Here is a 144,179-nt window from a genome sequence, read left to right on the forward strand (position 1 = left end):
GCATTTTGTAATTCGAACTTTTGTGATTTTGGTTGTTTGACCCCGCTGCGCATTTAAAGTATGCAGGGAACATCCTTGCCACACCCGCCACCTATAATTCCATATTAGTGGAACGTGGGACACGCACGCAACCCCTGCTTCCTGTGTACGGTATTATGGGCTTCAGTCTTTTCTACCACGCCGAATGGGCACCAAAAGCGCATTCAGCTTTTTTGTACAACCTTTTTGGCCAAAATCAAACTCGTCTAGTCTTTACATGGATTACCTTACCCATAAATGCATCCACCTCTCTGCACCGGCTTACCTATCACAAAGAATCCACCTCGCCACATCTACAAGGCCAAACAGAACACCCTACGCGAACATGCTCACTGTGCCCAGAGTAAAAAGAGCCAGGGCAGGAGGCGCTAGCTTCCCCTGCCTTGCCTCCCTACAATGGAACGCCCTTCCTATGACGCTTCGTGCCGAAGCCTCACTCAGTGCCTTCCGCAAAGCCTTCAAAACCACTCTGTTCACCTGATCAATACCTCAGTCCACGGGGACTACTCGCCACATCTCTTGATAAACCTGCAAATGTACCTGCAACTAACTGACTGTATTCATTTGCTACCAATGTAAAATATGTATTAATGTGCTACCAATGTAAAATATGTAAAATGTAAAAAATGTATTTTGTACCTCGCTGCAACTAAGTTCCATACAAGTAACAGCACCACGATGCCCATGGGCTGTTTGAGCGCTATACAAATGTAAAAAATAAAATAAAATATCTAGTTGCTAATACAATATAAACATTTCACATTTCTGTGACCTGTTTCCCCAAGAGGATGCCATATTGAAGACATTTTCATTTTGTTTTTCGAATAATACATTAATTTTGAAAGAAAATAAAGGAAAACTATTTGTATGCAATTATTTATTTAATACAATGATAATCTAACAGTTCAACCTCACCATTTGTTTCTGTATGCATGTGTCCAAAGTACATGCCCTTGAAAAAACATTAGATAACTAGGCAGCAGAGAAAAGAAAAAAAAACACCAAGCATTTCAGTTTATAACCACACAGCAGACAAACACATTCAAGTAATTGTATAAAGAATGAGATGAAAAGCATCCACTGGGTATATGCTTTATACTGCCCACGGCTGATGTGACTGAAACACTGGCAAGATAAAACTCTATATATCTCCTTCTAAATGTTCATATTGCAAAATCATTCATTATGCCAGAAAATTCTATCTCTTCAACGTTTCCAGATTCAAAGCTTAACATAGTCAAGGAATTCAATATGACTTCAATCATAAAAGTAAAACAGGGACAGTTAAGAGATATACCTCCTCTACCATTTGTGGGAACGTGGGCCAAGGGAAGGCTATGCTCTTATGAGGGGTGTGAAGCTGAACCAGCAGTGACCCAAATAACACAGTATCACATTCCAAAATAAAGGTAATGTCCAATCAAGTTTCTATACAAAATATATATGCTTTAATTACACACACCACCTGCAATAGAATGAATAGATAATACTGTACAAAAACCCATCCCAAAGGAGGAACAGAGAAGTTGTAAGAAGAAACTAGCACTCTAAGCGTGATTCTAGGGTTGGCAGGTGAATTACTAGCCACAAAAAGGATATGCCGATGTTGAAAACAGGTGCAATCATGACCTAACTAGTCACTAGGGCCCAATTGGACTGAAGGAGCAGTTTATGGTCAACAGTACCGGGATTCAGTTCTTGGTGGGCGCTGAGTAGGGGTGAATGAGGTTGCTGCTGAGTAGGGTTGAATGCGGTCGCTCTGTGCAGCAGAAAGCGTACTCTCAATGATGCAGCTCAGGGCAGTCCCAGGATTGCTTCACAACTGAGCCAGACTGAGTCGGGCTTTAGCCACTGGGAGGGGCCGATTGGCTGCCGAAGTGGAGACTTTGGGGGTGTCGAAGTGCAGGCCGATGAGGTGGCTGTTCGAGGGCGAGCTGGGCGGAGCCATGGTTCTAACCACTGGTCGGAGTTGGTGTGTGACTCACCAGTGATTTGTGATTGATCTTGGCGTCAAACAGTCAATTTGGGGCTAGCAGGTGATGGTTTAGCTAGCGCACGAGGCAGCATCAAGCTGGTTCCAGGTGCAAGCAATAGTTCATCTTGGTGGAGGAGCACAAATGCCAGCGTTGATGCCTTCTTTCTCATTTGCAGTGCGATAAACATGGAGCTGCATATTTGGTAGAACAGAGAGCATTGGCTGGTATGGCCCTGCGGGTGCTATGAAGCATGGTCAGGGGGACTCAGGGACAGTATGGTTCCATTCAGGGTCTGCTCTCCCAGTTTAAGGAGATACTGCGCAGAGTGGTAGGTCCTGGTCCAGAGCAAAGGTCACTCCCAATTTGCCCTGGGCGTGGTGTGATGAAACAGCAATGATTACCCCAGAATTCCTGGCTTAGGACCCTTCTCATGTGGCAGGGAAAGGCAGACGCTTTCTGATCCTGACCCTGGGAGCGGTGTTCTGCGGGAGGATCACATGAGGAGGGAAGCAAGTCAGGAGGAATGGGAAACCCCCCTGTTCAACTTACCCCAAAATCCCAATTTTCTAATGGCTTATTGCAAAACAGAAGAAGTGAGAAAAACTTTGCCATAAGGACCTTCAAGTCCCATAATTCCCTAAGTACTGGGATGAAGAAGAGGTTAAAAGAGGAACAATGATGCAGTAGTGGTCAGGTTGCTAATTGAAAGGACCCACACCTGTGAGACTGGAAGGCTTAAAAGACCCAATCAGGTGCATGCCATTGTTGAACAGTGCGAGCAGGAAGACCAGTCTGATTCATGCATGCATCTGACGCAGAAACTGGAGGAGGGAGAACACGCCGGGACCACTGTTTAGCAGAAAAAGTAGTCAGTCCTGAGAGGGTCTGTGCCTGCAAAAGCCTTAAGTTCAAAGGTCACGCAGCAGGGAGCATGAATGTGGGAAGCTTGCCCTCTGAAGACCTGTTTTGCACAGGCTGTGCAGAGGGAAACACAATCGAGGGACGTTTTTCAAAGAGGCTGTCTACGGTGGCTGGTGAGCACCAGAGAGATGGGGACCCAGGCCACGTGCCCCATTTGCCCACCCATACAAAATCGTCACTGAAACTGCATTCCAATGTTCAGGTTTGAAGCCAGGTTGCACCTCAAAAAATCTGCAGAGCAACTAATTAGGATGATCAGGTTTTAAGGTAAGATGTACACTTATCAGCACACTGTTTTATGTATGCAGCCACCCTGTGTCCCCAGCTGGTTTCAATGGGTTTTCTGAGAGGTTATCAGTGGCTTTTCTCTTTAAGAACTCTATTTTAGTCATAAATCATAGTAACTTGTATAGAATTTGTTTTCTTTGTTACCCTTAGTTCCTTCAAAGCCAGCAAAAAGTATACATTGCAATATTAATGTGAAGGTTAACCCTCTTGTGCTCCACCAGATCCTCTTGCTCCTCAGCTAGTCAATCGTATTGCCCCTTTAGTGGCCCCTCACCTCTGTAAATCTTCAACCTGCCCTTCGACTCTGCATGCTTTCCATCTATTTTGAAAACGGCCACTGTCATCCCTCTTCTAAAAAAGCAAGGGGCTAATCCATACCTAATGAAGTTTTGCTCTTTGTCTCTCCTTTTGCGCTACGCTAAAGTGCTTGAAAGGGTTGTGTTCAACCGTTTTACCAATTTCTTAGACATGCACAATTTATGAGACCCACTACGGGCAGGTTTTTTTTTGGATCCTAACGTTCCACAGAAACTGCTCTCGTGAATGTCTCCAACTTCTTTGCCTATGCTAAGCACTGCAACCTATCCTCTATCCTAATTCTAATTGACCGGTTTGCTGCCTTAAGAAGCTGATGTCACTCTGATCTCCATTCAATAAACTCTTTTTCATCTTGGGATTCACGATCAAGCACTTGCCTGTATTGAATCCTATCTGGCACCCCACCAATTCTCTAATTCTCTGTCACCTGGAACAGCAACAACGCTCAACTCACTCCCCTAACTGTTGGTGTTCCACAAGGCTGTGTCTTGGGTCCGCTCCTCTTTACACTCTACACCACTGCTATTGGGGCTGTAATTTCCTCCTTTGGGTTTTTGTACCAACTTTTTGCAAATTACAGCCAAATCTTCTTCTCTTTTTCTGAACTCTCCACTGATCTCTCTTTCAAAATCCCCAATTGTCTCTCTGCCATTAAATATTGGAAGGTTTTGCACTCTGATGTTAAATTCTACCAAAAGAGAGATGCTCTTCTTCCCTGTCCAATACTCTCTCTCATCCCTTCCCCTGCTATTCAGTTCCCACATGATAGTTTCCCCTAATCTTCTTCAGCTATAAACCTCAGCATCATATATGACCCTGTTCTTATATTTTCTTCTTTAATCTCCAAAACTTCAATGGCGGCTCACCTCAATCTCCTAAATATTAGGAAAATCAGGCACCTCCTTCTGATCACCACTGCCAAAGTATTTACCACTCTCTCTTCACTAAACTACTGGGACAACATCCTCCTTGGTCTCCCCAACTATGCTTTCTGTCCTCTCGACAAGATCATTAATTTTGCTACCAGGACTCTCTTTGAACTCCCTCACTTCACACCTACTTCCTCGTACAGTCACCAGGATGGATGGCTGACAATGCAAAACATGAACAGATTTAGGTTTGATCTCCTGGTTCACAAGTCTATCCATGGTAAGAAGCCATCTTATATGTCCTTCTCTATCCAACTCTATAAGCCTTCTCATAATCTCTACTCTGCCTCCTCGACTACCCATGTTTGCACTTTGCCCTCTTGTGCTTCTCTACTTTACTTTACTTTACGACAGTGAGCTTCCTCTAACTTCCGCTCGTTCTCTCTTTTTGCTCCACCTGCATGTATGTCTCTTGCCCCAGACATCTGAGAATCAGTCAACACAGATTTTTTCAAAACCAAACTGAAAGTCTATCTCCTCACGTCTGAGTTACTCTCAAAAGCTACCTCTTATCTGCCTCCTAGCTAACATGTATCCCTCACCTCTAACATGCACCTGCCCCTCAATTTCTCTGTTTAGCACTTCATCCACCGTGTCCACATCCCTAATACAGCTGGCAATACCACCTACCTGCACTTAAAAATGTCTAATGTTTGTTGTCCTTAATCTATGTATTTCCACCCATGTATTGTCCTCATTGATTTTTCCCTTTACTCCTCTCCAGGATGTGGTCAAAATGTCACTCTAACTCACCCCATTGTAAGAGGATCACTGTACATTCATGATCAAAATAACATTGTTCCTCTCTATATATAAAATAAATAAATAAAATAAATAAACCAGGGCAAAATCAATCTGTGGTTGATGTATGTCTTTGAGAGGTGACTGCATTAAGCTGACACATTTCAGGCAAATGATTTAAATGTACATACAGATTATGTTTGGAATCACTGATTGTAATGCTTCAGTGTGCCAGGGTACATACATCCATGCTCAGAAAAAAGGGATTAACACAGTGAGAAAGAGGGTGAAAATATGATTGGATTGGCAGTATGTGGGCAGAGATACAAATAGAAAGTGACAGAAAGAGATGACGAGACACAAAGAGCAAGACACACATAGAAAGTGAGACAAATAGATAACTATATGACTGGGCGGGGAGACAAGGTGTATGTTATAAAATCAGGCCCAGGAGATATGACAGACGCCTGGCACAGGAGCACATTTTGGACCTTCCTGGATCTGAGCCCCGTCCCACTTGTTGCCTAGGTTGCCAAATACATACATTTGGGCAAAACTACTAGCCGCATGGTGGCAAATACATACAATGGGCAAAACTACTATGTGCATGGTGAAGTAACTCATCAAAAATGGCCCACTTTAACCAAAAAACCTGGCCCACACTAGCATTTTGCATTTTGGGTTCAGGCATTGCCCTGTCACCCTATAGGACAGTCTGGGCCTGTGAGTTACCTTTATATTAGGATCATGGGTGGTCGGAAGGACATCATACTAAAGGGCCGATTCATGGAACAAACGTGCGCCGAAAATCCCAGCGCAAGCAGGCGCAAGGAGGCGCTGCGCTACTTTCCCGCTGGTTGTATGCCAAATCCGTGCATGGCGCACGCGGGCACACACGTCATCAAACGGCGTGCACTTCGCGCACAGCAAAAGCGCACATAGCGCAGCGCACACACCAAAAGTGGGCGGAACAGTGGGCGTAACACGGGGAATGGGGAATAACGCGTGAAAAAGAAGGCGTAACTGGGGAAGTACTGCAGGGAACTACATGGAACGCCCACGTGCACGCAAACAGCCCATATTCATGGATTCGAATACGGGAAACCCACGCACGGCAATGACGCACACAGGCGTCAACACGTCTGCCACATGAAGGCAGGCGGAAGCGTCCCCGCGCACAGCATAAAAGTGCGCGCAAACAACAAACACGTATATACAGCTACGATGAATGCCCCATTTGTCGCAGCACTGATCGTGGGACACCGCAGGAGGAGGAGAATAGCCAGGGCATGCATTTGTTCACCACGGACAAGCCTTTTTGGGATGCCTGACGACCAGGTCTATGGCAGGTATAGGTTTCCACCCCATATCATCCTAGACCTGGTCAGGGAGTGGGAAGATGACCTAACATCCCCCACCCTCTGCTCCCAAGCATTGAGCCCCTTGGAGGAGGTGCTCAATGTCCTGCATTTTTTGGCCACTGGGTCTTTTCAGCGGACTACTGCCATAGTGGGTGGGGTCTCACAGGCCACGCAGTCACGCTGCCTACACCAGGTATTGGCAATCATGACAGCGCGCCCCTCAGTCTGCAGGCACATATACATGCCCAGAACACCCGCAGAAAGGCAGACCGTTGTCTAGGACTTTTACAGGGTGGCACACTTCCCCAAAGTTCTCGGTGCCATAGATTGCACCCATGTGGCCCTACGTCCACCTAGGGCCACTGAGCACATCTACCGAAACCGCAAGCACTGGCATTCCATCAATGTACAGGTGGTATGCGATGCAAAGGGAATCATCACCTCTGTCTATGCAAACTACCCTGGCTCCACCCATGACAGTTTCATATACAGAATGTCCGTCCTGAGCCAGGCCCTGGAAGCTGGGCAGCATGGCGACACATGGCTCCTAGGTGAGTACAAATGCCTGTGCACGTGCATGCATGTCACACACAAACACAAATACACAAACCCCAATAATCACAACCATTATCACCTCTCCAGGGGACAGTGCCTACCCTCTGAGCAACCACATGATGATGCCAATCCGGAACCCCACCACACCACCCCAGGTAAGATACAACGCGGCCCATATTGCAACCAGGACCATAGTGGAGCGCACATTTGGAGTGCTCAAGTCATGCTTCCACTCCCTTGACCGCTCTGGCGGGCAGCTACTCTATGCACCCCAGTAGTGTGCAGGATCATTGTGGCAGCATGTGCCCTGCACAATGTTGCAACACGACAGGGCGTACCGGTGGACATGGTGGTGCCCTCACATCCCCAACCACAGGCGCTGCCCATGGGAGGGAATAGGGCACGTGGCGAGGAAGCCTGGTCCCAGCTTGTGGTCAGATTTTTCACCTAAACTCCCAACCCCGCGGAGTGCACACAGGCCTGGCACATACCAGGTGACAATCGATGATGACAAAGAGACAGTCAACTGTCACAACCTTACCACCCTGAGATTGTTGTCATGGAATTGCCACATTGTGTGCATCCCTAGCTACTTAAACACAAGTAATCCTGTGTGAACAAAAGGCACACATGCAAGGTGTGAATCACACAGACCTGCAAAACAGGCCATGACTATCACTGGTATGTCACTCAAACCCTTCCAAACCACAACATGACATGGCAAGCAATAGCCATACACCAACACAGTACCAATAAGCTTCACATTGCCATGTGAAAAATGTAAATGGGCATCAGACAATAATGCCTGACATGGAATCAGATGAAATGACTGACCAACAACCTCCCACCCAAAATAAGTCATACCCAAATGCATTCCAAAAGTTGTATTTGACACATAACAATGAATGCATATCCACATGCACAATGTGCATTGCATAATCAACACTGTAGCTACTGTGTGCCCTGTCCACCTCCTGCAACACACTGCTCAGCGCACAGCACAGTGAACAGCCATTGTGTGTGATGCACACCCTGAGCATCACATCTAAGCGACAAACTACATAAAATAACAAAATTAGGCATGTACAGGATCCACAAATGGTCATAGAACATTCGCTGCAGGAACACAGTGGGCACCAGAAGGCAAACAGAGTGTACACGTGGACATGTAAGGGTGGTTGTACATGTAGTGGTTCATATTGCGAGTGTGTGGGTCAGTAGGGACATGCACTCAACATATGCATGTGAAATCAAGTGACCATCACTGTCCTGTCCTCTACACATCACATGTGAACATTCACCATGTGTATACCCCAGCATGTCAAACTACAACTATCCCCTCACACCTGATAGGTAAACACAACACATGAACAGGCATTGATGAGCAGAATACATCATGTACATAGGAAAGCACAATTACAATTTCAGGGTGCCCATCACACTGCAGGGCAAGGCAACTATCAACAACAAAACACCTCTCTCGCTCACAAATCACCATGACCCACTGAACAACTGCATCTGGGTTATTTATCCGACATCCTTGAATTCCACCTGGCAACAGGATCACCCTTCCCCTTTGTCACCATCTCCCACCTTGTGTGTAAAAAGTTGCCAGCACCCTCAGAGTCCACCTAGATTTGCAAAAACACAAAATCCAAGAGAACTCAAAGCAGGACAACACAGAAGCCAAGCAAATACCCTGCAGGCAGTAAAACAAACCAGAACAGCCTCCAGTAGATGACTTCAAGTAGCAGTACGCCACAAAGGCCAAGTACTACCACAATGATGTTAACAACCAAGGTAGCACAGTAAAACAATGTCATAGCAGGATCTGAACCATGTGTGGTACATTACATAAAATGATGCAACACAAACTGATGTCTACTGTCACAGCTCTCGTGTACAGGTGCATGAGTGGCACAAAACAACCACCCCCACCGTGGTAAGGGTGCCTGCAAGGTCTAACTCACACAGGCCTCTGAGACCCTGGTGGGGAAGGAGGATCAGGGATATGCAGTCGGCACATGCATTGGCATACTGCATAACCGGAATGAGGGGCAGGAGAGGGGAGTAGGATTCACACGGGAAGGTAGGGAATACACCAAAATGTAGTACACACATTAACACATACACAAATAGACCAAACTTGTTCACATGCACATAGCAGCAAATTACTCAAATGGAAGTCAAAGAGAAACTTATCTCTGGGGTGAGTGCTGGCCTCCTGCCTGCACACTCTCCAGTCCGTTAACAGGAGCAGTTCAATGCTGCAAAGAGAGCCACAGTTAATAATCTGTGCGTGCCCAAAACACACAAACACACCACCAAATATGCCCCAAAGTAACAAAATACTCTACAAACAGACAATCTTGTGTGGATGCTTCATACCCATACGTAACATTACCCCTGTGATGGTTCATACACAGTCAATGCATTAAGTCGGGCACTGGTGGGTGCGTGGCAAATGGAACACCAATGTGTCACAATTCACACAACATGCAATGTTCCCTGGGTAAGCAGACAGACGCATATAGCAAGGTCTGACTTCAGAACAAGTCCTGTACCACCATAACCAAAATAAAGTAGCCAGTGCATGTATCAAATTCTACTTGGAAATTAAATGCACTGCACCCGAGTCTGTCCCTTCCTGTCTGTACCTGTGAGCTGCTTCATTCCATGTTTTGCAACGCTACATGGCTAATACAAGTGCCTCAATGGACCATGGTGGAACGGAGGGTATGTGCCACTGCCCATGCAGGTGCCCCAGACAACTTTCCCATCAACTAGCCATCACTCCACCAACACATCTGAGCTGTATTGTGGGCTTCAACACCAATATTTGTCCAAGCTCACCGTCAGTGCTGCTACTAAGCATGGATGTTCAACTGACCAGGTGGAAGGTTTGCTGTGTTGTGACCCCCATGTGCTGCTCACCTTGCCTGGAGTCCCTTGAAACACATCATCATTTATTGGATGTATGATCGCAATCCCTGTGCCTCTGCTTGCGCACACATGCGCATGTCGGCACCACCAAATGTGTCCAGATTCCAGATGTCCAATGGCCCATGTCTGCTGGCAAAGGTGGTCTTGAGGTTCATCCCCCCGCAGAAAGTCCACGAAACACATGATTAATGCTTAATATTCATCTGTGTGTGTCTCTTCAGGCATTACATGAGTGGACCATGTCAGAGACGTACATCAGAAATCACACCATCAGTCCGTCTTTCACAGCAACAGTGTGGAACACACTATCTACGGTATGATTTTCAACAAGCACATGTTCATTAAAGATAAGAAACATACTACACAATGCATAGCAACGAATGTACATATGAATCATTAAACACCTAATCTAAACAGTGGTCAATAACACCCCAATCATCCCCACTAGGGGTGTTAACACAAGTTCCACAGCAGCAGACAGTCCATTGCCCTTGTGTAATAGGCTGTTACACCAAACCATCCTTGCAAGCCCATGCATAAGGGAATCAGGAGTGGCATGTGTGAGTCAAGGACCCCAAGCAACAAACACATACACAAGACAAGCTTGAAGGGCCCAGCTGGAACAGACAGTGGATGCTTTCAAAAGCCACAAAGCACCACACCGTCACATGAACACACAATAGCTAGCAATTTTAAACTGTATTAACTAATTACACTAACAATGAAAAACCTACTTTACCTATTTAAACTAACCATCAAACAGAAACTTAACTAACTAAACTAAAAGAAAAATCAAAAATGGCCACATACGACCCGGGGGGGGAAGCACCCAGGAGGAGAGAGGTACAGGGTGCTGCTCAACACCCACATGTGATGATGCTGAGGAAAAAAAAAATCTCCATGGGCTCAACGCCTGCACAGCCCGACCTATGTGGGAGATAGATTATCGTCCGAGTCTGGCTTTTCCTGGAAAGGACGACGTGGCACAGGAGCATGACCATGCCTAGCCACAGCTTGCCTCTCGTCGGCATCAGGTCTGCCGGACGGGTGAGCCTTGTTCTGTGTGGCGATGACATGTAGATCTGCAAGAAGAACCTCCCGTGATACACGTGCTTCCTCCTGCGAGGCCTGGCTGTACAACCGCTGCACCTCCCGGCAAGCATGTAGCTCAGCCGAGATGGTACACTCAAGCTGTGCAAACCTCTCCACTGCCTGCTCCCTCTGGGACATCAGAAGGACACCCAGAGTGGATCTAAGAGAAGCATGCTCCTCCCTCAGGGCCTTCATGTGTGCCTCTGCGTGAGCAGCAATTGCTTGACGCAGAGACGACATTTCAGCCTGGCGTGCCCTGTCTGAGGCTGCCATGCCCAGCCTGAGTGAGCGGGCCATGGCCCGTGCCACCTGCTGCTGGAGAAGCACCTGCCTAGCAGGGGGAGCACAGATTGGGCCACACGCTCCATGCTCTCTGCGATGTTCTCCATTGCTGCCCCCTGCCATTCAGAATTGGCAGTCATGTCTTGCTCCCACTCAGTATACTGTGGTTGCGCGTGGCGACCAGATTGCTGGGCTTGACCCCTGCGGGACCCAAGGACCGTGTGTCCTTGTTGTGTTGGCACTGCCCACGGCTGCATGACTACATGCCCCTGTCGACTTGATGTCCCAGGCACATCAGTGACTGGTGTGAAGGGTGACCCTGTGTCCCGATCCACCACGGACAGAGGTTCCAAGACTGTCTGACCCCTCAGTGCAGGTGTCGCGGACAGAGGAGTGTCCACATCAGAATCACTCACCCCTGACATATGGACCTGATGCTCATCCAACTCGACATGGTCGTCAGAGTGTTCATCAGGGCTGGACTCATAGGCAGCCAGAGACAAGATGGACTGTAGCACTTGGGGGTTTTTGTGGCCTACCACCCCACTAACCCCACTTGTGCTGGGTTGATGTAGTGATAACCCTGTGCCTGGCATGACAACACCATCCTCCGGCTCCATTGGGTCATCATCTGAAAAATAGAGAGAAAAAAGGTCACTACACATGTTAGAAGCAAACAACACACACACACACCGACAACAAACACATCAGGCAGACATGTGACACACAAAATAGGACCTGTCATGCATGCTGGGTCAACTTGGAATTGCTTCTGTGATCAGACCTGTTGAAAGGTGGCAGTCTGCATTGAAGTGGGTCTATGCAGTGCAGCAAATATGTATGTTACTCACTACCTACATGTACAAGGACTTCATGGTGTGTGTCAGAAAATGTGAAGGCAGTGCAAGGTCAACTTCAGGCATCACGTGCAATGTGCATTCAATGGGTAGCATATCTACAAGCAAAGCACCCCTCTACCCAAGTGCAAAAGCAGGGATGCCTAGCATGGTATCAAAAGGCTGACCATAGACCTGTGTATTGACAGAAAGTGTTGACTAGCATCAACAGCTTCATGTGAGTCAAGTCACAACACTGCAAATGATGATGGGACAGTAAGCAGGACACCTGATGAAACCTCTGGAGCCCACCCACGTGTGAAGAAGACACTACACCAGTTGGACAGAGTCATTGGCCATTAAACAGGCTGAGGCCTGTGACCCTCGCAGATTGTCAGACCCTAAACATGTGTGCAACGCAGTACTGAGCCACAGTTGACATGGGAAGGCAGATGAAATGCCATGCAATTTGGGTCATCATGGAGTGTGTAACAGTGATCATCCAGTCATGGACACATATGGGCATGTGTGGAATGCACATGGAGCATGAATGGGCACTCATGTCCCTGCAGGGCATCTGACCTCTGCACAGTCCAAGTGAGACACCCTGCATCAAGTACTAAGGATGTACCACAATGGATATGTCTGGCAGATTGGCCACTGGATGTTAGAATGTACACAGGAGGCATGACCAGTAAAGTAATCAACGGCAATATTGTAGCAGACCTGTGCTAAGATGGAATTGGGGTGCAGAGCAGGGGGTTGAGGGGCAAGGGAGCATGCCTACATTGGCTACCCACTTGCAGGCAGAGGACACATGCACGTCAGTCATGCTATGCATAGTTCCTGGGCTGAGAGGAAGCTCACCCCATGCTACATGCAGAAGTGCCAGTGAGCTGGAACATGGACCGGAGGAGCATACTGGTAACCAGCATGTGACTACGGTGCAAAAGTGGTGATGAGGACAGTCCCCGTCTGCTCCACATGTCCACCATTCAGCACAGTAGACATGCATCAGGGAAGCATTTCATTACTCACACATCATAACCATGTACATGTGACATGTAGTGGCAGTCATGCACAACACATCACACAAGTAAAACACACACGTCCTCGACAAACACGCATCAACACTCACTGGACTGGGCATCAAAGTCCGGCATCTCTCCCACCCCTTCGACCGATTCAGATGGTATGAACTCTGCAACGAGTGACTCATGCAGAGTGAGGTCTTCCTCCTCCGGTGCAGGCCCACCGCCAGTCACCAGAGTCAAGTTGTAATTTGAGGCATGCTTAGCCATAGCGCTGCGTTTGAGGTCATTCCAACGCTTTTTGCACTCATGCGCTGTGCGCACCTCATGGCTGAATGCACTCACATGTTCCGCAAATTGCTTCCAGTGGGTATCACGGTGGGCAGCCGTAGTCTGACAATTACCACCCACTAGCATGTCACGGCTGTGGTCCCGCATGTAGCCAACGAGGAAGTCCAGTTCTTGGTTGCAGAAAGGCTTCTTCCTCGACGTGCAGGAGGTTGTGGCTGTGTGTGGGTTCCCAGTCTGTGCTGCAGGTGCAACCTTCCTCCTCTTGGATTGTGGCGCAGACCCTGACTGGCTGATGCCGCCCTGATGAGTATGGCCAGTGGGACTGGTGAATTGAGCCAAGGGAGTGGCAGGTGGAGGGACGACCAAAGGGCTGACTTGTGTCAGTGGCAGCTGGGTGTCCTCTAATGGACCCTGCGCATCAACATCCACTGTGGCAGGGTCATTGACCGCAACTGTCCTGATTGGCAGACTCACAACCGGGGTGTTGTTGGCTGCATCTGCCCCTGCACTTGCCAACACCCGGCTGTTAGGGGCAGCAGATGACATTACTGCCCCAGGGACACGTGTCTTGGTCAGGGCAGCCCTGCGTGCCCCTATGGTTTCCCTCCAGTCCTGTTGGAAATCTTCCAAGGGCTCTTCAATTGCCAACGCAGTGGGAAAAAAAGCGTGCGCACCTCACCGTCTGACTAGCGTGATAATGAAAAACACGCATAGCCAATACCCCTGCCAAAAGAAGAGATACGTCCTCGATCGCTGTGAAGATATGATGGCGCGCGAAACAACACGAAGCAGCTACACACGTCGGTCTCCACGAAAGGCACATACAGCGAACTGCTGGCCCCGCTCACCTTTAACCCGTGCTGAGGGAAACGCCTGTGCGCGTCACGTCACTTACAAGCATAGGCCCTTTCCTCGGATTACACGCATTCACACGCGGACGTGCAGTTTTTTCATGCGTGCTGAACCACTATGCCCACGTCACGAGGGAAACCCCAACGGGCGTAACGTCAGAGAAGCGCTTACGTGCTAAGGGCCTTTGGTCCAATGAAACCGCGTATGTGTGCTGACGCGCTTACGCGCGTAGGGCCTTTCCTCAAATAACACGCTGACGTGCAAGATTTTCACGTGCCAAATCACTCCGTATCAAGCTGGCCATGCAACAACACACGGAAGACCACGCTCCTGCCCAGAAGGCCGAATTACTGCCCCCCAGAGCCCCGAGCACGCTCACACCTGCCATCTGCTGCTGCGTGCCTGCTGCCCACGTGGCCTATTTGGTGCCTGCACGTCAGCCAGGGTTCCAGTTGCTGTGTGCACCCCTGCTGGAACAGAAGACTCCCGACTGGGATACCATTGCTCCACAGCCCAGCCCCAGGACCCAGTTGGCCACCCACGCCTGCCTTGGGGGTCGCCATGTCGGGGCAAACAACATCTGAGACCACTGGCGACCCCCAGCCAGAGAGGCAGAGGGCCACCAGCTTCAGTGTGAAGGAAGTTGGTGTCCTGGTGGAGCATGTCCTGGGGCATTTTGATGCCATCTTCGGAACATCACGCGCCAACAAGGAAGGACGGGAGAGGATCTGGGACGACATAGTGGTTGCCATCAACGCAGAGGGGGTGGCAACCTGCGATATCAAGCACATCAAGAAGCGCTGGGAGGACTTGAGGTCCAGGACCCTCTAGAAGGCCCGGCGCCTCGCGGAGGGCGGCCGGGTCAGCATGAGTGACATCCAGATGAGGGTCCTGGAACGCGTAGGCCCAGCGCTCCACGCCCAGATCCTGCAGAGGAAGACTCATCTGGAGTTGAGCGGTAAGTGGCCAAGCATTGGTGTGTGAGACAGGAAATGTTGCAGTGTGCTGGTAGTCTGATACTTGCCTGTATGTGTGACATAGGCCATGTATGGATATGTGTGTGTGCAGGGACATCATGGTCATGCATGTGGGACCAGTTATGTGTGAACCACATGGTAGGTGCATGTGTTTTAATGCAACATGGCAAATGCACACATGAAAGCATGCCAGTGTCTGTTCTTGCACATGGTGGGGGTGTGAGGGATGGGTGCTGCTGTCATGTACATGTATGCTGCACATGTGTGTGTGTCTGAGAAGTGTGTGTGTGACTTAGGAACGCCATGTATTCATGACACATGTATGTGATGATGTGTACATTCACTCATGCAGTGCGGTCACCGTTGTATGCACTGTGTCTATCCATTGTGTCTATGTTGTGCAAGGCATGATGCATGACCCTCCGGTGATGTGTGTGCATGGGATCAGTGTGAGCCATGATGCATGTGAGTTTGAAGGCAAGATTTTGGTTAATAGAGGCCCTTATACATGGATGCTGGTTTTGCTTGCAGGCGCCGTACCTGTTCATGCATGTGTGTTGCGTGCATTCACCCATGTGTTGTGGAGGGACAGGATGGAAGTGACGTTAGACACTGCAACTCATGTGTTATTGCTTCCTGTCTAGGGGAATGTTGTACTGTACCCTGATGCTTGTGTTCTATGTCTCCCTCTATGCAGCGTCAAGTGAAGAAGAGGGCGCAGACGGCGATGTGGAGCCAAGCGGCGGGGATACCTCCACCGGGCGGCGATGCAAGGACCAGCCACCCTCCCAGGACTTGCCATCAACTGGGAGCAAGGGGGCAGGTGCTGCGTCTGCCACTACGGCTGTGGTGGAAGGGCCGGGTGAGCCCCCACAGGGGCTTGCAATGGCGGAAGACGGTACTGAGACATCCAGGTTGGTGGTCTCCACAGAGGAGGAGGAGCCCGCTACTGAGCCGCACATGGGGCCTGGTGGGGGTAATACCACTGGTGCAAGTGGTGCAGTCCAGGGCCAGGAGGCAGCACAGGTCACGGTGGAGGGGCCTGTGCATGTCCCTGTCCTTGAACCTGTGACTGCACCACCATGCACCAGCAGGGATGCCTTGTCCCAGGCCTGTCCGCAGGTAGGGGAAAGTGCCATGTCATCTGCCTCTCCACTACCTGTGTACGAGGGATCCCATGACCGTATGGGCTCCGTCCTGATTGGTGTCGCGTTGCGCACACGTGACATTCGTGATGATGTGCATTCGTCCTGGGCGGAGAACGCATGCCATCACGAACAGCAGCGTTGTGACGTGGCACTGTTGGGAGGGGCCCTGGTCGGTGGGTTCCTACATGTGTCGTGCACTCTGGTGGACCTCTCCTCCTCTGTGGAGACTATGCGCCAGTCATTCTCCCTTCTTTCTTCCGGCCCAGATTCCACCAGGGCCCCATGTGGACCTGGCCTGACCAACACAGCCAGCTTGGTGGAGCTCACATCCCTGCCACAGTCGGGAGTCGGCGGTCCAGCAGGGGTGGACACCAAAACTGGAGGCTAGCTGATGGAGGATGTGCAGGCACCATCGGACAGGGCACATGGACAGCAGGAGCAGGCTGTAGGTGGGAGCAATGATGGCTCGGGGCCATCAACATCGGAGGGGCAGGCATCGGCCAGAGGGCAGGAGGACCCAGGAATGGGAGTGTCTTCCGTGTGGCAGCGGTTGGGCCAGCGGATGGATGCGGAGCAGCGGCGGGCGGAAGAGGTGCGGCTCACCATGGTCAGGGCGGAGTTCTCCACGCGTCGGGCATTGAGGTTGGCAGAGTGCCTCGAGGCAACTCGCAGGGAGTTGGAACAGGCCATGAGTGCCTTCCTGCGAGACCTCGGGGCCAGGGCATAGGCCCGCCTCCAGTACATCGACATGGAGTTCGATGATGCCCTGGCCCGGGACAGCACAGAGTGAGCCGCAGGACTTGCCCGCCGCCATTGTATATAGTTAGATAGTGTTAGGTTTCCTTTCTGTTTTTGTTTATTTTGGGGCGATTGGACAATGCACCATGTTGTTGTATATAGTTTTTTATTAGATAGTCTTTTTTGTAGGTTTCATTTCATTTGTTGGGCTCATGGACCCTGGATTGGTGATTTGTATATAGATGAACAGTGGATTCTGTTTTTTTTTTTCATTTCACCATGGAGCAATGGATTACACTTATTTTTTTCCCTTGGATTTGCTTTGTTGGACCGAGACTTTGGACACATTTTCATTTGGATTTCTTTGAATTCTGATTTCATATTTTTGATTATTTTCTGGACATGCTGCGTTTTATTTCTTCTTCACATTATTGTGTGTTTTCTTTTCATTACATTCATTTTGGGTTCAATACATTTTTGTTTCATACTTCGATGTGTGGTATTCTCTCATTGATTTCATGCAAGTCATGATGTGGGTTTTCACATTCACTTGCACCCATTGTGTGTGTGTGACGGACATGTATTCATTTACATACTTGCCATTCGGGTTGTATCATGTAATGGGCATTTCTATGTGGGTGGATGCAATACTTGGTTGGGTCTTTGGGCTGGGATGGCGTGGGGTGTGATGTGGCTGGCCATTAGGCCTATGATTGAGGATCGTCATGACGTGGGGGAAGAGGGACATGTGTGGGGGCCTGCTGGCAAGTGCCCCTGACTGCTGGGAGGTGGGGGTGCTGGGGGACATGTGTGGGACATGAGTGGGGGCCTGCTGGCAGGTGCCCCTGACTGCTGGGGGTGGGGGTGCTGAGGGACATGTGTGGGACATGAGTGGGGGCCTGCTGGCAGGTGCCCCTGATTGCTGGGGGGTGAGGTTGCTGGGGGACATGTGTGGAACATGAGTGGGGGCTGGCTGGCAGGTGCCCCTGACTGCTGGTGGGTGGGGGTGCTGGGGGACATGAGTGGGGGCCTATCGGCATGTGCCCCTGGCTGCTGGGGGGTGGGGTTGCTGGGGGTCATGAGTGGGGGCCTGCTGGCAGGTGCCCCTGACTGCTGGGGGTTGGGGGTGCTCGGGGACATGAGTAGAGGCCTGCTGGCAGGGGCCCCTGACTGCTGGGGGTGGGGGTGCTGGGGGACATGAGTGGGGGCCTGCTGGCAGGTGCCCCTGACTGCTGGGGGGTGGGGGACATGAGTGGGGGCCTGCTGGCAGGTTCCCCTGACTGCTGGGGTGTGGGGGTGCTGGGGACAAGTGTGGGAATGAGTGGGGGCCTGCTGGCAGGTGCCCCTGACTGCTGGGGGGTGCAGGGGGACATGAGTGGGGGCCTGCTGGCAGGTGCCCCTGACTGCTGGGGGGTGGGGGTGCTGGGGGACATGTGTGGGACATGAGTGGGGGCCTGTTGGCAGGTGCCCCTGACTTCTGGGGGGTGGGGGTGCTGGGGGACATGAGTTGGTGATCAGTAGTGCAAGTTGATATGTGGCTTAGCTGGGGGGCATGCCCATGGTGGATGCGCTGCCTGCGGGACATGACCAGGGGTGCAGGGTAGTCCCCTGTGGTGTGGGCTGCCTGCAGGGGCCGTGGAGGGTGTAGAGGGAACACCTGGGAGGACCCACACTGCAAATTCACATGTAGGACTCCCTGCGCACCCCCGAAAATCACGTACCCCGCTCTGACAGCAAAATCGCCTGTGAAACTTCCCACGCACCCCCGAAATACACGTTCCCCACTCCAATCATGTGTGAAACTTCCCGCGCACCCCCGATTTACGCGTACCCCGCTCCGATCGCATGTGAAACTTCCCGCGAACCCCAGGAATACACGCACCCCACTCGCATAGGGCCTATCGCATGTGAAACTTCCCGCGGACCCCCAATTTACACGTACCCCGCTCTGATTGCGTATGAAACTTCCCGCGAACCCCAGGAATACACGCGCCCCACTCGATAAGGGCCTATCGCATGTGAAACTTCCCGTGCACCCCCGATTTACACGTACCCCTCTCTGATCACGTTTGAAACTTCCCGCGAACCCCAGGAATACACGCACCACACTCGCACAGGGCCTATCGCGTGTGAAACTTCCCGCGCACCCCAGGAATGCCCGTACCCCACTCACACAGGACCAATCACGTGTGAAACTTCCCGCGAACCCCAGTAATCCACGTACCCCACTCGCACAGGGCCAATCGTGTGTGAAACTTCCCGTGTACCCCCGATTTACAAGTACCCCACTCCGATCGCGTGTGAAACTTCCCATGCACCCACGAATTACATGTACCCCGCTCCGATCGCGTGTGAAACCTCCCGCGCACCCCAGGAATACACGCACCTCACTCACACAGGGCCTATCGCGTGTGAACCTTCCCACGCACCCCCGAATTACACGTACCCTGCTCCAATCGCGTGTGAAACTTCCCGCCCACACCCGAAATACACGTACCATGCTCCGATCCCGTGTGAAACTTCCCGCAAACCCCACTAATACACGTTCCTCGCTTGCCGTGTGCTGTGTGGCGGCCCTGTATACTGGTACAGGGTTAGCGCAGCCCTTTGCGCTGGATTTGGGATTTTGATGGCTTTTCCTTGCGCGAGGGGCATTCTTGGGTGCGTAACTGGCGCTGCTGCAGGGTCGCTGCGCCACTGTGCGCCACGGCTGGTTTTGGTAGCTAAAATCCATGAATACGCTGTGTGTGGAAATGGATTTTAGCGCACTAGCTGGCACAGAGATTTGCAAGTGCACACTGTGCCCAGCCGCGTGCACCACTTGTGCGCTAAATTCTATGAATTACCCCCTAATTCCTTGCTGGCTAGTTACCTCATTCTAGTGGCCAAAAAAGGTTCTAGATGGTTCACTGACCATTTATTGTTTGGTCACTCATTTAGGCCTTTTGGGTAAATCTTTTGCAAAATCAATATTTATCATCTGAGAATGGGCACTGGTAAACAATGTGCTTCCGAACACTCAGTCAGGTGTGCTCTAGCACAATGAAGTGTATCTTGTGCTAGATGGAATTACCAATAAAGTTCTCAGACCAAGTAACTGGACAGACTCAAAGAATATTATTTCCCAATTAATCCATCATTTCTCATTGGTCCGGCCATAAGCCAAATTTTCCTGTCTGTAGTTGAACTTGTAGCCTGCTCTCTAGGACATTCAAGGGAGTGTAAAACATCACTATCTTCATCCAAGGCTTAATGAATAGCCCTTGTTTTCGACTTCTGAGTCACACATGAAGAGACCACGTATTTGTTCATTTTCGGTCTCTTATTTACTGCTTTTTGATTTAATTATACTGATGGCCATTGCTCTTTATAGCCTCTAGAAACTTGCCCACTCTTCCTTGTATAGAATGTATACACTTTTAATTGTCCAATACTTGACTATTGCAGATGTTTTCTTCTTCTTTAATCTAAGAGAAATATGTCTCGTCCATGGCTTATTCAACTGCCTCTCATCGTGCTTTTCAGCTATTCCTTAAAAATAGCATCCTTGATCCCAAGTCAACATAGACTCCTGTTTGCTTTGCACACAACACTGTTCTTACAGCTTCTCCTTATTCTGCAACCCTGATCTGTTCCTGAGGTAGCTGAATTGAATCTTAACATGAGCCGGTGTCTACTTTCCAATTATGGCTGTCCTAGCCATGTTATATATTGCTCTATAGCGAGCTTCTATGTATCTCATCTACCTTGCATTACTGCATATTTACATTTATTGGTCAGCAAGTTCCTTTGTCTTCTTTTGGATTCATGATTACTTTATCATTTCATACATGTTTCACTTGTTCCTTCATTTACATCATTACTCTTCAGTATTTTCACATAGTTTCAATATATCCTCGTATAGCTTCTTTATGACATCACTCAGCCCATGTCAGATTTCACTCAGCACTACATGATAACCAATGGTGTGTGCTGACATCCCTCCACACAAAATCCTTCCACACTTTCAGTGCGAGGCTACATTTGATACGGTTGTCTGAGTACATTTGATACGGTTGTCTGAGTGCATATTGTTTCTCGTACACTCGATGCAGTATAGGCATAACACTTAGAGTCCCATGGAGGGCATTTCTGCTGCTGTTCCAGTATGACAGAGGTGAGTGGGTGGGAATTAGGGAAAATGCATCCAACTGCTCCTCTACAAGGGTTTTTCACCCGGCAAGGCAGTCACTCCTCTTTTCAACATTAAAACAGAATCTGATTGGGTAACAAGATCAAACCCATTCTCCAAATGTGTGGCCTGGGGGATCCACATGGGTCTCTTATGTTAGATTCAATGACTACACTCCAATATCTGAGTTAGATTCAAGCCGGGCCAGGAACGTGCTTCATTACACAAGATTGCTAATGATACTTGGATAAAAAGCAGGAGTGTTTGTTCACCCCTCTCTTATTTATTCCTTATGTAGGAGACTTACCAGCAGCTGTTCAGAAAATCAGGCCCTTCCCCCTGCAGTGCGGTCCAGTCATAACCCCATGCTCTCTAACATGGGTGAGTTAGTTGTGCCTTTGCACATGGTGTATTGAGCAAGTAACAACCCTCGGGTCAATTACAAAAGGACCGATATTATGTGTTTCGGCCAAAGCAATAACAAGACAACCTGGGTAACAGGTAGAAACAAGGTAAACATTACTGGAGAGCATATACTTATGTGGGGATTAATGATGTTGATGCCAGATTTACTATGATGCCTTTGCTTTAGGAGTGGCTGATGTTCTTAGCTAACAGGACCTTTCAGAAAATTTAGAGTAAAAATATGTTGAATGAAATAGACTCCTCTTGCTGAACTCATTCCCTCAAATTCCAAGCAGAACTACTGAATATTTTAGAAATCTGGTGATCTGCTAGGTTTGTAAACAATTGTGAGGAAGGAATTGAGAAAAACTGCCTGTGCTTGAGTCAGAGAATAACTGTACAAATGAATTGACTGGAGATCTGATTCGTTTTTTCATTGGTGTTTCCGGCACATTACACATATGCAATTGATGATGTCATGTTTCGGCATCCAAATGCCTCCTCAGTGCATCAGGCTACTTCTATGATAAGAAATGTTGGAGGCGGTACATTTACTGTTGTTGGATTCTGGGTACTTCAATTTGCAAAGATCTGTCCCAGTTTTATTTGTAATGTATTGTCTGTTTGCAATAACTGACTTTTAAATTGCCCGGATGGCTTGGCTTAACCGTAGGTGGAAGTTAAATATCAAAAGTACAAAACTTGCAAAGGTTGATGTGCCACTCTAGGGTGAGCCTTGACCAAGCTTCCAGTGAAGGCTCATATTCACTTTAAGGCACAGACACTGGTTCACAAATCCTTATTTGGAGCGGCACCTTCTTATATAAAAGGCTACTTCCAACGGCATGGGCCTAACACACCGCTTCAGTCATCTGAGCAGAAGACTATTTAGATGTCTTGCTTCAAGCGCTCCAGAGCCTTATTATGATTTTTTATTATTCAAGCGGCCAGACTTTGGAATCAACTTCCAGATAGGGTCTGAGGCCTTAAGCACCTTAAAAAAACAATGAAAATATTACACTCCACCTGAACCCTCGATTCTCTCCTTCCCCAGAGCAGCTTGAACTTGCGCATTGATCCCCATGGGTTGTTTATTTGAAAACAGACCTGTCACTCTGAACACCTCTACAGGCTGTCATGTCATCACTACTCTTGCATGCTCTTATGCATAAAAAGGCAAGGGTGCAAAGGTTAGGGAGCTTCCTCTTTAACCATTTCATTTCCAAACTTGTATGGATTCACCTTCCGATTCCTTAAATAATATGTTGAATCGTTTTCAGTTCCTTTACAGCCATGAAGTCAGAACTTTCAAATTATAAGGAGGACTGCAGCAGCGCACGCATATCTTAAATTGGAAGGGGAAATGCAGAGCCATCAGTAGTCGATTGCACCTGCTGTGTCTTCCTAAACGCTTTCTTTGTGCATTTATTTTTCAGTATGCAGAGCAGAGAAGGGTGACAGTGGGATGAAAAGCCAAGTCTCCTTCTTCCAAATCATGCGCCTCAGGCATGTGCCCCCCAACGCTGCTTTTTCTCTGAAGGTGGGGGTTTGAATCCTGACTTTAGAACTGCACATTTTCAGACTCCCATCAGTTATTTGTTCTGCTCCTTACGAAGTTCATTGCAAAATGAAAAACACGGAGGTGAATTGAAGAACTAGTTGGATGTCGCAGAGATATCTTTCAAAAGACTGCTGAAATGTGCCAGTGAGTGCACTGCCTGTGCTGCCACTACCAATGGCACTCTGCCAGGAGTCGCTTCGCCAAGTGGAAAGACTAAACATGTGTGGATTTCTACCGGTGAAAGTAGATTAGGTCATTTGAGTAAAGTAATACACAGCACAGCACCACCCAACGGCCATCGCTGGAAGTTCGCCTCTAGTTCACAGCCAATGAATTCTTTGTATGCAAATTAACTGAAATGCCAAGTCTTTGCAACAGGAAAATGTCTTTGTCTATAGGTTGTGCTATTTTAAACAACGCGTTTTCAACCTAAGCCAGACAGTTCTCAAGGCTGCAGACAACAGCATACTGGTGTTACCCTTATTAGAGATTGTCAGTGCAGCAGAGTCTCACAGTCTTGTAGTTGGAGCATTGGGGCATATTTAGCAAACATTAGCAAAGTTATTGGCAAAAGATGTTGTGCCTCATTACGTGTTTGGCAGTGGAGTGGTAATACCTCCATACGGAATTACTGTTGCCATCAATGTGTCCAGCGGAATTACCACCATATTACGAACCCATGGCCATGCACCAATCAGCCCGGCGGCCGACCTAGTACTAACTCTGCCAATAATTGGTGGATTTACCATGACTGTTTGCAGTATTTAGAGATATTACTGATTGGTAATTCCACCAGTAACCAGCGGAATTAGCATCAGGCGGGAATAGCGTCACAATGAAAATGGGATGCTGCACAGTGGCCATTTTCAAAATGCAATTCACTGGAATTCACTGGAATTCACCCATTCCCTGCTGTCATCCAAGAAAGAAGCATAAAGCAAATCACAAGTGCCAGAAATGAGACAGTGTAAACCAGCGTTTACTGAGGCACAGCTCACCGTGCTTTCTGATGAGGTGGTGGCTCATGCGGACGTGTTATTTTAGGATAGAAGTCGCAAACAAACATATCAGAGGAAGGCTGCAATCGGGGCAGAGCTGCGTGACAATGTAGTCAGCAAATTGGGATGCTGTCCTGAGACACAGAAGACATTAAGAAGTGCTGAATTCACACAAGGTTAGGCTGTGCAGTCACATCACACTCGGTCACAAGGACATGGCTGTCACAAGTGGGGGGGGGGGGGGGTGTAGACCCACCACATATGCATTGGGAGGATACCAGCAGCAACATCCTCCATATGACTGGGCTGGAGGGTGTAGGAGCTTCCAAGTGTAGAGGTGGCAGCCAAGGCGAGCCCGGTCAGTACACGATAGACTCTTTACCAACTAACATCCAGTACTGATTTGCAAGGCCTATACTGCTTAGCATCCTGCAGACTCTGGGGCTGGCCATTCACATACACAATGGTGTAAACGAATAATCAGGGCACCAGGCATGTCACAACCAGGAAATCCGAACATGCAGCTAGAGAAAACACTCCACGGTACCATTTAGTCATGTAAAGGGTGTGCATTGTACCACAAATTGGCTGCAATATACACAGTCCATAGGCATGCACCATAACTCGTCGCTCTCACACACAGGCATCCCCAACCTGAAATGTAATGAGCCACAAAGCAATATATCGGACGCATGTCACTTATCCGTGCCCCACCAAGTTGCAGCAAGGCCTGTGTAGGATGCTTTAGCCATCTGTGACGGGGCACTCCATGGTGAGTGGCACCACTCTGAACATCACCTGTGCCCACTCCAGTATCACTATTACCTCAAATCACCTAATGCATGCAGGGAAAGGACAGGTATTGGCCATACCGTCAGCACTACCGGGATGATAGGACCACAAGAACACTTGGCTGCCAAGTGTATTAATTGGAAGACATGCCATCCTGCCAACTTATCAAGTCCCATGAGGCGTATATGGTGTGTCCACACTGTTCCCTACATGATATGCATTGCACATTTTAGGACATGCTTAGCTGCAGTGTATAGACAACCGACATTGCAAATGATAGCAAATCACTTCTCTCACAACAGATAGACATGACAGCCAGGGCGATGATGAAGGACTGCTTCATCAACCACAGCACCACCCACCTGCCACACCTCCAGGGCTGCAGAGCAGAGTTCTGGTAATAGCAAGTAAATAGGTATCAGCATAATTGACCTAAAAACATTTGACCTAAAACATTTGATCACATTTCTTTGACCTTGTTTCCAGTCGAATTGAATTACATATATGTGTGGGGTGGGTAAGGATATCGATTAGGTTGAGGGGAAGTGGGAGGGTTGCAGGGGGTCTTCCCCCACATTTTAGACCAAAAAAAAGGTCAAATAAATTAGATCAAATGTGATTAGGTGAAATGTTTTAGGTCAAATATTCCCAAACCAGAAAATGACCCACCAGTAATTTTACTGCTACGGCCTATTTGCCACAGGCAGCACACCAAGCACCAGTGCCATCCTCATATGCGGCAGCAGTGACACTGTGCTCACCAACGCCACCGTCTCCACCACCCTTGCCATGTGTGACTCATCCACCATAGCAACCACTTTTACCACCATCAACCCAGCTCCGGGTGCCTTTGTGTCTCCGACAACCACTGTGGCTACTGCCACCATTGGCACAAGTGTGTCTGTGTGAGTTCAAGATTCCATCCCAAGCATTCTTGACCTATTGGCAGGGAACAGTTATCTGCTTGTCCGCTTGCCTTACCTCCCACTCCTGTCACCCCATCTCGCCATCACCCTTATCCACTGGCCGTGCTCTGCAGTGGCATCATCAGCACAATATTGAATCCACACCTCATGATGATGATGATGTCGCTGCTGATGCTGGGCCTTATCAATCGGGTGGGGCTGCCCTTGACCGACCATTCCTAGGCCCGCCACTGACACTTGCTGTCATGCGGCAGAGACTCAGCCAGCTGGAGCAATGGCAGGAGCATGTGAAGGCCATGGTGCTGGAACAATTGGGACACTCTCAGGTCATGCGTGATGCTGTCATGGGTGCACTGAGGATGGTGACATGTGCTGTGGAGAGGCAGAGCAGGAGTGCAACAGGCACCATGCTGCTGTGCTGGTAGTTGGCCAGAGGGTGACAGCGTTGGCTGAGTCTATTTCTACAAGTAATGAGTCCATGCTGAGGGTCATTACCCTCACTCTACTGCACATTTAGGGGTAACTCAACAAAATGCATGTCAGCCACAACCACGCCCCCCAGTGAGTCACTCTGGCTGGAGTGTGCCCCCTTCCCTAACAGCTAGGCATGCACATGCCAAAGACATTGTTTTCGGGGTCAGGGTGATCTGTGGGCATGGGTGTTTGGGACAGGTGTGGTGGTCGATGGGTATCTGTGTTGATATTGAGGGTGGCGGGTGGCCATTGGCATTTCCCTGTTGAATAAAATAGTCAGCATTTCAGCAAAATAATCCGGTTTTTATTTGGAGACTAACATAGATGTCCTTTTAACAATGAGTAATTGTGATGTAAACTGTGAATACATACAGGCTCACAAATAGTTCTGGATAAGCCCCTGGTGAATGGTGCAACATTTCTTCCAGCCCCTGTGATCACCTGCATCATCACAATCAGCGTCAGAGTGTGGGTGCGGGTTCCAGCCGCCTGGAGGCCTGGCGAGGACAATTATACTGTTATCCACATGCTCAGGGCTTTACATGAGTATCCCGTTGTCTGAGGCACCAGAATGTTTGCTCAAGCAGTCCAGTTGGGTACTCGATAGACAAACTCGTCTGTATGTGTGATTGATTGTAGGCTATCCCCTGCACCAGTCCACTGCTCCAGGGTTCCTCGTGGGTGTCATCAGCCATGGCAGCTACAAATAGCAAGAGGCACCAGCAATAGCTAAAAGAACAATTGAGTGACTGAAGTGTTAGTTGTGTAAGAGGTCATCATTCCACTGTGCTGCGCGCATTCCTTTTTATCAAGTGTACATGGAGACGCTCATTCCACAACATGTGGGTGCTTGTGTGTTAAAATGGGGAATGGCCAGAGAGTACTGTTAACCCCACACTATGATGCATGAGTTGGTCTCCATTCACACCTCACTATCACACCTGCCACAATACCCATACTCAATGCCCAAGTGCTTTTGCAGGTCATCTCTGCTACTCGTGCTGCACATTGTTGGGTGGTCTCATCAATTGAATGGCTTTCAGGATGTAGGTAGGGCAAAGGAGTGTGGTTCATACCTTACTGCATGCCTGGGTACCTGATTACTATACCCAATCATGTGACACTGTGCCTGGGGAGGGGGTGATATTGGTACCCATCCCCGGAAACGTGTGTTTAACTTTATTTGAACTATAGTACCATCGATGATTTTGTGTGTAAGGGACAATGGAGCACTTACACTATAAGGGCACCATAAGCTTACGTTCTTATAGGCATATGACTTATTTAATGAGAGGGGTTTCACCATGCAGACAGGACATCTGTATGGCAGCGGTCCTGCGCCGCCCCAAGTCTCTTCCCCTACCCATTACTTACTCCACATACGCATTGCATTGTCATTTTTGCTTCTTACCCAATATTGATGTGATATGATATGATAGGTTATTTGTAACACGCTTAATACCCAGAGGTTTTTAAGCAGGGAGCCGAAAATCGAACCAGTGGTGCTCCGTGTCGTCTTGCTTGCAAGGTGAGCACGTTGCCCCTGAGCTGTCCTCCCGAGACATGTATGGTGTCCATCCCCTCTGGGTGTCCATGTTTCCTGTCAGGGTGGTGTTGCGCAGGACCCTGGCGTTAGGGGAGACCATGGGAAACAGGCACTGCAGTTGCTCAACCTCAGCTCTGCAACACACATCATGTGTATGTTGATTGAATGGTTCTGCTTCTTGTTGCAGCAGACATGTTCATCTGTCTAGAGTTGGGTCAATGCCACATGCATGCAGTGTGATGCAGCTAGCACAGTGGGGAAGTGGGATATTGCATAGAAACATGCTTTTGTGGCATAGGTATTAAATAATAAAAATGCTTTATTTATTCCGCTTATAAAGTCGATTTAGAAAGACCTCTCCTGCTGATTTATGTGCGGGAGAAAGATTACCCGGTCACGCCCTTCACCTTACACGAGTGCACACAGGGGTTCACAGGTGCTGCTGGGCTGGAGGATAGAAGTCGTTGGGGAGCAGGTAAGTGTAAGTGTGTGTGTCTTTCTGTGGGGGCGGTGAGTAAGGATGTTTTTGGCGAGGAACGGATGAGGCAGACAAGCAAAGTGGGGCTTGGGGTGTCACCGCCCCCATTCAAAGAATTAACACAGTGGCCCTCATTACAAAACCGGCGCTAAACCATGGCGCTATTAGCACCATGGTTGGTGCCGGTGTTGTAACGAGTCCGCCATGGTGAAATGGGGAAATACCGCCCCATTCCAAGGTTGGCAGGGCGGTATTTCCCCATTTCTCCATGTCCCTTCCCCATTCCCATTTTTGCCCCACAGGGCTCAATGGGAATGGGGAAGGCGGCAATTACGGTAACGCAAATTGCGGTACCGTAATTGCCTGCGAGGTCCCTTTGCGGGTCCCTACTTTAACGGCTGGTCCAGACCAGCCGTTCAGGTCGGGTCCCGCAAAGGGACCTCGTAGTAAGGCGCTAAGTGGTTAACGGCGCCGCAGCCTTTTACGTCGCCATTAACCACTTAGCGCCTGGGTCGTAATGAGGCCCAGTATGTCCAAGGGTTACAAATCCACTCGAATGAAGCTGAAACAGCTACCCCATCAAGTGGTTGAAAACAACCTTTGGATTATCGATAAAGTGGACTCACTGGGCCATTTGCTGTGTTTTACACCATCGACCATCACACACTATTTACCCTCCTTGCACACAGGATTGCTTCTCTGGAGCTGTCCTCCAATGGTTCACATGTTACCTATCTGCCAGACACCATGCCAAAGTGTTCCCTCAGGTCCGAACACTGTTGTCACCTAGGGGACTCCTCAGGGTTCCGTTCTTTCCCCGGTCATCGCTAATCTCTATATGGCACCTCACAGCTCACTCATTATAAACCAGTATGCAGATGAAACACAGTAGTACCTGAAGGTCAAGTACCCACAAGATCTCACCTTTGCTCGTGCTTTGTATTTGTTTAAACTGGATGACAATCGCCTACTTAATGCTTAACCCAACCAAGACCAAACGTGTACTCCTGTGGCACTGCTCAAAGTAGGAGTCCATTCAAAGATGGATGAACAAAAAGTGCTTGGACAGATTCATCCCTCAACTCACCCACCCTGCAAAACCCCTGGCCCTGGGCTTCATTGTGGTAGAACTCTATGCTTCCAACAACACATTGTCAAAAAGGCTCAAAAGGCTTGGTTTCAGATCTCTCTATTCTGCAAGATCAAACCCTACCTTCTAGCCAAGGTCTTTCAAACAGTGATGCACACCCTAATGATCTTGCATATTAACAGGGTTAACATCTTCCTCATAGGGTTCCCATTGGCTCACATGCCCCCCTCAAAGCAGCCCACAATGCATTGGATCACCTCATCTATGGCTCTTGGTCATTTATCTACACCAACCTCACCTGCCCGAATTGCACTAGCTCTCTATCCAGTCTAGCATCTGGTTCAAAACCACTTAGCACACCTGCAAGGTAATCACTGCCAGTATGCTGGACTACCTGATGGCCAAATTAAAAGCATTGGGTGGGACATGGTCATCTTGCAGTAAGACCATCACCAGACCAGAAACTAGACTAGCTTCCAAGGAAAACAGTTAGGAAACAGTTCCTTCTCATTCTCATTCTACGAACCGGTCCTCTGGAACTGCATCCTGGTGGCAATCTGGACAGCTCCAATTCTCAAGACATAGCACTTCCAAAAGCACCTGGTTTTAACCTATATTATTACCTATATTATTGAGCCTTTATAATGACTATACAATAATAATAATAATAATAATAATAATAATAATAATAATAATAATAATAATAATAATAATAATAATAATGACAATAATGTAGTGGTGAATTGCATGGCTGCAATTAACAATGCAATTGACATTATTTCAGTGTGGGTCAGACTCCTACTGTGGTATAGGATATTGTATGGCCACCAACCCCAAATAATGTATTTGGTTATGAATGTAGTATATTATCCAGGTAGGTGAGAGGGCTAACAGGTTCTTTCCCACCCTAGATATGGAGCCTAAGTGTGTCCAGCATTTATCATGTACGTCAACATATGGCTACAAACTGCTATTGTATGATAGAGTTATTTTCTTATGACTTGGGACAGACCTTCTGCTTTCAGGAACTTCCCACAAATGCTATGGTAACAGAAAGAAATGGACAGAATCTGTCACCAGTTATGTGGGTACTGTCATCACATGGTAAGGAACAGCCTCCTATGCTAAACAGTCTATCTTCAGAGGGAAACACATAAATAAATATGGCCTCCACCATAAGGAAAAGGGACTCATTCTCTTTTCCATTTCTATGGCGATTGCCGGGAGATGGGAGGTGTGCTGGGACCAGAGCACAAAGCTCCGGTCGAATAGTTAAGTGGGGAGAGAGGAAGGGAGAGGGAGGGGAATGGTCTGTGGTTATTTTGGGGAGTGGGGACATGGGGCAGCAAAAAACATAAAATGGCACCACCTGGGGAAGAGCCTCGGGTGGCTGGAACAGCGGGCGGAGAATGTGTAACCTTGTCCAGTGTTCCACACACCTGACTGACTAAATTATTTTCCCCGGCTGCAAATGTTCCTCCCTTCTTCTGGTCTTTGAATCAATTCATGGACACCACCGCAACCCCCACCCTCGCCAACTATCTGGTTAACTCTATCTTGTGCTCCTCTCCTTCTCACACCTCAAGACCTCAAACTCAGCTCATCGTCTTTGTTCCCTGCCCACCCTGCTCTGACTCCCATTTCTGATCCTTTGGACTCACTGCTCCCTTCCATTGGAGCTCATATTTTCTCCTGAAGTCAAATATATAACTACAATGCAGGGCTTCACAGCTGCAATAAAGGAGCATGCCCTATCAATGGTCTAGTGAAGCACTCGGATAAAGACTAGCATCACAACAGCAGAAAGGAGCATCATATATCCATGTATGGCCAGGATATTCCCAGAAATACGAAAAATGCCATTAACCAGCCACGTTCAGCTATTATGTGCTCATTTTTTCCCAGGTGTCCAGGTGCTGCCAGCTTACGCATAGGTACTGCATACAAATGAAAATGCTAACAAATGCAATGGTATGTCCTTCAAATATCCCACATTTCAATCCCAATATATATGCCAATATATATCTGTATGACTCAAATAAGACCCTCACTTGGTGCAATAAATTCAAAAAGCTGTGTAGCCAAATCTTTATATGGCCTTCAAAAGGGTGCACTACAAATCCATAGATCAGTATGTCAAATTATCCCATACATTCAGTAGTGTAGCACTATATAGGGGTTCAATCCCCACCTACATATCTAGGTTGCGGATACGTAGGCGGGGATTTAACTTTATTTGAGTCATACAGATATATATTGGGATTGAAAGTACCTGCTTGGCCTTGAGAACGACCTGAAAGGTCGAAACACGTGTCAGCTGTCCAATCCTTGAATAAAATCAAGTTTCTCAAGACTATATATGTTTCTGCAGCAACTTGCGAATTGTAGATATTTGGAATCAATAATTTATGTTGGCAAGAGCGCCTAGTCCCTACCCATCATTCTTCTTCTTGTTATAATTTTCCAGCTCTTGGTGGATGAGTTGGAGGGTTCAGGGATCACGCTGCCTGTTTGATTGAATCCAAAACCTTATTTGCAGATATAATTAAGGAGTGGTCAACAGCGCATAGCATATTTTGTTCAAATCCACACAAGTTTATCTCTCCTACTTGTTACCACCTTTTTTAAAATCACAATTAATAATACAGAATATCTCCTAAAAATACTTCTATTCATTTCCTGTACCATATGTATTAACATATCAATCTCCTGCACATATAATGATATTAGTGAGTGTGATCATTTGAAAGAGTGTAGGCGTTGCATTCTGGGAGCTCATTACACACTTAAAGAGGCATAGTCTTGAATTGGGGTGATATATTGTCTCTTTGACCAATATTGCACAATTTCAATTTTTGGCAGCAACCTTGGGCAGATGGGCTCTTCCTTTCTAATAAGGTGAATACATGCATGTAGTAAGACAGGTGATTTACCAATAGAACCCAGACATGTTAACAGTGGGGTTAAATGTTGCAGGGAGGGGGGGTGTTAATATTATCCTGAAAAGAATGAAAACTGAGGCTTGAGCACATTCTTCAACTCCAGTGGAGGTCAAAATAAGAAGCTGGAAAGTAAAAACAGCAGTTCAGCCTACGCACGTGCGCGTGTGTGCGTGTGTGTGTATGTGTGTGTGTTTGTTCCGTGAGTCAGTGTGTGCATGTGTGTTTGTGGGGTGCATTTGAATGAGTGTGTGGGGAGTGTCACTTCACTCACGCACTTCAGTCACCACACAACCCACCCTAAATATTTACATTATTCCGTCAATCAGATCACTCACCCATCCTCACACATAATTCGGTCAGTAGTCAGTGAGTGCTTGACTTGCAGGGAGTAATGGCAATTGTGTGAGTGTTTGCATTTGAGTGTGTGACTGCACATGCACATGCGTGTGTGTAATTCAGTGTGAATACTCGTGTGGCTGCCTCTGTGTGTGTTTGTGTGTGGTGTGTGATTTGTCAGTCTGGAGCCTTGCATGGATTATGGTTAGGGGAGTGTATGATTTATAATCCATGCAGAAACTCACTTAAAGCGCTTGTCTGTTTTTGAGTACGCCTGCCATCATATCTATTTATCAGTCTCACTGTTTTCATGTGTGCAGTTGACAGTTTGTGTTTAACTGTCTTTGTGTGTATGTTTTTGCCATTCTGTGTCCATATGTGTGCTTGTATAGATGTCTTGGGTGCCCTGCAGAATAGAGTTTGCAGCACACAAAGGAAAGGGCCTTATCTAGACAGAGAAGGCCAGCATTGTTTTAAGGTTGCAACAGGCTGGTAGATCTCATTGTGGACGGGCCAAAGTGGCAAGGGCTTTTCACTTGTGTGTGTGACTGAGAGTGTTCTTGTTTCAGCTATGGAGATCTGGTAGGCTTTCCGACCATGGTGGAGGGAGGGGCGCTGGTATTATTGGATCTCTCAGCAGCATTTGATACAGTCGACCACCACATCCTGTTGGATCTCCTCGTTTTAGCTGACATCCCGTCTCGGTACTCACATGGCTTTCCTCTTTTGTGTCAAAATGGGCGCAAACGCTATCTCGTGCTTCTTTTCGCTCAGCATCTGTTTCTCTCTCTTGTAGTATCCTGCAGGGCTCGGCCATGACCCCCATTCTTTTTAACATATATATGCATCCTCTGGTCGGCCTCATCCACTCCCACGGCTTCAGGTGTTACTCATATGCAGATGACTTGCAGATCTTAGTCCAGCTGAATCTTCTGCAAACTGACATGTCCTCTCTGTTTAGGAGCTGCCTGGAGGCCTTGGGATGGTGGATGAGTTCCAACTGGCTTAAATTGAATGGAATGTAATAAACACTGAGCACACTCTTACTTAGATAAATATGGTTGTATGTCTATTTGAGTGGTAAAAATATTATGTGTGGTTAGTTGAAATATAATTCAAGGTGAAGAGTAGAGTGGACCAAACTTGACATCTAGTAATTTAAACAATTGTTCAAATAGTACTCATTCAAGTATCCAGATCAGTATTTCGCTAATGTGTAACTTCAAGCAATAGTGTAAAACAAAAAATTAATATTCAGTCAATGTAGCATCACAAACTGTTCTTTTTATTCATGTAGGTACGGAGTAGGCCTGAAGCGTTTCGAGTGAGAATTACTCTTCATCAGGGGCGAACGTGTTTCTAGAATGAGTGCATATAAAACTTATTTAGTACATTTCAAATGCTTTCAGTGCCAATAGTGCTTACAGCCTTAGGATTTTCAATCTACATTGAGATGTATACAGTAACAACTAATGCCATTCTTAAGAGAATCTTCCTATTACTGTTCAGCTATACAACTGTTATTCGTGTGCTAGTATAAATACCCTCAGATGGCACTCATTGACCCCAATTTTAATCAAAATGGAGATTATGTAGAATACATTTCAGAGCTAATACAACATATAATGCATAAACAAGGAAAGAATGAGGAGAAAAGTGCTAACCTTGTGATACTGTAAACTCAACAGGTCCTTGGAATCTTCTGATTCAATGCCAATTTATTCTTATTAGTATGCAAGTGCATCTAAGTAGTTATTGAAATACCAGTGTTTCATGCCAGTTATAATATGGCTTTAGCCCTGTAATTGTCAAGCCTCATCGTGGTGCGCTCACTGTTCTCGACCGAGAACACATCTGTAGAGGAGGTCCCAAATACAGCCCGCACTCCAACTGCCCATTTTGAAGTACCAGGAACGTTCACGCCAAAGTATGTGACATATGATGAGCAAATAAACCAGCAGAGAGCTGCAGTAGGGCTCTGTCCAGTACCTTTCAGAAGAACAGCACCTATTGAAGTACTGATACCAAAGAAACCATGGACAATAAGGTATCCATTGAGGAAAGCAAAGTGGAAAAGGATGCATGGGGTTGGTGTCAACCCAATCACAGTGGATCAAGTACTCTAGGGTCCTATAGTTAGTAGAACCAATAGGATGTTGTACTTTTAGTGACGTCTGCAGTAGCCATTTTGAAGGAAGGGCTTAGATGCACCACCTGACAGTGTTTGCCCAATCCCCTCACTCTGTTACCATATACAGATATAGTACCTATATTAAAGTTATCTTTCCTGAACCAATAGAATTGTATGCCAACGTTTAAGCATTACACATCAATGATGATGAGTTTTCAGTATAAATGTTATGATTTTTATGAAGTTTGTTGGAGTTGAAGCGAGAAGGAAGATCGCGCCACTGCTGATATTCATGACTCCCCATTTTTTGTACTCATCATTAAACAGACTCCCTTTGCCAAACCGATGAGTTGTCATTATTGATTTGGTGTTAGAGTATTAATCTGCACCCCCATCTATCTCATGGGTACTGCTTTTTTGTCTTATAGTGCTTCTGGGCAAACCCAGACTGTATGGGCCGGTTGGGGGTCTCAGAGCACACTTGGTAGCAGAGATTCATTGTTATCGATAATCGATTAGATAAGACACCCATTGACCATCGACATAAAGTAAATCTAGGTCCTCGACAATATCACAAGTCCTTTTCCATCCGGCTGAGTAGACCGTGAAGCTCCACGTAGACAGTGGTTTGAAGGGACCTGTGTTCCCCACATAACCCCTTCCCACTCCTACGGGTAGCTGAGCGGGTGAATGGCTGGAGAGGCGGTGACGGAGGCGGTTATCCCACGCATCCAGAGGGGAAACATGTGAACAATGAGTGAAAAAGACTAAATGCTTTGGCAAAAAGTATATACCTTAGAACAAGTAAGGGAAAAGGTAACAGAGGGAGGCGGGAAAACAAAATATATTCAGAAGTAGAGTAGGATGTATATGTATATATTTGGGGAAGGAAATAGTGACTTAAAGGGTGACTAAAATTAAAACAAGAGGATACCGGGGAGGACACCCGAGAAGAGAGAGGATACCAGGGGGGACACCCGAGAAGAGAGAGGATTCGCCTAATTCCTACGCTTTAATATAGCGGCTAGAAGAAACTTCCATCGAGAGTCCTAAATGAAGAGGAACAAATAGGTCACCAGAGCGTTTAAAGACGCTCTGTGAAAGGAATGAGTTTAAACTCCATGTCAGGGTAATATTAGAGGCAAAGGTCTATGTAATCAGCTGGAGTTCGTCTAGTCTGTTAACGTCTGTCTTATGTGTTTTTTGCTGTGATGTCATAGGTCCAAATTTTTCCTTCGAGGAACTAACATAAAATGTACACAATTAAGTAACTGAGATATTGTAGTCTACACATTGATGTTTATTGATTAAAAAGGAGATATAAAATGTTGTTGAAATAACAGGATTGGAGCTTGCGACGATTGATGCTCGCTCATATTGTTGGAATTGTTTAAGTGATGAAAGATATTAACAAATGTTGTATAAAGAGAAAGTGAACAAAGTTAAATATGGAAGACGTGAAAGCCGAAAAAGTACAGTGCAGAATGGGTTAAAGGAACCACAAACAAAATGTTTATGCCTTGGCCCCAGGGTGGATTGTTATCTAAAATGGTCTTGCAACACATGACAACCTATTTGCACGCCACATACACGGGCAAAAAGTTAGACAAATGCCTAGCTAGTCTAGAGTTGTGGAAAATGTACCAACAAGATAAAGCGGAGATAAAGAGGAGGAGCCGCCATTATATTGGATCCTTAATGTATGAGGGGGGTGAGACACCCTCAACGCCACCCACCCCATCTGAAACAAAAATTGAAGACAGTAAGGACGAAGGGTTATACCCACTAAGAGAACTTAAAGCAGCCACAGGGTATAGCAACCCGGCATATGAGTCACCTACACAAAGCGGTGAAAAAAATCTAGACAGATAAAGATAGAGATATCACCTCCAAAGTACCGAGGGACAAGGAGAGATGCGAGAACGAGAGAAAGGACCAGACACAAGCAAGTACATCTCTCGATACAGAGAGAGAAGGTAAAAGATGGAAAGGGAATGAGGATAGAACTGATGAGGCAGCACTCACACAAAACGAAGGGATGGGAGGTCAGATTTTATTGGAACCTGATGGCAAAGGCATTGATGATATAAAACAAAAAGAGAAGCTAGATGATGTACAGAGAAAGGAGAAGGAAAAAGAAAAAGGATTGAGAAAGGAAAGAATACAGAAAAAAGATAGACAGAGACGAGAACAGTTATATCGTGAAGAGCAAAAAAGGCAACACGATCGTAAACAGAGAATAGCCTAATGATCAAGACAGACAGGAGCAGCGAAGGATAGAGGGAGAACAAAGAATACGAAAGAAAAGAATAAAGAGACGAAGGGATGAGGAAATCCCAAGGGCAAATGAACTTAGAGATGCAAAGAAAGAGGAAGAAAATAGGGCCAGAGAGGAAGCAAGGAAGCGCAGAGAATTCGATGATGATGTAGAACGTAAGCGAAGACAGAGAGCACGTGATCTCGAATATCTGGAAAGAGAGGTTAAAAAACCTGAACCAGTAGTAGATTGGGAAGACATCGAATAATTCTTTCCTGAGTACAATTCAGTACCAGGCTCGTCTATGGCTAATATCGAGGATGACTTTGACACCAGAAGCATCGGATAGATGATCGATAGAATGTATGACAAAATGGGGCTAGAACAAGTACCCCAAGGGGAGGGGGAAGACAAGTGCCTGGAGAGCACTCAGCTTTACGATACTGAGGACGCCTAGATAGGTTGGAAATAAGTAGGAACAAAGAGAATGCAAGAAGTTGCACAAGGTGGGGGCAGACATTGTCTGACACCAAAAGAGAGGAGCATGAGGAAGAAAGGAGATGCGAAAAGCGATACCCAGGAGGTAAAGGGATAAGATAGTTAGATTCTAGTGGGTCTGCACCAAGAGTATCAGGAACAGCCCCAAAGTCAGACCGACACGAAGAAGTATCTCACAGTCAGAGAGGGGTGCCTCCACCACCCTATGTGAGCCGGCTAAGGACATTGCCAGGTAGGTGGTGATGCAGGAATATTACTCCTGCAACAGACAGAACAATGAGAGAAGAGAGAGAGGGCTATGCGTCCCAATTTCCATTGCTCGAGAAAGGAGGAGCAAGTCCACAGTATAGTCCATGGCCACACATGGATCAGGAAAACCTGAAAAATAAGCTTCCAATGCTGACATCGGGAAAATGGATACGCGAGCTAGTAAAAATTACGAGAGGGAACACGTTAGCTATCGGGGATATTAAGGGTCTTTTGATTGCCATACTTGTTGATAGAGCAGGCGATGTGTGGACGCGGGCAGGTTACCCTGGTGTGACCACAGTTAATACTGCACATGACTGAGCGCTGTTTAACAATTGCATAGCCACGGTATGGAAAGCATTATGATTGCTATATCCAGATACTTCCTACATGGGAGCTATCATGACTTAGAAAATTAAGGAGTCGGAAGAACCATTGATTTACTTTCAGAATTTCCAAAACACGTGGGTACTCGAGACTCGGGAATCTTGGGGGAAATCTATTCCCGTGTTCTACCATATATTATGCCAAGGTCTGCCAGAGCCGTTACAGAAACAGCTCAAGACATTGTTAGGAATCAAGGCCAAACCGTGGTCGGAAATACAGCTGACCATCGCACATTATTATAGGCAAGAAAAGAATCACAAAAAAGAAGCTGCACGAAAGGGTGAAGAGGCAAAATTAGTGCAGAAGAAATTGTCAAAATATGCCATTGAAGGAGCAATGATAACTAGCACAGACGGATCGAACATGCAACAAGCCAATAATCCACAGCAGAATAATCAGGGCAATACTGGGTTTTACCTGAGGGGAAGAGGATTTAGAGGGAGAGGATGGCAGAGTAATTGAAGGTTTTTAGAGTAATCAAGGAGGTTTTCAAAATATGCAGAACGGCAACCAAGATATGTCAAATGGGTAAATGATCAGACCACCGCCAGTATTTTGGTTGAGTGGGATGACATGGCATGTAGCACGCACATGCAGAAGTCAAGGCACGATGCAAAACGGCCAAGGAACAGGAGCAGGCATGGTGAATCCACCTGCGTTTTTACAGCAGGGGGGAAATGGAGTCGCACAGTGCAACAGCAAACGCTAGGCGCACTGCAGAACTTTCAACCTCCGACTCGACATGTTTTCCACAAGGACAGTCTCAACAGTCACCAATGCAACTGACACAGACAGGAAGTGCAGGACAGGCTGCGAAACCTGCAATGAGGAGTAACACTGGTGATGGGGGAAGTCCATTTGCACAAGGTGGGACAAAATTATATATGGACTAGGACAGCTCACTGGGAACCCTGATATGTTCTATTCTATCACTGACACCAGACCCTCACCAGGAACCAAGGGTGGATGTTGTCGTAGGGGATACAGAATATTCCTTCCTAGTTGACACGGGTGCAACACGTTTGTGTATACGTGAAGGCAAATTTTCCTTGTCCGGCGATGCTATAAATACTCAGAGTTTCACAGGAGCTACAAGTCATGTTCTTTTTACAAATACGCTTCCAGTCTCTATAGGAGAATATGATTTGAATGTACCTTTGTTATATTCGTGACAAACCCCAGTAAAAATGTTGGGTCGAGATCTAATGACAAAGTTAAACATGACAATATTGTTCATGGAGGAGGGCATAGTTTGTTCAACTCCCGGAATGCACTATTTGAACGTATGTGAAATGATTAGAGCATACGCAGGACACAGCGCTATGAGGGCTATACCATTAGAGCCCGAAATATTCACATATGGAATACGTGTGCTAATGGCAGGGCTGCCAGGCCTTACTGAGAAAACAATGAGGACCCCAGATGAATTTCTCTTTAGGCCAAAATGCACGAGGAAAAGGGACAAGTATTTTCCTTAGTGATACACACAGCTGCATTACAAGGGAAAATGGCTTTTTTATTGATGGTTTTGATGACAATGGCTGATAATGGTGCACAGTAATCGGCCGTTGAAGAAAGGTACAGATTGACAGACGTCACTGATGACGATCCGTTTGATGAGCAGACAGACAAGGAAGAAACAGCAGTTAAGGTAAACCTCACTTTTTGGGTGAAAATTATCAAAAGAGAAGTGCCTCAGAGAATGATGTTGGCGCAGACCGTCCTGAAAATTTCAAGGAAGACATGGCCCAGGTGCCTGTCTCAGTGTGGACCACAGGCCTCTATGATGTAGGCTTACTGAAAGGGGTTGGAGAAGTGAAAATCAAACTGAGCCAGGAGCAATTCTTCTAAAAGCACGACAATACCCCATGTCCAGGGAGTCCAATGAAGGAATTTTTAAGACAATTTCGGCTATGATGGAGCAGGGCATCTTAGTGACATCAGAGTCATCATGCGATACTGCAGTTTACTCTATCAAAAAAACAAAGGGAGGGTCTTGGAGGCTAATTCAAGATCTGAGGCCGATAAATTATATTGTTGAAGCTGAGATCTCTTTAGTCCCTAACCCGGCTACAAAACTATATAAAATAACTGTTGAGGCAAAATATTTCATGGTGATTTACTTGAAAAATGCATTTTTCTCAATCCCATCTCATAAAGACTCACAAGATCTGACGTAATTTACGTTCAGACAGATGCGTCTAAAAAGCACGAGGCTACACCAGGGGTACTGTGAGTCTCCTTCTATCTTTAACAGAGTCCTGCAGATGGACCTAATTGCATTAGGAAGTGTTGTCTTGCAATATGTGGATGACATCTTTATTTGCAGCACAACAGAGGAGCAATGCAGACACGATTCTGTTCAGCTATTGACTATATTGGCTGAGAAAGGATATAAGGTTGACAAAGAGAAGTTACAATATTGTCAACAAGAAGTGCTGTACATAGGTCAGCTGATCTCACACGAGGGGAAAAGAGTTACCCCAGAAAGAGCTGAAGCCATACCGAACATAGCCAAGCCACACACAGTAAAACAGATGCAGAGCTTTTTAGGCCTTTTCAATTATGTCAGGGCATGGGTCTTCGACTACAGCTCATACACCAAGCTGTTGCTTCAAGCCCTAAAGAAGGCACAAGTGACAAAAGAAAAGATTGGTCTGAGACCATGGAGGAAGGATTTGCTAAACTCAATAGAGCCATTTGTACGGCACCAGTTTTAGGATTCCAAATTATGCAGAGGAATTTTACCTGTTTTCACACACGAATGGCAGCGGTATGACGGCAGTACTCACACAGGGAACCAAATTGGGGTACAAGCCCCTGGCATATTATAGTGGAACTTTGGACCCAGTGATGAGGGGCCATTTCCTGTGTGAACAAAGTTTAGCTGCCGCAACGTTCGCCATCAAGAAGGCTACTACCATTGTAATGGGATGCTCAATGACATTGTACGTTGAGCACTCACTATTTGCTATCCTAGAGAAACCGAAGGGCACCCTAACATCTCAGATAGCTTCTGCTTATGAAGTGATCATATTGAATCTATTGATTAAAACAGTCCAATGCAAAATAATGAACCCAGCTATGTTCATAGCCGAGCCAGTCACTGAAGGAGAGCCAATAGATGACTGTGCGAATTATGAAGAATTCTATGATGAAATCCCCAGAGTGAAAGAAAATGCACTGGCAGAAGGAGAAATTGTCTTCATTGACGGTTCTTCGAGAATCGATCAAAACGACAGGCAGAGATACACAGGCGTTGCTGTAATGAAGCACACTGCAAATGGAGAATTTCAAGTGTTTCTTAGTGCATGAATACCATCTCATTATTCAGCACAGGCCGCAGAATTATTAGCATTGATACTCGTGATACAGAATCACGCAGCCCAGGAATTAACGGTGTACATTGACTCAGGCTATGTGATGTCCACAGTGCATGCAGGCTTAGCGCGCTGGAAAAGGAGGGGCTACCTCCAAGTGGAAGGAACGCCAGTGCAGCATGCAGCCCTATTGGACAGATATGCGCCGCCGACATGAAGGGGACAGATTTTATCTCACAAGGAAATCACGCAGCAGACATGGAAGCCAAGCGTATGGCATGCAAGAACGAGACGATCATGGATGTGGAAGTCACTAACATAAATGAGAAAATGATTGTTGCAATAAAGTGAACCTCAGAGTTACAACAATATTTGACAAACACACTTAATGGAACTCCAAAGGGCGGCACTACAGGAGGAGAAAAACCTCTGGAAGCAGCAAGGTGTTCTTTAAACCCCACCGAAAGCTTGTGGTGACAAGAAAGCACTGGTAAACCAGTAATGCCTATAGCCCTGTCAAAAATAGCGCTGGAGCAGTTACACTATCCAGCACACATGACAAAAGAGAATCTAGCAGCAACACTTGCAGAAGACTGATTCATACCGAACTTAGCAGAGCATGTTGCATTTTTTATGGTGAATTGTATAATTTGCCAACAGTTCACAGCTGGGCACACCACAAAGGTAATTAGATGAGTTATCCCAAGTACCAGTGGACCTTTTCAGCACTTGCATGTTGATTACATCGATATGATTCAAGTACGTAACAGGGACAGGTATCTAATTGTTGTGTTGTGTCCATTCTCTCGATGGATAGAAGCACGTCCATGTACACACCCAGACTCTATCTGTGCAGCCAAATTTCTAGTGAGAGAGGTATTTTCCAGGTGGGGGGTATGCAAAGTCATGAGATCGGATAACAGGACTCACTTTGTAAATGAAGTTTTCGAGCAGATTAGCTTGTTGATTGGTATAAAGCACAAGTTCTCGTCAGTGTATCATCCACAAGGTAACAGGATATGTGAGAAGCTCAACGGCTTATTGAAGGAGAGGATAGCCAAGTTCAAGCTTACTCTAAGAAAGGGATGGTTACACTGCCTTCCTATGGCACTGTATGCACTCTGACCATCATCTTATGCCGCACGAAATAGCCACAGGAAGAAGAATGCATACTCCACTGACCTCCCGAGACAGAGCTAGATGTGATGCCTAGTCAACAGGAGAAATCTTAGGGTCTGAAATGCAAAATTACTTGAATTGCATGACATCTTGCCTACTGTAATGTCAGAGTACAAAAGAGTGGGGGGAAATTGTCCCAGAAGCAGTAGGGATAGGGACCAAAAATGATATTATAACAAGAAAGTCTGTACTGCTGTGAATACAATTCTCAATAGGTTAAATTTGAATTGTTTCTCTAGGCGTACCACTACGGTATCACACATTTTTTTAACAAAGGGTCCTCTGAAAGCAATCAGGGCAGCCTCAAATTTGTGAAAATATTCTTTAGGTATTTATTTCACAAGGAAAAAAGGTACACATGAATAGTTTATAAACAGTAAAAGACATAATACAAAAAAAAAATAAATGTGATAACATATAAATTCAAAATTAGTGAAAAGCGAACTGCAATAAAAAATCAAATATCAATTTCCTAGAACAAAAGAAAAAATACTGGAGAAAACTAGACACATAGACTGCCAATAGTGGAACGTGGCATAATTATAAGCCCACATACCTGATTTTGTGGCTTAGTGAAGGGCCACTATGGAGTTTATTTTCATAAAAGAATGGCAGAGTCTGAATTCGTTCTGTTTCCTGTATTTCATTGACAGGTCTGCCTATGTGTACGTGTCAAAAAATAATAATACTGGAACTGCAAAAGTTCAACTTGACATCATTAAACCACGTTTCGGCAAGGGTGCCACATGTCTGGCCATGAATTCCATAACATAGTGAAAGTTGCCTTCCTCAGGGCGAGATACCTCACAACAACTGGACCCTGTGGGGAAGCAGACATAATAAATAAATAAATAATGTGAAAGGGATAATCCCCCTTCTTGGAGACTACCCAGATTGCTCTAAGAGAAAGTTGGGGTAAAATACCCTGTAATGTCAGGCCAGCAGCAGCAATGACGAAAAGGGTGGAGGGTAGCACGGAACACAGAAAGAGACATTACTACAGACACAGCTCAAGGACTACGTCTTCCATCGTTCTTCCCTGGTGATACCGTCCTGGTAAAGAATCATATAAGGAAAAGGTGGGATGAGCCAAGGTTTAACGGTCCCTTTACAGTGAAAGACTGCACTCCCTCTGCAGTGAAGCTACAAGGAAGAAGAGATTGGATATTTTTGTGTGACATCAAGCCACAGGCCCCCTGCATGCACTGCACCGCAAAGAGACTACAGGCGATGGAGAAGAACCACAGTATGTGCAGAAGAGATCCATGACGAGGAAGAAGTATGCATCACCAGCAGCAAAGTAAAGACAAAGAACCTTTGTGCAATAGTTGTGGTTTCACTTTGGACATTCCTCTGAGCAAAAAAAGGGATAAGGACATAAAAACGGACACTCTGTTAATCCTAGTTGCAAGGTGAAGAAGAACATTGCATTCATAAGCCGCAACATAGTCTGTTCATTTTGAACTTTGGACTGAGGCACACTGAACCCTTGACTAGAAAAGAATATGCCACATTTTGATCAAGGACACATAAATTGGAAGAAAAATACAATACCCAGACCCTTTTGACACAGAGACCTTGTTCGGAATCACTTATGGTGTCCCACAATAGCGACATCACCAAAGATGTGGTGACATATTTCGATCTAGTGCTAAGATCGTACCCGTCACTGGTGGGGAGGCTCACCAGTATCACTGACTTTCTTCAAGATCCCGAAAATGAAAAGATTATAAGGAGGCTGCTTACTGTAATTGCCGAACAGTTCCTCCTACTTGCGGAATACAGCGAGGCAAAACCAAATGTCCCAAGCGGAGGAAGAAGCAAATAAGCCTCTCAATGTACTATTCTTTCACCTAATTGAAGACTGTCCAGATCTTGTTGGAAGAATGACAGACGTATTGACATTTCTTTGAGATCTAGCAAATACAGAATGTCTGAGCATATTCCTAAACGGTATTGTAATCCAAGTTGCTCTTCACGCAAGGTTAAATTGCGAAACTTTTCACAGTGAGTGAGAGCCAACAGTTCCAAACTTCAGCAAGACAAGACAATTGACCCTGTCACCAGAAGACAGCAGGTTGGCGATTAATGTCTTCTTTCACCTAATCAAGGATTTTCCAGAGCCTGTGCGGAGACCTATAGATGTTGAGGTTCTCACATTCATCAGGGACCCAGCTAATTCTACACAGATGGGCTCGTGCAAGGTATCGTGATGCAAGTAGAACTTTCTAACCATCAACAGAATTATTTGAGAAGATTTTAAACTTTCTGCCGAGGGACAGATCGAGAGAGTAGTGCCAGAGATTTCATTTCTTATTTTTATGTTGACAAGGACGCAGCATGAAGCAGATCAGAGGCATAGATTGAGAACTAATATATTTTGAACATGCACAGTAAAGAGACTTGCTGAATTATTGCCTGATTTGGACACTTCCCATAGCCCAACAAGAAAACTGTGTCCAGAAATAATAGACAATCCAGTGTTCAGACAATGGGGGACAATTGTGTAGTACCTACATCCCACAAACAGAACCAACAGAATCCAGAGATAATATTGTTTAAAAGTCGTATTAAAAGTTAGCACATTTCAACAGATGATCGAAATGGGGATCCAGAGCAGCAATCTCGTCCTCCCGCAGGATCAAAGACGTCCATACTTTTCTGAAAGTAAATGCTGCAGATTGACATACAAGGGCATAATGTATTTATTATATTCATCATTGTTTTACTGTCACTGACGATCAGAACTGCATTTTTTATTGGTGCACAAAGTGTTCCAATTCCAGTGCACCCACCTAATATTGCATACATAAAACCTACAAAGGCACCCAGACCATACATAGTCATTCCAGTCCCTAGAAGATCTGATAATGGAGTGAGTGAACTTGAGATGGATGTGATTAGCAATGACACACACACACTTGTGGTAACAAACAAATCGAAAAGCCGGAGACAGGGTCGGCAGAGTGTGAATGTAAAAAGGTTACTGACAACCACACGCATGCAAACATTAAATGCACACACGTCAGGCCCAGTGTCAACAACTGCAGAACCACAATCCAAAGCATGGGAGAAGAAAAGACTGCCTAATATGAGAAGTTCCAATACAAGTGAAGTGAAAAGACAAATGGAAAAAGCTGAACTCCTGAAGAGACAAGAGGAGTCGGAGAATAAAAAAACAGAGACAAGATTAGCAAGCACACATGACCCAATGAAGGGGACAAGTAGAAGTCCTACAATGCAGCCCTATACTGGACCAATGACAGAGTAGATATGGACATTCTTAACCAAAAGAAGAAGCATGCAAGAGGAATTGGAGAAGAAACCAACCGAAATAACATTAATGAACACACCTGATACAAAAAGAAAGAATTGCCAGATTTTCCTCCACCCGACTGGCGCAGATGAAAATACCTGCACCATGACCCAGGATACCCGAGAATCCTCCAGGAAGAAGAAGCTATAAAGATGCATTCAGGTATGTAGTTATAGCGAACTACATGAGAACTTTAAGGATCAAGAGAAGCATACAAGGAGATGACAGTGAACTAAACGGCTATTTGGACAGCACATGAAAGAAGTTGGAAGACAGAGTTCAGAAGGGTAATGCTTTGTTTGTTCACTCCTACTGTACAGCATGGGAAGTCCAAGATGTTTGTAGCTGTCAAAATGGATGTCCAGACAGCACACTGTCTTTCACACATAGCAATGTGCAAGACCAGAGGCCATGGGTAGTGACACCTCACTGAAGTGGGCAACTGAAGCAACCAATCCAAATGAAGACAAGTATGTCCAGGACATAAAGTCAAAAAACAATGGAAAAATGAAAAACATTGTGATCAGATATGAGAAGCCTGGAGTTAAAGGATGAGAAATCAGAAGAGAAGCGAACCAGAAGCTAAATGTCCAAGGAAAAACTCCAGAAGAAGCTTGAAGATAGAACAATAGAGGCCAAATGCAAATTTGGGGAACAGTGCTTTCACCAGATGGATAGGAGAAAGGAGTAGTGATATGCAGAGAATGGGTGGTCATTGCTCAATACGAACCTACCATCAACATATTGCAAAATGGATGCAAGCCATTGTGGCCAAAGCTTGCAAAAATACTGACATGGGTCGAAGACAGGGGAGGACCCTTGCACATAGTGCCGCTGGCAAGCCCAAAATTCTGCTTCAGGAATATTGGCAGTAGAAAAGGGGAGAAAATCAGAACTGTGGACAATGTTTTGAGGCCCATGGAATGGTACACGGAACTGCAGTAATCATGGATCATTATTGGGCATGTGGATCCAAAGCATACATCAGACTGCCGAGAAACTGGGGAGGTATATGCACAATAATGAATGTCCACGTTCCAGCGTTGGTTATCCGAAAAGTGACCTGAACATTGACAGTTTCACGAAAGCAGATGCTCACCTAAGGAAGAAGAGGTCTGTGGAACTGCTGACTTGAACAAAGGGAGAGAATTACTTTTCTGCCAAATCAGAATAAGCTTCTCATGCAATCCCATATGAACACAGACTGTTCAGCCTTACCTCATCAGTGTTCACAACAATTTTCATGCCAAGAGTTCAAGTTGGAGCAAATACTAAATGGTTGCAGATAACCAGATGGGAGTTACTGCAGACCATCAACATGACCATAAAGGGATTCAACGCAATCAAAGAAGAGTTAAGGGCAGTCCGCCTGATGACTCTCCAGAACAGATATGTCCTTGTAATGATCACAGGTATGGCTGGAGGAGTTTGTGCAAACATTGAAGAATCCTGTTGCACATTTACACCTTCTCACAATGAAGAAAATGGAACTCTAACAGAGGCCATAAGTATGCTGACAAAGCTACAGAATCAGATGATTGATGAAACTGACGAAGTTGATGATGACAGTTGGTTTGGATCACTATTCACATGGGTTCCACAATGGATGGCAGATGCATTCAAGTTCTTAGGAGCCCTGCTAGTGATGATATTGTTAGGATGTTGTGTTATCAAGATAATAATATCTCAGTGCCAGAAAACTGTGAAAAAAGCCATAGGGATGAAGATCATGATTGATGTCGAGCCAAGATGGAAGCCCAAAGACCTGACTGATAAAGAAATAAGAAACTTTGTGAAGGCCAGCATTCTTGCACCAGAAGGAACAAAGTTTTGATATCCCAGGAAGCATAGAAATTATGTGGGAAGATGGGTTTACTGTAGCCCAAACAGACAGTGTCAACTAATGACATAGAACAATGACGAACACGTGTAAGAATAGCAGGAAGAATAAAAGGAGTCATAAAGATTTGGACCCCATAGAGACATTTATTCAGACCATCATGCATAGACCCAAAAGATGAAGAAAGAATGGACCCAGGCGATGAAGTAAAGGTGAATACAGAGGAACCAAAGAAGGAGGTGAAAGTAGTCAATGAATCGCCCAGAGAGGGGAGCATAGAGGAGGTCACAAATACAGCCTGCCCTCCAACCGTCCATTTTGAAGTACCAGGAACGTTCACACCGAAGTATGTGACGTATGATGAGCAAATAAACCAGCAGAGAGCCACAGTAGGGCTCTGTTGAGTACCTATCAGAAGAACAGCACCTATTGAAGTACTAATGCCAAAGAAACCATGGACAGTAAGGTATCCATTGAGGAAAGCATATCACCAAATTAAATGAAATGAAGATTGTCTAAGTACAGTCCCTGAAGTAACCAAAAAGGTCTTAATCGAAGACGAATGGTGACGTCACGAAAACCCGGACTGACTCACATATATAAGAAATGATGACCAGAGATTGATGTAAAGAGACGAAACGCCATGAGCCAAGAATAACGTGAATCTAAAGTGAAAGGACGATGTCAAATGTAAGAAGCTTAAGCCATGAGCATAATAAAGATATTCAACCAGTTTACGCATTTACATATATTTGGAACCGCAAGAAAGCTAAGAAAATCATGAGGCTTGCTATGCTTGGTAGAAAGATAGGGCGGCAAGCACCACATATGCATATCTACCTCAAATGAAGCACATTATATAAGTGTATTTCCGCTTTTCACAAGAAGCAGAATCAACCCAAGGTTACTAAAGGCCACACGAGAAGGGTTTCATATTTAGCAAAATCAAGACTAAACGACACAAGCGAAACTCAGCTCAGGCAAACCGTTCCAGGAAAATCAAGGTCTTATCAGTAGAATTGACGAACAGTAACTACAATTAATTGAAGCTAAGAACAGAATATCCTGCCTCTGAAAGGTCAAGATAAGAAGATGAAGGCAGGTAGTGGGTGAAATGAAAATTAAATACACCAATTATTCGGGGAAAAGGCAAATTCACGGTGTCTGAATCACGTGACCAGCCAAGCAAAAAGAAGCAAGAGTTTCACATCTACGCATGGCAGCAGGCTAGGCGAAGATATCAGAACTTTTTCAGACAGGAGATGCAGTATCGAGGACAACCACAGTGAAATAATTGACACATAGCCACTAAAGTGATGATTGATTGTAACAATAATTGGAGGAAGGCTGGGGGAACTAAGGGGCACCCTGCACCTGGCCGACCATTCTGCATCCTGCTAAGCAAAGTGGAAAAGTATGCATGGGGTTGGTGCCAAACCAATCACAATGGACCAAGTAATCTAGGGTCCTATAGTTAGTAGAACCAATAGGACGTTGTACTTTTAGTGACGTCTGCAGTAGCCATTTTGAAGGAAGGGCTTAAATGCCCCACCTAACAGGTGCCTTAATGGCATTGGATACAGCATTGTAGCACTGCTCCGTGGGATTTCACTCTGCAGGCCTCATAAAGCTGATGTACAAGTAAGCTTTTTGGACACACACAAGGGCGTTCCCATATCTATTTACCAATTCTTATCTTTGGTTCCTTTTCCTTAAAGGACCATTTTTAGACTAGATGGAGGACGAACATGCATACTTAGACACTTTTTCGCCTCTGTTTTGACCTATTTCATAGATTTCCATATTCCTAAATGTCTATACTCTGAATTCCAGACTCAGTGCTCCAGGCACGAGCAGTGATCAACCACTCCCTCTATGTCGAGCGGCCACTATTAAGTTCTTTCACTTCATACCCGTGTAGAGGAGGTCCCAAATAAAGCCTGCACTCCAATTGTCTGCTTTGAGGTACCAGGAACGTTCACACCGAAATATGTGACGTATGATGAGCAAATAAACCAGCAGAGAGCCACAATAGGGCTCTGCCCAGTGCCTATCAGAAGAACAGCACCTATTGAAGTACCAATACCAAGAAAACCATGGACAGTAAAGTATCCCTTAAGAAAACCCTATCAACAAATGAAATTAAATGAAGATCGCTTAAGTACTGTCCCGAAGAAACCAACAAGGTCTTAATGGAAGATGAATGGTGACATCACGAGTACCCATACAGACTCACAGATAGTGAAATGGCGACCCGAGAACGACACAAAGAGACAAAACGCTATGAGTAAGGATATCGTGAACCTAAGATAAAAGATGATGTCTAAATGTAAGAGAATTAAGCTGTAAGGAAGGTGAAGATAGTCGACCAGTTTACACCTGTAAATATGCTTGAAACCGCAAGAAAGCTAAGAAAACAGTGCGGCTTGCTTTGCTTGGTAGAAGAGTAGTGCGGCAAGCACCATTATACATAATCTACCTCAAATGAAGCACTTTATTATAAGTATATTTCTAATTTGCACAAAAGTGGAATCAACCCAGGTTACTAGAGGCCACACAAGAAAAGATTCATATTCTAGCTAAACGAGAAGAAACGGCTGAATCTAAACTCAGCAGATGCAACTCTTGCCAGGGAAGCCAAGGTCATACCAATAAAAGCTGTGAACAGTAGCTACTTTTAATTGAAACTAAGAACAGAATATCCTGCCCCTGAAAGATCGAGATACGAAGGCGAAGGCAGGTGGCGGGTGAAACGAAAATCAAATACACAAATTGAGAGAAAGGAGACATATTCATGGTGTGGGAATCCCGTGACCAGCCGAGCAAGAAGAAGCACGGGTTCACACCTACGCTTGGCACCCGACCAAGCACAGATATCAGAACCTTTCCAGACAGAAGATGCAGTTCCGAGGCCAACCACAGTGAACTAATTGACACATGGCTATTAAAGTGATGATTGATTGTAACCATTATCGGAGGAAGGCCGGGTAACTAAGGGTCACATCGCACCTAGCCGGCCATTCTGCGTGCTGCTAAGTGAAGTGGAAAAGTATGCATGGGGTTGGTGCCAACCCAATCACAATGGACCAAATAATTTAGGGTCCTCTAGTTAGTAGAACCAATGAGACATCGTACTTTTAGTGACATCTACAGTAGTCGTTTTTGAAGGTAGGGCTTAGACGCCCACCTGACAGTGTTTACCCAATCCCCTCATTCCGTTACGATATACAGATATAGTACATATAGTAAAGTTACCTTTTCCAAACCAATAAAATTGCATGTTAACTTTTGAGTGTTACACGTCAATTATGACGAGTTTTGAGTATAAATGTTACAACTTGTATGAAGTTCATTGGAGTTGAAGCGAGAAGGACGATCACATCACTGCTGATATCCATGACTCCCCGTTTTCTGTACTTGTCATTAAACAGACTCCCTTTGCCAAACCATTGAGTTGCCCTTATTGATTGGTGTTAGAGTAAAAAATCTGCACCCCATCCATCTCCAGGGTGCAGCTATATCGTCTTAAAGTACTTCTGAGCAAACCTCAGCTCTATGGGCCAGCCAGGGCTCTCAGCAGTACACCCGCCTTCATATCCATCTCTGACCTTATCCATAATGGATCAATATTCAGGGTACTTTTTTAATTCTTCTTGTTTAGGATGTGTTCTCGGTCAAGAACAGTGAGCGCACGACGAGGAGGCTTGACAATTACTGGGCTAAAACCATGTTATAACTGGCATGAAACACTGGTATTTAAATAACTACTTAGATGCACATGCATACTAATAATAATAAATCGGCATTGAATCAGCACCTGTTGAGTTTACAGTATCACAAGATTAGCACTCCTCTTCTCATTTTTCCTTGTTTATGCATTAGATGTTGTATTAGCTCTGAAATGTATTCTACATATTCTCCATTTTGATTAAAATTTGGGTCAATGAGTACCATCTGAGGGTATTTATACTAGCACCGGAATAACAGTTGTATAGCTGAACAGTATTAGGGAGATTCTCTTAAGAATGGCATTGTTGTTACTGTATAAATATCAATGCAGATTGAAAACCGTAATGCTGTAAGCACTATTGGCACTGAAAGAATTTGAAATGTACTAAATATGTTTTATATGCACTCTTTCTAGAAACACATGCACCTGACGAAGAGTAATTCTCACTGGAAACGCGTTGGGCCTACTCTGCACCTGCATGAATAAAAAGAACAGTTTGTGATACTACATTGACTGAATATTATTTTTTTGTTTTACACTATTGCATGAAGTTACACATTAGTAAAATACTGATCTGAATACCTGAATAAGTACTATTTGAATAATTGTTTAAATTACTGGTCTGTTTCTTTCAGACATCAGATAGTGTGCAGAGGAAGTGAGTTCCCTAAATAGGGAACCTTCTCTTTGTTCTTAAAATGAATGGGGACAAGACAGAGGTCCTCGTGGTTGGGCACCCATCTATGGCTGCCCTGTGGACCTTCTGTTTGCTCTCTCACATTGGGACCCTTTCCCACTCCTGTGACAGTTGTCAGGAATCTGGGAGCGAAGCTGTCTTCTTCTCTCTCAATGAAAGGCCAGGTTGGTGCCATTTGTCAGCGAGGACATTTACAGCTGAAAATACTTCTTTCTTTTTCTCCCGAGATATCTTCATGGACTAGTTGGAGCCTCCTCGGTTATGAGCCGTTTGGATTACTTTAAATCGCTGTATTTGGCACAGCCTTTGTATCTTATTAAATGCCTTCACCGTCGGCAGAATATCATGGCATTCTGAAGGCCAATTATAACCAATAGCATACATATAGCTTAAACCTTCTCATTGATGTCCAAAATTTAAATGCTCATATTAATTGTATACAATCCGTGGGTCCCAATACCACATACTGGACAGTCCAAAGATGAGGACTTGTACTTGATTTTGGGTTCAGAGACTTTCTGGCACTTCCTACCTAGGAATCTTGCTGCAAAGCCGAGTAGTACATGCTGTATGCTGTATGCTGGCTGGGTAACAGTGCGGGAGCTGCTGGAGGGTCCTCTGCATTTGGTATTACCCTCTGTTCCATGGGAGAGGTTTAGGGGAGGTATCTTGCTTCCCTCTTGTAGGTCCTGGCCTTCCTTCACTGGACAAAGATATAAGGCAGACTGTACCTTCAGCCAGGATCCTCTGATGAGTTCTTCCTTCTGCTTCTGGTGAAGCCTTCAGTTGATCTGCCATGCACCACAGGGATTGGTGTCAGGTAAGCTTACCTCACTGAACCAATCCTGGGCCATCACCAAAAATCTCCAGCATGCATGAGGTCATACCCAGCGTGCTTTGCAACAGAAAAGGTAAAGGGGTGAAAACATGCAAAACTAAGCCCCACCCCTCTTCCTGTCTGTTGTGGATCAAAGTGTTTCTCAGGTTAATGGAGCTCTCTGTGGTTCCTGATTAAAGCGCAGGTCTCCCTTGAATCTGCGGCCAGACCCGACTCTCACCTCATACTCGTACCTTATGAATGGGTCGCCCTGCGTGGTTGACTACTGTAAACACATAGTACCAGGCATGACAGTTCACTGTCAATTGATACTTCAGGTCTACACAGTGCATATGAAAGGTTGCGGTGGTTTCCTGTCTCCTTAGTTAACCTCTGTAACCCGGCCTATGTAGGCCTGTTGGAATTTCTCCCTGATTAGTATGCAACTTGCTAACTCAAGCTGCAGGGCCAAATAAAAGAACATTGTGGATACATGGAGACTTTGTTAGTTAATTAGGCTGGCCATTGCACGAGGAGGTTTGGCCCTCCCTCTTCTGGAGCTGCATCATGTATTCCTCCTGTCGTATCCCAACTAAATATGGCAAGGGGGTCTTTGCCTGTAGACTGTGTCCACCCAAGTACATGGGTCTATGCATATGTCATGTGGTGAGCATAGGAAAATGTCTGCGGATTAGCACCACTCATTTTCCAGAGGTTGATCCATCATCATTCAATTTCATTTAAAATTTACAAAAAGCCCAGGCGAGCGCACATCCAGTGAGCGGATGGTCGAATTCCGCACAGGCATGTTGCTTAGAGGAGCATGGAATGGAGTGGAATTGGAGAGGTTCTTGTCCAAGTTCAGCTTTCAATTGAGCTGAGATTCAGTTGGTGCCGGGTAATTCTGCTAGGAGAATAAGTGATAGAGTGCGCTCTGTTAAACAGGAGTGCTGGCGAGTATGGCGGCAATGTTTGCATTTAACTCCCATTAGACAGTCACTAGGCCTGATATTCACATCTGATCATTGGCAATGCCTGATGACTACTTTGAGATCAATCCATGTCCAGAATGCAGCACTGACGCCGTTCTTCATGAATGAAGGGGGCAGGGAGCTACAATGAGTGGGAAAAGAGCCTTGGCACCAGCAAACGCCCCCTGGGTTCACAGTTGTCAACAACTCCAAAAATTGGAGAAGTTCCAGGAAGCTTCATCAAGAGCATTGATGGGACTTCATGACTTTATGAAGTTGCAGCATAGGCCATTCTTCTGAAAAATAAAAACCCCTAAACTTAGAGTAGAGGGATATCTTTCGATCTACTGGGACAAACCAGCAGAAAGGAATGTACGGATCCCCTTTGGAAGAGAGCCCCATGTCTCAGACAGTGTGGTGCCTGCAAAAGAATGGTCCATGCCACTCACCAGAAGAGAGGTGATTGCGCCCAGGATAGAACGTCTGAAAAAATAAAGTAATACCCTCATCTCTGGTTAAACTCGCAACTCCACAGGAGCAGCACAGAAACTACAATATCACCCGGTACCCTCCACATCCCATTGCCAGGTGCCAAATGTTATCTCAACAGGTGGAGGCGGAGTAATAAGTTAGGGTGGATATTGAGGGAATTGAAACCGTAAAATTAGGAGTGAATGAATACAGGTTAGCACTAAATATTAGAACAGAAGAAAGACCTAGGCTAATTAGCCTTCGGTGTGGGCCGCACACCCTTACTTCCCACTATGGGTTAGACGATTTCTTGATGCTTCTATATCAACTTATGCGCAGTTATCCTTGTTTCAAAGTGATTTTATTGTCCAAAACGTGTATTTTTCAAATACCAAATTTTAGATTCAGTTTCGTTTTATAGGCTAATATTGAGACTGTGGCAAACAGTAACCCATCGGGCTAATGCATTTCGGAGTTTTCCTTCATCAGAGCCTGAGTTATTAGTACTAGTTTCATAAATTATTAAATCAATTAATTCAATGTAACGCCACCAATCATATTTTCAAAATGCATATGACAATTGTATCAAAAAAAGTTTTTCAATTAACAGGGCGCCCACAAGTACAAACAAACATTAAACAATGAGTAGAAAAGATAAGAGAAAAAGAACATTGACTACATCAATCTCCAATTCCAATTCAACACATGTCCTGCTATCTTTTAACAAACGTGCCTTTTGTTTAATTAGCATGCGCTAAGTGTTATATTTCATCCAGCTTGTTTTTACATTTGGCTCTGTTCCAATCGAGTTCACTAAAATCATACTATTCATGCAATACTCCCCACAATTGTGATTAGTGTCTTATACAGCTCGTGAACTTTCTACAGCTATACAGCGAGTGAAAAGCGTGACTGTGCATTTTCTTGCTGACATGTACAGGAGTCACTGACCTGTCTGCCGTGATTTTGGTTGACACGGAGTATACCGTGTAGAGTGATCATAATGCACTGTTGGGCAATCGAGAGTCAAGTTGCAGTGTATCAATATCGTGCTGTAATAAGCTTAAGTATTATATTTCTGTATTGATGTTATCTTACCTTCGTGTGCAAGGAAGCCGGTTAGTGCTTCTGCTACTGCTGCCGGCGAAAAGCAGTTTGCGGTTCGCAGCGTTGCTATAGTAACGTTTGGGTACCAATATGGCCGCGCGCGTGTTGACGTGTCGGCCATATTGGTGGTGGCAAAATAAGTGAATTGGACTACTTACTGCGATCTATGTGTTTGGACCCATGTGGTGATGCAGTAATGAGATCAATGTATTGTACGTGTTCACATGTTAAGCATGTGTGTATATCTATATGTTCAATATAGTCATAATTCAATTCATATTAAATCATGTATGTTTGTAAATATACGCTGGATTAATTAGTATTTTCCCAATCTTATCCATAGGTTGCGGTATGTATCCTGGGGTGCTGTAGTGTGACATTGCACTTATGATTAACAGGTATGCAACGTACCAAAGATCCAGCAACTTAAGAGACTTACTAGTATGCAACGTACCAAAGATCCAGCAACTTAAGAGACTTACTAGTAAATACTAGGGATACCAAGAAGAAAAGGAGCAAACCAAAGAAGATAGGGACTTTTCCCTGCCTCAATTGCAGCAACTGCAACAACATCATGAAAGGTGGACTAGTACCACACCCGTACACTGGAGAAAAAATTACTGTTAGATGCTACGCGACTTGCAACACAGAGAACTGCATCTACTGTATACGTTGCCCGTGTGGGCTCTATTACGTAGATGAAACAGGACGGAAGTTGAGAATTCGAATAAATGAACACAAGTCGTGCATACACAACAATAACATGAACTCCGCAGTCGCAAGACGTTATAATGACAAAAAGCATAACATCTCTCAGATCAAATTCCAAGTGTTGGAAACAATTGAGTCACATGGTTCACATACAGACATTAAAAAGAGAAGACAACAAAAAGAAGCATATTGGATAGATCGCTTAGAAGCGCCATCCCCGCGAGGACTCAATGAAGAGTTCGATCTTAATTGTTTTTTATAAATTACTTTGATTATTTGTTCAGTGTAAATAACATTGCTGACCTGTGTATGTTTGGTCAAAAGTACGAAGTAACATCATATATACAATACGAATGCTAGTCCTTAGCAATTGTTAATCATAAGTGCAATGTCACACTACAGCACCCCGGGATACATACCGCAACCTATTGATAAGATTGGGAAAATACTAATTAATCCAGTGTATATTTACAAACATACATGATTTAATATCAATTGAATTATGAATATATTCAACATATAGATATACACACATGCTTAACATGTGAACACGTACAATACATTGATCTCATTACTGCATCACACATGGGTCCAAACACATAGATCGCAGTAAGTAGTCCAATTCACTTATTTTGCCACCACCAATATGGCCGACACGTCAACACATGCGCGGCCATATTGGTACCCAAACGTTACTATAGCAACGCTGCGAACCGCGAACTGCTTTTCGCCGGCAGCAGTAGCAGAAGCACTAACCGGCTTCCTTGCACACGAAGGTAAGATAACATCAATACAGAAATATAATACTTAAGCTTATAACAGCACAATATTGATACACTGCAACTTGACTCTCCTATTGCCCAACAGTGCATTACGATCACTCTACACGGTATACTCCGTGTCAACCAAAATCACGGCAGACAGGTCAGTGACTCCTGTGCATGTCAGCAAGAAAATGCACAGTCACGCTTTTCACTCTTTATATAGCTGTAGAAAGTTCACAAGCAGTATAAGACACTAATAACAATCGTGGGGAGTATTGCATGAATAGTATGATTTTAGTGAACTCGATTGGAACAGAGCCAAATGTAAACACAAGCTGGATGAAATATAACACTTAGCGCATGCTAATTAAACAAAAGGCACGTTTGTTTAAAGGTAGCAGGACATGTGTTGAATTGGAATTGGAGATTGATGTAGTCAATGTTCTTTTTCTCTTATCTTTTCTACTCATTGTTTAATGTTTGTTTGTACTTGTGGGCACCCTGTTAATTGAAAAACGTTTTTTTGATACAATTGTCATATGCATTTTGAAAATATGATTGGTGGCGTTACATTGAAGTAATTGATTTAATAATTTATGAAACTAGTACTAATAACTCAGGCTCTGATGAAGGAAAACTCCTTCACTTAATTTTCACTTCCGTGTACATTGGAGAGTCAGCACGCGACTATGTCATATGAAGAAATAGAAAAACTAACGGACACAAGAGCGACAACATTAGGCTTTTCAACACACGAGGCAAACGCTATTCTAGGATTAATTAAGGAAACCAACAAGTCCTCAAAGGACACAGATCCGAACAAAAAAATCAAACAATTGGAATACATTATTAGAAAGTCAATAAATTGCAAACTTCATGTAGTGACGCTAGGCAGGTACTATAAAGCACAAATGATCCCAAGAGGTTTGAGAATTGGGTTGAAACCAACCCTATGTAAAGAAAATAAAGAGTTTGTGCAGAAATGGGAGCAGATCCTCAATAAGTGTTCTCTCGATATAATTTTGTTGACCATCAAAGAACTTTCGAGCAATTTACAGAATCTAGAACAAGAAATACAATTACTATCAGAAGAAATCACAGCACTTACAAGCACAGAAAACCCTTCAAGAAATACTTACCGACATCAACAAACGATTGGAAGGGTATGAAGCAGATTTAGAAGCTAGAAAATTTAGAAAATTCAGAAGAGACACTTTTGATTATCTATGGGACGAAGTGTATACATGGGCAGATAAATACCAGAATCAACCCCAGAGACCACGCAATCCTAATCCCAACTCTGATAATAGTAGCTCAGATACTGATTCAAACAGAGACGAGCAGACCACACAAGCACCACAACAAAGAACGGAGGAAGGGAGAGGGGCTAGTAGAGCTACTCCAAGCACCAGTTCAGTGTCTTTTTTAAACAATCAGCAAGGAAGAAACGAATGAGGAGGGGGAAGAGGAAAAGGACCAGGAGTACAAACGAGATTCCAAGCGCGAACAACCTAGTAGTTAACATCTCAAACAGGACTCTCACTAAACAAGAAGAAGAGGTTTTACAAAAAGGGTTGAAGTTTGTACCTACCTTCAACACCAATTTATTTAATACCAAGGTTGAGTTACATAAACTTACCAGAAAATTGAAACTTAAAATTTTCTTTGCAGAAATGGAGAACACAGCTTCTCCACAGGAACCATCAGAATTAATTGAATTCAAACCTAAGAGAACATTCGTACCACCCATTAGCGTTCCTTCTATAGACATTTTTGAAGAAATGGTCACAGCAGATCTCAAAAAAGTCAAGTATACCACATCAAAGAATAAAAAGCTCAGTCGAGGCAAAATGTCAATAATTCAGAACTTATACTCTGATGACACGATAACCATAAGACCGGCCGACAAAGGGGGAGCGCTAGTATTACAAAACACACTGGACTACGAGGAAGAATGCAAGAGACAACTTAGCAACTACAATGTTTACTCTAAAATTGATCATGATCCAACTATGGAAATAAGAAAGAACTTAGAAGCACTGCTTGACAAAGCAGAGGAAAGAGAAATGATAACTAAGAAAACCAGAGCTTTCCTACTCAATCTGAATCCTAACATACCACACGTTTACTTGTTACCCAAGATACACAAAAGCCTCATTAACCCTCCAGGAAGACCAATAGTGGCTGCTACAGGCAGTATCCTCCAACCACTAAGTACTTACATCGATTATTTCCTCCAACCTTTGATCCAGAAAACATCCACCTATGTAAAAGACAGTACTCATTTTTTGAACATAATAGAGGATGTACGACTTAATGATCAGGATATTCTTTTCACCATCGATGTGACTAATCTGTACACAAGTATTCCCCACGATCTAGGATAATAAGCGGTAGAGTGGCTACTGTTACAAGAAGGAGACATAGGAGCTGTAAAAGAATTTATCATGACACTTCTAAGCTTCATTTCAATTAACTCTTATTTTGAATACAAAAAGGAATTCTATATTCAAACCTCCGGCACAGCTATGGGTGCAACAATGGCACCTTCCTACGCAAATGCATTTATGCACCATTTTGAAACCACCCATGTTCTACAAAATGCAGAATGGCAAAACAATTTGAAAAAGTGGGTACGTTACATCGACGATGTATTCGGCATTTGGCAAGGAACTAAAGAATCACTTGATTAATTCATGATTTACATCAATAGCATTGACCAATGGATTCAATTCACCTCAGAAATCGGCAACCCAGGCATACACTACCTGGACATTAAGGTTAATGTACACAATAATCAGATTACAACTTCCCTATTCACAAAACCAACGGACAGAAATAATTTACTACACCGTATGCGTTTCCACCCGCAGAACACTTTGAAGAACTTGCCTTATGGCCAAATGCTACGTTTGAAATGGATTATCAGTGATGAGAGAGAATGTGAACAAGAACTAGAGAAACTAAGTAAAAAGCTAAAGGAAAGAGGCTATCCCAATGAAGATCTACAAACAGCAAAGGACAAGTTGTTAACAAAAACAAGAGCTAGCACACTTGAACTCAAAGACAAGAAACAATCCCCAGCTTTAGTGGATGTATCAAAATTTTCTTCACAAAGCATGCAGATCAAAAGGTGTATCAACAAACACTGGACAATACTTAGAAGTGATGAAAGAACCAAGACTCTCTTTTCCGAAACTCCCACATTTGCGTACCAAAGATCCAGCAATTTAAGAGACTACTAGTAAATACTAGGGATACCAAGAAGAAAAGGAGCAAACCAAAGAAGATAGGGACTTTTCCCTGCCTCAATTGCAGCAACTGCAACAACATCATGAAAGGTGGACTAGTACCACACCCGTACACTGGAGAAAAAATTACTGTTAGATGCTACGCGACTTGAAACACAGAGAACTGCATCTACTATATATGTTGCCCGTGTGGGCTCTATTACGTAGGTGAAACAGGACGGAAGTTGAGAATTCGAATAAATGAACACAAATCGTGCATACGCAAAAATAACATGAACTCCGCAGTCGCAAGACATTATAATGACAAAAAGCATAACATCTCTCCGATCAAATTCCAAGTGTTGGAAACAATTGAGTCACATGGTTCACATACAGACATTAAAAAGAGAAGACACAAAAAAGAAGCGTATTGGATAGATCGCTTAGAAGCGCTATCCCCGCGAGGACTCAATGAAGAGTTCGATCTTAATTGTTTTTTATAAATTACTTTGATTATTTGTTCAGTGTAAATAACATTGCTGACCTGTGTTTGTTTGGTCAAAAGTACGAAGTAACATCGTATATACAATACGAATGCTAGTCCTTAGCACCTGTTAATCATAAGTGCAATGTCACACTACAGCACCCCGGGATACATACCGCAACCTATTGATAAGATTGGGAAAATACTAATTAATCCAGCGTATATTTACAAACATACATGATTTAATATCAATTGAATTATGAATATATTGAACATATAGATATACACACATGCTTAACATGTGAACACGTACAATACATTGATCTCATTACTGCATCACCACATGGGTCCAAACACATAGATCGCAGTAAGTAGTCCAATTCACTTATTTTGCCACCACCAATATGGCCGACAGGTCAACACGCGCATGGCCATATTGGTACCCAAACGTTACTGTAGCAACGCTGCGAACCGCGAACTGCTTTTCGCCGGCAGCAGTAGCAGAAGCACTAACCGGCTTCCTTGCACACGAAGGTAAGATAACATCAATTCAGAAATATAATACTTAAGCTTATAACAGCACAATATTGATACAATGCAACTTGACTCTCCGATTGCCCAACAGTGGATTACGATCACTCTACACGGTATACTCCGTGTCAACCAAAATCACGGCAGACAGGTCAGTGACTCCTGTACATGTCAGCAAGAAAATGCACAGTCACGCTTTTCACTCGCTATATAGCTGTAGAATGTTCACGAGCTGTATAAGGCACTAATCACAATCGTGGGGAGTATTGCATGAATAGTATGATTTTAGTGAACTCGATTGGAACAGAGCCAAATGTAAACACAAGCTGGATGAAATATAACACTTAGCGCATGCTAATTAAACAAAAGGCACGTTTGTTAAAAGATAGCAGGACATGTGTTGAATTGGAATTGGAGATTGATGTAGTCAATGTTCTTTTTATCTTATCTTTTCTACTCATTGTTTAATGTTTGTTTGTACTTGTGGGCGCCCTGTTAATTGAAAAACGTTTTTTTGATACAATTGTCATATGCATTTTGAAAATATGATTGGTGGCGTTACATTGAATTAATTGATTTAATAATTTATGAAACTAGTACTAATAACTCAGGCTCTGATGAAGGAAAACTCCGAAATGCATTAGCCCGATGGGTTACTGTTTGCCACAGTCTCAATATTACCCTATAAGAAGAAACTGAATCTAAAATTTGGTATTTGAAAAATACACGTTTTGGACAATAAAATCACTTTGAAGCAAGGATAACTGCATATAAATTGATATAGAAGCATCAAGAAATCGTCTAACCCATAGTGGGAAGTAAGGGTGTGCGGCCCACACTGAAGGCTAATTAGCCTAGGTCTTTCTTCTGTTTCAGTTCACTTTTAGTGCCCCACACGGTGGCACTTGACAGTGGGCTGCACCCCACTAAAGAACATTTAAGTAATGAAACAGTACTGAAAAAGAAACAGTATAACACAAGAAAAGAAAAAAGCTGTGCACTCTCGCCCTCCTTCAGCTCCATAATTAGCACTAAATATTAGCCTCACTTCCTGTTATCCAGAACCAACACTAACATATGACTAGGCATACCTGAAACAATAACATTACTTTTCACAACCAACTATGGAAACATATCCTAAAGATTCTTGGAGTCGCAGTTTGAACCCATATGCCCTAGTGCTCAATAAACATAATAATAATAATAATAATAATAATAATAATAATAATAATAATAATAATAATAATAATAATAATAATAATAATAATTCCATGAGTTGAGGAAGCATCTTTTTTGGAAATCTTCCCAACTACACCAATCCATGTAAAAGCAAGGAAAATATCGAGGCTGAGTACCACAAAGGAAATACACCAAACACGGACTATAAAGATTTGCAGATCTTTAATACTGCACAGTTTACAAAGAACCAAAGAAACAGATCTGATACAGATAGCTATCTGGTCTCTCACCACCCCGCAATGACTATCAGCCCATCAGAGTGAGGAGGGAGAGAGCTGGACATCTAAATATTCATACTTTTATACATTTCCAATAATATTGTCCAGCCCCTCTACAGGATAACAATCTGTGGTCTAGAGTTTGTGCCGAGTTCACATATAGCTCATACAATAATATGCAGAAGGATTAAACAAGTTTGCATTTCCATGAGGCTACAATGGCGATGTATGTTCTTGAGTTTTGCAGTAAGCCTTAGTCTAGATCCCTTCACAATGTAGTTCAGCCAGTGTCCACGCTTAGTATTTGCACAACATTGTTGCCGATGTGTGCTTGAGGATGAGGCTTGTTGGCACAGACAGTCTTGGGACAACAGTTCATCTTCAGTACAAGGTCTCATTACCTAGTCTAAACAGTCGGCCCATGAACGTTCTAACCATTAACATAACTCAAAGGTTGGGAAGGCTTGGTTGCAAGTTCGAAACACAGTCCACCATCTTAGAACAGAGAATCATTACTAACAGAAATCAAAATGGCGGATGAACCTAAAATGGCGGCGAAGTCAATCCAAAATTGGAACATTGAAACGCGGTTTTCTTCGCAGAGATACTAGGCTTAGGCCAACATACTCAAAAGGAGGCATAATATGATTTCCCGTTTAACAAACCCTCCTTTTGGCCTAAGCCAAGTGCTAACAAAACACTAGTCGCTTTACGAGTAACTCCACGTCTCAATGGGCATACACCCTGAATCACATTCATCAGATATATCAATCGCCATTATATCTGTATCAGTAATTTCCTTCATCACAAATTGGTCATTCTTTCTGGTGGGTGTACCTTTGGTCTTAATGTTCCCATAGCCTGTGCACAACATCCCCCTAACATTGAACATATGGCAGGAAGACATTGTATACAGCAAAAACAGAACAACAGAATACCCAGAATTATCAATAAGACTGAGAGAAGTTTCCATCCCCAAGATTGTAAGAAGTCCCAGAACCAAGAACTAAGATCCCAATTTCCCTCGGGAACATGTACTTATGAGCTCAAGACGTGCACATTTTGTATAGCCTTAAAGATCGCTGCAAGGAATCTGGTAGGTAAACACAACACGCGGACCCTACTAATTTGCATACTCCACCACGCTCAGCCAGGATGACGTCTAATGCCATCCAGTTTTGTAATGCCACTAATATAATTGCTTTTTGTTCTAGAGTCATGTTATAGAGTATGTCAGTGGTCCGGTTGATGGTCCTCTCCAGTACTCTTGTTAGTCTCCTAAAATCTTCTGAATTCAAAATTTGCCCCCAAAAAGGTACAATGGATTTTGCTTCGCCACCCAGAGTTTCTGAAGGAGTATCGCCATTCTCGTCCCGTCTTGGACGAGCCCTAGAGATTTCCGTGGTACTAGCTATATTTACCCCAGGCAATAGAATTCCCAAATAACAGGTTCCCTGCCAATCCCTAGGTAGCCATGGATAAGCTTCATCAGCGCAAACGAAGTAAACAGGTTCGCCTACATACAGAGGTCTGTCCTCACTGGTCAAGTTTGCGACATTAGTGCAACCCTCGAAATCACCCATTGACTGAGTACCATTCCTCTGTATACAGAAAGAAACTGAGTTGGGGCTATGGTTAACAATATAGGAAGGTGGCGTGGAATCCCTATTGCCTATAGGAGCCATCTTAAAAGAAATCAGAGATTGGAAAGGTCGGGACAGTCTATTAGAATGCCTAATAGAAGCTACATTAAGCTTGCTCCTATTTGCGAAGAGCCATCATCCCAGGGGCGTTAGAACTCGTCTTTCAAATTCATTCAAATTTGTTCCATCAAAGTTCCCCGAGATGCTATCATTCCATCGGCCAAAGCATAGAGCCTGTAAAGAAGCGTAACATGCAGTAGTAAGAGATAAAGGATGAATATACCAGCCCAACCCTTTTTGCCCATATTGCGGTAAATGAGAGCAGATCCAGCAAATAGACCTATTAAAAATGGCATGAGTTGCATTCATTATAAGCAGTAAAGTATTATTGTAGTAACTCTGTCTGTGTTGAGAGTCCCTAGGAGATAGAGTGTGTAGGTGCACAAAAGGTGTAGAAACAGTAGGTACATTCTCTGTAGGCAAAAATATTTTGAGCGGATGTACTTCTTCCAGATACCAAAAACCCACAGTGATTAATACTATACAACCGGTTAACAAAATCACAAGAAAACAATACATCTTGCAAGAACTCGTATTTGATTGTCCATCGTCTTGGTTGGCCACACAGTCACTTATTTGTTTCGTACGAGTGAGAGCGATAGCATGCATTGTTCCTTCAAATCGAAAAACCCTATAGTTTGTTGGCTTGCGATCTCCTGATCGCACGTTTTCTTAGTCTTTCCCTATCCCCAGCCACCTAATTTCCTCAGATGCAAAAGATAGGGCAAAGGACAAGCCCTGCAGTTGTTTCCGTTGGCACAGCCGAACCGTGCAGTAAGTATAGCTCCGTGGACGCAGATTGTACCTTTTGACTCCTGGTACAGTGTGATCTGCGGTCAGTGTATCGTTGCTTCCTGTTGTAAGTGATGAATTTGCAGCAGAACCAGTCAAGGATGCTAAAGAATCTGCCGAAGAGTGTGGCGAAAAAGCGTCAAATACCCCAGGCCCCACGGGCTCAGGGAGTGTCTCCGAAGCACTCTCAATGCTGCTCAATGCTGAATGATCGCTGGGAGCAACACAAGTAAGTTCCTTCTTATCTTATTTGTTGTGTGGCAAAGGGAAAGGTATCCTCTTGACATGAGACTCGTGGATCCAGTGCTTCCTGCCGGTCACTCATAACGCTGTCTGTGTGGCCAATAGAACTTGGAGAGGTCCTCTCCACCTCGGTGCGAGACAGGATGCTCTTTCAAACGTCTTCACGAGCACCCAGATTCCAGGTCCGATGCTATGACCTGGCACCTCGTATTTGACTGGGAGGGCTTCTTGCACCTGTTGGTGAATCAAATACAGATTTTTAGTTAACTGGTCACAATAATCGGAAAGAAGTACATGCTTTATGTCTTTGAGTTTTTTAGGTTTAGGGAGATTCCAAATGTTAGCTGGCTTACCCATAATCACTGTGTAAGGGGAGAGCCCAGTCCTAGTCTGTGGGGTTGTTCTCATTGATAGTAACACTATCGGTAAGGCAACCAGCCTATTTCAATTTGGTGCCGGCACACGTCTTAGCGAGCTTGTTCTTCAAAATTCCATTGTGTCTCTCTACCAACCCAGCACTCTGAGCATGTCTAGCCGGATGGAACCGTTTATCGATCTGTAATCCCGCGCATATCTGCAGAATTACAGCAGTGATAAAATGTGGACCATTGTCCGACCTGATGACCCTTGGCAAACCAAAACTAGGAAAATATTCCTTAAGCATGGTTTTCATCGTTGTCATTGCTGTGGCATCTTTTACAGCAAAGGCTTCAACCCATTTACTGAAAGCACAAATAACAACCAAGATGTATTTTAAGTTATTACAACGCTCCATTTCAATAAAATCAAAGTGGATCACTTCAAAAGGGACAGGAGTTGGACCAAAACCCCCCTTTGGTGTCGATGTATCCTTCCCCATATTGTGCTGTAGACAGATCATGCAACTCTGGACAAAACGCTCAGCAGTTTTCGAGATGTTGTTATTTACCCAGACCTTTTCTAACATTTTACAAATCTTTCTAGCACAGATATGAGTGGGACCATGAGCCATTGCGACCATCATCATAATAATGTACGCGTCCGGCAGCATCCATTTTCCATCCAAATTATCCACCTAACACCCATCATCATCCAATCTTGCCAAGCCCTCAGCCCATTGCTTAGTTTCTTCTAAAGTGCATCGGCTTGGATATCTTTTATAAAATCCATCCCTTCATCTATGGTACAGACATTTCTGGCTTCCCTTGTAGTGTACATATCTGAATAGAGATCAGTAGCAGTTTGTTTGGATATCTGGTCAGAGAAAGCATTCCCTTTCCCTACATCATCTATGATTTTCTGATGTGCCGTGCACTTCATAATTGCTAACTGAGTGGGAAGCGCAAGCGCTGAGAGTAGGCGAACTATCAAGGTGCCATATTGGATTTTCGTTCCATATGAGGTCAAGAAACCTTGTTCTGCCCAAAGTCTACCGAAGTTGTGAACTACCCCAAAAGCATACTGGCTATCAGTATATATGATAGCCAGTATGCTTATATATATTATATATAATGAAAAATAAAACAACAGGTTTTTACAAAGCGCTTCTTGACAGATTCCTCCAACATTTAAGTGCTGAAATATTTAAGCAATAATGCACGATCCTGCAGTCCGGATCGGATGGTAATAGCCTAGGGTCTGAATTAAAGGCTGAGCATAACAAGGGCATTTAAAGAGGGTCCCAGAACCGATATCACCTGATCCAGCCAGCCGGAGAGGGTATTGTTGCTATTTGTGCCCTGGGTTGCGAATCTGCTAAGCCAGGGTGCTAACAGCAATATATATCACATCCCGTTCATTCATACAAAATACTTACGCAAGATAGACGCCACAGAGGTGGAAGACGGGGCTCCAAGCTGAGCCCTCTTCCATTTCTATTGCAGCCATCAGGATCGGAGTGGGAGTGGCAGTGGTGGGTTGCCACTGAAGAAAAAAGGTAAGTGAGGGATGGTTGGTCGGGACGTGAAATTAAACATTAAGGAAGGGTGGGGGGTAGATGGTGGGGTGGGGGAAGCAGCTGTCAGGTTACTCAGAACACAGGCTTGTATCGGTAGATTCAGCCTGCATTCCGAGCAACCTGATTGGTGGCTCACTCCACCCTGGGTATTAATAGCTGTTATTATTACTTAATATTACTGAACAGAGGGCGCTAGAGAGCCATCCAAGATGGCGGCTCACTAGCGAGCTCCGTACAGACCCCGAGAAAGATCCTGAAAATATTGCTCTGTAAACTTCCAAACTCCCCTCAATCATTGGAGGGTGCCACTTGAACCCCCCGAGAAGTCCTGTGAACCGTCAGCTGAGCACCGTGTGGAGCGCCAGCCTCTAGCATCTCGATCGGCGCAGCGGCAGTGGGGAAGGGCCACGACCCCACCGCAGCACAGAACGGCTACGATATCGAGGCCGAGCACCAGGCAAGCCCCAGCAGGAAGGTCCCCCTGACCACGGCCCTCGCCGTCACCCCACAAACAGTTGAGCAGTGCCTCGATGGTGCCCCAAACGACCTACAGGGCGTAAAGGTGGGTTGCTGGCGGATCGGCATCCAGGGAAGAAGACTGCAGCAGATCGTGGGCCCGCAGCAACAGGCACAGCGGAGGCAGTCGGGAGCCCACCTAGCCGAATAGACAGCCCAGACCCCCGGGCGGAAAGCAGCGCAGGACATTTCTGGGTGCCGCTAGTCTGTGGACACTGCACATCATAGAGGAGGCAGTCCGGAGACAATGCGACCAGGAACCAGGTAGGAGCGACGCTGGTTGTAGCCCCTCCAGCTCCATCTTGAAACGCTCCACAGGCCGCGTCGCACACGAGTGGAGGTGGCTCGTGCAGCGGAGCAGCCCACTCCTGCAGCCCCAGATCCCCGCTCCCCTCATCCTGCCCCACCACCCTCAAGAACACTACTACCGGCCGTGGGCCTCCGGTCCCTCAGGGAAAGGCGGTTGGGGCTCCCCCTCCAGATATACGGTGTAGGCCAGAATAGCCAGCTGACCCCACAATTCAGGGCAACCCCCACCTGCTCAAGACGTGCCAACATAACAATCATACTTTGCGGGGGAGAGAAGGGACTCCTCCAGCCACCAGCGGTAGCAGCACCCACGCCACAGCTTGTGACCCCCGCCTATAATGAAAAGCACCCACAAAAGTAGAGTTAGCTCCCCGATTCTTCACTAGCAGAAGAACTGCATAAGGAAGGCCAATCTCATTAGCAGGCCAGAACAACAATTAGAAAGGCCCTTATGCCCACAAACCAGAGACCTCCTGAAACCCTCAACAAAACCCAACCCAATCAGGCAGCGGGCAGAGTATCAGCCGCTCCAAGTGATCTCCCACCAAGCTTGTCCGCGCAGCGTCCATCAACGCACTGGGCAGACTTGAAAAGCACCAGCCACAGAAACCTGCCAGTCCCAGCACACAAGAACCTAGCTATCCCTAAAGAATCTAACGCCTAAGCTGGTATACCTAGTCATCACCCAAGCAACCCAAAGTGCACCCGATCCATCATTCAGGAGATCCTTCCGCCCCCCCTAACTGCCTTGACACGTCACCGTGAAGACACTATCACCACTATGGGCAAGATGGATAAATCACAACGTAAACTGACATTTGAGACCGGGGCCATAGCCAAAACTCCTAAGCAACCAAACCACGAGTCTGCCCTAACACCAGATATGGAACAAGATAATGAGCTGCCGCCCCCGGCCGTCGACATACGAGAAATACTTCTTGAACTCAAGGCAGGCATAGGCATCTTGACTCCAAAACTGACACCCTCTCATCCAAAGTGGACCAAATACAACACCGCCTAGATAAGCACGGTGAAACATCGTTGAACAGGGGGTCTCGGACTTGGAAGACAACACCTCATCCCTGTCGACCAAGGTAACATCACTAGAGCGCCAGGTGCAGGAAATGGTTGCTAAAAACGCGGATTCGGAGGGGCGCAGCAGCCACAATAACATCAGACTGGTGGGGGTAAGAGAACAACAAGCCCCATCAAAGATGGAAGACTTTGTAGAACGTATGTGCAAAGATATTTTCGGAGTGGCTACTTTCTATCAGCTGTTCGTTGTGTAAAGGGCGCAGAGAATCCCAACCAATCGCCCGATCCCAGGAGCAGCACCCCTCCCCATCATTGCCAAATTGCTGAATTTAAGAGACCGCGACCTAATACTCAGATTAGCCAGAGATAAAGGCGACATCCAGTACAACGGAGACAAAATCCAGATATTTCCAGATTTTTCACCAGCAGTGCAAGTGTCGCGCAGAGCCTTCAGAGGGGTAAAACACTGCCTATGAGAGGAACAAATACAATACACAATGCTGTACCCGGCCAAACCGCGCATCCTCCATGTGGAAAAGACAAAGTTCTTTCTGTCTCCCGAAGAAGCCAATTCCTTTTTAGACAATATTGGCTGCCACCCACTACGAGAAATGCCAAAGCCACAAAGGAGAGAGAGGAATTGAAGGGAACCTCTCTGAAAACAAACTGTTAGAAACACCTCGCCTCCTACCAAACCCTCAAGGAAGAAACACAAGCACACGTCCTATGCACATATCTTGGGATCAGTAGTTCTTGGAAGGCACTAGCACCCCGAGCACAGCCCCGTTTGCTATGTTACAGGGGAAGGGAGCTGCATCGGGCGGGTTGGGGGTTGCCCGACAGGGAGGGGGAAGAGGAAGATGGGACTCAAGTTGGGGGAAGAGTACCCAGGTGAATCAAGTTAACCAATTGAAACATGCACCGACCGGAACCAAGAAGTATCACGCCCCAAACTAACAACCCCACGCATACAGTCAAGAAGGTTACCTCAAATCGGTATATGTCCAAGGGAGACTACCCGCAACTTCAAAGCAAGACTACCAAAGACTACGCAGCTAAAACACCAAAAAGAACCCAGATAAATTCAAACTAGCCTCATGGAACATTAAAGGAGGCAACCAGCCATCCAAACCGAGGAAAATAACACAATACTTGAGTCGACACAACATCGATGTGCCCTTCATCCAAGAGACACACCTGCGCCTCATCTCAGAAAACGATTGGGCAAGAGCTTGGGGATGCCACAGATATTTCGCCACCTTCTCCTCTTACACCAGAGGGGTTGCCATATTGATCAACAAAACAACCAACTTCAAGTTGATACGGACCCCAAAAGACTCTGGAGGCAGAACACTGCTAGTCCATGGAACCATCGAAGGGGAAGAACTCATCCTGATCAACTCCTATGGCCCCAGTATAGACATCCCTAACAACTTCGAGTGGATGCAAACTCACCTCGAACCCAATAGAGGAGCCACAATAATTTGGGGTGGTGACCTTAACACACCGCTGGATACAAGCAAGGACAAATCACACAAAACAACGTCCTCAGCCTCCAAAGCGAGTCTACAAATAACCAAAATATGTAAACCCTATGATCTCACAGACATCTGGAGAAATAAACATCGGGATTCTCAGGAATACACTTTCTACTCCTGGGTCCACAAATCCAGTTCGAGACTCGACTACATTCTCGTGTCTACACATAGCAGACTCCAATGGGGTGACTGTCAAATCCTGCCCTGATCTCTCTCGGATCACTCAGCAGTCACACTTGAGTGCATCATATCCTGAAGCAATACCACTAGACCTCAATGGAGATTCAAACACGGGTCCCACCAAGACCAGGTCTTCGCCGACGAACTGCGAACTGAACTAACATCCTTTGTCGAAACGAACCAAGGCACTGTAGCATCTGCCGGAACACTCTGGGAAACATTAAAGTGCTTCACCAGAGGGGTGTGCCTAGCAAAAGAAAACGGGATCCTGAAGGTGATAAGGAGAGAACTAAATACTAGCGAAGACCAACTAAAAATGCTCAAACAAACACTATCGTCTGCAAACAACCCCAGCACGCTGGCAGCACTCAAAGTGGAACTAGAATCCTTTAGGACGATCGCAGAGAGAGAAATTAAGTTCCTAGCGAGCCACTACAAGATTCGACAATACGGTGAGGGACAGAGACCCGGAGCACTCCTGGCAAGATTGGTCACAGCAGAACGGAAACCCACATCAGTGGAATCGGTCTTTAACTAAACTGGCAATCTCGTATATTCCGAGGAAGATGTAGTAGAAACATTTTGAAAGTTCTATTGATTCCCACTACACCGTAGATCCGGGAAATTAACGCAGTACCTTAATACAACAGAGCTCTACTGGACAAGCACCGAACTCCGAGAACCCCTGAACGCACCCATCACCAAAGATGACATCCTAGAGGCAATTAAAGAATTACCAAACACCAAAGCCCCGGGCCCAGACGACTTAACAGGTGTGTTCTACAAGTTCTTCGCAGACCTCCTAGTCACACTCCTGTTGCAAGTGTATGAGGAAGCTATAGAGAAAGACCAACTCCCACCAACACTCTACATGGCTAACATCATTCTCCTGCATAAACCAGGCAAACCAAAAGAGGATTGTGCCTCCTACAGACCCATATCAATAATCAACCTAGATAATAAAGTCCTTGTGAAATTCCTGACCAAGAGACTGATGCCACTAAAGCCCGCTATGGTACTGGCGGACCAAGGAGGGTTTGTCCTGGGCAGAAATATGTCATTTGGTCTGAGAAGAATGTTTGGAGTGATAGGAGCCCTCAACCCAGAAGATCAGGCAGTAGCTGTGTTACTAGATGCTGAAAAAGCATCTGACTCCGTCGAATCGCCCTTCCTTTTTGCTATACTGGATTGGATGGGCCTCGGCAAACGGATCATACAAATGATCGACCTCCTGTACAAACTACCAACTTCCAAGATAACACTAGGGAATAAAGGTTCCACTGAAATACACCTATGGAGAGGGACAAGACAAGGTTGCCCACTGTCGGCATTACTATTCGCCCTGGTTATGGAACCCTTTGCATTGGTACTCAGATTATACCACTTACACAGAGGCCTCGCCCTCGGACCGCACAAATTAGTGGTATCACTATACGCGGACGATATCACACTTTTTCTCCGTGACCCTCAAGACAACCTAAACCCAGTAGTGCGAGCAGTGCTCAAATTCGGCAACTTCTCAGGTCTAAAAATCAACATCTCAAAATCGATAATCTTCCCTCTCACCGAATCGACTAAGGAATTCAATGACGATTATGACTTTAACTGGCAGCATTCAAAAGTCAGGTACCTAGGCATCTTGATGTCCAGATCCAGCACCGACATCATGCAAGATACCTATGAACACACACTAGACACGATCCAAAACAAAGTGAACAGGTGGAAAGCGCACCCACTCACGCTCTGGGGTAGAGTATCCCTAACTAAAATGGTAATTCTACCCAAACTACTAAACTTATTTACAAACATCCCCCTAATACTGCCACAGCGGTTCCTACATCGAATTAGAACCATAATTCTCGACCTAGTCTGGGCGGGCAAAATTGCCAGAGTGGCCCACAGCACCATGATCCTTCCCGTAACACAAGGTGGGCTCGCCCTTCCGGACATAGAAAGCTACTACTGGGCAGCACAGGCACAATACCTCAGCCACTGGTACGCTGTACATTTCATTCGACCCCATGTAAAGATTGAGAGAGCCCTGGCAACTCCTTACCTTCTCCAGGTGATTATATTCAGCCAACAACAATCACCCTCAACACCAATGAACACAGTGTTCACAACTTACACAATCTGGAAAAGAATAGCTAAAAGAAGTGGAATCCAGACTAGCTACGACCCTCTCCTCCCAGTGAGAAGCATACCAGGAATCCCATTCACATCAGAAAAAGTATTCCAACAATGGACCCAAAAACTGCAGATGAACACACTAGGTGATCTCTTTCCAGGAGGAACATTCTTGTCCGTACAACAAGCCAGAGATAAAGGAAGCAACAACGCTCGGGACACTTTCATCTACTACAGGATTTAGCACACCATGCAGACCATTATCCCCACATTCCCACTCCAACCCCCAACCTGGCCACTGCTACATGGAGTAATTCAAGCCCAAGGCGAAGGCTGATTGGGGTCAAACATTTACAAAACCCTACTAACCGAAAAAGCCACAAGCGAATCAAATTCCAGAAGAAGATGGGAAAGGTCCTTAAACATCACGATTTCTGAAGAAGACTGGATATATATATTAAGACTCACTAAAAAGGTCGCAATAAACACGAGGTATAAACAGATACACTTTAACTACGTCCATCAAGTGTACCATACCCCAGCAAAACTCCATGCCCAGAGAGCAACACTATCCGCCGCATGCTCCCAATGCAGCTACCCAGAAGCAGACTTCGTTCATCTCGCATGGTCCTGCCCCGAAGTAGCAACGTTCTGGAACTCCGTACTAGAGAAAATATCAGCGATAATTGGAATACAACTGAACTCTGACCCAGAGTTGGCTCTGCTGAGCCTGACCAACCAACCAATTATCCGAACCTGCCCGGAAATTAGCAAACCTGCTCCTGGTGAATAGCATGCGACTGGGGGAGAGGACCATCACCGAAGCCCGAAGCTACAACAATGGCTACGGGACGTCACATACTGCCAAGATGTCGAGACCAGCTACATTAAGACGCTACCTCTCCACGTACGCCCCCCGGATATCTGGGGCCTGTACATAGCATACCTAATATCGACCGATGAAGAACGGTCTCCACAGACTCCATCCCCAGCGCAAAGCCAGCACGAACTACCAGAAACTGTAATGGCATCTCCAAATCTCATGCAACAGTAAATCCCGAATCCTCAAACAACACAACTGACCAAGAAGGAAGACATGGGAGGGGGTGGGGGAAAACAAGGAAAAGATGAGAACTGGGGAGCTTAGTTCATGTTGGCCGGTGCATGGTCTTGAAGTTTACCTTTTTCTTTTTTCTTTTTTTTCTTTTCTTTCTCTTTTCTCTTGTTTAATTGTCTTTGAAAACCCAGTAAAGAAATGTTGTTATTTTTTTTTAATATTACTCAATTTATCAAACATGGTAGGATGAAGGGTTAAGTTGATCCTGCCGGGATTTTGAACTTGCCTCATATCAGTGGCGGGCGATGAACCCAAGAACAATAAATCACTTGAAATGGATCGAGTTTAGGCCTTCATATTTTTGCCCAGTAGTGTAAGCAGCAGACATTTAGGATTTTTCATTGCCTTTAAGTGTAGGAATGTGACGAATCATCTTCCGGGGCACCAGTGGTCCTGGGATGAATATTGGTTTCTAATCCATCAATCAGCCCCACACCTCTAGTGCACCAGAAGAGATCCGAACAGATTGGAAACACATGCCAATTATAAAACTCCTTGTCCAATTTTGGTAACATGTACAGAACTGCAGGAATATCTCTGCAAGGTCGGTCGTGGTTTGTATGTTAGCTGCAACACAGCAAAAAAACAATGATTACCCAATGATAAAGGGGACTGTCCAGTCTAGGCTGCATACAAATATCTACTTTATTATTATTGCAACAGAGAGTTCTAGCACACTACAAAATACATCCCACCCTTTTTTACTTTACTTTAAATTATTTATTAGGTGCAGCCAAAGTGGCCCAGAGGCACACGGGTTCCGAAAGCTATCAATAGCGAGCAATCATGTTATAGAGGTCTGAACAGTCCCCCTTATTTAAATAGATGTGTTTTAAGTTTATTCTTGAATACCTCAAGTGTTGGGCAGTTTCTAAGAACTGAGGGTAAGGCATTCCATTTTGCCGGGGCAGCCGCCCAGAAGGCACCCCTTCTAACCAATTCCAGTGATGTTTGTGGAATTTACAGATTTTTTTCACAATTTGACCGAAGGGTGCGCACCACCTGTTTATTTTTTATTCTGTTGGCAGTATAAGCAAGAAAGGATCCATTGAGGGACTTATAAGTAATGGTAAGCAACCTAAACTCTATCCTCTCTGCAATAGGTAACCAATGCAGTTTTCTTCTCATCTCAGACACATGCTCAAACGTTTGTAAACCCATGATCGCTCTAATCGTGCTATTCTGCACCACTTGGAATTTTATGAGTTCTGTACAATAATCCATGTTTGCAGAGATGATAGCTCGAGCAATCGTTTTACAGCCCCTTTGGGATAAAAATGGGCAGATATGCAAAAGAAGCCTAATAAAGTAGACCGATGCTGATACCAGGCTGTTGACATGGGTGGACATACTCAAGGTCTGATCAAATGTCACTCCTAAAATTTGTATTTTTCCCTTTGTCGGAATGTTATGGTCCGCAATGCGGAAAGATTCATACTCTGGCACAAGTTTGGCAAGTCTGGCAAGTCTAGGTCTATATCCGATAATCATAAGCTTGCCATTGCCATTATTCAGTGCCATCCCACTGCTGTCCATCTACTCATGATAAGGTCATGTACCTCTGACACTGCTATGCCTGTTAGGGAGATGAGGCACTGTGAGTCGTACGCATAATTTGAAAAGCAGATATTTTTTTCTTCTAACTTGTGAATGAAAGGGGCTGTAAGAAGGTTATATAAAACTGGGGAAAGCTAGGCCCCTTGTGGGACACCATAACTGACTGTAACAGGGTCCGCTTCTGTTTGCTTGCTACAGACCCGCATGGTCCTCATCCCTAGGAAGGACTGCATCCAGTCCCTTGCTTGTTCACTAAAGTTAGCTAAATTCTACAATCTATCCAGGAGGAGAGGGTGATCTACTAAATCGAATGCATTGTTGTGCCCTCATTAATATTAGTCATCATCTTGGACCTCAGTTCCAGCAGTGCTGATACAGTGCTGAAACCTGTCTAAAAACCCGTCTGACCTTCATTCAAGATTGGATGATCTTTTATGTAGCCGAGAATTTGTTCATAAGCAACTCTATACTGTAAAGGAACACAGAGGACAGACAGTTTCACAAAGGAAAGGGATGCACGCTGGATACTGACAGGAGGGTAATTGGTAAAGCAATCAGTCTTAACTGTTCAAGGTTATTTGGTTTCAGCACCAAGGGAGCAAGGGGTCATAAATGTCATTAGGGGCCTTCGGAGAAGGACCAGGGGAACAGAAACACAATTTAACTGGTGCTTGATATGATCTTGATGCTCGACAGTGTTGAGTCAGTTCCAGAATGCTTTGCACCTCCTGTGACAGAGTTCAGGATGGGAGACAGCTGCAGGCTTCAGGTGCAGGCAGTTCGGCAAAAGAGGCTGGACGGATGGCTGCAGGCTTGCCTACACAGCAGCTCACGGTCAAGAATCGTTTTCTCTGTGCTGCTTGGTGGATCTGGAATGCTGGTCGAGGCGTCTCGGATGAGTTTAGTGACTGCAGTGTGACAACAGCCAGTGGTACAGCTGGTCGTGTTTTGAGGGCTCGACTGTCTTAAAGATGTTCCTAAAAGATGGATGCTGGTTGATGCTTGTTTGGCATTCCTCCTAGATTTTTTGCAGGGCTTGTGGTGTCCTTTCAAGGCAGACGACCCAAGGCTGAGTAGAGTGTTTGCAGGTAACGGCCTTGTCCTTTATTCAGAGACTCTCTGGCACTTCCCACCTAGGAAGCTTTCTGGCAGAACTTAGAAGGGCATGCTGTGTGTTGGCTGGATACTGGTTCTGGAGGTTCTGGATGGGTCCTCTGAGTCTGGTATCTCCCTCTGTTCCCTGTGAGATGTTTGGGAAGGGATCTTGCTTCCCTCTTGGAAATCCTGGCCTTTCTTCACTGACAGAAGCTCTAAGGTAGACTGTACCTTCATCCAGGGTCCAAATGAGTCCTTCTTCTTACTCCTTTTTAAGTCGTCGGATTATCTGCTAAGTGACGGGCTCAGCCCTCTTTTAAAGCCAAATGGGCCCCAGTGATTGGTGCAGGCTAAGCCTACCTTAAGTAACCAATGTGGGGTCCCCACCAAAAATCCTCTGTTATGCGTGAGGTCAGGACCAGAGTGATTTGCAACAGAAAAGGTAAGAGGTGACAACATGTACTCCTAAATCCCACACATCTTCCTGTCTGTTGTACATCAAAGTGTCTCTCTGGCTAACTGAGCCCTCTGTGACTCTTGATCAAAGTGCAGGTCTCCCTTGAAGTTTGTGATGAGAGCAGACTTTCTGTCACCCTTAAATCACATTCTTCTCTCTCTGAAAGGGGTCTGCTCTGCAAGGGTTGCCTGCAGTAAACAGTGGACCCTGACATGCCATTCACTGTCCTCCATACAAAGGGGTGGGAACTAGCTTCAAGTAGACACATTGCATATCAAAGAGGTGTTAGCCCAGCCTTCCTGTTGTCTGTCCTGCAATCTAGCCCCTTTGCATGCAGGGTTGCCTTAATTATTTCTCATTAGTAGGCACTACCACCAGCCAAACTAGACAATGGGGAGGCAGATTTATGGGTCCTTTGATATTTTAATTATGCTGACCGTGGCCGGAGGAAGGTGCACCTTCCCCATTCTTGAGATGCTTTGATGTACCCATGGCTACACATTCCAGCTGAACATGACAGGGGAGGACGGGGCCTGTAGGCTGTGTCTGCCTGGAGTACACGTGACTTTGTGTTTCGTGCGATGAGCAAGTAAAATGTGTTCGGAACGGCCTCACACATTTTCGGAGGTAGATCTCCCATCATTCATTGTCATTTTCTAAAAAAAATCCTCAAAAAAAGACCAGGCGAGAGTACAGTCCCCATGCGGATGGTCGAATCCCTCACAATGATACCAGATTTTAAATACATATATTTGATTAAAGAAGTAATCCCTGATTCCAATTGAATGGCCTCTATAGGGATACATTAGGGTAGTCCAATATACGTCTCCAGATTTTTCTTCCACTATCTTTAGCCATTCATAATTCTTCAAATATGTGCCATCCAGCCCATATACTAACGGTGGTATAATACTCTATTTGTATATAAGGATTATTCCTCGCAAGCTAAACCCAGCAAATTCTACCGCAAATGTAGTTATGGTAGCTGCTAAGTCAGTCGTATTCTTTTTAAATGCTAACATGCCGTTTTGACTTACACCACAGTTTATATGTAGGTCCAAATATTTGTACTCAGCCACTTAGTCAATAAATCCATTATATGCGGCTATGCTCTACATACATTTGGGCCTCACCACGAGTTGGATAGTAGTCCTTAAATGTGGCAGTAACGGTGTTACTGACGCAATTAAAGGACGCCCAATCTCGAGACTGGTCTGTTTACCTTTAAACACGCTGGAAAAATGCCAATTTTTGGCTCAATTACCACTGGCTGTATTACCGCGCAGTATTTGCACCGAAATTTCCCCTTTGGGTCCAATGGTCCCAATGGGGAATGCGGAGTAACAGTTAGCGCCCAACTCGTGATCCGGCGGTAATACCGCTGGACGGGTGGGCGCTTACGCAAATAATGTTGGGCTGTATCCCAGCCAGGATACTGCCCAACTAGTGCTGAAGTCCATTGACTTTGTAGCTGTGTCAATGACCTAAATGAGAGAAAGTTGAAAGTGTGTGTTTATAAGAATTTGCATTGGTGCAGACTCTTTAGAGATATGCATACCAGAAACCCACTTTCTACTGGGCCATTTTTCAACACCTTCATGCCCACTTAACCATAACATAAATACAATACATCAATCAATATTTGCAGAGACTGCAATCAATTTGGAGACAGCCTGGTGACAGTCAATAATATAGCAAACATTACACATACAGATAACTTTTTGAAATAAGTTCTTATGTGGGTTCTCGAACACTGCACCGCTCCCGCATTTTACATTTGTCAAGTGTTGACATAATCAAATTGTGGCCAGTCGACTGACAGCCTGAAAGGTAGTCCTATTCGTCAATGTCATTCAGTTTGTTTGGGGCTCTTTTGCCAAGAAGCCAATTCATCATCACACCCATCCTAATTTTCAGCAAAGCTGTCATCTTTATGGTTAAGAAAGGGAAAAACAATGGACTCTTCTCTGGAATCTCATAAGTTCTTTGAGGCCGCTGATTGGTTCCTGTACAATATTTCAGGGAAGTAATTATTTAGGTGATTAAAGTGTTTTGCAAGGAAAGTTTACAGGATGAATTTGTCGGAATTGGCACATACTACAACCATGTCCATATGCCGCTTTTACAGCTTTCCATATGAAAGAGCTGTCTAAGTGCAGTACAGTTTGTTTTGTAGAGAGATCTGAAGGATTGTTCTCTAGAGCAAGTTCTGAAAAACCTGTTTGCATTCTTTCATGCACTTCTGAGTGAAAGTAAAGCTCTTAGGAGTTGATTCACAAAGACTCAGGCATCTAAAAATAGCATGGACGATGCCCAATTCTAAGAATCGTACAAGACACTTTATTAGCAAAGGTGACCTGGACATTTCTCAAGAGCCGTGAGCTCGAGAGACTTCTGGCTGCCCCCTTGAATGCATTAGTTCCAGGAGGTACAATGAATCACAAGCTGCCAGCAACCATGTGGGCACATTAAGGGATTTTCACTTTGATGGTCCTGCAAAGGGACAAAGGGCCTAATTCAGAGATTCCTGGAAAAGATCTGTTAATGCTGGCAATCCGGAGTAATTAGCCTTTCTGGCTGGGCGTGCAGCGGAATCCTTGCCATGCTACGAGTACACGGGCGCATGAACAAACCCATGCCAGAAGATTGAATACCGGATTGCTGGTATTAGTGGATGAAGGGGAAGACTGGCAAACCCGGCCATAAAATGTCGGTACTAACGGATCCGCCTAAAAAATTACGTGAACACTGGAATGGCGGTAATACTGGCGCTGGAAACAGAAATGCCACGGAAACCGAAAGAAGTGCAGCGGCCATTACAAAAACCACAATCCACCTGAATACACTGTTTCCCATATCCATCCAGGCCAGAAACACTGGAAAAAGATGTCCAGCCCTGGTGGACACTGTGCTTCAATATGCAGAGGAGTTGTTTGGAGCCGGGCACCGCAAGGCAAGCTGCCAGAGGAAGAGCACCATATGGGGTGAGGTAGTGAACAATGTGACAGCTGTTGGACCGTCCCCCGGACAAGAAACTACTGTCAATAGAGGTGGGATGACCTCAAAGCCAAGGTACATGCAGCCATAGCCTAGTACAGGAGGGAGTGCACAGCCAATGCTGGCAGCACCGTAGAACCCCTACGACTCATGCTGTGGTAGGAGCGCCACAACAGCATCCTCCACATGGAGGAGATCGAAGGCATCAGAGGTGCTGAGGCGAGAGTGGGACCCAAGGAGATGCCACCAAGTACAAGTGCATGCACACGTGAATGTGCCTCCTCCCTTTTGCATGCATCCACCAGCAGAACACAGAGTAACATGATTGGCAAGTGGCTTGACCCATGGCAAGTCACGCACTGCACACAGGTCGATGGCAGTAGTACCCCAATGAACACACAAGCATGCACATCGCACACACCCAGCATGAACCAACCCTTCATGAACCCCTCCCTGCATGGTCATGTATCTGAGCAATACGACTCATATGAGTCACATGATACCAACAAAACTGGGACACACACATCATGAGATGGGTAGAATGCATGACTGACGACATGTGTGACAAAGAGCTGACAACCCATCTCATCTACCCAACAGGTAGCCCCTCTACAGACAGCAACAAGTCTGGACCCTTGAATGCAGCCATCAGGAAAGCCACCACTCCTGCGCAGGCCACACAAGGCAGCATGGCAGTGCTATGGCCCCAGCCAGGCAACCAACAGTGCCACCTGCACACACTGTTGTGGCCTCCAACTACAGCACAGTGCACACATGCCACAGGAAAGCGCCCCCACATGCACTCCCCTGCGCCATGTCCACTGCCAGATGCCACAGGTGGATATTGCCAAAGAGCCTGACTCCAATGGGGAAGAGGATGTGGCCATGGAGTCGTATGAGCAATATGAGGGGGACACCACACCTGGCTTCAGTCCAGCCACACCCCTAAGCCCCCATAGCTCACCATCACTGCCTGACGTCAACCTGCATGAAATACCGTCATGGCTGGACCACATTGAGCGCCAGCAGGTGGACATCCACACAATGGCTGGGGAACAACTCACAGAGAAGTGGGAAAAAATGTGTAATGCAACAGCTGCCATGGTCACACTTGTCCAGAGGGTCCGCAAGACCTCAGATACCACATCTGCCTTAGCAGAGGCCCTTTCACAGGCCATGATGTTAAAATTACAATACATCCATGCCCAGGGTTCCGAGCCCTCAACCTCCAATACCCCCACTGAGGGGTCACAGGAAAGCACAACTAGGTAATGTTCCATGCGCCGCCTTACCACAAGGCTCCAGGAAAAAGACCCCAAGCCCAAATATGCCCGAAAATGAGGCACGGACATACTTATGTTGCTGATGCGTACTGTTGGGGTGGGTTATTGGGGAGGGTATAGTTGGAGTGGGTGATTGGGGAGGGTGTAGTTGGTGTGGGTGCTTGGGGAGGGTGCAGTAGGGGTAGGTGATTGGGGAGGGTGCATTTGGGTGGGGGTTGGGATGGGATGTTTAATTCATGCATATTTTGATTCACACTTCACAATATAAATACTTTACATTTGCAACCTTGATCGGACATCAATGTTTGTGTGCATGTACTTATTGAGTGCATTCAACAGTGAAGGTTGCATTTCTAGGGTTAATGGTAGGCAGCATTAGAACAAGTTGTCAATTAGCTCCTCGTGAGCAATCCAACCCAGTCTGTCCTCTGCTCGTGCTCATGAGTGCCACCCTCAGGCATGGCATCATCATTAGGGTGGGAAATAGCCACATCTGGGGGCAGGGGTAAGTTACGCCGGATGCATATGGTGTGCAACATGGCGCATGCTGGCACGATCTTGCCCACCTTGTGTAGCTTGTACATCAGAGCTCCTCCCACTGTACAATGTAGACATCAGAAGCGTGCCTTACACAGGCCAAATGTGTGCTCAATTGCCACCGTGGTCTGAATGTGCACACAATTGTGGGGATTCCTCAGGGGAGTCATCGACCATTGGAGCTGCGAATATCCAGAGTCACCTGCAAAGGGGATAGACATGGGAGCATGTAATTGGGTACAGTGGATGGGTGCATAATTCCCGCATTGACACAATGGTCAGGGTAACTGGACAGGCCACATGTGGGAGCACAGTTCAGCTATTTGCAAATGGGCCATTTGATGTGTAGTGTACTTTTCTATCATTCATGTTAATTTCAAATAGTGTTGCTTTCATGATGTGCCGATATTATTAAACAGTGTTTCCAGGCACAAGACAGCAATATGAGGAAGGGACAAGCAAAGCGCAAAACTCTGCCAAATGACAACACCTATACATTTGTGGTCCTACTAGGCCTTGTGGAATTTGGACATGCAAGTGCTGCAAGGAGATGTGCAGGAGATAGGGGGAGGGGGCAAAAGGTATGGGCAAGTGCTGTTGCGGGCCTGGGAGTGAGTGCTGAGGTGTTCCAGGGTGGGAGGGTACTGCCTAGGTGCTAGGCCGGAGTGGACCCAAGTGTGATGTGCACATCTACTGTGGAGGGTGCCTGCAAGGGAGGAAGTGGAAAGGGGTGGGAGGGTGGTGGTGTTGAGTAGGCAGGCAACTGGTAACCTGTGAGTGGCATGACGGACCAGGCCACAGGTGTCACTGGCAGAAGGGTGATTGTCAAGGGAGAGGTGTAAGGAGGTAGGGATGGGCATAGTATGGTGAAGTTACCGGAAGTTAAGGCAGTCATGCTGGAGTCTGATAGTGGTGGGGGGGCCATTCCAGTAAGAGCCCCCACCTGTGAATGGGGGCATATATGCTTAATGATCCTCACACCCCATATACATAGCGGCCATGGTTGTGGGCACACAGGACTGATTTGGGTCACATGCCATGTATTTTCCTGCTGAGGGGTCTCCCTGTCTCATTTCATCTGGCACACATCTCATGTATGGCAATGCCCTGAACTGAGTGACATGGTGTGTGCACCATGTGTTTGGTTCGCAGCGCTGTGACGTGGGCCTGTAGCTTGCACGTGTCCTTCTGCACGCACAATGTATGCCTGTGGGTCGGCATCCCATGCTGAAGCACACTGTACCATGCAGTTCATTGATTCACTTGTGTGATTATGTGATGGTTACCCCTGCTGACTGTGTCATCTATCATTGCTGCAGGTGTATGTTGTGGAATGTTGGATGTACACCTCTTCGAGGGACATTTACACCCCTGTACACTTGGTTTCTGCTCACCTATGCACCCATGCCTGGCCCCAATTGAGGGTCTTGTTTTTCATCTATTTGGCTCTGTTGCATTGTGGTACGTGTGGCCCTGTGTTTCTGTGGCCTATTTGGGTTGCACAGTTTGGCCATTCCCTACTGATCGTTGTGTCATGTCACCTTCTCTTGTCGGTGGGGTGGGGTTCTGGGTCCGTTGTGTGTGGGGGACTTCCTAGGCCAATCATTGCCATTGTGATTACACCCCCCCCCCATACAGCTGCCTCAGTGTACTGGGATTTCTACTCACCCAGTGCCTAGGTACAATGTCCTCTGTGCCCCTTCGTGTACGCTGGCAGCGTGCTGTTGTGCAAGATCATGGCATAATGTGTTGAGCCTGGGAACCGGGCACAGCAGTGGGTTAGCAAAAGGTCTACATCACAGGTGATCTGCACGTTCAGTGAATGGTACTGCTTCTGGTTCCTGTAGACTTCCTCCTGGGCATGGGGTGCAACCAGCTCGACATAATTGCAATCCAGTGCAGCTACTACATTGGGCATGGCTGCCATGGGTAGAACCTTTACTTGGTGGCATTTACCTGTGCCAGGCAGGGTGGTTGGGAGTGCAATGTGCTGTCCCACATGCAGCAGGAGTGCATCCACAACTTTGGGGAATGTTGGTTGTGCTAATCCATGTAGTAGTATGGCTGTGCAGATGCCAATCCTGCTCTCGATGTCTCTCTGGATCATGCTAAGGACATATGCTATGCTCTCCTTGTCGAGGTGGTACTGGGTTAGGATGTGCATGTCAGTGAGGGTCCATGGTGTGTCCCGTGCACGGGGTATGGGTGCATGCCTTGCATGGCACCTCCTCCTCCTCATCTCATTTCTCTTCCTCATCCTCCTGTTCAATGCCTTTTGGGCCCTCTGTTTGTCCTCCCGCCTCTGCAGCGCTGTGTGGGCATGGAGCAGCTGCAGGTCAGTGCTGACTGCAGCCAGTGGCAGCATGGTGGTGTTTGGAAGTGTGTCAGTTGAATGTGGGGCTTTCTCAACTCCTCCATGCTGAATTGGGTGCACCTGGATGCATTGGTTGCACCTGTGACCTCATTCCCCACACCTGAATGTATTTTCAGACTTTAACCTCCTACTTGAAGGTGAAGGTTTTACTGCCTAGCGTTTGGCTGTGTTACCACCATTTTTTGGCAGTATTTCTGGAAGGGTATAGCCTGTGATGTGGCGGTGTTGCCATTGTGGCGGTGTTACCATCATTGCTTTTGCGGCAAGCCGGTACACACCGGCAATGCATTCACTAGCTCCTTTATTAACAGATGTCTGTTTACGGTCGGCGGATTTTCTGCCTACTGTGGTCCGTCTCACGTATAGTTTGCTGGTCCAGTAAAAGTGATGGTGTCTGTTTTTCCTGCCACTTTTTCACTGGACTGGCAAGCTTGGAATGAGGCCCACTGTGTTGTCCTGTATGTCTGTGTAGAGTAAATGTTGTGTCCTGCCCTACATGGTTGTGATAATAAATGTATGTGACATGCTGTGATGTAATGTGGAATGTTTGGAGTGAAGCTGGGTTTAGTATTCTGTGCATGTCAGTTTGTGCCTGTGGTTTGGCGGCGGTGGAACTATTGATAGGTGTTCCAGTGTTTGTCTTACCCTTGAACCCCGGCAACTGGAGCCCTTTAAAACGAGGTAGCAATACTTAGAGATGGATGGGGACGTAGAATGTACTCATACATCAATAATCAGACGGTACACTGTACTGTTTTATTAACAATTATCTAAACCAGGGACTTACAATGGACATCAACGGGCGTTCTCTCAAAGCACCACATAAAATAACAGCATTCTTGTACTAAGATTTTGTAACTACTGATGTCATTCTACGTGGCAAACTAAGAAAACCTACTAGGGGATGTGATAGGCTTAAAGGGAACATCTAGGTATACATTCCATACTGACAGGAGTTGAGATTGGGTCGCTAAAATCAGGTGGACAACTTAAGCCCATCCCAAATGCAAGTCATCTTCTGAGTCATACTAATACACAACACCCTATTGGCTTTACAAACTATAGGGCTACTAAATACGTGGCCCTCTATAATTGTTTGGCACACTTGTACCCTTCTGGAATATTCAACTTGCTAGAAGCACCCAAGCTGGTTACCACAGGTGCTGGGGGGTCAGCCTGGCCATGCCTCCTCACCCAATTAGTCCTCATCCATCATCACTCCTGCGGTCTGCCATTCAATTAAGGCTTTGAACTCGGCCTTGTAGAGGCTCACTGTGCCTGAGAATAAAAGGGAGTGTGGCATGGTCTTATCTCCTGGCTTCGGTGTAGCTCGACCCACAGTCTATTTCCATCTAACCATGTGACTGGAAAACACATTTCCGAGCTCTTTGTTGCATAAAATACTATTAAATGATGAACTCTTGACACCTTCAGTGTTTTTCCATTACACTTCAACACGAGTTTGCTTCTTTCTCACCTTCATGTAGCTTCTTGACAGATAACCAAGCTCAGGGAGGCCCTGACTCTTGATGCTGGGCCAGCCAGCCTTTCTTGAATTCTCCTTCACCATCAGCTGTTTTCAACTGCACCACACTTCAAGCCCTTTCCATTCATGGGGTTCAAGTTTGCTAAAAGTTCATTGTGGAACATCCAGATTCTATACATTTCTATGAATACACATTGGTGCATCGCCACAATCTATTTACTGCATAGCCAGCCTCGGGATTACTTTGTCTACTTGCATTACAGAATCTGTACAATGACTATGACATTGTAAAATGACTTTGCATCTTCTTCAGTGTTTCTTCTCGCAAGAAATCTTCATTTTGATCCCGAAATTTTGCTTTTCTTCGATATCTCATCCTCCAATCTTATAGAATGTCTGTATTCCTTCTTCATTTGTATCTGTTCTAGATGCCTCAGTTCTGCTTCATATGACATCACCCGTCTCCTTTCCCATTTTTTTTTACACTTCTTCTGGGACTCTTTCCAGAAACCATTATTTCTTCGTGAATGCATATAGGGTTTTCTCAATGGATACCTTGTTTCAAGGGTTTTTTCCTGCATAGGCATCCTCACTGGTATTGCACATGCCATCATTTCTGGTTCCCAACATATAGGCAACATGGGGGTGCAGCTTCTGGTAGGGGTATTTGGCTGTTCCTCTACACCCTGATTTAGCACACAGCCTATGAAAGTGAATGAACTGCATGCATTATACACAAGGCTCCATCATGCCTATTCCAGCTTGCTGCAAGGAAGATAATGAAGTGTGTATGCTAATGGGGTTTAAAAGCAACAGAGCTAAACACCACTAATCCCATCATCAAACCAGGCCCTACGCCACCAGAGGATCAGGGGAGCTAGTCCCCTCCAAGCCCACTCCCAGGCCCTTCCTAGAAAGGAGGCCTTGAATGTGGAACCCAAGTTAGTGAGGGAGTTGGGGTGGTGGGGGGCATTTCACTCTAAACATACAGCAGGAGCATCTGAGAGATTGACATTCTGAGAGGCTGCACTGCAGGAGGCTTGGCCAGGATTTGTTTGCTTGCCCTAGACAATGATCTATGCCTCACATCCATGAAAGCACAAGTGACCAGGGAGATGAAAGGCCATTCATACCTCTAAGTGAGGTAGCACACGTACACAAGCAGGCTGCCTACAACTATTTTCTCAAACCTAAAATCACAAAGTTGGTTTCTGTAATCTAAAGTATGATTATTTTTTGTGGGAAGTTAGCATGTTTTCACATCATGCTTAATCAAAGGCTTAACTATATCAAACAAGAAATGACACATGATGGTGTTTGCACACAGATTTCTGCAGAAGGTGCATCAATCGACTGGGAGCCCTTACAAATTACATTGAAAATATATATTCTGCTGGATTTAAAACTTTTAAAAGTGAAACAATAAGATTGGTAGTAAGAAAAATGTAATTCTGGAGGGGAGAGGAGTAACATCAAAAAGTTATAATGCAAGGATTTCATTTAAACATTATCAGTATCATCGCTCTGTACAACATTCCATGGCATAATTCTGTAGTAAATCTGGGGAAAGCCTTAGCACATGACTGTTGGTTTGCAACCAAAAGGTGCAGTTTAGTCTTAATTGCTTGACCATGTTCCCTTGCGTTGGAACACAAGCAACCACAGGCATTTTAGGTCTTGTGGTCTAGCAGTCTAACAATCTGTGGAGGACTGCACACATTAGTGGCAGGGCGAAGGCTGATTGCAGATGATGGTATGAAATGCTGGCCAGAGCAATGCCAGTGGTTATGATTGACTGAGAGACTTAGATCCATTCTTTTTTTTTTGTTTTGCCTACTAAGTGTAAGCCAAAACTCTTGCAGTGGAACACAGATGGATGGAGATAGGATGTAAGGAGTCAAACACATCCTATGGGTGTGAATGGTCATTTACCCACCCAATAACTGCCATGGCTACATGAATGCCTATGGCATTACTACCAACTACCTTGTAAGTGACTTCAGTCCAGCACTCCAACTAAGTCAATGCTTAGGATGGGATGCCCAATGGAAGCCCTTATTTATATATTTTGATGTCACAGTTCTTTAAATCTAGATGATGAACCCATATATAACGCCCCTCTCTTTGAATCTCCCAAACCTCACTGAGCCAAGAAGTAGGTTTGTTTTGAAAATTAAAAGGTTTATTTGAAGAATGGAACAATATATATATATATATATATATATATACATATATATATATATATATATATATATATATCACTTTTATGAATAAAATAAGATCTGAATAGCACACTTATGAATATGAACGGTAATCAGCAATGGGTAATATGACAGTCTCAACAATCTCTTTAAACAGTAAGGAGTAGGAATAGGAATGATAAGGTAGCAGAGAATACTGTTATGGTTCAAGGAAAAGCAAGATGGAAAGAATGCAACACAGAAATAAACTTGATATGATTTCAACAAAAGATAATATGATCACTTTTTCCCCTGTGACTACTCACTCCCCCACTATGGAATATGAAGAGATGGAAATGAGGGCACACAGGTTTCAGAAATACAATCAATAATGCAGTTCAATCCCAGTTCCCCCAGCAAGCTTAGAGAAAACAGGTATGATTTTAAACAGGCAAAAATACTTTTGAATTTGATTGCAATGGATGGGAAAATATACTAAAATGATTTTAATTCACTAAATGGGATTCAGGATAAGTGAGAGTTACTTTGGATGAGTTCAAGTCAACACTAGCAATGATTCATGAATGATTATCAAATTGAGGATGAAATTCAGCAGTTGCAAACAAGAAACAGCTATTTTGACAGAAAATGAAATTGAGCCAAAGTGCAATTTGCGTCAACTTTTCCGTGTGCGTGAATCGTTAATATGGAAAAACTATAAGGAATTGGAATGTTTGGGTATGTTAATGACAGTTAAATTACGGATCTAGGACGTGCGGTTCAAAAGTTACAGAGGTTTTTGTGAAGGTAGATTTTTCAAAAATAGAATCAAGATTTCAAAATGATGGATGCGTTTTAAAGATTCAGAACCAATATGGACTTAAACTAAGGGGCTATGAAGAAGAAAGACACTCAATGGGCAGCCACCAGAACCGCGGCGTGACCGCTCTGATCTCTGTCCGTCAAAACACCTGTCCCTCTTCAGAAGATATCAGCGCAAAGATGATTATTGCTACAATTACCAAGAATTATGTGGAGGAGAGAAGAATTTAGGGTAGACACACGATTCTATAATGCAGTTCTGGACAGGTTGAAATGGATTGAATAAGATTACTTTAAACTAAGAGATGACTATGGACAGTTCTAGACTAAATACTCACTCCTAGGCTTTGGAATGGAATGGGCCCGTCAAGATCTGGTCAAGGGTTTGGCTGGGTTCTCTCACCACCGGACAGGTCTCAGGCACTCTGGGTTCTGCTCTCAGCACTGCACGGCGGTCTGGGTGGCCTCTTGGACTGGATCTGACGGATTCTGGATACAGCTCTGCTTTCTGGGTCTGGACCTTGGTTCTAGCACAGGGTTCTTAGCTAGAAGCAAACAGCACAGCCCGGCTTTTGACAGTGAGAGCCCCTGGGGAGTTTAGGGTTTAAGAGGATTCAATCCAACACTAAAGCTAAGTCAATGCCTAGTCTGGGATACTGAATGGAAACCCTTATTGATATATCTTTATGTCCAGTTCATGAGTTCTGGATGACTACCCCTATATAACACCCCTCTCTTAGAATCCCCCTGACCCCACTGAGCCAAGAAGTAGTTCTGTTTTGCAAGTTTAAAAGGTTTATTTGAGAAATAAAACAAAATATAGATACCACGCTTTTATAATAAATTAATAATCGATATCGCCCTTATAAATATAATGTTAATCAACAATGGGTAATCTGACACTAGCATACTTCTTTATAATAAATGAGGAGTGGGTGTAGGATGGATAAAGTAGCAAAAATACGATTAATGTATGATTTCAAGGGAAAAGCAATGGGGAATAAAATGCAGTACAGAAATACTTGACATGATTTTAGCAAAAGATAAGACAATCACTTTTTCTCTGGCAATTCAACCCCTCCCCTATGCAATGTAAGAAATGGAAGGAGATGGAAAGAGGAGCACACAGTTCTCAGTAATGCAATCAAATACAATACGAAATTCAGTTTCCCCCCCCAGCAAGCTTAGAGGAAACAGGTAGGAGTTTGAAACACAGGCCCAAAATGCTTTTAAATGTGATGGCAATGGATGGGAAAATGTGCCAACTGATTTTAATTCCCTCTAGAGATTCAGGGTGAGTGGGAGATGTGTGTTGGTATTAGTTCAGGCTCACTTTAGCAATGCTCTATGAGTTATTACCAAGTTGCAAACGGATTTTAACAAAAGAAAGAATGGAGCTGCTATTTCGACAAATGGAGAAATTGAGCCAAAATCGCAAATCACGGTAAATTTCGTGAGTGGGTGAATCGTGAAAAAGTATAAGTAGGTCGGTTCTAGGTTCATTGGAAATCTTAGATTCTAAGCTTTCAGAGGAAAGTTAAATTTCGTTCCTAGCCCAAACGGTTCCAGAGATACGGACGATTAAATAAAGGTAAATTTTCGGATTTAAAGTAAAACTCAAAATGACAGGTGACAGCTTGCAGCTGCAGAATTGACAGGTGACAGTTGTGCAGCTTTAAAAATGACAGATGATACGATTTCTAGGAGGCAGTTCTACTTAGGTTAAAATAGTTTGGATTATATTATTTTAACTAAGAGATTGGTTCTGCACAGTTCTGCTAGGTACTCACAATATAAATTTGAAATAGGCCTCGCCATGGATCTGGTCAGGTTTTGGACTGGACTCCGGTTCTGGTCTCAGCACTTCACAGTGATCTGGGTCAGCTCCCTGGTTCTGCTCACAGTGGTCTGGGTCACTCTGGATCTGTGGTCTGGTCTCTGGCAATTGTTCTTGGCAAAAGAATTCAAACAGCTCGCCCGGCTGTGGAATAGTTTTCAAATGATTTTAAGGTTGCTGAGGCCTGCTGAGAAGAGTTCTCAGTTTGTGGGTTTAGGCCCTTGCTTTAAGTTCTGAAGTAAAGTTCTGGTCTTTGGAGATTGATGGATTTGAAGTCTGGATCTCTGGATGTGAAGTCGTCGGTCAGCATGCTCCGCAGCAAATGGAATTGAATGTCTCTACCTGTCCCAGCAGTCTCTTTTTATGTGTTTTGAAAATGGGTGTTTGCCTGGTCATAACTAAACCTGCCCCTCTCACTTATCATTGGCCAATTCCTCCTCTCTCCCTTGATTGGGGGAAGGAAATGTGAGTCAGAGTGATGCTGTAGGTTTTATGGTCAGAGGAACCTCCCCTTGTCAGATTCCACACAAATCTATTTCTGACCCAAATACATATTTATCTATGTACCATTTTTCTAATATTGTAGGTCCAGTTAACATATTTTCTGTAGCACCAAACCATCCGATCCCTGTCTTTGTACGATGTTGTGTCCACTGATGACAGAATTCTCCCCTTTTCATCCAGATAACGACCTCGAAACCTTTCCAGATTTTACACAAATATGCACCAGGGATATGGGTTACAGATGATAAAGTGTCAGATTTTTAACATGCATACATTTGGAGTGAGACCCTATTTTCCGCTAGCAACCCCCCAGAATACACCACAGGGTCCTAACGCCTCTTAAAATATTCACAGAAAAATCACAAAAATAATGATATTACTTATATAATTCTGACAAGTCCGCACTATGGGTTATCTATCTTTTTAAAATTATGCTCTGGTCAAAAAAGGGGTGTGGCTTTCCACATCACAGGGTGGAATAACTGGTTTATCCACTTCCCCCAAGCTCAGCTGCTAGCAGAGGCACTGCCCCTCCCAGTTTCCCCTAAGAGGAAGCCACTTTTACGACGCCCCCAATTTAACATTTGCCTGAGTCCAGGACAGGACTTTGTTCAACTCCCTGTAGTCCCCAGCTGCTCCACCCCTAATCTAATCAGAGAGGTGACAACTCCTTTTGGCAAGGGGAAGAGTGGCTGAGCAGGTTTCAACTCCTGTCGGGGGTAGTTGTCAGGCAGAATCCAGTTTCATTAAGCCAGTTTTCAGCTAAATGTCACTTTTTGTTCCCAGTTTAAATCACTTACAATTTTTACATATACATTAAATAATTACTTCCTTCAAGTCATTTCAGAATATAGTTTTACATTGTATCCACCTCTTAGCAAGTCTTTCCTTGGTCTGGTTTTGTTTCATTTGTTCAGTTTTACACAAAAGTCTGGTGGTTTTAAAACAACAGCTTTCTGATAGTGGTGAGTACTGGTAATGCAACCATTTTTGGGATTAAGAAAATGAATTCCCCACAGTTCTGAGTTGCTTTTTTTGCAATCAGCATTGCCATTCCAAATGGTTTCAGGCTACTGTGTGTGTAGCCCAATGGTGGTTTCAGGCAGTGCCCTCCTGTGCTCACAACATAGGCAAAAATGGGTGGCAGCCTATTCTTCATGTTTTCCCTGTGCACTCTCTGGGGAGTTCTGGCCATCATGATGTTTTCCATGCCAGTACTGCACAGTTTTATTGTAGGGCTTGGATGCATGGGTAAAAACATCCCACAAGCCACCCCTCTTGCGATGGCCATTCTGTCCTTTTGCTGATGGAACTCGCAAGATCTGGGATGTTCGCCTCCTCTTCTTCCAATTCCATGGATGGCACAGTTCAGCATCTTTTCCTCCCTCCAGTTGGATCGATCGGTTCTCCTCACCGGTCCTGATGGGACCGGCGGTCCTGATGGGAATATTGGGCGGTACCCCGGGCCCCTCGGGTCTCTGCTCCCGGTCCCCGGTCATCCTCCTTAGTCAGTCTCCATGGTTTCATCTCTTCTAGGATGATAAAGCAAAGCGGCAATACACATTCCTAGACAATTTTGCACCACTATTAATGGTGTGGCGAACATATACATTTTATGAATCAGAAGATATGAACATATACATTTTCTTTTTTTTAACTTAGGAGACAAGAACATATATATATATATACAAGGATCACAGAATTGTATACGCTATATGTGGAATATTTTAGGGTTGGAACTGAATTACTCTGGAGCACCCCCCTCTGGGATTCCAGTGGATTCCTCCAGTTGTTGCAGAGTGTGCCTGGGATGGCAACACTTTAGCTGATTTATATGTACCCACTTGTCTTCCCCTTCCGCCAAACTGCCTTTGGGGATGCGGATCTTGTAGGCCACAGGGGAGATCTTGTCTATAATTTCAAACGGTCCCTTCCATGTAGGCAAGAATTTTCGCTGTTTGGCCTGGTTCCTTTGGAAATTGTATAGATAGACCCGATCACGCACCTTATATTCCTTTTGGGTAGTTTTTAAATCATAGTGGGTCTTCATGCTCTCGGCTGATCTTTCTAGATTCCGCTGAGCATAGGCAAAAGCATGCTGAAGGTGTTTCCTTAAATTCTCCACATACTCATGAGTTGTGGAGGCATTTATCAACGTTTGCTCTTGGGTTCTGTAGAGCAAATGCTGGGGAAGCACCATCTTGCGTCCAGTCATCAACTCAAATGGTGACATTTTAGTTGCAGATGAAGGGGTAGATCTGATGGCCATTAGGACCAGAGGTAATCGGATATCCCAACTTGGCCTTTAATCTGCCACAAACTTTTTTAAGATGCTCACAATGGTTCGGTTATATCTCTCCACTGCTCCAGAAGAAGCTGGCCTGTAAGCAATATGTAGCTTTCTTTTGACCCCCAGTATCTCCCACATCTTTGTCATTACTTCACTGGTGAAGTGGCTACCCCTGTCTGACTCAATCCTTTGAGGTCGACCAAAACAGGAAAAGATGTTGTTAATCATCAGGGCAGCTGCTGTTTCTGCCTTGCAGTTTGGGGCTGGGAGACATTCCACCCACTTGGTAAACAAGCATGTAACGGTCAACATGTACTTGTTTCCTCTAGACGAGCGGATTACAGGGCCTACAAAGTCGATTTGCAAATCTGACCATGGCAGTGTCATCCCCCTCTTTTGGAGAGGCGCACGGTGTGTGAGGGATGATGGCTGAAATTGTGCACACACAAGACACCCCTTCAAGTATTGGTCGAGGTCCTTCCCCATGTGTGGCCAGTATGCAACCTCTCTTAAGATTTCCAGTGTTGTGTGAAACCCCCTATGACCAGCGGTGGCCGCATCATGGGCGTGACTTAACATCAGGCTTCGGAATGAGGTAGGAACCACCCACTGATCGTGGCCAGCTTTGGATTTCCTTACCAGCAAACCGTCATGGATTCGGAACATTTTTGGACATTTCATCAACACTCTTAGGTCCTCTTTCCCAATGTAATCGGTATCCATCAGGGGAAAGTTCTCAGAGTCCTCAAGGTGTTGGTAAAACTTACCAATAATTGGATCCCCCTTCTGAGCTGTAATTAAATCAGCATCAGGGGTCTCCTTACTCCATTGGGCAGTTGAAAGATCATTTTGAGCATTTGTCTGGGACCTAGTGATCGCAGTGACCTGGATTTCCCTCAACAGGAACTCTATTTCTATTAGATCCCCTTGGATGGCCCCGGTTTTGGCCAGCTGATCAGCTAAGTCATTTCCAGTTTTGTCTGGTCCCTCTACTTTGGAATGACCCTTGATCTTTTTCCAGTAGATGGTCATCCCATTCGATGTGACCAGATCATCAATATTTTGGATTAACTTCCCATGTTTCAGGGGTTTGTTATTAGTGCATAACATGCCTCTGGTTTTCCAGTTGACCAGGTGCTCCACGAACCCGTTCCATACATAATCCGAATCTGTGAATATGACCAGTTTGTGCAGTTGATGCTGGACAGCAATGAGGATGGCCTGATGCACAGCCATCAATTCTGCCACCTGACTACTTCGGGGACCAATTTTGTATCCAGCGGAGGGTTCTGGGAACTCCTTCACCCATGCATTCCCTACGCCAGCCACCAGTTCTTTCTCCCCGTCGTTGTCAACATGGTAAGAGCATCCATCCACATAGACAGTGGGCATTCCCTCACACTTGTCTTCTTCAAAGACTTTGTGTGGGGAATTAAGGTATGCCTCCATGTTGTCCTTGATTTTTAGACTTTCGTCCTCGAGACAGTTTTCTCTGGCACAATCATGCAAGTCAGCCAGACTTTGCGCGAGCGGACTCTTCTTGTTTTGGCCACATCTGACCTCCACAGGAAAGCCTTGCATTGACAGAATCCAGGATGTAATTTGGGAATTACTCACATTTCCGGCCCGGATTCTGTCACTTTGGAGATATTGCAGAGGCTGGTGTGGAGTCTCCACTATGATGTGTTCCCCCTGGATAAACGGGCGGTAATTCTTCAATGCCCACACCGTTGCCAGGAGTGCCTTCTCACAATCGTTGAATTTTTCCTCCACAGAGGATAAAGTTTAGCTCACATAGGAGATTACTTTATTGACCTTGTCATGCTTTTGGTATAATACTGCCGTCAAGCACGTATTAGAGAACCCTGTCTCCAGAAAGAACTCCTTGTTTCTGACAGAGAAAGCTAGGCAAGGCGCCTGTGAGAGGCTTCTTTTGAGTTGTCTTACTGCCTCGGATTGTTCTGGACCCCATTCCAACTTGACACCCCCCCTTCAAGAGATGAATCAGGGGTCTAGTGATCTCTGCGTAGCCTTCAATGAACTTTCTGCTGTAATTAGTCAGTCCAAGGAGGCTCCTTAGTTCTCGCAGAGTTGTGGGATCCTTCAGTTTCTGGAGTGCTTCCACTTTCTTTTCTTGGGGACAGAGACCCTGAGGAGTAATCTCATGCCCCAAGAAATTAACACGGGTTCTACACCACTGTGCTTTCTGAAAGGAAAGTTTTGCTCCGGCGGCCCTCAGCTGTGTCAGAACATAACGGATCTCCGCTATGTGTTCCTCCACAGATGAACTTTTGATGAGGACATCATCTACATAAGCCAGGTTACCCCTCGCACCCAGGTCGGGCATGGCCTTATGTAGGAAAATGTTTAATTCATTGCCGGAGTTGAGGTATCCGAAGGGAGTCCGGGTCCATGTGTACTGCTGGCCCCCAAAGGTAAAAGCCAGTTTGTATTGGTCCTCCCTACTGACAGGCACAGTCCAGTATCCATTGGTCAGGTCTATTGCTGTGAATACCTGTGACCCCTGAATCTTGGCCAGCCCTTGGTCAATGTAGGGCAGAGGCCATCGGGAAGTATGGACCCGTTTGTTGAGCTCCATAAGGTCGGCGCAGAGTCTCCACTGGCCGTTTGGCTTCAATATTCCCAGCACCGGATAATTGAAAGTGCTTTGGACTGGACGGATTATTCCCCGGGACTCAAGGTTCTTAATTATTTCAGTAAGGGACTCCATGGATGCGAGAGGCAAGCGATATTGCTTCACAAATACTGGAGTCATTCCAGGGTCTGTGGGAATTGTTGTGGTGTGGATGTCGGTGCGACCACAGTCATATGAGTCTACCGCAAAGAGATCTTGGAAATCCAAGAAAACTTGTTTCAACTTTTGCTTCTGCTCCAGAGTCACACAGGCATCAGCTAGGTTGACTCTCTCTTCCACCATCTGCCTGAAACCTGGAAAGACTTCTGGTTTGGCTATCTCAGTGGCCTCCTCCAGCTGGGTGGAGAAGTCCCTGGTCAGAGTGCTGATTTGGACTGGAGGCTTCAGGTGGGAAAGGCAGCCCTCATGGACCTGGAAAATCACCTCATCCCTCCTGAAGTCACAAATCACATCTTCCTTACCATAAGGGCAAGAAGTGTACACCAAGAAGTTCCCCCCATGCCGGGTGAAAATCCTGTCTGGTGTTTTATTGTCCTCGCTGTCACTGTCAAAACAGTCTTTGGGGATCGGTCCTAACAGTTAATTTCCTAAATCAATGGAGAAATGTCGGTCATCAACCGCCATTCCAATAATGGTTCCTGCGGCTAGAGTAATACTCTTTAAGTCGCTGTTATCCACCTCTATTGGAATGGTGTCATGTTCTATGTTGACTAATGGTGTTGGGTTTACCCCTAACCCTTGCAGTTGGAGAGGAGCATTAAGATGTAGATAAGCATCAGGGTTTTTCAATTTTTGTCCTCTTTTAACTTTCACTTTCAGGGAGAATTGTCGGGTCCTTTCTGGGATGGTGACTTCCTCTTTGATTTGAATTTCAACTGCATAAGGTAGCAATTGAGCTGACCTAAAAGCTTTTTCTGGATCATCAAAACCCATGGGATTATCCGCTAATCGGGACCAAGCTTTGAAGTTTATTAGGTCCAAACTAATGGCAAAGCGATTGACAATGTCACTGCCTAAGTAAAAGGCGGCAGTGACGTCTCGCACGACCCAACAATTATGGACTATGCTCTTGTTGCCAATCGAGATTGGCAGGAGATGTTTGGAATTAGGTGCTTCCAGGTCCATTTCCCATTTGTCTATCAGTTTGAATGTGGGAATGGCTGGATCTTTTGGGAGTTGGCGCAACATGGCTTCGCTGATGAAGCTCTTACCGTTGTTCACACACACTAGAGCGATAACAGTGTCCTTCCCATCATTTAACTGAACAGGGATGAACAACTGCTCTCCATTTTGCTGAATATCAGCCAGGCTCTGAGCTGATTTCACATCTTTCTGGACTATAGGAGTCGGAGTTTCTGATTGTGGATTAGTAAAGAATTTCAGGGTGTTTCCTTCCAGTGTGGAATACCACCTTAAACTGGAAGGAAGGTTGATTTTCAGAAATAGAGAGGACCCCCCATCACCAGTCTGTTGTCCTACTGCTATTACTGTCACGTCTGGAGTTTGGTTGTTCTGGAAGGGAAATTCTACTTGGTCAGATTTTTGTTCAACCATGTGGCAGGTGCCGTTTAAACTAACATGGTTGACACTCTGTTTTAATTTTATTGGTCGGCAAGTCTGGGTCCAGAGGACCTTGTTTACACAATCTATTAGGTGTGACAACCTTCTCAGGAGGTCATTCCCTACTAAACAAGGGGTGCCCTCTGGAGTCACTACTATGACCGGGTGTTTCACCTTGTGTCGCCCAATTTTAATGTCCAAGTCTGCAGTCCCCTCAACAGGAATTTCCTTCCCGTTAAAGTTCTGCAGTTGTCCAGGAAGAGAGGTGAGAGGAATACGGTAATTCTCCCCCTTCCTGCATTTAGTTCCTCAAAGGCCCTTTTGGAGAGAAGGGTAGCTTGGGATCCAGTGTCCACCAGTGCCAACATTGTACCCTGTCCCTGTACTTGTACCGGGGCATAGCATCTTCCCTCCTTCTCCTCAAGGGGGCACAGATAATGCACATTTTTGGACAACTGGTGGGCTAACTTTCTGGTTTTGGACATGGCGAGAGAAGAGATTTGGGCAGAATTCTGTGGAGAGTCTTGGGAATCTGAAAGGAAAAGTTGGCAACTGGAGATCAGAGCCATTGTGGGTTCCCCTGGTTCCGGTTCTGGGCCACCCCCCTCTTTTTGGAGGCAGTCACCAGGATGGGTTTGAACCAGGGGATTTTGGTATTGTCGGTTCTGGGATGAGATGATGGGCGGCGGTAGCTCAGTCTCCACATCTCCCCAGTCTGAATTGACATCCCTTGGAACCCATTTTTCCTTGGGAGGAGTTCCCCCATCTCTGAAGGAGAAGATCCTTTTCCCAGGATCTTCTGAGGATCCCTCTCCCTCAAATTGGAAGACCTGTACCTCCTCCACAAAGTACCCCTGGTTGGGAAGATTTTGGTACCCCTCCACCCTTGGCCTCCCCTCTCCCGGATTAGGTTGTCTGGGTTCAGGGAATTGGGGAAAGAAGGATGGATGATTTTGGGGCGGGAAATTGGGTGGATACCTGGGGAAAAAGTTCTGCCCAGGATTTGGAGAATTTCTGCCCTCCTGTGGGAAGTTGGGAGGGAAGTTCCCTGGGTTAGGTGCTTGGCTGGACCCCCCCTTGGGCTGGAGGAGTCCACACATAACCCAGGATTGGTCGGTTTCCCTTATAGCGGGGACTTACATAGTCAGGGGAGCGGGGGACCCCATTTGTGGGACTACCTCCTTGACTCCCTGTCTGTGACTGGCCCGAGGGCCTTCGGGGCTGTGAATTATTTGGTGCAGGCAGGTTTTTAGGCCCCCCCATCTCCAAATCTAAAATGGGGGCAACCTTTACCTCTGCCACCATGGCAGCAGCAGGGGTGCTGTTGGTTTTGGGGTTTTTCGGCATGTTATTTTTATTTTCGATAGGCTTCTGCACCTCATAGATCCGGGTAGCCTGTTCAATGACCCAGTCTAAAGATCTTATCTCATGAAAATTTCTCACGAGCTGGGTCATTATGTATTTGGGTAAGGCATGGAAAAACGTATTGATAAATTCTCTGCTATCCGTGCGTATCCTTCTGGTGGTCTGCGCAAAAGCACGCTTTAATTCTTGCACAAACTCTTGTGGGGCCTGATCCTCTCCACATTGCAAATTGTAGGCTGCCTTGCGAGCCTCTTGAGGATTTCTGTGCACAGAAAAATGTTTCAAGATGGCCGCCTTGTATGTGGACCACCTTGAATGGTTTTGATCCTCCAGCCCCGCAAAGAAACTGGAGTATTCTGGTGAGAAGGTCCACTTTACATATTGAATACAGCTTTGGCTGTCCTTCAAATGGAAAGTCTCCATCATTTGCTCATAGAGCTCCAAGTGTTCCCAAACAGAATACTTGGCGTTCTTATGATAAGGCGTGATTACACTCCTTATTGCCTTCATTTGTTTCAATGGGTCCTTAAGCAAGGCCCTTTTTGCCTTATTGGCCTTTTTGGTTCGGGTAACCCTGGTCCATTCATCCTCCGACTCAGAAGCGCTGCTCCCAGAGGTGCCCGTCTGATCTTCCAGGTTTTCCCGGATTCTGCGAGCCTGGGAATGGCTGGCAGAATGTGGGGACCTGGTCTCCTGTGTCCTGTAATGCTCAGAGGAGTCTTCAGATCCCTCCTTGCTGCCAGGATTTGATGGGTAACCCCCCCCCCACTGACCTAACTGGGCAGAGGTTTTCAGGATGCCCTTAATGGGCCTACTCTCCTGGGGTTCCCCACTAAATTGCCCTGTGCTTGGGTGCCCATACCCGGATGCCCGCCCATCCATTCCTGGGAGGTACTGGCCTATGAGCCCCATACTTCTAGCTGGATAGTAATCTGCCATCTCCGTGGCCTTGGGCTCATGTGCACGAGGGGACATATGGGTGGCAGAGTCCAGGGACTGGGAGAGATGAAGGCCTCTGGTACCAGGGCTCCTGAGGTTATGCTCAGGCATTTCCCTTTCCCAGCGCACCTCGTCTCTATCAGCCCCTGCTCCCTGTTGCAATGCAAGAGCCTGCACTTTCAGTTCCTCAGTTAAGGCCTTACTATACTCTATCAGTCTCTTCTGCATCGCTACCTGTTGCTGGAGCCTATCATTGTGCTGACAGAGAGCCTCATTTTCTCTCTGTGCCTCCTGATTGGTCCTGGAGTACTGGGCCAGTCTCTGCTACAGGAGGGTTACCTCCTCAGTCTCATCCCTACTGGCCTGCTCCTTTCTTGCCAGAGCATCCTCCACCCTCCTGGTGTGCTCTAACAAGTTCTGGTGTTCTTTTTAGAGGTCACCCAGTCCCTGGAGGGCCAGGTGATTTTCTTCCATTTTCCTTTTTAAGTGGCAGACTTCCTGGCCTAAGGTATCCCTTTCCTGACTAAGAGCCTGCATCTGTGCTGCCAGGTTGTCCCTTTGCCTTTGGAAGGCACCAGCTTTCTGGCGCTCCTGGTCAAACTCTGCCTGGGTATCCAGGTCTTTCAAAATCAGTTTATTGCTCTCTGCCTTCTCCCTATCTAGGTGGCTTTGCAGGGTGACTACCTGCTCAGCACATGCCCTATTGAAGTCTAACTGTTGCTCCAGCTTTTTCTGGCTCTGCAGTAGGGAGTCCAAACCTTCTTGGTACTCCTTCTGCAAGGCCAGAAATCTGGTATCCTGCTCCGCCTTTTCCTGTTACAGCACATCCATATCCTCCTTTATTTTAGTGATGTACTGTTTGCTGTCCTTTTCTGACTCCTGGCTCCTGAGCAGCCTCTGCTCAGAAGAGTCCAGATCAGATTGGGGCTTCTCTAACGCCATCTGTTGCCTATTTGCCAGATCTTGGCCTTCAGCACATTTGTCCTGCATGGCTCCCATATATAGGTACAAATATGCCGCTATCCTGGCAATCTTATTATGTTCATCTTTGGCTTTAGGGGCCATATATAGTTCACTCAGGGCCACATGTAGGGGACCCTGATCTCTCCATTTATCTGACCCTGTTTCAGTGACCTGTTGCGCGATTGCCTGCAACCAGACCGTTTGGTCCTGATGAGTCCACTCACCTCTCACAAATAGCTTATGTAAGAAGTGCTCTCTGGCTATTTTGATGTCTACCAGTTTCGTCATTCTGGAATTTGAGTTCCTTCCTGACTTATAGAAGTTTGTATTTTATTTTTGCAAAACAGACCATTTCCTTAGAGCGTCCTTTTGAGGAGTGCTTTACAGCGTAACACAGCGTGGTGATCCGACCGGATGTATGTATCTTGTCAGTTAGCACACTGTATTAATCTGCACAAGTGATAGATCTAATCCGGAATCCCCGGCTATGAGCCCCCAATTTGTAAGAGGATTCAATCCAACACTACAGCTAAGTCAATGCCTAGTCTGGGATACTGAATGGAAACCCTTATTGATATATCTTTATGTCCAGTTCATGAGTTCTGGATGACTACCCCTATATAACACCCCTCTCTTAGAATCCCCCTGACCCCACTGAGCCAAGAAGTAGTTCTGTTTTTCAAGTTTAAAAGGTTTATTTGAGAAATAAAACAAAATATAGATACCACGCTTTTATAATAAATTAATAATCGATATCGCCCTTATAAATATAATGTTACTCAACAATGGGTAATCTGACACTAGCACACTTCTTTATAATAAATGAGGAGCGGGTGTAGGATTCATAAAGTAGCAAAAATACTTGTATGATTTCAAGGGAAAAGCAATGGGGAATAAAATGCAGTACAGAAATACTTGATATGATTTTAGCAAAAGATAAGATAATCACTTTTTCTCTGGCAATTCACCCCCCTCCCCTATGCAATGTAAGAAATGGAAGGAGATGGAAAGAGGAGCACACAGTTCTCAGGAATGCAATCAAATACAATACGAAATTCTGTTCCACCCCAGCAAGCTTAGAGGAAACAGGTAGGAGTTTGAAACACAGGCCCAAAATGCTTTTAAATGTGATGGCAATGGATGGGAAAATGTGCCAACTGATTTGAATTCCCTCTAGAGATTCAGGGTGAGTGGGAGATGCGTGTTGGTATTAGTTCAGGCTCACTTTAGCAATGCTCTATGAGTTATTACCAAGTTGCAAACGGATTTTAACAAAAGAAAGAATGGAGCTGCTATTTTGACAAGTGGAGAAATTGAGCCAAAATCCCAAATCGCGGTAAATTTCGTGAGTGCGTGAATCGTGAAAAAGTATAAGGAAGTCGGTTCTAGGTTCATTGGAAATCTTAGATTCTAAGCTTTCAGAGGAAAGTTAAATTTCGTTCCTAGCCCAAACGGTTCCAGAGATACGGACGATTAAATAAAGGTAGATTTTCGGATTTAAAGTAAAACTCAAAATGACAGGTGACAGCTTGCAGCTGCAGAATTGACAGGTGACAGTTGTGCAGCTTTAAAAATGACAGATGATACGATTTCTAGGAGGCAGTTCTACTTAGGTTAAAATAGTTTGGATTATATTATTTTAACTAAGAGATTGGTTCTGCACAGTTCTGCTAGGTACTCACATATAAATTTGAAATAGGCCTCGCCACGGGTCTGGTCAGGTTTTGGACTGGACTCCGGTTCTGGTCTCGGCACTTCACAGTGATCTGGGTCAGCTCTCTGGTTCTGCTCACAGCGGTCTGGGTCACTCTGGATCTCTGGTCTGGTCTCTGGCAATTGTTCTTGGCAAAAGAATTCAAACAGCTCGCCCGGCTGTGGAATAGTTTTCAAATGATTTTAAGGTTGCTGAGGCCTGCTGAGAAGAGTTCTCAGTTTGTGGGTTTAGGCCCTTGCTTTAAGTTCTGAAGTAAAGTTCTGGTCTTTGGAGATTGATGGATTTGAAGTCTGGATCTCTGGATGTGAAGTCGTCGGTCAGCATGCTCCGCAGCAAATGGAATTGAATGTCTCTACGTGTCCCAGCAGTCTCTTTTTATGTGTTTTGAAAATGGGTGTGTGCCTGGTCATAACTAAACCTGCCCCTCTCACTTATCATTGGCCAATTCCTCCTCTCTCCCTTGATTGGGGGAAGGAAATGTGAGTCAGAGTGATGCTGTAGGTTTTATGGTCAGAGGAACCTCCCCTTGTCAGATTGCACACAAATCTATTTCTGACCCAAATACATATTTATCTATGTACCATTTTTCTAATATTGTAGGTCCAGTTAACATATTTTCTGTAGCACCAAACCATCCGATCCCTGTCTTTGTATGATGTCGTGTCCACTGATGACAGAATTCTCCCCTTTTCATCCAGATAACAACCTCTAAACCTTTCCAGATTTTACACAAATGTGCACCAGGGATATGGGTTACAGATGATAAAGTGTCAGATTTTTAACATGCATACATTTGGAGTGAGACCCTATTTTCCGCTAGCAACCCCCCAGAATACACCACAGGGTCCTAACGCCTCTTAAAATGTTCACAGAAAAATCACAAAAATAATGATATTACTTATATAATTCTGACAAGTCCGCACTATGAGTTATCTATCTTTTTAAAATTATGTTCTGGTCAAAAAAGGGGTGTGGCTTCCCACATCACAGGGTGGAATAACTGGTTTATCCACTTCCCCCAAGCTCAGCTGTAGCAGAGGCACTGCCCCTCCCAGTTTCCCCTAAGAGGAAGCCACTTTTACGACGCCCCCAATATAACATTTGCCTGAGTCCAGGACAGGACTTTGTTCAACTCCCTGTAGTCCCCAGCTGCTCCACCCCTAATCTAATCAGAGAGGTGACAACTCCTTTTGGCAAGGGGAAGAGTGGCTGAGCAGGTTTCAACTCCTGTCGGGGGTAGTTGTCAGGCAGAATCCAGTTTCATTAAGCCAGGTTTCAGCTAAATGTCACTTTTTGTTCCCAGTTTAAATCACTTACAATTTTTACATATACATTAAATAATTACTTCCTTCAAGTCATTTCAGAATATAGTTTTACATTGTATCTACCTCTTAGCAAGTCTTTCCTTGGTCTGGTTTTGTTTCATTTGTTCAGTTTTACACAAAAGTCTGGTGGTTTTAAAACGCCGGCTTTCTGATAGTGGTGAGTACTGGTAATGCAACCATTTTTGGGATTAAGAAAATGAATTCCCCACAGTTCTGAGTTGCTTTTTTTGCAATCAGCATTGCCATTCCCAATGGTTTCAGGCTACTGTGTGTGTAGCCCAATGGTGGTTTTAGTCAGTGCCCTCCTGTGCTCACAACATAGGCAAAAATGGGTGGAAGCCTATTCTTCATGTTTCCCTGTGCACTCTCTGTGGAGTTCTGGCCATCATGATGTTTTCCATGCAAGTACTGCACAGTTTTATTGTAGGGCTTGGATGCATGGGTAAAAATATCCCACAATGGGTTGGATTCAGGTTGCTAGATTCTGCAGGCCTGCTGAGAAGGATTCAGCTTCTGAATTAGGCCTCTCTGATTCAAAGTTCTAGAGTTTGGTTCTAGAGTCTGGTCTCTGGATCTTTCTGGAGTCTGGAGTCCTGCAGGGTGCTTCGCCAAGAAATTGGATGATGAGTGGAAAAAAGTGTGTCTTTCTGGGTCTCAGCAGTCCCTATTTATGTATTTCCAAAGTGGGTGGGGAGGCTGACTCTCTAAGCCCAACCCTCTAAGGATCCTGATAGGTCATAGAATTTCCTGTCCCCTGATTTGAGACAGGAGCAGTGTGTCATATGTGTCAGAGTGGTGCTGTGTTTTATGGCTTAACTGAAATCCCTCCCCTTTGCTTTTACATAGAAAATCTATTTTTCCCAAAAAACATATTTCCCAGATGCACAAGCTGTTCATAATACATATACACATCACAGATTAATTAAGGCATGTCTCTGTTCAAGTCCCATGTTCCTATGAGCTTTGGTTCAGAAATGACCACTTATTCGCACTTTTGGTGGGTTTCCCAATATTGGTTCTGCACCAAACACAGGCATACACACTCCATCTGAGCATATCTCTGTTATTTCTTATGTTCATAGAAAAAACACTGCAGCTGCAATATTAATAAATTCCAGGGTTTGGTCTCAGAACATAGCGTCCAGCTTAGTCTTAAATCGTGAGGGAATTTTTCATTTTAAGAACCTCAAAGTTTCCTATTTTTGTCAGCTTGGTACAATTTGTTATACGCATTTTTATAAAACATACATTTGCTTTCAATTCAATTCACATCTCAGTCTGGTCTGCCTCCTAGAGCTGGCTGACTCAGAGGGTCACATGTCTTGCTTCCTGCTAGCAGTTTGAGGTCAGTCACACCCGAATTTAGCATTCCCTATTCAGTTGAAAGACTCTATTGGCCCTTTCTCCTGCCAGCAGAGAAAATCCCCTGCCCATCTGATTAGCATGTCCATGCGACATCCTCTCTTTTGGTGGGTAGGCCCAAGGTGTGAAGGGTTCTCAGGGGATGCAAGCCTTTTGGAGTTTTAACTGCATCAGGTAACTTTCTGATCAATTGTAACATAGTTCCTTGTGAAAATAAATAACATTTATAAACTTAAAATAAGCAACATATCTTTAAATCAAGTCTTTTTCAACATGAAATCACTGCGTGGCACTCTATATTGCATTTTGATGGAATTCTCTTCTTTGGCATATTTAACTTCTGAAACACCAGTTCTCCTGTCAGAATTATGAATCGCCACCACCTGACAGAGGTGGGTAACGGCAATACACCCATTTTGACAGCTGTCTTTCCATCAAGTATCTTTAAAATAGGATTTTGTTCGGATAGCTTATGATTCTTGCTGACATTGTATTTGTGTGGATTCTTGCAGTAAATGATGTGAAACACCCAACAAGAAAGTTGAATCTTTTTGGTGGTTTTGTGAGCCATGATTTCTGCAAATTTGACACCAAATAAAAACTGGATTTTTGAAACTAGCTCTGTTTCTTTTGCAATCAGCATTGCTATTTCCAAGTGGTTTCAGGCTACTTTGTGGGTAGCCCAATGGTGGTTTTTGGCAGTGGTCTCCTGTGCTCACTAAGATAGGCAAAAGTGGATGGTAGCCTATTTTTCAAGTTTGCACTGGCCACTTTCTGGTGATTTCTGGCGAGCAGCATGCTTTCCGGCCTCCATTATGATGTTTCTGCTGCCAGCAATGCACAGTGATGTTGCAGGGCTTGGATGAGTGGGTTGATACATCCCACAAGCTGCCCCTCACTGCCAAAATGTACACTTTGGGAACTCTTTTTGCAAGCGCTTTCACAAAGTAACACCAATCTTTGTGTTGTATTGGACCTGCCAGTTTTATATCTAAGCATTCTTTTGAGTGTTTAATCACTCAATTAACCATGTAAATGAGCTTCTAGTGTGATAAAAACAGTTGATTTTTTTTAGCAATATCTGTTTCAGTGCCTCTGTTCCCTGGACTGGAATCCTGGCTAAAGCAAGCAATCGCAAAACCAGCTGTGTTGACTTGTGTGTAGATATTAGACAGACTTTTGCCAGTTAATGGCATCATATGTCCAGGTACTCAGACAATTTCCCAGCGGTTCCCATATTGTGGCCAGGTGGTACTTTTATAGCAGTGCCTGACAAATGCCTAACCATGCCTAATCGAAAGACAAAGCTGTTGGCTTTGCCAGTGTGTTGATTTCAGTTTGTCTCCCTAAGTGAAAGTGTATATGCCCAGATATAGGTGCCTTGTTTGCTATGCCTAGGGTATAAAGCTGCACCTCACTGGTTTGCCCCAACAATGCCCTACCTGAAAATGACAAGGCTCGGATGGCAAGTATGGACTAGTTTCAGATCTTCTTCTCATGCATGCTTGCCAGTGGGGTTAGGACCTAAATAGGTCTATCTTTGTCTGTGTAAAAGCCTAGTCTACTCTGCCAGAACCTTTCATGATTCAAACTGGTAAGTACTGAATTGATAATTGTTTGAATAACTTAACAGAGTTTGCATGCAAAAAGAATACGTCATGTGTTTTGTTGGTCTTGTTGGGAAAGGGTGATGTAAATCCTGAGCTCTAGGAGTTTATGCAGTGCCAGAAATTGACATTATTTGCTGTGAGATCCCACCAGTGATAGGACAGTCAGTGAGTTGGGAGGATTGTTACCACCCCTAATAAGTGTTTGCCTCTCAGAAGATTACTCATGAACACCTGGAAAATAACGCAAGAGAAGAGCATATGCTTTAATGTTGTGGGTAAAGTATAAAAGGTGTACAGATTTAAAAGCTAAAAAACAGTATTAAATATGTCCTAAAGAGTGCAATCAGAGGTGGATTTAACATTTGGACAAGATACAAATGCCCATGCCCCCTTCCCACTGCTATGTTGCTCTCCCCTCAAACACACACAGCCAGGGATACACAGGCCATCCCAGTGAGGCCTTATATTTTAAATGTGTCTCAGTGACAGATTATTTACAACAGGAAGTGATTAGAGATGTGAAATGGTAACTGGTAGTGACCATTGCTGTGGTGCTTTTTTCTTAAAATTATATAATGTGTGATTGTTGGGAGATTAGAAATTAAGGCCATGCAGAACAAGTTGTGTAAAACAATGACATTGTCATGCATTTCATTTCACTAGTATCTTATCAGATTTCTTTTACATTCTCATTAATTTCTAGGCTAGACCTTGTAGGCTTGCATTCAGGATGGAAAAGCATGTATCACCACTTTTTATGCACTGCAGGATTTTGGAGAGCAGATCAGACTTAACAAGTTTCCCTACACTTACAGAAGCCCCTGCCGAATCCGATTGGTTTTCCACAAGCATGTATTTATATTTTGGTTCAAAGCCAATGGATTCCTACAGAATCAGCCTGACTTTTACACACTGCTAAAAGCAGGCAGATTCCAAAAGAAACTATTGTGGATTGTCCTCATAATTGGTAATTGTGTTAGGGATTTACACTTTTCCAGACAAGTAGTGAAAAGTGAAGATCAAAGGTGATATTTACCAGTGTGTTATGCTTTACTTTACCAGTACTGGTCAGAAACAATTCCAATTGCATGCAGGGGCCCTTTTGTTGCAAAAAACAGCAAACCAGAGCAGTTCAACTTAGGATTTAAATCAAAATACCTACCTTACTCTTTTTCATCAACACATTTCTACAATGAAGACATATTCAGGTTGGTTTATCATTTGACTTTTTAAAGTGATTGTTTACAATTGAGTATTAGTTTAGGGATTCAAAACTAAACTTCAACACATATTTGTACCAACTTGAGTTTGGAGGATGCATGGTCATTTATCTAGGTGCCAAGCCTGTCTCAAATTCTGACTTTACCGCTTAACCAATGTGTGTGATCCTGTGCAAATCATTCAACCACACTGACAAAATTAGGTGCCTATAGGGTGCCTCTAGAAGTGATTCAGTTCACAGTATACTCTATTTTAAAAAAGTCTCACTTGTGGTTCAATAGAAGGCCAGCGCATGTGTCAAGACCTGCCATAAACACACACACCTTTCTTTGAAAACATCAGGCCACATGTATTGAACAACATTGTGAAATGCAATAGCAAATCAAAGTAAACACATCAAACAAAAAGCCACCATGGACAATTACATATTGTATAACCAGTATGTAAACATTATGTACCAGACAATGATGTACAGGGGCATGGCAGGGGAGCAACGGCCTCTCCTCCCTATAAAGCCCCACCGGAAGCGATACCAGGAAGGTGGAAACTCCTTAACCTTCACTGTCTGCCTCCTGATCCCAATCCCCCTCAACTCCGACTCTCTCTCCTGCATGCTAGCACTCCCTTGTGCACTCAAGTTAATTTAAATATGCTTCAAAAATTCAACAACAAAAAAAAATGGTGCTTCGAAAAGTAACTTTGGAAGAAACAAGATGCCCTATTCCTCTCTCTAGTATTCTGGAGTGGGGGCTGTCTTTCACAACAAGATGTCAGTATGACAAGCACCTCCTTTGGGGCCTGCTGGGAGTAGCCACAGTGTTCGGGGTGGCATTGTTGGGCGCCCACTGTCTGAGATTGAACAAAGACTGGGGACCTCGCTGCTCAGTCTTCGCAGAGGAGGAGGAACCATCGCCCTTGATTCTCCATAGCCAGGCCAAGAAAGACATGTGGGTGCTTTTGGCGTAGGTGGTAGGGGAGGTAAATGGAAATGGTGGTCAGAGGGAGCTGATGGAAGCTGACTGGGGGTGAAAGGTGAAGGAGAACTGAAGAAGTGGATATAATAGAATGGTGAGAGCAGATGGCAAGGGAAGATACGTAGACTGATGTTGCAACACTAGTTTCCTTGTTTCTCTTTTGATATGTACTGCTTTTTATAGAGCAGTGCAAATGTTTTTTTGTCCGGATCTGGGAAGACATTTTTTTCTGGATCTCAGAGCTGGGAAATCTGGATTAATGCTGGCACTTTGTTTAGGGTACTCATACACCCACACACAATGGAAATTGGGCCCCCCTGTTCACAGACCTGTCCCACCCAGATGAAAATTCCTGGAGCCAGGCTTGCATCAAACAAGTTGCACCCGGAGCAGGTAAGGGAGCAAGGCAAATCCTCTGATCAAACCAGCAAATGAAGAATCACACGGAATTTATTTCAGCATACTATAGGAGCTCTTGCTTGTGAGCCAGCCCAGAGAGCTGACCGTACTGTGCCTGGAAAGGAAGCTGCCAGTAAGCCCCTGAGAAGCCATTGAGAAAATCTGCTAAGGAGATGATTGTGCACATGAAGAGAAAATATTGGCAGGTATGCATCCAACCCTGTATGTTCAGGGGTCTATTGCAACATTTTAGGTAGTTGAATGTGCAAGGCTGTGGGTGGTTTTAGTGGGCTGCGTAGATTGCTAGTGCAACTCTGGCAGTTTGGAGGGATCTGCAACAGGGTCTTTATGTTAGCTTAAAGGTGGCATTGGAGGACTAAAGAGGAAACGTAACCTGGCTGCAATCTACAGAGATCCATGTTCAGGTCACGGGCAGAGTAGAGGATGAGCTGACGCTATATTTGAGTATGCTGCTGCGCAATAGGCCTACACAGTGCGTGTTAGAGGGATTTCCGGGGTTGGACGCAGGTATGCACTCTGCTTTTTCAAAATGTCTCCCAAAAGTCTACTGAAGAATTTGCTATCACCCGTACCCGCTCTTAGACAGAGCATGCACAGCCATTCAAAATGCCAAGTCCAATTTGTCTCATATCTGAGGGAGTGAAGTGGGCAATGGATTGTGTGGGAGAGGGGTCCTCAAAAGAGCTGAGCTTGTGATTTGTGAGGCAGGGCTCCAGGAGAACTGCAATGGCATACATGGCAATGCAATGATGAGCGGTTACCTTGGGGTCAGACGAGCAGCATCCAAGCAACTTGTGTTACCATGAATGTTGTCTGTCTATATTAAGAAGGGTCTTCAGTGAATCCTTGAGTACTGTATGAGCAGGGTGTGTCAGTGAGGGCAACTTTACTGCAATGTTTTGGATACTGGTGGCGCACCATGAAGTTTAGCCGACATCAGAGTTTGGCATTGCTGACTTATCCCTTTGCTGAACCGGCTCACAATATTTTTGAATCACTGATTCGAAGTGTCTCGTGACTCGGACCGTACATTTTTCTATATGGTCGATCCACGGTTCCAATCTCAAGCTGACTCAAAATGCTTTGCATCAATAGCCCTATAAATTGGTTTGTAGTATCTTGAATCATCAGCTCTGACATTTACACTGTGGGTAGTACACTTTATCTAGTGCCATTTCTCAGTCACATTCGAGACTCTTCAAGCTCATAGGCGCCCATAGTTTTGAATAGTCTTGAATTTGCTTTACCATTTAAATCACTCCAAGTTCTATCCCCAATACCCGCTGTCTACTTACAACATTATGTTTAGTCTTAAAACCTCTAAAAAAAGAAGAGAAAGTATAAAACTTCCAAAAATAAAACAGTGCATTGTATTTTCTGGGACAAGAACGTATAATAAACTGCACCTTTACATTCAGTGGGCCTCATTACGACCCTGGCGGAATTCGAAAAACGATGGCGGAAATGCAATACCGCCATCGAATACCGCTCGTTGCGATTATGACCCGTCACCGTAAAGTACGATGCCATTAGCGACACCGTAGCGAACGCCAACGCTAACTGCACCAAGTACGCGCACGCGTGCCTTGCAAAACCGTAATCTCCGCCATGGCGCAACGGTACGCGAATTCCGACCCTAGCGGACATCTACTTAACGCCATCAAGCATGGCGGAAAGTACCATTCCGCCATGGTGAGAATTACGGCATCGCGAACCAACCGTAAATGTCCCTACTGAGTGCCTTTACTCCACTCCCTGCCCACATTGCACAACTCCTCGTAGGCGCAATGTAGTCACACTATGCAACCAGTGAAATGTACAAGTCACCCATGCATGCCAACGAACAAATGCATGCAGGGGCTCCAAGTGCCTTGTGAGTGGCCATCCATATATGGCATGTCACCATTGCCGTACTGATGCAGCACAGGCATTTGAAGGTTCAAGTACACCAAAATGAACTGAAATATTCCATGAGACAAAACAACAATAGTCCCCCATCGCTTGCCACCAGTGTAAATCAACATTCAAAGCAGTATCCTGAGGGAGACTGCACCAGCCCTGTACTCTTGCCAGTAGACAAACCAACCATCAGCATAAGCATGTACCACACAAGTTGGCAGAGTGACTGAGCAGCCAGGCTCATCTCAAGAGGGGCCAATGGGAGCTGTAGGGCACAGATGGCACGAATACAGAAGCAATTCCAATGGACCTGACCTCAGTCCCCCTCCAAGAAACGCACGCTGACACAGGCACCTGTGACCAGCCAATTCCTGATAATCCCATCATTCCACCAATCCACCTGGCTGACGGGCATCTGTTGCACAAAAGCTAATCCCCCGCCCCTGAGCATGACACCATAAAAACAGTCATAACGGCAGCCCCTATCCCGGACCTTACTGGGCTTCGTAGGCAAACGCGGCCAGTACAGTACCACACAACCCTACTCAGAAGCCGGAACCCAATGCAGATCATCTCACAATACATCGCGCCACAAATCGGAATATGCTACATTACTAGCAAAGAACAACGCTACACGGTTAATATCTGAATATAAATTTAATGCACATCAAAATCACCAAGCCCATACAGCTATTTGCTCATAAACTCCCAGATAATTTCCATTACTGTGGGCTGCATCCGCAATAAATGACCAGCTTCTTCTTGTGTGACGCCCTGTTCCTTCATGGTACACAGGGGCTACATTTACGTCCAAAAAGGCAACATGGAAGCGCCCAGAACCGCAGGGCCGTCCCATGAAGTAGGCACTAGTCCAGCTGAAAGGTCGATATGTTGCTCCAAGCCACTAGTACTGCGTAAGGGCATGTGGCCCATTGGTGATCGTCCCATATGATCGTAATGGTGCTCCACTGATTAACACGAAGCTGCAGGTGTCGACTGTAAATGCCATCTGCAGGAGTGGCGTACAGATGGCAGCGGCAAAAGGGGAGAAGATACCTGTCACCGAAATGAAAAAATAAATAATAGTATGGGCATCCGAACTACATATGTATTACTCACTTCATTCAACACACTAAATCTACAACCATATGCATGCTAGCCCACTCAAAAGGATTAATTTCACCCAAAAATCACTTGTGAATCATAAGGATATAAATCGAGGTGAATACACTATTACAAACGAGTGTTTGTGTGCATGCGTCTGTTAAAACAGAATCCATTAGATGGGATTAGTAACGTGCATAGACACAAGTGTTTGAAGGCGCGTCGAGACAGGGAGGGTTCAACAAGGGCAGATAGACGAAGGTCCCACTATGGCAGCTTTGCATCACATGGCGCAGGGGAAGTGGATAGATTCCAAAAAGCCATGTACATGGCAAACTCTCAATCAAATCATCTGTCCATGCATCCATTCATCATTCCCTCATCCCGGTATAAAAACGCCTGAATATTTACTCACATAACATTTGAAATTTCCATTGAGTCTGTGCGTATTGCAGTCTGCAAAATCCACTGTGCTCCTGCCCGGATTTCTAGTGTAGTGAAGTAACATGTATTTGGGAACGTCCTGCCTTATCGTCCACTACGCTATTGCGCATCCCATTCAATTCATATCAATCATTGCATTCTCGTCATGGGCCCTGTCCCAAGGACATTCAACAATAGAACGTTACATTTCCAGTCAGACCTGTGGGCGTCTCCTCGCCGCTAGTTGAAAACCAAAAGCGCTGTCCTTCGAATTCCTCATTTGCAACATCACGTCGAAAAGGCATCTGTGAACGCTTGAATTCACAAATACATCTATGTAGTGCGGCTGTGTGTGAAAATGGTAACTGGCTCCAATCACTAATGGGACTCCCCGCCCGTCGGTGAACGTCGGTACAGTGCTGCGAGGGTCCACCGTTGATCGAGTACTACATTCCACTGACCCTTCACAAGTTTGTTCGCGACTGCAAATATAGTATGTGAAACAATGGGACCATAGCAGAATTAAAAAATAAACCAATATTTCACTGCCATCGGGATTAAATACATGATTGTAATTGCAAGATGCCATGCATCAAATTGCAGCGTTGTGTGCGGGACGTGCTCTGCCAAAAGTAATTGCAGCTGGCACAGGTGGAATGAATCACCACAGGTGGAGGCAATACAGCCTGAAACACATAAATTGCACACCCAACCCCCTCCCACAACCACACCCACTCCAAAATGCTACCGACAGGACTAGCGATGTTGGGCCTGGGGGACCTGATAGCACTGCAAGTACTCCAACTTCAAGAAGAAGACGAACACCAACTACTACAACAACCGGCCGCACAGAGGAGACGCAGGAGGAGGAGGAGGGCAAGGCAGGGGCAGCAAGGCCCACCAGCACAGCCACTACCACCACGCAGGCAGCCCGCAATCCCACGCCTCCGAGCTAATCCATTCAACCTCACTGCTGAGCAGATCCACACCCTCTACCGTTTGGACCGGGACACCATAACCGCCATTGTCAACATGACACACGCTGACCTTGTCAGCATGATAGATAGCCCAACCGCCATCCCACCCCTACTGAAGGTGGTGTCTGCACTCCACTTCCTGGCCACAGGCACCTACCAGCACACAGTCGGACAGTTGCATGGCATTTCACAGCCACTATTGTCACGGACACTATTCCAAGTGCTTGATGCCCTCCTGAAGCACACAGACGACTACATCTCTTTACCACGCTCGGAGCAGGAGATTACAAACACAAAGGTGGGATTCCATGCACTTGGCGGCATACCGGGTTGCATTGGTGCCATCGACTGCACCCATGTGGAATTGGTTGTCCCACATGCCATGGAGGTCCAGTACCGCAACCGGAAACAATATCACTCCATCAATGTACAAATGGTGTGTGACTCCAACAGGATCTTTACACATTGTTGTGCCCGATTTCCAGGATCAACCCATGATTCTATGGTCTTGAGGAACTCTACAATACCACGCTACATGGAGCGACACGCAGGGCACCGATCCTGGCTACTCGGTGAGTCTCATTTAATGCATGAGAATGTGGGGTAGGTGATGCGTCAATGACCTGGCAGGAAGGGGGGCGGATGCGTACATAGCAATGTCATTCCACAAACATCCTTTATTGTCCACATACAGGTGATGCCGGGTATCCACTGAAGAGATGGCTCCTTACACCAATCCAGAACCCACAGAACCAGCATGAGGAGGACTACAACCATGCCCACTCACGTACCCGTGTAGTCATAGAACAGGCATTCGGCCTACTGAAGGCTCGTTTCCGCTGCCTCAGCAGGTCTGGCGGGGCACTCCTGTACCGCCATGAGAAGGTTGCAAAGATGGTCATGGCATGTGTCATGCTACACAACATGTGCGTACGTAGAAATGTGGCCATGCCCCCTGACGCAGAACTGCAAGCACCTGAAGATGGTCATGATGAGGGTGGGGATGTGGCAGCACCTCAAGGAGTCCGCGAGGCACAGGAGGCCCGTGAAATTCGTCAGAATCTCATAGATGCATGCTTCTAGCACTCACGCCTGGTGGCTGTTACATGGACACGGGACTTGTGGCACTGTGTGTGTCTGGAACATGCACAATGTGGCCTGTACGCCAAGAAAGGCCTCGTACACAAAGATCTATGTCCACACATCTCATTGGATGAATATGAAGAAATGTATAGCAGATGTGAAATGATATTACACACCCAATCGACCCGCCACCCAAAAAAGCCCAACACACGCCCTCCACCCTCCTACCTCCCCCCGAACAGCAGTGTCCATAGATGCTCATTGTCAGTGGGCAGACGCTATTGCAAGCCCCCTCTCCGGGTATCAGGGGCACCCCTGCCTGTGGAGCGCAGGTTCCTCCCACATCTACGTTAGGGGCTGCCCTGGACAGAACTTGCAACGGATGATGTCTCTGCCTGCTCACGTCCATGCATGTCCCTAAGGGTTTGTGTGAGCTCAGTGAGCACACGGCGCACAGCGGCAAGTTCACCACATACGTCTTTGGACGTCGCATGCAGTTCCCCCCTCAGGCTCTCGGTGCTTCTCTCCATTTGTCCCCTCAGGCTCTCGGTGCTTCCCTCCATTTGTGCCCTTAGTGTCTCGGTACTTCGCTCCATTTCTGCCCTAAGTGTCTCAGTAGATGCTTCAATGGCTGCCTTGGAACCCCCACATTCAGCAGCATGCTCCTTGAGGAGCGTGGCCAGTTGCTGCTGTTGCACAATCATCTGCTCGAGGGACTGTTGCCTCTGCTGGGCCATGCCCATTTGCGGTGGTGTCACAGAGGGGCTGATCACCTCATGTTGCCTTGCCACAGGCCTTGTGGGGGTTGGCCAGTCGTCGTCTTGTGGGTGCCCCTGCGTGGTTTCCTCATGGTGTACTGGATGAAACAAACAGGGGGATTGAGACAGGTCATGGATGTGTCCTACATCGGCAGCACCGTTTTCTGTGTCGGAGCATGCTGGCATGAAAGCAGTGTCACCTATGGTGCTGCTGCCACCAGAAGCAGTGCCTTCTGTGGCATCCATTGGGGGGACCTGTGGTGCTGCTGTTGTGGACATGCTGGCTGCTGGGGTGCCTGTTGAAGTCCCCTCCATTGTGCTGCCACTTGATTTGTGCTGCTGCCGTGTCTTGATCCGTGCAGCTGAGGTGGAGGGTCTTTGGCCGTTGGTCTTGGCCCTCTTTGCAGGTGTGCTGGTAGGCGTGTCCTGAAGCTCGTCGTTTGAATCGGTCCCTGTGGTGGAGTAAAGGAGGGCGAGCGTTTTTTATGGGTCTGTGGTAATTGGAATGGCAATGTATCACATGCATTGGGGTGGTACCTGAGGGTGATTTGGGTCAGGGCCTTGGGGGTGGTCTCATTTTTGTGTGGATTGAGGATGCAGTTGTTTTGCAGCCTGCAGTTAGGGTGTGCATGCTGCACATGTAGAGGGTGTTCTTAGGATTTTTACTTATTTATGTATTTATTCTGACTTTTGAAGGGCGCTATCATGGCAATGTATGTGGACGTTCTCCTGGACATGTGTTTCTATTGCACTATGGGGACACATGGTACTTCACATGATTGGACATTGTGGATTTAGCATTGTTTTATTTGGGCCACCTACCTGATTCTTCGGATGTCTGCACTCCTTTCTCCATCCCTCCGACTCCCTCTATGCTCTCAATTCCAATGGTGGAGGCACAGATTTCTTCCCAGGGGGTCAACTTGATGGGTGATTCCGATCCTCCCCCGGTAGCTGTGGCAATGTTTCGGTTGGCAGATAGTATGCTCCGGACGCGTATCCGCAAGTCGTCCCATCGCTTTCTGCATTGCTGTGGGTTGCGGGGTGCGGTCCCCACCGCACTTACCCGCTGTGCCACCAGGGCCCATATGGCCTTCTTGTTCGCAAGTGCCGTCCTGGTCATTTGCGTCGAGAAGACGACGGCAGCATTCTCCTGGAGGGTCTCTGTGAGCACGGTGAGTTCCTCATGGGAGAAGTGGACCTGCCGCTTGCGATCGCACGCTTTTTTAGCAACTTTTCCCATTTTTATTTCTTTCACTGGGGTGGCTAACGGGTTGGGATGTGTCTCAGGGTCGGTTTTTGATGGTTGTGTTGGGATTCTGATTTAATAGGTGTACGGCGTGCTGTTTCCCGTTCCGGCCCCATGGTTTTACTTCCGTTTCCGTATATTTACGGTGACCGTAATTTGCGCTGACCGCTCATTACGGTGACCGCTAAGATGGGTGGCGGAATTGCACCTAGGGCGATGTACGACGGCGGTAAGGGGCGTTTTAGGGTCATTTCCGCCATCGCGGACTTTGCACTTCCGCCATGGCGTAATGCTCGTGCCCGATGGGTCGGAATTAGCCGCACTTTACTCCATCGTGCAATGGCGGAAACGCTATTTACGCTATGGCGGTCATGTCAGTTACTTTCCGCCAGGGTCGTAATGAGGGTATGTTCTCCCCTTTTTCCTAGGGTTTTCCTCCCACCTTTCCTTTTGTTTCCATGTCAATGGAGTGTTTACCATGGTGGAGGATGGTGCTACTGGGTGAGTGATGGGTTGAGTCTTGACATCTGTACAGAGAGGAGATGTTGTGTCCTGTCTGGAATGTCTAGTTCTGAAAGTCTGGTATGATGAATGCCTCTAATGTGCTGTGATGCAATGTTTGGAGAGCGCTGTTTTGAGTGTTCTGTGCAGTTCAGTTGGTAACTGTGTCTCTAGGGGTGATGGATGGCCGGTGGATTTTCAATCATGTCTCTTATGCTGATAAAACCTGCAAACGAAGAAGACAAATAAACTGCATGAAAAGCATGAGGCACTAGCATGCACATCCCAGCTGCAGCTGCAAGGAAGATAATTCAACAGTCCTTGTGAATCATCGAAAAAAGGAAACGTCATTGTATCCCTGTCTAAGGAATAGGCATGCAAGTTGGTGGCCAGTACCTACCTCTATTTTCCTTCTCAAAAATGAAATGCACGAAAGAATGAGACATTACCCTTCTGTTGTGTGGGCATCCTCTTGCACCTTGCTCTGAACGACCAGCAAGAGGCTTTTGGCTTTTCTCAAAGCACATCCTTTTTATGAATCTGGATTTGCTTTTTTAGCAATCACCCCCACGTTGGGGGACGTACCATGGCTGTTAACACCCGCCAATCCAAGGTTAGGCTCAGCAAGGGCTCAGGACATGATCAGCCTTTGTAACCCGCCTGACAAGGGAGTGATGGCTATTCGCAACCCGGGTTTGTATCCAGGGACCAACGAGGTTTTATTATTTTGGATTATTTGTCTCGCTCTGCATGTATTGAGCTCGACTAATTTTAAGTAAAAAAGACAACAAAATGGCCCCTGCCATAGTAAATAGAAAAGGGACTAAGCCCCATTTCTTTTTCTATAGTGGCTTCTGAAGACAGGATGGAGTGCCATGACCAGAGATTTTGCTTCAATCGAGCAGGTAAGTGGGTGGGGAGTAAGGGAGGGAAAGGGGAGGGAAATGTACAGAATGTGCAGGAGGCCTAGAAATAACGTTGGGGCCAGGGGAATGGGGCTCAGGTGGCCGTAGGAATGTGGTGGGACACTTGCAGTTCTCACCCAGGCTTCCATCCTCTTGATTGGCTTGGTGCCCTTCACTGGGTGTGAATAATAAATATACATGTGCCAAAAATATACATGCACGTTTGTGCCTAGACAACAATGTATCCCTGTGAGGAAAGAATGAAGCCTTCGTATTATTCTTCATTGACTAGGACACTATCTTGGGAATGCTCAATGGTGCAAATCAAGTTGTAAACGACGTCTGCATTGTGCACACATTTGAGCTTACATTGCAATCCCACACTTTATATTTTCCCAAGTGAACTTCACTTTTTTTGAATCATGCTCATGCGGTAATAACTCTTTCCATGCAAGTGTCATTTATACCTGGAAATAATTTTCAACCAAATATGCAGGAGTATCTACAGGAAAGAGGAGTAGCCCTTCCAGAAGAAGCTTTGCAAACTTCAGTGAGATATAGGTACACAATTCCAGTTCCTCAACTTGGTCCATAGTTGATCCCTGTTGACACTGTCAAAAGCCTGCTCTAAGTTCACAAAGGCAACATAACTTTGGTCTTTCCTTTAATGGCGTTCAGCTTGAGCAGGTTCAACAGTAATAAGTTCAGACTAGTGCCTATGCCCATTACAAATCGTTTGCCAGGGATCTTGGTGCCCTGAATCACTAGCCCATTGTGTCAGGCGATTTAATATTATGGAAGCAAAGATTGACAAAATAGAGTATAAGCAAATTCCGACCACTACTCAGGAGCTTGCTTCAGTGCATAGTTAGATAGGCCATCTGGGCCGGGAGTCCTGGAGGTACTCAGTTTTAGACTTGTGTCTAAGATTTAATGTTTCTTAGCTTCCAAGTCCATTGAGCGGACTTTGTGGGCAGATGGTTAGGGGGATTGATCAATTTGTTCGAGAAAAGTAACCCAAAGTGGTTGATCCATTTTTGTTCATCAACTATTAGGGTTTGTAATGCTTCCTGGGAAGTGCCCACTTTGTTAATCCATTCCCATATCAATCTGAAGTTCTTTTTACTCAGCACTTCGAGCATGTTTTCCCCCGTCCACTTGCCTGCGTTCAGCTCTAAAACTACATAGCCAGTTGTTATATTGCTGTTGTCATTTATTCTTACTAAGGGCTCGATTAATCAGAGGCATATGTTTTAAGGCCCTCATATCAGTCCTATACCTCTTGAGTTCTTTCACCAATTTGATGTTTAATCTATGTTTCTGGACAAAATAAGGTCTACTACTAAAATTAACTACCTGCTTGTATTTGGCTAATTGAGGAACGTAATTTAGGGCCTCATTATTCACTTCAAGTTTTGAATTTAAGGTTGATGTTATGTCGAAGACATCTTGTGGGATTAGGCGAAGTCTATTATGACCTCTGGAGATATCAATGACCAAACCTTTAGTTTCCTGCTTTGCTCTAAATGGGAAGCCCCAATGGATTTTCAAGAGAGAATGGTCACTGGACTCCATCTCCATGATTACCAGTGAGTCTACTTCTTGTTGAACATTGCGGGAAACAAAGAAATAGTCTAATATTGTCTTTGCATGGCTACAGCCCAACATAAGTTTGGCGGGGATGTCTCCTGCGGTTTTGTTTAACACCAGCAGATCCCTGGTTCTCATTTCCTGAAGCCATGCATTTGTTCTTAGTCTACTAGCGATATATAAGGTGTCCCCTGAGTGGGCAGGCATTTCGACATTCACAGATCTGATGTTTAAATCCCCAACCGATATGATAATTGGGTCTTCCATCTCTACCCTGGCCTTGTTGATCGCCACCATCACACCACTCATAAATAGAACACATCCCACTTTAATGGGATTCCAGTACAAATTGATTCAAACTTACTACTGGCTCAATCGAGTCTACATGTGTCCATTGTACTGTCACTATTTGTACCGAGGGATTAGGAGTGCTGTGTCTCAAAATATTTTTTAGTGACACCCCCCTTTTAATACGTGTCAGCAGGCCAGAGAAAGGCCTACCGATCTGTCCATTTATGGCCAGATTCAGAAGAGAATATAACCTTCACACAAATGAGTTTCACGCAGCAATGTTTTTTGAAAAAATAAAATGTCAGATTGGTACCAATCCATGGTGTTTTTGTTCATGAGATGGGTAAATCCCCTGGTGTTCCAAGATCCAATCTGTAATAGGGTCCTTACACCGTTCCTTGTGCGCTAATGGTCGTTGGAGGGAGCCACGGCGGCCTGAATCCATGACCATTCTTCATCATTTGGTAGGGATGGGTCATGGAAGTTGTCATACTCGACTGTTCTTACTTCTTTGGGCTTCCTAGAGAAAGTGATTTTCAGCATCAGGATCCTGTCTGATCGACATCAACACTACTTTAGTCTTGGTTTTACCAAGTTGAGTACTATCTCCTCTCTCCGGTTTATGCACACTAGTGTAGACCCAATTTACTTTCTGGGCCCTCCTTAGGTTGGCACCTTGCTTGCGCATTGATTCACAGTGAGAATCTTCATAGGTTAGATCTTGCGTTAACGCAAATCCTGGTGACCAGAATGTGGAGGCAGCTGCCCACAGCGTTATTTTAGTACGCTCTGATCTAACAAGTAGAAAGCACCCAATCAGTTCTAGCTTCTTTTACAAACTCGACTACAATGATGTCCTTTGAATATATTGAGCATAGTGCCGGTATGTGGTGTGATAAAATCATCACAATGCTTCTGTTTAGTATGAGGCCATTGTTCACATTCTAAAGATATATTTATTGCCTCCACTTTGTTTATTTTATCTTTTGGGGCCCCTTTCTGATTCCACATTTATTGATGTTGGCTGCAAGAGTCTTTGTTCGCCAGTATTTCTTCCACCAATAGCCTTTGCTACGCCAGGGTCATACATTTCTCTTCTCCTAGGGAGGACAGGTTGGTCTGTTTCAGTTTCGGTACCAGAAGAGGAGTACGAATTGCCTTCCCAATAGTCACTTTCTGGATTTTGACCTCCGCCTGGTCCTGATTCCTTTGAATAGTCTCCTCGGATGATTCAATCAAATATATTGAGAATTCCAATGAAGAGACAGATTTGTTGATGTCAATCTCAGCGCTTTGAGGTCTCGCCTCTTTCAGCTTGTGATGACCGGATTGTGCACAGAGTCCTTTCTCCATTAAGGGGAACTCATTCCCACTCAGACCTACTTCTCTTTTGAATGCCTTGTCTGTAGGCTTTCTCTCTCGCCTACCCATTCTCTTACTGTGGTTACCATCTACCGGCCTCTGGGTCAAATCACCTAATTTCTCTCTGATTGGGCAGACCTCTCCTCCTCCCTCCTGACCTCTACCACTCAACTCCTCCTCCTCGGTGACCTAAATATACATTTAGACTATCCTTGCTCCTCCTCTGTACTATTCTGTGACCTCTGCGACTCCCTCTCCCTGTCCATCCTCCCCTCTGGCCCGACTTACTCTGCAGGGCACACACTCGATGTCTTGATCTCCTCTGACCTCCCCCTCTCCATCCATCTGACCACTCCTCTCTCCTGGAGCGATCACTCACTCCTCTCATCTCATCTCTCCCTCTCTTCCCCACAAGCCAAGCCTACCCCAACACTGCCACCTACCTTCTCGGACATCCGGCCCATGAAGCGTGTGTCAGTTGAGGCTTTTGCTGCCACTTTCTCTCCCCCCCTTCACCTTTGGCTGTGTCTCATAATGTTACAGCCCTGTCTCTGCTCTACTCTTCAATTTCTGATACGCTTGATGTTCTTGCCCCTGTCATGAGGATCCGTTTGAAGTCCAAAGCGAAGTGCAATTCCTGGTATGACTCTGACCTAGCTACACTTAAACATAAGTGTAGGGCAGCTGAGAGGAAATGGAGGACTTCCTGTTCATCCTCTGACAAACTGGCCTGTCGCCTGCTACAAAGGCAATACCGACTCTCTGTCCTCACCAAGAAGAGAGTCCACATTCAAGCTCGTGTCTCAGCGGCATCTAACAACTCGGCCGAACTCTTTAAAATCTGCAAGGAGCTGGCCAACCCTGCTGCAGCTCTACCCCTCCTGTTGCCTCCCAGGCTCTTTGCAATGCCCTTGCCTCTCACTTTATTTAAAAAACCCAGGACATCCTGTCCACCCTCTCCACCCACGCTCCTCCTCTTCCCTCTCCATCTGTGCTTGCTGACCCACCTTTAGCCACCCTCCCACTATCCTTCTCGTCCTTTCCTCTTTTCATCCCTGACGAGGTTGCTAGACAAGTCCGATCTATGAAAGCCTCTTCAAAACAGGTTCATCCCTGTTCCTCTAAAACCATCAAGGACCTCATTGACAACCTCGCTCCGGCCCTTGCTGATTTTTGCAACCACTCCTTTGCCTCTGGATCCTTCCCCTCCCCTCTGAAGCACTCCTTAGTGCATACTCTTCTCAAGAAACCCACAGCTGATCCTTCTTGTCCAGCTAACTATCGCCCAATTTCCATTACTCCCTTTCTTGGCAAACTCCTGGAAACGTTGGCCACCTCTCAGTTTAACCTTCATTTCAATTCTGTTGGCTGTCTCCATGACCACCAGTCTGGCATCAGAGCTGCCAGATGCACAGAAACTGCTCTCCTAAACATCCGTGAAGATCTGCTCACCAACCTTGACTCTAACATTCCCTCTGTCCTCATCCTCCCCGATCTCTATTCTGCCTTCGATATGGTCAACCATACCATCCTGCTCAACCGTCTCCGTGAAAACTTGGGTATCACTGATCAGGCTCTGGCCTGGCTGACCTCTTTCCTCTCAGATCGACTCTCCCAGGTCCAACTTGGGTCCTTCCTTTCATCTATCTTCCTCTCTACCTGTGGTGTTCCCCAGGGGTCTAACCTCTCGCCCTGGCTTTTCAACCAATACCTGGCAACTCTCGCCCACTGCATTGCCATTTTCTGCTCAAATTTCCAGTGCTACACTGACGACACTCAACTCTTTTTCAGGCTGCCCTCTGCCACCTCCTCTCACTCTCTCATCTCTGATTGCCTAACTGCCATTCAAGATTGGTGTGCCGCCATTGATCTTTGTCTCAATGCCAGCAAGACGGAGATCCTCCTCATCGGCACACCTTCACCATCCTTTCCCCTCACTCTCTGGCCAGCCTCCCTTGGCCCTCCTCCTACCCCCACCTGCGAGGCTAAGAACCTCAGGTCATCTTTGACTCCACCCTTTCCTTCTCCACCCACATCTCTGAGGTCTCTAAAAAGTCAAATTTCCGACTGCACCTCCTCAGAGGTACTCTGCCTTTCCTCTCCTTCCCCCAGAAGCTCATGGTATCTCAAGCTCTGGTTCTCTCCAGCTTGGACTATTATAACAGCCTCTTTCTAAATCTACCTGCCACTACTCTCCGCCCTCTGCAACTAATCCAGAACAGGGCTGCAAGACTTGTCCTTGGCCTCAAGCCCTGGGATCGTATCTCTCCTGCTCGGAAATCTCTTCACTGGCTCCCAGTGGATGCAAGGATTAAATTCAAAACCCTCTGCATTGTCCACAAGGCTTTCTGTGGCCTGGGTCCAAAATACCTTCAGCTATCCCTCCGCAAACACCTCCCCTCTCGAGCTCTTCGCTCCTCTACCTCCAACTCACTCAGGGTCCGTCGTTTTTCTAAGAAACGAGCTGGGGGTAGATCTCTGTCTCCGGCTGGGGCATCCCTCTGGAACAGCCTCCCTGCCACTCTAAAACTTGAGGAGAACCATCTCCGGTTCCGGAAGCACCTCAAGACCTTCCTCTTTTCTTCTGCCTTTGCTCCCCCTCTCCCCTGCTGATCTGTTCTATCTTGGCACCGTGCACCTGGCCACCCTCTGTCTTTTGGGCCCAGGTACCTGCTCATCCTGTCACCCTCCCGCACTGCCTCCGGGCCACCCCTTGCACTGGGGTCTGTATCTGTACCCATACAGCCCCCCCCTTTTTCTTCCTGCACTTAGCAGACCTACCCTGTCTCCTGCCTTAAACCTAGCACTTGCAAATTGCTGGCTGCATTACCACTGTTTGTTGCCTTTATTATTTATTTATTGTTGTTTATCTGTTTCTCCTCTGCTTCGCACTTTCCACCTCTCCCCCCTGTTCCATGCACTTTTCCCCTCCTCCCTCTCTCATGCACTTGCGCGTTCTCAATGTCACTGGGCCTAGTAAGATCGCTGTTTTGTTCTCCCCTGTTCCCCTCCCTTGCCTTGTCACGCTCTGAAACACTTGTGTATGAGCGCGATAGAAATAAAATATCAATCAATCAATCAATCTCTATCAGCCTCTTCCTCGTTCCTTGGAATATTAGCCATATGAGATGAGACTTTCTTGAAGGCAGGTTCTGGGGGCTTTCCCATTGAATTAACACACCTGGTCGCTTATATTTCTGCTTTTTGTCAAAAATTGAGTAAATGGGATCTGGAATGTCTGAAATGCTAGGCAGCAAACCAGATTCCTTTGCTGAAATTGCTCCTATAAATCCTTGTTTGACCTCATTTATGACACAATCTCCCAATACTCGACCCTGGATTGGGTCTATAGCCCCGGTGTTAGGTGTTGTAATCCTAGCAGCCAGGTCTGGCCCTTCAATCATCAAGAAGGGAGGGCCCTCTGGTACCAGGGCTTCTGGCTTTTTAAAAGCAATGACTTCATCAACCTGGTTATGATCTCCATTTTGTTTCAGGAGGTGCGTCTGGGATTTTGGGTGAGGACTGTTGTTTCCCTCAGCCTATCTTCTCAGCAGAGCGCTTTCCCACTTGCCACCCCCACTTATCTCTCCTGTCTGCAGATCTTCTGACCTATTTTTGAGAGTCCATAATCGCTTCCATCATTGCCATTTTATCGGCCTGACCCACACTTGCCATGTAGCATAATCTATTTAGCAATTTATTCGATTGTTCGGCTTTGTAGTAAAGCCTGGCTTGTACTTTAGTAGAAAATGCTCATAGGTAGATCTGTTTAGAATGGACCATTGCAAGGAAAGTTGCTTGTTCATTAAAATCATCATTTATTGATTCATACAATTTAATGAGGGTGCCAGAGAGATTGATAATGCTTACATGATCAGGGACTGAATTTGCGGCATCAGTGGTCCTTCTGCTTGTGGTCTTTGAGTCTGAATGTCTGGGGGAAAAACAGAGTTGTTAAGAGTCGAAGCATCGGAGTCCTGAGTAGAATCGAGTGGGATTGCAGACAGTAAGGGAGATTGCCTAGGATTGATTGCTGGGGAGCTCACAGTCTACAGGGGCGAAGAATTATCCTTGCAATTCTCCACTATAACCCTCTCACCAGGACTACCATAAGCAGATGTGTCACCTTTCTGAGCAAGAACCCCCTTAGGGGTCAGAAGTGTGTAGTTTGTTATGTTTGATCTCTCTTGAGTGAAGGGAGAGGCAAGTTCTTTTAGTAGATCCGACACCTGCGCTGGGCGATTATTCATTTTCCAGTTTGCCTTGTTATTGAGGGAGGCTTGAATGAGGGCAATATCCTGCAACAGGCACAGTGCTAACATAGAGCTTGATAGCATCCTCAGAGCCCCCTCCCAAACCTTCCCTGAAGCTTTTTCCTGTAGAGGGCTCTTAGGGATTGGTGCGGCTTAATCCAGATGCGAAGGAACCTCGCGGGATGCTGCTGTGATTAACCCCCCAGTCTCCAAAAGTTCAAAGTCTTTGCCCCCCCCCCCCACTTGGTGGGCTGTTCAAGTTCTCAAGTGCTTTTAATGAAGACAAGGGTTGATGGGTTGATTCATGGGGTGATTGTGCTCACTCATTGTGAGTGGGTCGGATGCTTTTGAATTTGGATTTTCTGTCCTTGTTAGGGAGAATTCTCATTGCTGTGCTAATTCCCTTCAACCTAGAGACCATCAGCTCTTTTTCTGGACTTTAGGACTTTTTCACTTTTAACCTGAAGTGAGTGAGATTTTTTTCTTACTCTTTCATGTGCTTTGACCTGATTTGGATTATATATTTCCACTGGCATAGGCATATACTTTTTATATGGTGACACATAGCACCTTTATTGCAGAGTCACAGAGAAATCCTTTAGATTTCTCAAACAGTTTAAATACATTTTCTTGTGTGAACTACTATTTAGAAGAATAGTAAAGTGAAATTCACTTTACTTACCTTTTCTCTTTCTGGGTGCAGCACACACCATGTAATGTGGGGTGCTGTAGGGTTACCTAGTAGCCCCTAATCCTACATTCTCATGTACCATTTGTTATGTTACCATCACTCCTTTAAATGGCTGGTGGCAGTGGTTTAATTTTCCTAGAATTGTGCTTTTCTACCGCAGGCTGAATCCTCAGAGGCAGTGTAGCAACCATGGTGACCATTTTTGTCAAAATGGCTGCAGTCTTCTTTATTCACCATTTTCTGTTTGTGAGGTCTTTCTTGGGTTTTACTCTGCGCCTTTGGTGACCTTCACCCCTAAAGCCCACCTCTGGCTCCAGTGTGACTGGAAATGCAGGATGTGAGGGAGGTTCCAGAAACTCCCCTGTCCTTTGTCTCTAGGAATGCCTGAATGCAACCAGTCCTTATTGGCTTGCTGTCCTTTTAGGACAGCCACTCCGCTGTGTGATTCACAGCCTAGGTTGTGCATGAATGGGAGAAACCTGCTTAAAAGTTGAGGATTTTGGGACTAGAGGCAGGGTCGACCACTCGGAGAAACACCCAATAAAGAAACCCTGAGCGAAGCTTGCTGCATCCTCCTTGACCTTTTAATTGCCCGGTGAAGCCTTGCTGCTGTGCTGAAACTCCTTTTTCTAATCGACAAGAGAAGCTTCCGAAGGGACGACTTCTTCCCTTGGGTTAGTGGGACCAACTAACCTTGAGATGAACTCCACTGGACCATCTTTCCCGACTGACTGTACTTCTTTGCTGCTGCAGGAACAGAGTGCCAGGGGTCGAGAAATCTGTAGTCGAGTGCAACATATGAAATCCGCCATAAGCTCCAGGATTCTTCTAAGGACCATCCAGAAGCAGGATGACCCAAGCTCGAGTCCCCTCACCAGAGTCCAGGACCCAAGGAGTAAAGGAAGCCCAAACACTATCCAAGATCCACAGTGGTGCTGTTTACCAAGCACTGAAACCGCTAAGTGCCGCTCATCTGAAAAGAGCCCACAGCTGCCGATGACCTCCAAATTGCCACTGCAGGAGTCCCGACAGACGTCCTCCCTCTTGTCCCCATGACTGAGGCTCAGGAACACAGGGTCTGCACCACTGCAACATGACAGAATCCCGCTGGACCACTCTTCTTCAAACCAAAGGTATTGTTTAGACTAAGGTTACTTACCCCAGTTTCATTTGAGCTGTGCTTTTCTCAGTTGAGACTGGCAGTAGCTGACCTTCTTAGAGTTGGTTCTAACTCTGCTTTTCACAGGCTTAACAGCTGGTGACCCTACACGTGATTTCTACAAATCTCTAACTTAGTGCAAGACTTTCATTATCTAAGAAGTGTCTCAGCTCCATAGACTATGCTCCAATTGACTTTAGCTGCCCTGGCTGCCTGCAGACTTTTCTATTCCATTGACTTGGTATGTATGTCCCTCATAGGTGATCACTTTTTTATACTGTTATTTCTGCGAAAGGCTTGTCTAGACTTCATTGAAAATGTAATTATACTCAAATGCCCTGTGAACCTGTTTAACATTTTTTCTTCCTTTAACCTTGCCTTTCTGCAAACTCAGAATCTGCAATTTATAACCAGTGAAATATAAATGGCATTACTGTCCTTGTGAGTCAATTCACTTCCGGTGTAGTAAGTGTGTAAAAAGCATATCCAAAGAGTATCCACTAATATGTGCTAATTCTGAAAAGTATTTAAAAGTATATTTGATTGTTATGTATCTTTCCCCTTTTAAAGAATGATTATTTAAAAATTGATATTAAATAAATAAATACATATTTATAACTGAAACCTTGAGTGTAAGTGTTACTTGTATACTTGTATTTGTGGATTTCATTGCTACAGCTTTACAGCTCACATGTACCCCTCTTGAGATAGAACTGGCTGCTCAGTCACACTACCAACTTGTGTAATACAGATTTATACCAAAAGGTGGGTAACATAATATCAAGCAGATAACTGCTGTGTAGTCTCACTCAGCGGTACTATGCCAATTCTTTCTGTGGGATATGTTGACCCATTCCAATGTGCCCCACTGCAACACTTTACAAATGGTGAAAGAAACAGCCTAAAATGGATGCGCTGACTCCTGTGCGCGCCACAATCTGCAAAACTGTGTTTGGGTCACATCCAAAAAAAGCAGCACACCCTACCACACACGTCAAGGGGTGGGGGTTAAACACAGAGTTCTCCCTGCAGGAGCATGCCACTGGGTTTTACCACATTCAACATCGAACAAAGCAGCAGAATTGTGCCATAAACCAAAAATGCCTTTCAAGATGTTAGCTTTGCAACCATCAAAAGTGCTGTTTTTGGCACTAGATCCATTTATTTCCATTGAATCATTGAGAGAAAAATGGTACTGAAATGCCAAGTTCACCCAGTGTGGCTCAGAGGAACCAGGCCTCATTGACTGACAGCAGTTCAGAAATGTATCTAAGGAAAAGGCAGTCCAGGAGCATTTGTTTTCAGTTCCACAGGAAAAATGTGGCTAAAATTGCAACATGTAACAAAATCAGCTGTGCAGACAGAAGCTTTAAACCAAGGCTGGATACATGTATCCAGGCTGCAAAGAAATCCAAGCACCCAAGGGAAGAACTGGTGCTAAATAAAATGTATGTGCCACATAGGGAAAACAGATTAAAAAATAACACAGTTTAATGTGTTTTTCCATGAAGAAAGTGCAAAATCGCCTGTTTTAAAAGTATGAGTTGGATGTAAATGTAACCCACAAAATATGTAATGTACGTGTCCGATTTCATTAGAGGGCATAAGTATATAAAGATGTATTTGTGGGAAAGTAACATTTTGGACCCAATAATTATGGAAGGTTCCCAAGTCACATCATAAAACCTGACAACCTTTTCTGTCATCCTACCAGCAAAGAGCAAGGCGGGAACTGTGCCTTTGACCACACATAGCCTGGTGGGTGTGGGTTGTAAGTCTGCCCCTACCATAAACTGAGTGATGTCACTTGGCAGGATAAATAAGGGAACCTTACAACACACAGAAACACCCTGATTCCGGACTACATCCTGATTTCCGCATGACGCTCTGTTCCTGACTTCTTCATCTTGTTAATGACCCCAGATTTCTTTGCAAAACCAAGGCGTCAGCATTTGCTGAACTCTTTTTCAGCTAGGCCCAAATCCTGAACCATCCCAAACTTCAGGGAAATAATTCTGATCCAGTCTGGCTTGCTACCATCAATGCTTGTCTGCTGAAACTCGCCATCCCGCTGATCTACAGTGTCCAGCAAGCAGAAGGGCCAATCCAATCCAGTCCAGTCTTTGGTGCCAGTCCATTGACCAGAACCGCCCAGCTGATCCAATTCCTCCAGATGTGCCCTGCTATCTGTAGACCCGATCCGTGATGACCAGAACCTGACGGTCTAATCTTAAATTACAGTGGACTGTAAGTATCAATAGGAATCCTAGTGACTTATAGTAAATTTGCCTTACTTGTCCTATCCCAATCTATAACCCATCCTCTCTTTAACTTAAGAACTTGTAATAGTGTCACACCAGTCTTGAAACCTTGCTGTGATTCCTTGTACTAGTGATCATTTCTTTAAAATCCTTTTGTCTTGTGAAATCCCAAACCCTTAAAATCATCCAACGGGTAATCCGAATGAGTCCTCCAAGGCAGACACGGAGGTGCTGGGGTTGGTTTCTGCGGACCACTCTGGAGCTTACTGTGTTTCAAACTGGTAACCAGCCTGAATACCCTAGTTTAGAGCATAATTGTCATTGTAAAAACTGATTCTGTTTTCATTTTCGCACCTTTATTTTCAAAAATGCCTCTCAATCAAACTTGCATAGCTTCCTCAATTTTATAGCTAGAGACTTAGGGGGTAATTCATAGAATTAAGCACACAAGTGGCGCACGCGGCTGGCGAACAGTGTGCGCGTGGGATAGTCTGCGCCAGCCGCATGCGCTAAAATCCATTTCGGCACACAGCGTATTCATGGATTTTAGCCACCAAAAGCAGCCGCGGCGCAGAGTGGTGCAGCGACCCTGCAGCAGCGCCAGTAACGCCCCCAAAACGCCCCTCGCACAAGGAAAAGCCATCAAAATCCCCAATCCAGCGCAAAGGGCTGCGCTAACCCTGGACCAGTATACAGGGCCGCCACACAGCACATGGCAAGCGGGGAACTTGTATTACTGGGGTTCGCAGGAAGTTTCACCCACAATTTCAGCAGGGTACGTGTATTCCTGGGGTGCGGGGAAGTCTAACACGTGATTTCAGCAGGGTACGTGTATTTCTGGGGTGCGGGGAAGTTTAACACACGATTTCAGCAGGGTACGTGTATTTCTGGGGTACGCAGGAAGTTCCACACACGATTTCAGAAGGGTACATGTATTTCTGGGGTGCGGGCAAGTTTAACACGCGATTTCAGCAGGGTATGTGTATTCCTGGGGTGCGGGGAAGTTTAACACGCGATTTCAGCAGCGTACGTGTATTTCTGGGGTGCGGGGAAGTTTAACACGCGATCTCAGCAGGGTACGTGTATTTCTGGGGTACGCGGGAAGTTCCACACGCGATTTCAGCAGGGTACGTGTATTACTGGGGTGCGGGCAAGTTTAACACGAGATTTCAGCAGGGTACGTGTATTCCTGGGGTGCGGGAAGTTTAACATGCGATTTCAGCAGGGTAAATGTATTTCTGGGGTGCGGGGAATTTTAACACGCGATTTCAGCAGGGTACGTGTATTTCAGGGGTGCGCGGGAAGGTCCAGACGCGATTTCAGCAGGGTACGTGTATTTCTGGGGTGCGGGGAAGGTTAACACGTGATTTCAGCAGGGTACATGTATTACAGGGGTGCGCGGGAAGTTCTACACGCGATAGGCCCTGTGCGAGTGGGGTACGTGTATTTCGGGGGTGCGCGGGGAATCCTACACCTGAAATGGCAGTGTGGGTCCTCCCAGGTGTTCCCTCTACACCCTCCATGGCCCCCAGGCAGCCCATCCACCATGGCCATGCACCCCAGACAAACCACCTGTCCGCTTGCACCACTGATCACCAGCTCATGTCCCCCTGCACCTCCACTCCCCAGCAGTCAGGGGCACCTGCCAGCAGGCCCCCACTCATGTCCCCTTGCACCTCCACCCCCCAGCAGGGCAGGGTACCTGCCAGCAGGCCCCCACTCATGTCCCCTTGCACCCCCACCCCCCAAGCAGTGCAGGGCACTTGCCAGCAGGCCCCCACTCATGTCCCCTTGCACCCCCATCCCCCAAGCAGTGCAGGGCACCTGCCAGCAGGCCCCCACTCATGTCCCCTTGTACCCCCACTCCCCAAGAAGTGCAGGGCACCTGCCAGCAGGCCCCCACTCATGTCCCCTTGCACCCGCACCCCCCAGCAGTGCAGGGTACCTGCCAGCAGGCCCCCACTCATGTCCCCTTGCACCCCCACCCCCTAAGCAGTGCAGGGCACCTGCCAGCAGGCCCCCTCTCATGTCCCACTCATGTCCCCTTGCACCCCCACCCCCCAGCAGTGCAGGGTACCTGCCAGCAGGCCCCCATTCACACCCCCACCCCCCAAGCAGTGCAGGGCACCTGTCAGCAGGCCCCCACTCATGTTCCACTCATGTCCCCTTGCACCCCCACCCCCAGTAGTGCAGGGTACCTGCCAGCAGGCTCCCACTCATGTCCCCTTGCACCCCCACCCCCCAAGCAGTGCGGGGCACCTGCCAGCAGGCCCCCACTCATGTCCCCTTGCACCCCCACCCCCCAGCAGTGCAGGGTACCTGCCAGCAGGCCCCCACTCATGCCCCCTTGCACCCCCACCCCCCAAGCAGTGCAGGGCACCTGCCAGCAGGCCCCCACTCATGTCCCACTCATGTCCCCTTGCACCCCCACCCCACAGCAGTGCGGGGCACCTGCCAGCAGGCCCCGACACATGTCCCCCAGCCAACACGTCATCACAATCTAGATCCCTGGCCCTTATGGGCAGCCTCCACATGCCAAAGATCCACCCAAGTATTGGATCCACCCACATAGAAATGCCAATTACATGATACAACCCCAATGGCAAGTATGTAAATGAACACATGTCTGTCACACACACACAATGGGTGCAATTGAATGTCAAAACCCATATCCTGACATGCATGAAAACAATTAGATAATACCACACATCGAAGTATGAAGAAAATAATGTATTAAAAGCAACATGAATGTAATTAAAATCAAACAAACAACAATGTGAATAAAAAAAGAAAAGCTGCATGTCAGTTAAAATAATGAAAAACAAGAAATCATAATCCAAAGGAAAGGGGTCCAAAGTCACAGTCCAACAAAGCTAATCCAAGGGAAAAACAAAAGCTCCATGCGGTAATCCGAAAAAAAAAAGATGAATCCAATAGTGAACTATATACAGATGAACAATCCAGGGTCCATGATCCCAACTGAAGAAATGAAACCTATCAAAAACTACCTAATAAAAAAAGTATATACAGAAACGTGGTGCATTGTCCAAGCGCAACCAAAATAAAGAAAAAACCAAAGGAAACCTAACACTATCCAACTATTTACAAGGGCAGCAGGCAAGTCCAACGGCTCACATGTTGATGTCCCGGGCCAGGGCATCATCGAACTCCTGCTCGATGTCCCGGAGGCGGTCCTCTTTCATGGCCCGAGGGTTTGCAGGGATGATGACATCCGGATCTCCAGGTCCCTGCGAATGGCCTCGAGGCACTCGGCCCGCCTCAGGGCCCTACGCATGGAGTTCTCTGTCCTGACCATTGTGAGCCGTGCCTCTTCCGCCCGCTGCCGCTCCACATCTACCGCATGGCCCAACCGCTGCCACACGGAAGACACTTCCCGTCCAGGGTCCTCCTGCCCGCCGGCCGATGCCTGCCCCTCTGATGATGAAGGCCCCGAGCCATCATGGCTCCCACCTTGTTGCTGCTGCTGCTGTGCCGCTGCCTGTGTCCTGGCTCCTGCTGCCTGCACATCCTCCTCCAGCTGGGGTGCAGTTGTTGAGGTGGCCCCCCTGCTGGACATCCGACTCCCGACTGTGGCAGGGATCTGTTGTCCACCAGCCTGGCCGCAGGGTCAGAGGCAGCTCCACAGGGCACCCAGGTGATACATGGGTGGGAAGATAGCCTGGAGGACGACTGGGGCATAGGGGGTTCAGTTGAGGAGGGGGTCGGAACAAGGTCCAGGAAATATGAGAGCATATGAGAGCTTCAGTGATAGAAGAACATTGGATGATAGGGCTTTGGCTCACAGAAGAGTGTCAGTGAAAGAAGAGCATTGGGAGGGAGGGCTTTGGCTCATAGGGGAGCTTTAGTGATAGAAGAAAATTGGATGAGAGGGCTTTGGCTCATAAGAGAGCTTCAGTGATAGAAGACCATTGGATGAGAGGGCTTTGGCTCACAGGAGGAGAGTGCCAGTGAAAGAGGAGCATTGGAAGAGAGGGCTTTGGCTCAAATGGGGAGCTTAAGTGATAGAAAAAAATTGGATGAGAGGGTGTTGGCCCACAGGAGAACATCAGTAATAGAAGAGCATTGGATGAGTGGGTTTTGGCTCATAGGAGAGCTTCAGTGAGAGAAAAGCATTGGATGAATGGACACTGGCTCACAGGAGAGCTTCAGTGATAGAAAAGCATTGGATGAGAGTACATTGGCTCACAGTTGAGCTTCAGTGATAGAAGATAATTGGATGAGAGGGATGTGGCTCATAGAAGGGCTTCAGTGATAGAATGGCATTGGATGAGTGGATGTTGCTTCATAGCAGAGCACCATTGAGAGAATGTGTTGGAGGAGGGGGCATTGACTCATAGAAGAGCATCAGAGATATAATAGCTATAGAAAAGAGGCCATAGTTTCAAAGGTGCATTCAATTATATAATAGCATGGACGAGAGAATAGCTACAGTGAGCTACAGTGAGAGAATAGCATTGAATGAAAGGGCATTGGCTCGTAGGAGAGCTTAAGTCAAAGAATAGTATGGATGAGAGGGCATTGTCTCATAGGAGAGCTTCAGTGAGAGAACAGCATTGGAGGAGGGTGAATTGGGTCATAGTAGAGAGTTAGGCGTAGACTGGCGTAGTACAAAAAGACATTGGCCGTCATTAGGAGTTTTCTGGTATCCCACAGGTAATTCCGGCTTACGGGCAACAGACCTACTGTTACCGGCGTCTGATATGCTGAAATCACCGGCATATTACGGGTGCCAGCAACGGTAGTTAAATCCTCATTCCATAAACAGCCGGGATTACCATCATTGGTATTACCGGTGTCGGTAATACTGGCAATACCGATAACGGTAATACCAGCAGTTTTTTGCGGGTGGTGTGCCTGATTTACCTCTGGCTCTTGTTTGGAGGTAAATCATGTACTCTGCCTGTCCGGAAACATGCCGGTAAATGGGATTTCCAGCACTTTAATTCCAGACCGGCAGAGATGTAATGAGGCCCATTGGACCATGCTTGATTGAAAGAAAAGAAAAAGCATTGAAGAAAATGGCTCATAGGAGAACACTTTTCCTACAACCATCATTCTTTTTTCAGCATTACACCAAGCATGCTCAAAGATGATGCATTAGTGAACATCTTAGGTTTGTAAGAAGACAGTGATCCCTCCCATTGCTTAGAAAGAATGACACTTTTCTGCATGTACAGATTTTCAAATGAGGATTTGCTCATGTGAATGTGTGCAAAAGGATTCTATTTACAAAAGCTAAGCAGTAAAGTAAATGTGATCATGTACTGCTACATGAAACAGATATCCTGGTGTCTGCAGACGACATATTTCCTTTCAAGTTTTGTTCTTTCAGCAAACTTGAGCCCTTTATCCGCCAGTGCTTTTTTTCTCCCTAAAATTCTTGCGCAAAGCTTTGAAAAGGATTATAAGAGACATTACAAATGAGGCGTTCACGGGAGTCGCACAGCTGAAGGTTTCAAATCTCATTTTCCCTTTCAATAAAGTTGCCATAAGTTGGCTGCCTGCATTCATAACTAAATCATCAACAGCCAGCAGTAGGTTCTCTCATCTCCTTAGAATTGTGTGAATACACAGCCTTTGTCGTGGACAGCCCCATCGTACTGCTTCAAAGAAAGCTTGTGGCTGGCTGCCAAACAAGAGCTCTCCATGCATAAAAACCTGGGATGGATTATTTGTCCTGTGCTGGTCAAATACATTAGGCAATTTGGTACAGCATATTAATATGTTGATCTCTGTGGCAACCCATAGATGTATGCCTATCACCACAGTCCATGCATTCCTCCACACCAACTTAAAATCACATTACAAAGTGCAGAGAAATGCGTGGAAAATATTACCATCTCACACAGAGGACCAGAGAAAAATGCAGGGACAGCTAAGAGTTTCTTGGACTGGGTTTCAGAAGGGGCTGAGGGGGTGGGTGAAGAGGAGAACAGGGATTGGGGTAGATGCTGTGGCAGGGAAAGAACTCAAGTGATTTGAAAGAGAGATGGGTGTGCCAGATACCGTTCTTAAGCACTAGCTGTGAGACTGTGGCTTCAAAGGGCTGTTCTATTTGCCATAACAGATATGTATTACAGGGCCCCCGGTAGTGGCCCTGTAGTTATGGTTAAGTTGCTCAACCCATAGGAAGAGCACTTTTTGGGTGGCTTATACCTTCATCTCCACTGGAGGAATACTCACGAAACTTTGCAAAAAAGTATGTGGTTCCGTCAGATTGCTTCTTCTAAGGTTTGGTGAGGTCTCGTTAATAGGGGCAAAGTTATAGGGGGTCCCAAAATTTGTGTTTTTTCCCTGTAGACACAATTGAAAAAAGTTACTCATGCCTACAGCCCAAACCGCTGGATTGATTTTCACCAAACTTGTTGCAGGAGTGGTGGCTTGGTCCCAAAAGTGTGATTTTGTAAATTTGGCATAAATCCAACCAGTAGTTTTTTGTTGTTGTTTTAAACGACCAGAAAGTAGGTAAAACAAGATTTGTGATTTCTGGTTTAGGACCGCAAAGGGGCCTCCGATTGGTCCAGGGGCTGACATGAGGACCGCGGACATATGAAACGATTGCTGATTGGATGGTAAAAAGTGTAAGGTGCGCCATATTTTTGGGAACGCCTGCATGTTAGATCCGCGGACAGCCGCCGGTGTCCGCGGACAGCAAGCTGGGGAAGAAGTCTGAAAAACACATTTTGAGTTATTTGGTGGTGGAAATATGGTCTGGGAAAGGTGGGGGAGTGGACAAAATATGATATCGGGCTATTTGTGTAGGTTGAAATAGGTCAGGCAGGTGTCGAAGCTGTCTGCGGACACCGCAGTGGTTCCCAGAAAGCGCCATTAACGGACAGCTTGGGAAAGACCATTGGGCTTATTTGATGGCTTAAAGAGGGCATAAAAATGGTAGGGAAGGGGAATTATGGTAATGCGTAGCTGTTTTTATGGGTGAAAAAGGTTTTGGAAATGCTGCCGAGTCCGTGGTCAATTTCAATGTCCAAAGACATCATTTTGATTTTGGGGACCAAGGTGAGTTTTATTACTTGATGGTGTATTCATTTATTTATTTATTAGCATTTATATAGCGCACAGCAGCCCTGAGGCATCGTGGCACTGTATGGTACGTACTTCTTACATAGTTAATTGTATTGTGCTGGTTGAGGCCAGTGGCTATGGCCCCAAGAATATGTCCACGGCCACAACTACTACAGTAGTAATATGTGGATAGCAATTATAGCTAATGTAGTAGAAGTATGGCCAGAATCACCATAGTAGTAATATGTGTATTGTAATTATAGGTAATCCAGTGGGAGTACAAGGTGTTTGTAATGCGCAGGAATTATGTAATTGAACTGTATATGGTACTTATGATTGTAGTAAAATTGAGGATAGTGCTTATAGAATATGTATTTGATTGTAATTGATATGGTTACTTAGTTTTATAACATTATGAAGCTGGAATCTCTAGTTTATTTTCTGTGAAAAAACACAGTACAATGTGTTAAGCAGGATAGTTTAAAAGCTGTGGTTGTATACCATTTTACATATACTTTTTTAGACCATCATAAACAGTACATTCTATGTACTATGTTTAGTTCAACAGTAGTGTATGACACACTGCTGTTGTTTTGACATTAATTAATCATTGGGAAGAAAAACAAAATCTGTGCTGGAATTAAAAAAAAGATATGAATACAGTTATGTGAGTGTAAGGTTGATAGTATTTGTGTTTGAAGTATTCTGTGATGAATTACATGCTTGAAGTAGTTAGATACCTGTTGGCATATTCGTTGGCATATTCAAACTAAATTATAGGTTAGAAGATGTTTTTCCACGTAAGAATTGAGATGGCACATTTGAATAGTTTTGAAATTAAGGGTATTTTTAAAGTAGTTATATACCTGTTGGTGTATTCTAACTACAATGACTTCCAAAAGCACTATTGCAGTGTTATGGGTGTAGTTATATACCTGCCGGCGTATTCTGACTGGTAATTGTGCTATATTTTAGTAAATAAATTTGGGTTGAAGGAATATTAATATGCATTTGTTCAATTTGCTGGTAACCTATGTTTTGATGTAACAGAGGTATTGTTACATTCCAACTATTTCTTGTTTTGGCGTATACAGTATAGTGCCCTAAAGTGGTTGTGGTACCAGTGTGGTATACTATACCTACTGTTGTGAAGGTTTTCTTTCAAAGCGATACTTGGCCGTGTGTGAATCCTGTAAGCTTAAAGTTATTTTTGGTACCATCTGCATTGTACCTTAGAAGTATTAGTTTGACATATTGACTATGTGAGCTTATTTGTATGGTGGAACGATTGTCTGATTTGCAAAAAAGGGCATAATATGCCATGATTTGCATCCTGCAGAAGCTGCAGAAATGGAATGTATTTAGAATTTGGTACGGATACATTTACAAATCGTTCATTGTGCTGTTTTGAGCTACAGAGTGGGTGTCGCAATGGAGGTGTGTAGATGGGAATAGTAAGAGTGTGAATGGTGGAATATAATAGGCTAGAGTAAAAGAAATGTTGGTTTGAAAAGAGTAGTCTGGTGTAATACATAGTTGAACTGTGCTGCTGTAATTACATACATATAAATGTAAGATTAATGTACTTACTTTGCTGGATGTTGTCTTCAGTAATGTGCTTCTTTCCTGTAATTGCAAAAGAAAGTTAGAGGGGATATGTGGTAATGGCAAAGTACTTTTTGTAAGAAAGGTTGATATTTATGAAGGAAGGAGGAGCAGCGCAGCTACACAGTTAATACGATTGCTGGATGGTTAAAAATTGTTGCATTTATGAGCATTTGCATGAAAGTTAAGAAATGCATATTTGCCTTTTTAGAAGCTCTGTAACGTTTTGTAAAGAGAAGAAAAGTTGATGGAAAAGGTTTGTAGTACATTTTTAAAAGGCAGTTGTGTGTGGAAGTTTCATATGTTAGGAGTATATGCATCCTTGCCAACATGGTGCATTCTAATCTGCAGGTGTTTATGTAGTCTAGATTTTTTGTTTGCCTTCTGGGACGTGTAGTTCCACTTTTCCCATTGTGAAATTTGGAGTACAGGTCACAGAATGCAGAGAAAACAGTATGACTGGATAAGCAGCTGAAGATTGGAATGGTTCATGTTAGGAAGAATACATGTAGTGTCAATATATTAAACTGGAACACACTGAGTGCCAGTTACAAATGTTACTCACATGTTTTTTATCTGCTTTTACATTCTTTCAGGACAAAGTGACCCAGTGCTGCTGTAAATGCAGATATGCATTTTTTAACTTTCTTCAAAATGCTTTCCTAAAAAACAATTTGAAAAGCACAGCATTTTATATGTTTATTTAATATACATGTCACCGTTTTGAATCTTAAAGTTGTCATGATTTTTTCTTTGTATTCTGGGACTTGTCGTTTGAGTTTTATGATGAGCGAAGTTATGGAAGTTATGGAAGTGACAGAAAGCAAAGGAAACATTAAAGATGTAATAAGCACCTTTAGATTGAAACGAGTGATGTTGGGATGTATGCATGTGCTGCCAACATATTAAACTGGCAGACGCTAGGTGCCATTTAAAAATGCTCTAACATTCTTTTGTATCTGCTTTCCCTTTAATTTTTGAAACAGTGACACAGTGAAACTGCTATACATGCACATATGCACATATGCATTTTTTGACTTTCATCACAATGATTGTAAATAGAAACATGTTGAAGTGCAGAGCATTGTAATTGTTTGCTGTTTCATGTGATTATTGAGAAGCTTATTACAGGGTCTATATATATATCTTCAAAGCACTGATGACATCAGGCAGGGTGAGTAGCGCTCTTCACATCACAAAATGTGCGGAGTGCGGACACCAACGTTCAAGAATAATAGTAATCTTTATTAATGCCTTGCAAAGTGGCACAAAAATTAAAAAGCCATCAAAATGTGGCTCTCCCAAAGTGTCCGTGCGCGTTGGGAACGTTAACGTGTTTCGCGGCTTGCCTTGCCGCTTGATCAAAACAATGCGTCCCCATCAAACCACAGAGTTTTAAACAACATGGTGTAGAGCAACCGCCCACTATTTTAGCTGAAATAAAAAAGGGACTCAATTGGAAACCGCAACCTCCTTAACGCAGACCCATGGCGGACATCTTTGACTGTTGCAAACCGCAATTGTAGCATGGATGCCAATGCATGACGCTACCACCTAATATATCTATTAGGTCCCTAAGGGTTATCCTTAATAGGGATCTGATGCGCAGTTACTATGTGTATTAATTACCCTATTTGCCTGCAATGGACTACCACAGGTAAGGTGTGTGTCAATGAAGCCCCTCGTAGCCGACCACATCTTGTTCAGCACTTTGCATGCATTTGGACATCTAGTTAAGTTCGAATAACAGACCCATTAGGAAAAATTGGACATTAGCATAATTCGTAAATCATAAAATTGCAATCAGTTTATATGCTTTTCCCAGTTCCAGATGTAATGGCATAAGTGCTGAATCAGCCCTTAAAGTGCATGATGCAAAAACACGATAAAAAGTGCAACGATCTCTCTAAAGTGAAAAAGTCACAATAAAGTGCAAATATATATTTGTTGAAGAAAACATTGTTTTCAATATAAGCATACCTGTACAATGTTTTGTTAGATGCAGATCTTGTTGAATCTGGAAATAGAAATCTTGGACAGTTTTTTAAAATATTTTTTTTATTTAATTGTATTTGGTTTACAGTCTACAAAAAACCTTTACAATTTGATGTTCAACCTTCTGAATTAAAATGTACAAGTCATTTTCTTTAGTCTTGCTTGTTTCCGATAATGAGTTAAGAAAGAAGAGACAGAAAGCAAAAAAAGAAAGTTAAATGGATTAAAAAAACTGAAAAGGAAGAGGAAAAAAAGTGGAGATAAAGCTTTTCTGGAGTCTAAACCTTCCTCCTTTCTCTTTCACAGTTCCTTAGGGCAAATGTTTGTTTTAAGGTTTATGAAGATGTCCATACTGAGACAGCTGTTTCACTCATTTCTATTTGAGTGTCCCTCTCCCCCTACAAGTAATAAATATATCAAAATGTAGTTAATTTGTTATTACACCAACCCGTTTTCTGGCTGATCATTAAGTTTCCTGTGGTACTGGTCTATGTTATTTCGTCAGTCCTTTTTTATGGTTGAGATGTTGCGGTCCATCAAGTGTATTGATTGGAGAAATCTTACCACTGCTGCTGTGAGCTGTGTTTCATGTCCTGCTATTACTCTATGCCAAGTGTTCTCTGATAATAGCCAATTAGGTCTTTCTACAAATCTTCATAATATTCTTACTCTTCAGTCCCACGTTCCTTTGCATTCAAGCAGTAGATGTCTAAGGGACTGGTTCCTTGGGATCGTATATCCCTCACAATATTGTACTGCCCGTTCAGATTGATTTCGCATTTCCAGTATTTCCCCTGTGGGTAATAGATTTAGTCTCGCTCTAATAAAATTGTTCCCGATCTTTTCGTCCGGGAATTTTTTGAGGTACCTAGGGAGGGTTCCGATTTTCTTATCGACGACCAGAAAGGTGTTCGATGGGGTTGAAATCTTGGACAGTTGCACAGTAGTTTTTAATGCAGATGCCTCTGAGAGTTCAAGTATACTTCCTAAGTGTTGAAGTGAGATGACAGGGTTAGCTGTAGAGGTTTCGTATGTGATTGGTGGATGGATATGTGACTCTTGCAAAGCAGCCAATGATGGAGTGTTGAGAACCTGAAAGTGGAAATGGTAGAAGGACTGCTCCTGTGCTATGGGGTCCGCTGAAGCCGGGGCAGTCCGCTGACGGCAAATGCCCCATCTCAGTCTTTTGTGGATGCCTGGCATGGAAAGGGGTCTTTGGGGAGGGATTAGCCAATCAGGTTTGGTGGGTGCGATGTACAAGAAGAGAGGGTAGCAGGAGTTCTTATTGCAGAAATTGTGAGAGCAGTGACAATGGCTATGGCTAAGTGCTTGAGAAGGCAGACTGTGTGGATACTGAGGAACTCTTAAAAAATTCAGTCATTGAAGGTGTATGCTGAAAATCATGGCATCCTTAGAAATGCTGGACTGGCAGAAGTGGACGTTTTGTGGCATGCAGTTTATGTCTTAAACAGGGCAAGCTTGTTTTCATTCTGTGGGAGTATGACTCAGTTTAAATGTCCAGACCTCATGATTGTGCATTGTGGAGGGGCCAGTTTGGGTTGTTTGACTCCAGTGGCTTTGCAGGTTGCCTTGAAGGATTTCCTTAAAGGCCTAATGCAAATATTTCCTGCTGCTAAGATTATATTTTTGGAAATAAATCAGAGGCAAACATGGCTCAACAAACTTTTTCAGTCCACAAATTAAAGAATCAAGGCAGCTTATCAATAAAGCTGTATTTACTTTTCTATATGCTTCAGGAATGACATCTTTCGAGAATGACAATATAAGTTCTGATGGTGTGATTTTTTTTTTGTCAAGATGGAGGTCACTTGTCAGATGATATAAATGCAATTTTCCTTTACAAAATTAGGAATGCATTGAAAAAGTTCCTGTAAGAACATTGTAAAGGAAGATGTAGAGTGTAAAGTACTACTGTATATAAAAGCAAACCCTCCCTAAAAAGGTTCTTTTCAGAGCCACCACTAAAGATTATATAATTTAAATTGTGTTTAATTTTCCCAACCACCCCTTTTGGTGGCCGTGACGTCCGCGGACACCACTGTAATCCGTGGATGAAATATGCCACATCCAGGTTTTTTAAGATTGCCTCTCATGGAAAGGGGATTGCGGAGAATGCGGATAGTCGTGGGTGTTTCCAGACATCAGAGGATCAGCCAATCAGGTTTCCTGGGTGTGGTGTACAGGAAGAGAGGGTAGCAGGGTTTTTGTTAGTAGGAGTTGTGAGGGGTTTTGAAATGGCCATGGCAATGTCTTTCAGCCATCAGAGTGTTTGATTTTTGTGGGAATCCTGGGTTAATTCGTTGAACGTGTATACTGAGCATTGTGGAATAGCCATAAATCTTGGATTGCCTGAATTGGAAGTGTTCTGGTATGGAGTGCAAGTCATGAAGTGTGTGGACTTGCTCCCATTTTATGCAAATATGGTTGAATTGAAACATGTAGACATTATTATTGTTCATTGTGGAGGGAACAGTTTGGGGAATGTGACTGGAATTTCATTACAGTTCGCAATGAAGGATGACTTTGGGAAAGTTGAAGGAAATGTTCCCCAATTTTTTCACGCATTGCCCAGACACACATGTGGATGCATTCGAGTATATTTGGTCCGCAAAGGGAAAACGCAAGGCACAACATCAATAAAGCTATATGTGCTTTTGTTTGAGATGTTGGCATGGCATTGTTTCATAATGAGAACATTAAATTTGATAGGGCCAAACATTTTTGGAGAGACAGAGTGCATCTAACTGATGTGGGTAATCAGATTTTTGTGGAAAACTTTCGAAATGCTTTGAAGCAGTGTTTG

This window comes from Ambystoma mexicanum, chromosome 12, assembly GCF_040938575.1.
Source record: "Ambystoma mexicanum isolate Mex_15411 chromosome 12, UKY_AmexF1_1, whole genome shotgun sequence".
Classification (NCBI taxonomy): Eukaryota; Metazoa; Chordata; class Amphibia; order Caudata; family Ambystomatidae; genus Ambystoma; species Ambystoma mexicanum.